Source organism: Botryllus schlosseri, chromosome 9 (assembly GCF_051294905.1).
Source record: "Botryllus schlosseri isolate E-star chromosome 9, Bs_hap1, whole genome shotgun sequence".
Lineage (NCBI taxonomy): Eukaryota > Metazoa > Chordata > Ascidiacea > Stolidobranchia > Styelidae > Botryllus > Botryllus schlosseri.
Genome location: NC_137244.1, coordinates 6,251,258 through 6,395,436, shown reverse-complemented (window position 1 = coordinate 6,395,436; position 144,179 = coordinate 6,251,258). Strand labels below are relative to the sequence as shown.

The 144,179-nt window shown below is 40.1% G+C and overlaps 6 protein-coding genes across 10 annotated transcripts in view; 1 reads left to right on the top strand and 5 right to left on the bottom strand.

The window, feature by feature from the left end:
* The window catches only part of LOC145446664 (uncharacterized), a 9,729-nt gene extending 5,093 nt beyond the window's left edge, over positions 1 to 4,636 (bottom strand). The window contains exons 1-9 of the mRNA XM_080325015.1: positions 4,401 to 4,636; positions 3,560 to 3,727; positions 3,299 to 3,415; positions 3,024 to 3,115; positions 2,397 to 2,583; positions 2,212 to 2,300; positions 1,948 to 2,041; positions 1,003 to 1,104; positions 809 to 941 (exon numbers count right to left, since the gene is read on the bottom strand). Of these exons, the coding sequence (XP_080181141.1) occupies positions 809 to 941; positions 1,003 to 1,104; positions 1,948 to 2,041; positions 2,212 to 2,300; positions 2,397 to 2,583; positions 3,024 to 3,115; positions 3,299 to 3,415; positions 3,560 to 3,727; positions 4,401 to 4,499 (1,081 nt within the window). The 5' untranslated portion in view covers positions 4,500 to 4,636. The remainder of the gene's footprint in view (positions 1 to 808; positions 942 to 1,002; positions 1,105 to 1,947; positions 2,042 to 2,211; positions 2,301 to 2,396; positions 2,584 to 3,023; positions 3,116 to 3,298; positions 3,416 to 3,559; positions 3,728 to 4,400) is intronic.
* A 2,485-nt stretch (positions 4,637 to 7,121) lies between these two features.
* Positions 7,122 to 15,640, bottom strand: LOC145446665 (uncharacterized). The gene is made up of 7 exons (XM_080325016.1): positions 15,420 to 15,640; positions 12,986 to 13,111; positions 11,773 to 11,829; positions 8,932 to 9,024; positions 8,700 to 8,870; positions 7,875 to 7,992; positions 7,122 to 7,813 (listed from the first exon to the last, which is right to left on the bottom strand). Exons 1-7 carry the CDS (start codon positions 15,468 to 15,470, stop codon positions 7,707 to 7,709), a joined length of 723 nt encoding a protein of 240 aa, XP_080181142.1. The 5' UTR covers positions 15,471 to 15,640; the 3' UTR covers positions 7,122 to 7,706.
* A 9,461-nt stretch (positions 15,641 to 25,101) lies between these two features.
* On the bottom strand, positions 25,102 to 35,657 carry LOC145446866 (factor VII-activating protease-like). Of its 3 annotated transcripts, none has more exons than XM_080325240.1 (5): positions 35,279 to 35,656; positions 34,982 to 35,203; positions 31,952 to 32,061; positions 27,789 to 27,855; positions 25,102 to 26,862 (listed from the first exon to the last, which is right to left on the bottom strand). In XM_080325240.1, exons 1-4 carry the CDS (start codon positions 35,448 to 35,450, stop codon positions 27,811 to 27,813), a joined length of 549 nt encoding a protein of 182 aa, XP_080181366.1. In that variant the 5' UTR covers positions 35,451 to 35,656; the 3' UTR covers positions 25,102 to 26,862; positions 27,789 to 27,810. The 3 variants fall into 3 exon arrangements, with proteins under 3 accessions (XP_080181366.1, XP_080181364.1, XP_080181365.1); XM_080325238.1 differs by having other exon boundaries at positions 27,789 to 27,911; positions 35,279 to 35,653; XM_080325239.1 differs by lacking the exon at positions 27,789 to 27,855 and having other exon boundaries at positions 35,279 to 35,657.
* Positions 35,658 to 48,035: 12,378 nt separating this feature from the next.
* Positions 48,036 to 51,865, bottom strand: LOC145446899 (NEDD8-activating enzyme E1 catalytic subunit-like). The gene is made up of 4 exons (XM_080325269.1): positions 50,910 to 51,865; positions 50,667 to 50,841; positions 49,342 to 49,818; positions 48,036 to 48,312 (listed from the first exon to the last, which is right to left on the bottom strand). Exons 1-4 carry the CDS (start codon positions 51,377 to 51,379, stop codon positions 48,097 to 48,099), a joined length of 1,338 nt encoding a protein of 445 aa, XP_080181395.1. The 5' UTR covers positions 51,380 to 51,865; the 3' UTR covers positions 48,036 to 48,096.
* Positions 51,866 to 80,350: 28,485 nt separating this feature from the next.
* On the top strand, positions 80,351 to 122,478 carry LOC145446937 (E3 ubiquitin-protein ligase NEDD4-like). 3 transcript variants are annotated; one of them, XM_080325326.1, is made up of 12 exons: positions 80,351 to 81,735; positions 86,778 to 86,881; positions 94,263 to 94,470; positions 97,070 to 97,141; positions 98,246 to 98,321; positions 99,368 to 99,489; positions 99,966 to 100,009; positions 106,703 to 106,820; positions 110,988 to 111,042; positions 111,104 to 111,162; positions 114,527 to 114,597; positions 121,807 to 122,478. In XM_080325326.1, exons 1-12 carry the CDS (start codon positions 81,454 to 81,456, stop codon positions 121,856 to 121,858), a joined length of 1,263 nt encoding a protein of 420 aa, XP_080181452.1. In that variant the 5' UTR covers positions 80,351 to 81,453; the 3' UTR covers positions 121,859 to 122,478. The 3 variants fall into 3 exon arrangements, with proteins under 3 accessions (XP_080181452.1, XP_080181453.1, XP_080181454.1); XM_080325327.1 differs by having other exon boundaries at positions 80,352 to 81,735; positions 99,368 to 99,483; XM_080325328.1 differs by lacking the exon at positions 97,070 to 97,141 and having other exon boundaries at positions 80,352 to 81,735.
* A 17,635-nt stretch (positions 122,479 to 140,113) lies between these two features.
* On the bottom strand, positions 140,114 to 142,375 carry LOC145447081 (uncharacterized). The gene has a single exon (XM_080325506.1). It carries the CDS (start codon positions 142,086 to 142,088, stop codon positions 140,235 to 140,237), a length of 1,854 nt encoding a protein of 617 aa, XP_080181632.1. The 5' UTR covers positions 142,089 to 142,375; the 3' UTR covers positions 140,114 to 140,234.
* Positions 142,376 to 144,179: the final 1,804 nt, after the last annotated feature.

Here is a 144,179-nt window from a genome sequence, read left to right as displayed (position 1 = left end):
ATGAAGAACATATTAGTAACAGGTAGCTTTGTTATGACTGGTCACAGATTCGAGTGCTAGCATCCGAATTGAGTATTAATTGTAATGACTATACAAGAGTGATGATAATCGATTTCTTTGAATACTAAAATTATAAGCCCATTTCCACTAAATAATAGTTAGGAGTCAAGAACGGGTCGGTTTTATACGATAATGCCATAGTTCAGACCTCGTTGCAACATGATCAATGATCATTTACGAAAAACAAAAAGTCATTAGAAAATTGACTGACCGGCTGTTCGTGTGCTGTAAATGATGTTGAACTACGTAGACTGTTTTATTGTACGCATACAGCACGTATGAGTAGAATTCCTATTACTACCATTTCACTTCCTTCCGTCGGTCATTATAGACACTGGGTACGAGAAAAATACTGCACCTGACCCTTTAAAAACTAGAATTCACCCGAAATTTAATTGGAAACTTGAATGTAATATTGGAAACTCCATTAAGCGATACCTTTTAGATACCAGATAATAACACGTGGTTGAAGCGAAATTAGCGAAGTCCTGTTAAAGGTCACTATATTGATTGTGATTGCTCGGATGTCCTCTAAAAGAAATGTGACTTTACTATTTGCTATATACTCTATTTATAATCCCAATATGATAGCTTAAATGAATTTTGTTTAAAAGTCTCAGTATAGCTTTCGCAAGTCAGTAGACAGAAACGCAAAGAATGGAATATATAGCTAGAGCCGAAATACTTTCTACTATATAGCTGGGACCTGCGACAATTTAACTAATCTTGTTTACAATTTCAGCTATACCTTTATTCAATTTTGTTCTGCACGATTTGATGCTCTCGTTGGAAAATATGATGTCTTCCATGATTTCTCGTCTTGATTTTTTAATTGGACTGTATGATATTTTCACTTCCACGACCGGTTTTCCTTGAAAGCTCTAAATCGCAAGACTCCATTAATCCTTCAGAACGTTATTGCGTGGCAAATATGTGTATCACCTCCAGGTCTCCTTCGGGAGGTATGATTGTGAGCGGAAAATGTTTCTTGACGCCGCCAGGTATAGAATGCATGAAGTACTCTATCGTCGTTAAAGATGATTTCTGGAACGAAGTTAACGCCGGTAATGTCATGTTAGGAGCTATTTGCGGTCGCAAATACGAGGCGAATACCGTCATTATGGTGCAACTATACCAATAGGAAGAATATCACAGCAATGCACAGAGGAGATTTAGCGCTTGAATAGCATAATGTAAGAGAGATAGAGATAGTTTTTATTGAGCAAAAAATTGCGTTCAAAATAAAATACATGTAGCAGCGATACGGTCCTTAGGGACCATCTAGTCAGCTGCATCGTTGGAGTAAAATATCGTATTTTAATATAGTCTCGCGTCAGCAATAAATTAAAAACAGGTAGAACAGTGGTAAGTTGGAACAACAACAGAGTAACAGGCAACAATAATAACGAAGTAAACGAAAGAATGAAAAGCAATGAAAACAAAAAATAAATAGAAGATGGATAAATGTACAGAGTTGTCAGTTCAAATTATCGAAAAAAAAAAACAATTTGGCAACGTAAGATTATCGAATCCAATATACGGCAATTACAATGCAAATCTAACTAACTTCAATATGTCAAGAGTAAATGAGATTTAAATTCGCGACAAGAGGCCGAAAAAGACATTTCCTTCATGGCTGAAGGAATGTCATTCCATATTTTTGGTCCATGATATATGTAATAAATAATAACGGCTAATATACCAGAATCCCGGTAAGCAGAATACGCTATAATGGAAAACCGGTGATATCCACAAAAAATAGGCGATTTACCAAACGGCTCCAACCTCCACGACTATACAATCGTATGCGGATGATTGTAAGTTTCATTACGTTGCATAATGCTAATAGTTACGCCGATTTATGATATACATATATATTATACTTACTTGTAAGTGTGTCATTAGCAGGGAATCCACATCGAAGGTAAAATTTGATAGGCACGTTAGCTCAATACTAACGTCCGTCACTCTTGTCGTTTCACTGTGAATTTATATCACATATATTTCCAAATGATTCCGTATAAACTTCTAAGGATCCTATATACCATAATCCGTTTATAACTATTTTGCAAATACGAGTATAATCCAAGATAAGACTAGTGGTAATCAGGTAATGAATATAAAAGTAGTATCAAAAACTATTAGGGTTACCGCAAGAGAATAGGTAGAAGCATGTCAGTTTCGAAGTCTTCTTCTTCACTAAGCCAGTAAAATGCGTCGCTTCCGAGAGATTCGGAGAGCTAAATCGGTAAAGAACTAATTTTCAACTCAACAACTCAGCTAATATCGGTTTGTCAGATATTCTGTCAATAAGATAGGTCGCATAATAGTTATACCTGTGTCAATAGCACAGGCATATATTGCCCTATTGTCAGTGCTGATAGCGGTACAGAATGCTTCTTATTGAGATTATCCTGGGCCGCTTTGAATTTTGTCACCAATTCTTCAGCGTCCTCTTGTCCGGTGTTAGTTTCACCATCCGTGAATAGGACGATGCAGTCAAGAGAGTCCTCGCATGGATTGCTAAAAAATAATTACTGTGAGCTATGAGCATATTATACAGAACTTCGTCAGCCCCCCCCCCAAAGCTTTGGTCGCGGCCTGCACTAGGGGGATAAACCAAATGTCTGGAGGCACCCCGAATCCCCTTTTACACTGAGCGTTTCAACCACTATACTCGAATGCTCGACTTTTATTGATATGTTACGCTTGTTACTATTTGTTGTCTATAGTTTCGCCAAACGCGAAAAATATCAAATTCATTTTTTAATTTTATCAATAGTGTTGGTAATCGCATATCGTAATATTTATTTGTTTGGGTTGGGTATAATACGGTCAACAGTTTCCAATTGTAAGTGGTCTGTAGCTATATAAGCCTTCTGCTTCGACTTGATCAGGTTTGTTAAGGTATTTGGAAGTGTTTTTTCAACAGCCCTACCTTACATGACTCACGTATTACTCACTTCGCTAAAACTTCTACGGCAGTCATCAATCCACTCTCGAGGTTGGTGTTCTGTTTTGTAGCGAGATACTTCACAATCGATCGAGCGTTTTGCTGATAAATATAAAGAAAATGGCGCATTTCATCTGGTCATGTCAAAGTCACTGATATTCTTCCTTTTCAGAATTTCTGAGCAGTGAGCACCATAGGGCTCTATTGTGAATTCATGTAGATATCAAGGTTATCAACTGCGTTAAAGTGGATGTGTGCGACTTCGAAAGCTGGTTCAACACTTACTTTTGCTGTTTCGTTCATTTTTGTCATAGGAAATTCAATTTCCGCGTCATCTGAGAAGCTGACGATAGCTAGGGAATCGTGTCGAGAAACATTTTGTATGACAAGTTCAATGAACACCTGCGAATCAAACGAAATACTTGAATACACTCGTATGTTTAGCAATGTTCAATTTCTTATACAATATAATGCGTTGTCTAGTTTAGGGGCACACAACCACCTCTCTGAGTGACTCGATAGCAAAGCATCGTCTCTAAAATTCACCTTTACTCTGTCTAGAAGAGAGCCAGCTCTGTCGTCCGCTTCCACAGCCATGCTCGAGCTAACATCGATTACCAGAACGTACCGGAACGATGCCTCAGACCGCGATAACATTTCCGGAACTCCAAGTTCCATCACAGTCAACATGGTAGGATCACCCAACAGATCCACCTTTGAATGCACAGATATCACATATTAATGGTGGGGATCATAAAGTTAGCTTGTCCTATAGAGAATCCTAACTGTCTGTAAATTGTGACGCATTATGTAAGATAAGACTTCTGTGAGGATTATCCCGACTCATCTGTTGACACTTTTCAGCGAAGTAGGTTGCCAAGGTTAATATTTTGTAACATTTTATATAGACTCAGGAATTCGAAGATGTGAAGACGCGAGTAGTTATATTTTCTAGTATGAGTTTTGGGGTTGGCGGCAATAGTTCCCTTATGTTTTTGCTTGCGACCCACTTTATTCTTTTGAAATTTTATGCAACCCCTCACGGAAAATACGATAAGCAGCGCGAAATGAAAACTACTCTACAGTTAAAAGGTTTGTTGCCACGAGCCATATGACAATAATCATTTTCCAGAAAACACGATCCGAGACCAGCACGCATATGCATTATATATTATTTTCACATTTTCGCTATATGTGATGTATCTAAATTCAATGTTCAATAGTTCAATTGTGGCGTATTGCTTGCGGTATTTGTCTACACTCTGCGACCGCCAAATCTGTTACCTGGCCATCAGTTTAGGAAGTACTGCCATAGTGTACACTGTTCAGGTGTATGTTGATGAGCATACTTTAGTCACGAAAAACTGCATGAAATATTATTACTTACCTTTCCATTTATGACTTGGCAGAAATACTTGGTGTGCAGTAAATTCTCATGTCTTTTAGACCCTGTCGTTTTTGTTTTAGCAACTTCGCGACGCGACATAGTTGACAAAAGCTATACTGGCTACTATATGGGTAGGCCCGTCCTTTGAGTGTATACTACTTGGTAATTCCTCATTTCCAGTACTTTTATACGACTGTTACCCGTTGTTTATTGGGACGGAATAGTGATCAATACCAGGGTATTTGTTTTGACGCAGATATAAATTACCCCGGCTCCGCCCCCGTAAACCTCATTACAAGATATTGACAATCGAATCCGGGAACGCGATAGCGCTAATTTCAGTCAGCGCCGAAGATGACACGAATCTCTAAAACCGAAGCCCTTATGGAAACGAATCAATTTTCACATCGTAATATGGAACACATGTGAGATTGTTTGTGCGTTGCCGGGCTGAACAAGAGACTGCGTCAAGATTCTTTCACAGCGATTGTCAGATGCTAACGAGGTTTATTTGTGAGCGCAACCCACTCGGCAATGTTCTTTGATGTTCTTCTGAGAATTAAGCCCTTTCTCATAGGTGAAAGGGGGACAGAGGACACAAGTTTAACATAGATTATACATATTGTGAAATCTAATCAGTATAGAAATCGGTCATTCCCAGTATTCGAGGCATTCCAATATTTGACATATTTGGGGAAGATAATGAATGTGTATATTGTAGGTGTAGGCCTATATACAATATACGGCGAACAATGCGATGTCATAGACATTATTATGCTATGAACAGACGTTACGTAAGGCAATCAGCATATTCAGTATTAATTACACAATTCTGCACACTAAACGCACCGCACTACTCACTAGTAGGAAAGAATGTAATTTACAGCGACAAAATAAGTGTCGAGATAGCGTAGTGGTACAATCCACAGCTACAACGCCAACGGGCTGTGGGTCGAGTCCGATCGAGGTCGACTCCAGAATTCCCACCTAAGTGTTGGAAGTTTATCTAGGCTCCCCCTCGCCATCTCATCCGCGTAAGCGGCGTCTTGCAAAAGCCTTATAGAAGTGGGTCGTTAGTTACGGAATAAAAAATAAGGAATATCAGCCTGGGGCAAATGACCATAGTAGTCGACAAACACCCTTAGTACCACAAACAATAGCAACAGCAACAAGGCTGAAAGAAAGTTGAAAAAATCCCGTTGTCCAGCATTGTACAATTATCCAATCAATTGCAATCCTTACCGACTTTCGTAGAATATCAATAAAAATTGACTTGAAAGTATTACTTCGTATCTATTTTTGTGGTTCGTCCTAACGAAGTACGGATGTCGGACAATAAGGAGGTTTGTTCTATTTCAAATGATTCATCTCAAAGGTGACATTCAATACGACCTAAGCACAGTGATCCTCAGGAGCCCACTCGACTCGGTTGACAAAATGGCAACGACTCCGCTGAGGCGCGTCAAAACTGAACAAGATATTGACTTGTTCGGAATTCCCAGCCTCGAAACTTGAAGGGAAAATGCGCTCTATGGCAGGGGTGAGAAGACCTGCTTCATGCGCTAGTAGGGTTAACATATTTTGGAAACGGGAAAGGAAGACATTTTTTCAAAAATTTCAAACTAAGAATACCGATGGACAATACTGAAAAAATGGTAAACTTTTTCCACTTCGTAGTCGGTTGACTGCAAAAAAGGTCAGCATTCCGACTTGGTGCCCAAAATACACTTTTTCACTTCAGCTTGTCGAGTAGTTGACTGAAAAAAGATCAACTTTTCACTCAGCTCCCGAAATACCCGTCGGCGCGTCCCCTCGGTGCTGATTTACGGAATCTCAGTCAAATTTTGCCATGAATTTGACCAAAATTCCTCAGTTAGGCGTCCTAGGAGGACATTTTCAAAAACCAGAAAAAGGTGGACGTATGGTAACCCTATGCGCTAGCCACATATCGAAAATCCTAGTTTAAATCGAACCACAACACAAACATTCAAAAATACGAATTAATTACGTCACAATGAAAAATTAGGCTATCGAATGAAGTTTATTGTTGTGCGGTGATCTTATCTCGGTAATCTTATTACTTCGTAAATCTGTCTTCGTTGGGTAACTCGTGGCAAATTTCTGGTGTTTGTGTTTGGTTTCGTAAATACGTTTTTAAGATCCTAGCTTTGTAATTATTGAGAGGATCTTGGCAGATTAAGCACAGTGGGTTACCTTCATTATCACCGAATGCAAAGTCTTCCTCCCATTCTGTTTGAAAAGTTACATTTTCCTGTTAATGCTTTCTTTTCTTGCAATTACCACTCAACGACATTTTCTTGGTTAAACTCTCCAGTAATTGCTAGCGTTTACAATACAAATGGAAGGGCCGTATCTACCATTGCAAGCCCGGAAATAATCGTGACCTGCGCTGCCGTGATTAATTATATCAAGCTCATTGTTGACCAAATGATCATATGCATCATTCTTGTGCGTTAAACGTTTGAGTGAACTCGAGTCGAGAGTTCTCTTGCAAAGTTCTAACACTGTAGTGCACCTCCCCTAACTTTTCCAACAAGCATATTGTTAATACCGGATAGAATGCATCAGTTTAAATCAGTACACTTCTCTAGCAAAATGACGAAACAATGGCCGCAATCAAAGGCTCAAAGAGCCGCATTTTGCCTACACCTGATATATAGTATGGTCGCAAAGGCGTGATAAGCGTTTTGACATCAGCCATTTCTCTTAGAAAGCGACTGTATTTGAACTGCAGCTAAATGATTTTCAAAATACTGTGGTAATCATCTTTATGGTACCGGCTTGTGATATTAGGAGGACATTTAAACGATAGCCCATGCGATATTTGACAAACCAAAACCGACTGAATGTTTGATCCCCACGAATAACCGTTTAGGTGTAGCTTAATCCCTGTCGCGAGCGGTACGAAACTCATATGCCCACTTTATAAGGTACCATCGTATCAGTTTGTTAGGTATCCGATGCAGCCTAGGAAACCGGATGTAGTAGCGCCTAATGACTATTACGAAAAATGCCGTGGATGATATAGTATTTCGAAGATTGGGAATATTATCGAATGACTTCACCAAGTCGCACGGACTTCTTTCTTTATTTTCAATGTATCTCGAATCGAAATAATCATGTAAAAATAATGATGATGGTGATGATGATGATCCGTATCTGCATTCTTATTTGCCATGCCGCGCTCCGTTGAGTTGACAAGCTAACACGACAACGTTGTAGAGATCAAATTATACGATGAAATCCAAATACTGCATGGTGGTGAGTAGGCTATTGGTTTTGCAATCATGTATCTTCTGCATAAATTGGCTGACTTTGCTTGGTAGTAGACAAAGGTATTTCATCCCAAGGCCATTGGTCTGCAGCATTTTTTGAAGTTTTTGGACGCTCGGCTGTAAGACATCGGTAGAATTGGAATAATGTTTAAATTAAATCACATTCGGTCGTCGTCACCGTGTAATGGCAAAGGCGTCGGTGGTTTTGGGTCTTCTCTTTTTACTGCATCTGTCGCGAAGTTTTCTTTAGTCTCTTTGGCCTTTGACTTTGTAGCTGTTGTTTTTATCTTAGGTTTCTGGAACAAAACAGGATTAGGGAGCAGAATTCAGCGTATCAATGCGGTCGTAAAGACTGTCATCAGAAATATTTCTTCAAAATATATATAATCTATTGATGCTCCGGCGTACGAATTAAAATAGTGAGTGAGAGAGAAGGTTTGTTTATTTTGTCAGCCATGAAATACAGAAGGCGATATTAATAACCATACAAGTCATGAAATGAGATAACTTATAGCTGGCAAACTGACATTATATGGTATTAGGGAGATCCGATATGACTGAAGTCTTCAAGGCCGGTGTCACCCCTACATGTTTGGATGTCCAAATATATTTCTTCCCTCCGTTAACTAGTCTCCTGCCAAGTTACAAACGGTGATTTTAGTGAATGAGTAAATAAGTATGGTTCATTCATATTTGACAAGGCCACGGCCCCACCACTGCTCAGTGCACACTTGTGCCGCGTTTCTGTAAGTTGCTGCATCGCGACATAATACTGCACAATCTGCCCTATGGTTTCACAAAATGGCAGGCCTTTAGTGGCACACCCATCACTGGAACAAAAAGAGACTTCATTCCCAAAATAAGATTGCACGAAGTGCTCTCAAAACATTTTATGATGCTAAAACTCGCACGCAAGTCACATTATCTACAACTGTTTACATTATTTTGTAACCTCGTCCCCATCCTAAATATGTTTGCTATGAAACCGGAAGAACTAGTTTACCTCAGATACAGTTTCCAAAGGTTGCACTTTAGTTTTTGTGATTCCATAAGCACCCACTTCGGTACATGTAATGCAAATCGTCGTAACTCCCATCAAAAACGAAGCAGACGACGCTAATGTCCCGATAATCAAAGCCGCCAACGTATAATTCGTTATCGGGTGGTCGGTGTTCTGAAATGAAACACAGCGAAGTAAGCGCCTGAGATACGTTTCTAAACGCATCATAAGCTACCCTGTTCCAGAATGTGATCACAAACGCCTGAAGTCCTGCTAAAGCGAACGTACCTAATGCGTTCACTGTGGAGATAATCATGGAAAGCAGCATCTGAGAGGGAAGGACGATAGATAAACAAACGAAATCATTCCTAATGAATTTCCAAGTGAAGTCTCGCATTTTTAAACTGGCATCTGAAGGCAACAGTAGAAGCCAGCACACTGATTTTTAATAAATATTCATTACATATTTTTTCGGTTTGTGTGTAAATTATATAATAATTGTTTTGTTCTTTTAACACACTGTTGATATTTTTGTTATAGTGCAGTACAATTGGAGATGATATATTTTTGAAAGTGTTTGAAATTGAAATTTGAAATTGTTCCATGACCCTCCTGGGAAAGGCTCATGGCGCGAACCCATAGCAACCACATCATAAACAATCAGACAAGCATCATCTACGTTGGGTATTACTCGTAGTAGGCCCAGTGGCGTAGCAGCCACTTGGCGGGTATGACTTTGAAGGGGGCGGCAAAATGTGAGGTGACGACTTTTTTCTAATCAACACCACAGAAGTACTGAAAAAGGTGAAAAAGGCGAAGTGATGACCTTGTTTTAGTCAACACAAGATTTCCAGTAAATATAATTGAAAAGATTGAAACAATTTCAAAATTCGGGTGGTATTTTCAACGAACGCCAGGGCCGGCAGCATATGCTTCCTCTGAGTAGGCCAAGAGTCAGAAACGAACGAGCTAAGTGAAAATTGCGACCTCCGGCGGTTCATGGAACAACAAGACTGATGAATGTGCATTGTGCAATGCTGCATTTAAAACAAAAATCCATTTATAACAAACATATTTAAAACAAGGCCATTGTTTAAAACATTTTTTAATTGTTTTTTGGATGTTTTTTGTTAAGCCATGACGTCAGGAATATTCAATTATGACGTCATATGATATTGACATTGGCAATTGAAAATACAGGGTAAATTTAGGGATGGTGTGAACCTCTGAAACGTTCAGGTTCGTGTGAACGCGAGCCTTTCCGAAAGGTTCTGTGTGAACACGAACGTGAACCTCATGACGTCACGTGACGTCATATTGCTAATTCCAACCCTATCCTTCAAAGAAATGATAGCCTCTATTAATGCACACGATACCTAGTGACGACTCGGGCAACATAACGTCACAATGCTGAAGTAGATATTGACGTTTTAAACGTCGTTAAATATATCAACCGGGGCAATCCAATGATATAATAATCCCATAAATCAATATCTTCCGCCGCTTTGCCAACAATTTCGACGAGGACTTACCAGGGAATATAAGGAAAGGAAAGTTTATTTTTGTCTTTGATGTTTTGCAGCATATACACCGAATCATGATATACATACACCCGATCTGCGCATATGCATACCATGATTACATGACGTGCATATGCCGGCGGGCAAGGAAGATGCGGATATAGCCTTGTAGCAGTGTTGGGATGGCTCGAGTCATGACTTGACTCAAATCAGACTCGAATCCCCTTTTACGTATGACAGACCGGAAAATGTATTCGGCATCCAAGTATTGCTACATTGACATTGATCAGAGTGTGAACCGGGTATCTATGCTTGCTACTGATATTACCCCATTAGCAAGATATACAGCAGTAGCCAACTCCTCAATTGCCCCGATTTGGTTTTAATGATACAGTAAACATGAAGTCAAGATTGACCCCGTGCGCCTGCTAGATTTTTTTACATCAGAAAACGATATCAATCTCATTGATTGGTTGAATAAGCATCGTTCGCTGACTACATAGCTTATTTCGCTCTTGATGTTTTGTGATTGCGGGTCAAGCTCGCAGCAGAGAGTCATTAAATATTTACAAACGGAAAGCTGGATCTTTCGAGCAAACTTTTGCAACAAAGCAAGTGAAACTTTTGAGATTGTCAAGGTGCATGCTCGTTTAGTGTTGATTTTTTATGCTGCCAGCACCATGCATGGAGTGGCCTGCAGTTGAAATGCAATAAATTTAAACCAACGATGTTTATTGAAGTGAAAATCGTTATATATGAAAAAGGTTCACAGTGCAGAACCTACCAAGGTTCTGTTGTGAACGCGAACCTCTAAATTTCCGAGGTTCACACACAGAACCCGAACGTGAACCTCACGTTCACACCATCCCTAGTAAATATAGCTCCTTTGATGAAATACCTACGTACTATATAGCTGTTGAACTGACTATTTTCAGGTTTCGTCAGCTCAGTTTCCAACCATCCCATATCGTATACGTCGGTTATATCCGCTGGTAATCATCCGTAGGCTCATAGAACATGTTTTATAAAGTATTTACACAATTATGGCATAATTATACAACTTGAAAAAACACATTTTTTAAAAGGCCTTTATTTACAGCACTGTTTAAAACATGTTTTAAACAAAGTATTTAAACAGCCATGTGTTTTAAATGTAACCCTACATGTTCATAAGTTCTAAAACGACCGCTGATCTTGGTATGTCTAGCTCCGGTACTTGGTAGAGGGTCACATGGCGTCACATTGTCAGTCGTTCGATAGGATTACTGTTTCTTCAAAACAAATAATATCTACCATTTATCGTTATTATATTCAAAATCAGTCGACAATACATAATGATAATAATTTGTGAAGTGGTGAGTTGTGCAAAAGATTTGTTTGCCTTAGTAGGCGACGAGTATGCCACTGAGACGATCTGTAGGACTTCCCATGAGTTGCGATATCGGACACTTGCAAATGCAAAGTACTATGGCCATAAGCATATACCATAGATATCCGTGACCAATGCTTAGTAATGCTCGCATAATGTTATAATTTCCATACTTATCGATACTCACGTAACACATAGTCGCTCTCTTCACCGACCCAATCGCAATGATCCCGGTAGCAATAGTCTAATATGGTAAAATATATAATATTAAGAGGATAATTTCAAATTATTTCGTATGCGATGTGTACATTTTGCACATTTGCACAATGTTCCAGGTTCAGCTTCAGGCGAGGTTTATATATTGACAAATGTCTGTTTAGTACTAACAACGCATATAGCCTATACTTGTATCGCATTATCCGCGTGATTGGACCGACAAAGGCACCTTACCAAACCTCAATTTGCATATGGTGGAAGACAGTGGCTAGTAATATTATAACGGCGATTATTTTTTTGACATGTCAAAATTAGTCAAAATATTGTCAAAATTATAGCATTAGATCAAAAAATTGTCAAAATTGTTTGCACTGTCGGTGATCTTATCATTAGACATTTTACAGCTTGTAGCCTACTTTACAGGCCTACCGTTATAGACGGCCCATTGTCTACTAATTGTAAATCATAAACGGTCAAATGAAACAAATAGGTGGACATGGTGTTATGTGAAACGTATACCGCAATATCCGATCTGAAGCAGGACTGCGTGGGCATTGGTTCTTATATGAAGAAACGCATGATGAAAATTGTGATGTAGGCGGACAACATTGTCAGAATGAAGAAACACGGTGCGTCACCAGCAGTGTACGCACGACTTCAGTGGTAATAGCAAAAACAACTGCTGCTGTTGAACGTTCTTTCTCCATTCTTGGCAAGTTACTTAGTAAAGAACAGACACTTTCTACCCTAGAATGTAAGAAAGTATTTTTCGTTGTACTACAACAATTTTTTATTATTTTCACCATAATGCGTACTGGAATTCTTTAGTTCCAGATTTCGTTAAATAAAGCTGTTGTTTTTTTAGGTAAAAATTTGTCAGTTATTAAGTCAAAAAACACCAAACTACTTCATAAGGACAGACAGTTCCAACCAGAAATGAAGATAAGTAGTACAATTCTAACATTATGTGCGAAAACACCTAATTTATATACGTGGGGTTAAAGTTTTGTCAAAATGAAGTTTTTTAAAGTCAAAATATGTCACAATCTTAATTTTTTGGGATCATCAAAATCTTCCGTTTTTAGGAGAGAAAAGAACGCCTTGTTATTATTAATAAAGTGACCGCCACTGAGGCACCGTGCTTGCGTGCAAAATATCGCACATTCTGCAAAGAGCGAGCTCACCAAACTGGAAACAACAAACGACGCGTAAGTGTATAGCTCTTGTGAATACGCCGAAGGATTCGCCAGTGTCTCCGCAGAGGCAAGCGTCAGGCAAAAGATTGAGGTACCCGCCGCGATTTCCGCGATCTGAATGAAACATATGTGATATACATTGCTGGAGCATAACCAATACATCTAATAGAAACATGCAGGCCTACAAAATACGTATCTGCATCACAGTGCAACACTAAAAGATATGTTATAGGTCAGTGTTTCTTAACCTTTTTAGCGCTTGTACCCCTTGAGCCTTCAATAATATTTCAGTCCATTATCAACACAACTTCTGTTGCTATACGTATATTAAAACGAAAAAAAAAATGATTTCAATCTATATGACCAGAAATGCACCATTCGATTCCGAATCAATTGGTTATTTTCTGTTCGTTATACCATAATGCTGCGTGTAAATTTCACAGATATATTTTGGAGGGTGGGACTTTCGCGACGGGAAGAAAGTGCCGAAACCAGAATTTCAGTACTTGAAAAAATTGTCTCTCACTATTCGACGCGAAGGTTACCGTTGGATGCGAGCAGTGACGTGCGGTCCAATAAGGCAGGTGAGGCACTGCCTCACCTGTCGTCAGGGCGAGTAAGTGAAAATTGTGAAAACCCTCCATGAATCGATGATTACACTGCATGGTCAACAAAATAAAAATAAAAATTTAGGCAGAACATCTGAGAGCCGTTTCTGGGGTTTTTGAGGTTGCTGATTACGAATATCACATTAGTTTTGTCAGATTGGCTCTCTGTCAGAAGATATTTATACCCCTAAAAAAGCCCAAAATTACTGTATTCACCCCTAAGTATTCCACTTGGTGGGAAGAAAATCTTAGTTTTTTCTAATTTTATACTGCGCATAAATGGCTAATTGACTATGAAGAACCCTCATGTCATTCTCAGTCATTCTCTCAATATTAACATGGCATGATGCGAAATATTTTTTTGTCAAAAAAGCAGTTTGTCAAGCCTAAAAATTGTACGTTTCCAAAACGGAAATTCATCTTCTCCTGTATCAGTTGGTCATTGTACCAAGATTAAAGAGGAGTATAAAACTATAAAATTTGTCCTTGAAAGGCTTAACTACAATACTTATATGTGTCTCATTTCTTTTGACTGGTAAATGGATAATTTTCCACTGAGTCAACGAAGTGGGTATACCTAGTAACCCTATCAAACGAGAAGCTTAAATCTGGTATCTGCTATATTCGAATGCCGATGAAAGATTCCAATTTCACATTAGGAGGAGTTCACAGCATGTAATTTCCCCTAAGATGTAGTAAATAAAACTGATATCAATCAAATGCTATCATCACACTGGTTCCGAAAATCCAAATATTAACTGTGTCAGACCACCAGAATCCCCCCAAAATCGTCAGGGAAGGTGACTTTCGGCTTTATTACAGACAATGCCATCGCCGAGAAACAATAGCCAGGTGAGGCACAAACGAATCTGCCTCATGCATTATTAGCTAACAATTGGACAATTGCAGCGCAGTGAAACGCGCTATCGATTTCAGAATACAACAGTCTTGACTGTCTTCTAGGAATCATATAGTAGCGACGGCCAATACGTAATGCGGAGCAAATACATCCCCTTACTTATGTAGCTGTTATGCATTTTCCGTCAAACTGGGATATGTGATAACATAACATAACATAACATCGTTGGGTTATATTTTTCACCTGAACAAGTCACACACAATGTACTATGCGATAAGACACCATGCGATATCATGAACAGATATTAGGATGTCGAACGACACGCATCAGTAGCGACCCTTTACTTTAACATCCACCTCGGCCTAGAGTGCCCGATGTCACAGTTCTTTTCGATGTTGATCTTTTCTTTTTGAAGCCGCGGCCCTTTCTACTAGTTCTTTCCATTCCTTGGGAGTGCTTTCTTTGTCGGGTCTTGCTACTTGCATAGGCTGCATTGTCGTTGCTTTATGCTTCGAATAATTTATACCGGTACTCGAAGAGACCCATTTAGCACAATAGCGACCAGTCCTACATGAATTATATGATGTGAAATTGCAACGGCTATCAGTGTGCAAAGAAAATGCTCTCTATACCCGCTGCTGTTGTTATTCACATTTTGGAGCTCTTTATTAGGTAGGCTACTTTACTTGCGTGCGTGTTTGTGTGTGTGTGTGGGGGGGGGGTCCGTGCCTCACCAGCCATGAACCATTGTGCACATCCCTAATTATAGCTGACGGTAACTCTTGAAAAGTGTCGGCTCCAAATCATTGACGTGAATGAATACTAATTCAATTGCATTTTGTTCAAATGAACCGTAAATATCAATAATTTTCTTTTTCGACCTGCCTCGCTGACCAGATATAACAAGGGAAACATGTAGCAAACACTAATCACGGATCCATTTTTGTAAACTCACCCCCAAGCCGCTGACCACGAAAATATATCTCCTTGACGGCTTGATGTTCATCGTCCTTCCTTCACGCAGAGCATACTGCAAAGATAACTCAATTTGGACAATTTGGTTTCTGGCATTCCCGTGGCAAGCCCAGCAGATCCTTTTAATGCGCCTATAAATTCACGTATATGTAGGGCGCCTATGTCATACTAACGAATAGGCGTATACGATATTACAGGTGTGCGTTGTAGAGATGTCCCATTGGATACCAAATAGACATAAAGGCGAGTTTAATGGGGATGTTTGCTCAGTTTAACGATTCTCGTTTTTAAGAAATGTGACTTACGATACGTTGCGACAGTAATCGTTTTAACATCCGTCACAATAGTGCTTATTAAACATTTTTGTTACGATCGAAAATCACGACCGGACGAACACGAACTGTCTAACATTGAAAGTAGGCTATAGCCTGCATAATGATAAACATCCTTCAAAACTTTTGAATAATTAAGCATGCTGTTGCATATCTCGAGACGCAGACATGCACAAAGATCAGCACCTAAATAATTTTGGCCTAAAAGATAGACGATGGATTACGCGGTAGTCAAGTCTAAAAAATGACCACAGAGGTACTGTAAAGAGAGTGGATAAGGCGGGACTGATGACCATTTTTAGTCAACTGCACAACAAGATTTCCAGCAACAGATATCAAAACCTACTGTTTTCCGTTTTGGAAAACTAACTTTGACGTGATAAAAGTGTCCTAATTTCCCGATTCCAAAATACGGTAACCCTAAAATAATGAAGTTCTGAAATGTTCTCAACGGAGTAGTTTCAAAAGTTGAGTTAGTCAACGGCTAGCAGTTATAATCGGAGGTTTCTACCATATGAAATTGCAAAATGTATGCGGGCGAGTAACATGGATGCAATTTTCAAAGCTAAATCCAACTACCGTGCCACAAGGGCTATTTCGTGGCGCTGTTATGACGATTCTACTACAAAAGGTGATGCAGACATACATATCAACTACTCGCTGCTTTACATAATTAAAAGTGCAAGAAGTAAGTATTTTTGACTTGAAAACTGCTAAGTAGAAGATAAAGTAGGCTAAAACTACTTGAGTACTCAGAAACAGTAGATGTACTTCGTTACTTAACTCCTCTAATATATCTGGAGGTATCTATAGGGTAGGGGTGGGCAGACTTTTTGGCTCGCGCGCCGCATTCAACATCTGAGTCCATTCGCGGGCCGCACTATAGTAAATAGAGATTATTAGCCAAAACGCAATATTTTTAGTTAATTAGGCCTAGTGCCTGAGGAAATATGGAGATCATATAATTGTATACTTAAATCAAACTATTATATGCGTCAGAAATATTGACAAGACCATAACCTATGGCCGTCTTCAGTAACCAATTTGTCAAAATTAGTGATGAAAATATCTTGTGCCGATTGTTGCAAGAGGATGAAAATTTGAATCTGTGGGCAACGATCTGTTCAAAGATGTGCTGATTCTAGGTTTGCTTTACATCCAGGACTCACAATACTGACAGCATCATACGTTACAATATATTGCTATGCTTCTACACGTATCGAGTACGAATCCACCTAACACTAGGGTTACCATATTTTGGGAATCTGAAAAGATACTTAAAATACTGGCGTAAAATCCGGAAAAAATGGTAAATGTTCCCGAGTTTGTGGTTGGTCGACTAAATAAAAGTTCATCGTTCTGGCTCAACTCCTCAAATACCGACTTTCTGTCAGGTTTTCCGTTGGTTGACTAAAAAAGGGTCATTTTCCTGGCTCAAGTCTCGAAAATCCCGACTGACCGTTAGTTGAGCGCTGATTTCCTATATCTCAGTTCAATTTTCACGTACATTTAACCAGAAGTTTAAAAAAAAGGACAATTAGGCGTCCTCCGAGGACACTTTCAATAAAGTCAAAAAAGAGGACAAATCCTCTTAGAAGAGAACGTATGGTAACCCTACCTAACACACGCGCGAATTCGTTTTTTTTTTTTCACGCAGAGAACTAAAAGTAGTAAACCTGCTGGAGTTTCAAATTCACAATCACGCTCGTGAACAGAATTATGTCGCGTGGGGTTAAAGGTCAGGATATTGCGAAAGCAACAAAAATAAGAAATAAACATCATAGTAAGACTATAGCTTATTAGTGTCATGGTGAAATATATTATAAGAAAGAGTTTGGTCAAGTGGCCGCTATAATTAGATTTTTAGTATGCATTTTATCAATATTTTTCTTGGTGTTGGGCCGTAGTTTGCCCAACCCTGCTAAACAGGTACCATATAGTAACAATGTATGTGTCTTATACTCTAATACTAATTGATATGGTGACATTCTTGGTAATTCACACCTGCAGCGGAACATCGTTAAAATTGAGCTGCGTTGGCCCGGGGCCTACGATATTTATATATCGTAGGCCCCGGTTGGCTGCTCTTCTGATTGATAAAAAAACGGTAAATAGCGAATTATTTCTGTGCCGTTCGGCACTATATGAGACTACAATGCATCTCAAAACAAGCCCATTCAATATTTGCGTTGTGACTTAGATACATATGATAAAACAAGTAGCAGATACTCTTCAATATACAATTGGAAAGTATATTCATGTTGAAATAAAACCGAATATTTTCGGCTGACACTCGGAAGTTGTAATCGCCAGCAACTAGTAGAGAATTGAGAAGAACACTGTATACCAACAATCGTATCACCAAATATGAAATTTCGAATAATCGGGGCGAAGACATCGCCATTTACTTTTCAATATGTAGCAGTCTGTCGACAAATGTGACACATGAAAACTATTTAGTACTATGCTTCATTTATGTTCATTCACTCAATAATAAAGCCTGCAACCGACGCAATATTAGATTTAATCAGAATCACTTAAATCCATTTGTATGGCAGAAAAGTTATCTCACGATGGTGAATATCGATTTCAAAATCACTATGCCAATGTAAGTCAATATCTGGATTGCATGAAAATTCAATCGCGGGGTCTTCAAATTCGTATAGGATATTGAAGATAAAAATACATAGTTGTAAACTAATATAAATGTGTTTCCGACTTATCAGTATAGCACAAATAATAATATTTCCTAATATGTCTAACCGAAAAAAATATTCTCCAATCACCACCGTGCAATTCAAGGCAATGGAATGGGTCGTGTGCCAAAAACGCGTACAAACTATACCAAGCCTAGTCGGGTACTTTTTGTACAATAACACGAACGAGATTAATCGCCAATATCCGTGAAAAATAAGTAATGCGGATAAAGTTCAAATCCTTTCATGATTGCTTTGAGAAAACGACTTCAATTAGCAATATACGGTCTCACAGTCACGTATAAAATTACCGCGCGGTGACGCATCACAACAATATGTGTGCAGAGAGCTGCACGTAAGAGTGGGAAAATGTAGAATTGACATGTGTCTTATAAATTTAAATCAATTAGGCCATTGGTTTAAGGTTGATGTCATCCGTGATGACACCATGATGCGGTCTTTCTAACTCACGGTGTGTTGATTCCATGCGATTTAAAGGTAATGGGTCACTTTGTTATCCCGATAAACAACGAAATACCAATAATTTTGATTCGATATCTATAGATAAGGATCAATATACAATATATACAGGCTGGTAATCTTGAGATTTTCCAACACTCCCTTTGTGCACATTTGCACGAATTCCATTGAGTAAACTGTGTGCCTGTGCACTTATAAACTGTGACGTGACGGATAGCACATCACCACGAGCGTGCATAGTAAGAGTGTATAGTATCAAAATTTGGTCTTTGAAGATGTTGGAGATACCATAAATTATATTAGAATTTACGCTAATCGTTATCATGATCACATCCGCTCTCGCAAAATACAGAATGCAGAATGCAGAATGCAGAATGTAATCAGACATAATATAAACAGCTGACAAGTTAAATGGGGTTTATGCTGTTTGCTTATGGTCAATGTTCCCTCTAATTCTTCACGAGTCTGCGCAAGTACGCCAACTCACTGCGCAGGCCCTTGAACAACACTGCGCAACCAGGCCCCCCATAGAGTGATAAACCGAACTTCTGGGGGGCTGAAGCCTCCCAGACCCCCCCCAAGCTACACGCTTTTCACCGCTGCTAATCATCTATATCTGGCCTTCGTTTAGTGGGCGTTTCGCCTAAACGCGCGAGGCGCGGAAATTTTCTATAATTCATGATCAACTCGGCCAATATCATCGGGAATTGCATATATTGCTATCAATTTTAATCCTGTCTCTGCTCACGTAATCACATATACAGGTAAAGCTGATCGAGTGAGATGTGTTGGAAAAGGTAGGACCCCTAAACATCTTCGGGCGTACCCGTTGGTATAATGACTTCCTTACATCATGCTATTTCGTGACCTCCTATCTGCTATGCCAAAAGATATTGAAATCTGGACATAAGTCACTTTTATTCCACTGCGACGATATGGTGACATACTATGGATTACTAGAAGACAGACATACACGCACGAGAACGCACTTGAAATCAATACATGCGATCGATGTAGACCTATCGCGTTAAAACACTGATGTGACGTCTTAATATCGGCAATGAACTCATTACTATCAAGACAAACAGTCAGATATAATGATACGAAGATTCAGGTCTGATTGAAGCAAGAACAAGATCAGCGTATGACCTTATCGACAGAAGATACGCGTTCAAACGAATCGAATAAAATCACAAATTTGTGCTGCTGAGAAGCTGATCTAATGCAACGCCCTACAGTGCATATAGTTGCTGCATTTCCCGATCAACGTTTGCAAAGGGATGGATTTTTCAACAATATTGGTGCTTGTACTTGCATATTCTGCATATTATCCTATATCACCATACGATATCAGATTTGCCTAATGGAAGTGATGACTTCGAAAATTCGCGGCAAGTAATTGTACAGTAAATCTTACACAATATTCATGACACGCGGAGAAGACTATTCGTTAGTTTCTCGCAGTTAACTTCTAGCGAGCCCATTGCTATTCATAATTTTGTTAAACCACGTTATTTCGCAATTCCCACAAAGGATTGCGCTATTGATATGATATCAGTATCGCTCACGCGTACGATACCATAGTAAAAGAAAAATATCTTTCGTGAGTCGCACACGATTGCAAATTCTCATTGCTTCGCGGAGCGCAATATTTGCCTTTTCGGGCCGCACTTGTAGGCCACCTCGGTTTCAAACTTCAGCGATAGCACTATTTACCCGTAGCAATGTTCCCTGTCATTTTTCTCGAGTCAGAGCGCCTGCGTGGTGCCTTGGTCAAGAGTGCGCAACGATTTAAAAACAGTCATCACTTCGGATTTTCTGTGCGCAGAGACTGTTTCAGCACTGCGCATTTGCGCACTTGCACAGCTTAGAGGGAACATTGCTTATGGTGCGTCGGAATATATTTATTATATATGAATGTCAATGCAACTGTGATAGTCGGTATGCGGGACGCACATTTATGCGGGTGTCCTACCGGATGAAGCAGTTTAACAGCATGTGCTTAAATCAGTGAAGTCTGTCAATGAATCAACCAGCCAATCGATCGCTCAACGCTCATTCGTTGGTGCAGTAGAGTAGCCGAATTTGGTTACTATTACCACGTCACATCATATAATTCTTCAATTGGTCAACATCTATTTTGAAATTCAATATGTGGCAGGAATTAAAATCACCTCATGTTTACTGTGATTACTAAAGGCAGATCTGGATTTCGCATATCTGTATTGGGGCGCACACTGATGAGGAATCATAGTATCGGCTTGATGTAAATTGACAAACATAGTCTAAACATCGTGGATACTAAACAATAAAAACCCTTTAGAAATCACTGACAACAGATCGAGGTCGATGGCTGATGCATAACTCGGCGTACTGTGAGCAACGGACAAGACAAATATCATGCCAACATGGTCACATTATATTTTGTTCTTTTCAAGGTAAAATGATAACAGAAACATAATATGTATATTATATCATTTTATTGTCGCTTTTCGATAGGATACGACGTTGAAAAGCGTGATTCAGATGGAAAGTCATTTATTGCATAGTAATGAAAATTGAAATGTACAGTGTTCGCAGGCATCAATGCACGCATTAAGAGAAATAATTTATGTATACATAGAAAAAAGCCAACGCAACATTTCGTTACGGATATCATTTCTTTCACATTATTGAGCACTCAACTGGTGGCCCGTTTTCATCCCCAACCAGCTCGGAAACTGTTTGTGGTGGTCCCCTGGCCGACAAAGTAGATCTTCGCGAAGGTGCCGTCGTAGCCGCCACACGCTTTGACATTGTGGCATGTGTATGCACAGTAGATTGAGATTTTTCGCTGTCCATTACGTATATTTCTCAGTTGGATCTTCGATTTTGTTTTCCTTGACAGTCGTTGTGATCACGATCCACAGAGCCCCCGTATTTATACTTTCGAACTCTGAATCTGTGGCAACGAAATCGAAAAAAAGTATCTTTAGGCTAGATTAACAAATCGGACGTCATGGGATTATGTCGTCGTGGTTTAGTCACCTATAGTGGTAATAACCGACGGAATCTTACTCTCGTATCCAATGAGAAAGGAAACCTCACATGAAACACCGACCCAAGTGATATAGTACTGATAGCAACCACCGTATCATAAATAAAATGTTACAAACGTTATACATTGGGCGTACAATTTCAATATGTACGAGTAGGCTATAGCCTTTCTCAGACATATGCCTACATTCACACTAGTGAAATCGTAGACATTTTATTTCACTTGCACGCTGATGCAGCGTTAACAGCAGATATCATCCATGGCTTCCGCACCATTTATTAACATTTCAGAGATTTAGATTGATCCCATGCATAGCTTGTCAAACAATTGCAGTTTTAGGTTGGAATGCGACTTATGGCAGTCGTAATTTAATAACACTTGGTCCGACAGTTGCTAGACTTAATATGATATCTCATAATATACAAAGGTTGTATAATCGTACTATTCGTATAACGGTCCCATTATTTTAATCGGGCCAAAACACACATGTACATTGTACTATGAGCTATACCAGACAAAATCTGATGAATTGAATAGATAGCATGTTGTGAAAACAACCAAGTACGGTCTGTCAACCTAACATCCACCTAGGCTTACTGGTATTATTATAGTAGGCTATTATTGCAGATGCCATGATAACGAAACGTGCTGTCGCAAGCACTAGAACCGGATTCTATCGCACCGATTGCGGTACGCTAATCAACTTTCTTAAGTCATTGTAATGTTATAAGCCCTTTGGGAACCATGTTACTATGGTCACTGGTCATATGTCATATTTGTTTATGGGGGTTGGATATGTATATGAACCTGTTCGTGCCCGGTTAATGTCGCTTGTTTTAAGATCGCTGTAATCCATATCGAAGAAAATTCGTGGCACGTAACATGCAACTCTGTATTAACTTGATGTGCGTTGAAAGCAGGATATGAATAAGGTCCACATATGAATTATAAACTATCTGGCGTAACGATGATACAAGAGATTAGAAGTAACTGTGGACATGATGTCGGCCTACCTTGCATTTGCCACCTAATTGCGATTATAATTTCGACATTCAGAGTACGAATCTTACATTTTGAACTTGCAAACGTTATAAATTTACCTGATAGATAGACTCTCAAATACCTCTGTTTGGAAATTACTGTTTCAGAGCATGCCTTCACGTTGGTTACGACATAAGCACCATAGCAACACGAGATTATGACTTCAGTGGTGTAACATGACGTATGTAGAGTGTTGTAGACCTACTCCTTGCGGAACGCGTCAGGGAGTGTTCAACTTCAAATCGATACACGCAACGTCATTCATTATTAAAAATAACGATCACGTATATTAGTCAGTCGGTTGAGTCGACGGGTTTGCTCTAATTCCATTACTTTCCATTTTCTTGGGTGACGCGTTGCATTCCTAACTTTGCTGTTGCATGCCTTGAATAGAAACCGAGACAAAGAATGACGAGGCACAAATTGGACCTCGTTTATTTGCAGATTTTCAGAATAGAACTGATTTCTAATATGATTTATGAACGAGGAATTATCTTACCTGCCAAATACTTTCACAGTAGGCCTATATGTGCTTATAGTCATATCGTGATCCGAAGGCACTGTTGCAGGTATACTATCCAAGAGCAATAATATCCAGATAATACGCATATACTTGTAAACTGCTATTGGGAGACTATCAAATTATGATTAATAAATATAGTATCCGTTCTGACACTATATTCCGTGAGACTTTCCAATCAAATAGCAATCGAGGGATGCTTATAGTTTAGCTGGCGATCTGCCTATCCGTGGATCTATTTAACTGACAAAAATTGTGTACGCATATGATCATGATGTATTGTCGAAATCATGCGGTGGGACAGTGCTTAAATACTTGCTGGTGGCCCACATCATACTTTTGGTACAGCTCTGATCCTAATTCTAATCTAATTTGTGATAAGTTTGTAGTCACGAAGTTAAATTTTAATCGAATTTCCGGTATTCCTGAAAATGTTAGAGGAGAACAGTATAGTGCGAAACGAACCAAGCTTAGTGTACAAACATTTGTCATTGCCATGCTTATGAGAATAAATTCTTATTTGATATAAACTGAACTTGATTCAATTTACAAATTTTCGGAATTAGGTAATTCTTCTAATCTCATTAGGAAAAACCTGTGCAGCTATACCTGACCCAGTTTCGTCATGATCCAGCTATTCACCATATAGTTACCGCAACCAGCCTGTTCTTTTCTGTCGGAAAATCACGAGTCATCAGCGGAGCATACCGAAATATTATATGAGGACTGGACGTCATTTTAGATTCATATTTGAAGACTGCAATAAATGGCAAGTGTTAAAACCAGTGTGGTTTTCCACGTTTGGCAGGCCTTGGCTCGCTCATACAGCCTCATCGACGAGTGTACCTACAGTACACTGTACGTTAGGGCTGTTCAAAAATAACCTTTTTTCCTGAATCTTGCTGGTTACTGGATTAAATCGTTAGGTTGCCTTAAAAAACGACGCACACCAAATTTGAATTCATTCCAACCAACCAATATTCGCGGATTTCGTAGATTTGAAAATTTTGAATTTGCCTAAAAATGCCAAAATTTTTTTCTTAAAATTTTCCTTCCAATCTTATGAAATTGTTGTGCTGTCTTCAAAGACGATGGAAAACAAATTTGACTCAATTCCAAGCTGCGGAAGCGGAGTTATTCAAGTTTTTTGATGATAATTCTGGGATGATCCACCAATCAAGGATAATCCCAGAATTGTCAAAGAAAAACTGAAATAACTCCACTTCTACGGCTTCGAATTGAGTCAAATTTGTTTTGCATCGTTTTTGAAGACAGCGCAACAATTTCATGGGGTTGGCAGAAAAATTTGAAAAATTTTTTTTTTGCATTTTTAGGCAAATTCAAAATTTTCAAACTCTACGAAATCCGCGAATATTGGTTGGAATGAATTCAAATTTGGTGTGCGTCGTTTTTTAAGGCAACCTAACGATTTAATCAAGTAACCAGCAAGATTCAGGAAAAAAGATTATTTTTGAACAGCCCTACTGTACGTGTACATAAGTCTGTTTCAATTCCTCGACTACAGCGGAAAAGTATATGTAACGTACAAATGCATATACAATCCCACTATGTATCTTTATTAACACAAAAAGACACATCACATTCGGCGCCGTAGTCATACACTCAACGACTATCTCAAAATGTCACACTCATAACTACTCATAACTATCAACATGGCTGTATTTAAAAATGCAAATGCAAAAACGCTGGTGTCTAAAACAGTGGCTCTCAACCGTTTTGGCTTCGCGGACCCCTTTTTGACCGTCACGGACCCTCGCGGACCCCCTCAAGTTTTAGTTCAAATTTAGCGCAATTATAGTGCGACCGTCATCTGTCTTGTGCAGATATGAACTGTAGGCTTGTGACAAACAGCAACAAAATGACTTTCCTTGATAATAACATCATACTATTTATGTAGAAATTGTATAGACTTTTATTATTTCAAACCCAACTTCGAAGCTTTATTTCTTGAAGTAGGTCTACGTGGTCTTGAAAATCTGCGTCTTTCATTTGATATGAGCGAGTGACGAAAATCCCTTTCCACAAAGATAGATGGAGGCTAATGTAATATTAAAGCGTAACGCTTCCGACGACACTTTTGGTGTGCGCGGACCCCCGGTTGAGAACCCCTGGTATAAAATATTGTTCAAAAATTCCTTTTTATTGTCTTGCTTTTCACTGGTGACATATATGGAAAATAACAATATTTAGTTATTTTGTATAAGTGTTCAGATCCCCTATTCATGAATGTCCAAACGCCACACTATATGCTTGTATTCAAGAAATATTTCACGTCATAAAATCACTTCTATGTCGAAATTGGACGGCAGACTAAGATGCGTTAAGCCAAGATTCCTTTGACTTTCGCAGATTATCTCCAATGCTATTACCCATCCACCCAATGACTGAGTCAATGTGTCAGGGAAGAGATTCCCCTAGCATTAATAGATGGCTGTGTTTAATCAGTTACGCGAATGTCGTATAATTTCATGCTCGTTTTCAATATCACTACTGGTTTCGCCAGCGGCGACAATGACGGCACGTCACTGTAAAAATATTCTGCCAATAATTCAAGGTTTTTTGATAAAAGCAGCGTGACGGAGCTAAATACTGACAGCGACGGAGTTCCATATGGCATACTACCGCTATTTGTATCCCACGATACATGAACTTCCAGAAATCATTAGGCCATCATGACATAATTCCCCGATTTTGTGAGTTTAATTTTAATAACGAATAGTATTAATACATCATGTTTTAGGCAGATGTGATTTAAAACACGATTTATTGAACATGCAACCTTAACTTACGTGACATGCGGCATGGAATTTTCACACCGTGACTTCGGACGAAATAGTTTTGGTGTGCTATCGATTTGAGCCGTTAGGTTCAAGAATTTAATTCACAGAATCTTGTCCCGCGAAAAATATGTTTTTTTTTTTCAATCAAAAGCCGGTCTATAAGGTCTATTTAATCAGATTTCTATATAATTAGAATGTCATCTTTTCATCAAATGTGTTCTCGATACGACACACGCATGGATTCTACAGTTTCTGTGTGAAATCAAAATAGCAACACTATATTTTCAGTGGAGAAAGTATCGGGATGGTTCACACGGTGTAATATCCCCTATCAATGTATGGAATCATGTATGAAGAATTTATATATAATATAACAATCGGTTTGATGATTTACCATTGCCATCAACTTTCAGACTTATTACCACACTTTTCACAATCGCGTTTTCTTTTATCGCTCAAAGTTCCTTGTACGATGCGACCTTCTGCAGTTGAGCACCAACAGTAGTTCTCCCAATGCTGTAACATAAACTTGGAATAGACATTGAAGTTCGATGCCGCGAGTACAAACAATTTAGTTGCGACCAAATTGGAAATCCACTGATTGGTAATCGCCTGATCGGCTCACTTTATAATCAAACACAAGTGATCAGCAGAAAAGCCAGCTCGAGCTCAATTTAGGATATTTTATTGTCTCGCCGCGGCATCGATTATTATGATTATGCGAAGATATAGGTCATTGCAATGTTGTGTCTTTGCAACACCAAATGCTGATAAACCGGACCAGGCCGAGGTCGACTGTGGACATCCCTAAGACCAAAATATTTTTTCGAGCACCTTATCGCCAGTCAAAGTTGCGGGCCTGTTGGCAAACATTGTCACTTCAGGTATGTCAATTGTTCGTCAAATCAGGATAGCGAATGTTTGAGAGCGGATTGAAGACGGCCCACCAGACCTACTTTACATTAGTATATGTGCCACTAACTGTGGCGCTAACCAATGTTCCCTCTAATTTTTCACGGGTCTGCGCGCACTCACCAACTCGCTGCGGGGTCCCTTGAATAACAGTGAGTAAAGACTAAAAAATAGAAAAAGGACATCACTTTGATTGGACTGCTGAATTACCCACTTTTCTCATTAATTTTGTGGTGCTGACTAATAAAAAAAAGGTCATCAATTCAGCTTTCGTAGATTTTCTGTGCGCAGTGACCGTGTCAGTACTGCGCAATTGCGCACGCGCGCAGCTTAGAGGGAACATTTCCGCTAACTTTATTGGTATACTATACTCCTAAAGATCAGTACATGAATGAGAGTTCTGTTATTGTTACCCTATATTTCCTTCTCTTATCCTGGAGTATGTATCAGAAAACCGTCCATATAGAGAAATGTTTTACTGCGGATGACCAACTTATCTATCATGTCAGGTAAAGGAAATGGCGAATAACCTGGGTTTGTTTGAATTTTCCATCAGCAGTGCAATCCGGTAACCAAATTTTCGTCGAATTTCTTATCCTGTAATTGTGAAACATTCGTCGTATACCATTTTGCCTCACTCTCCAACACGGTGTCTGCGAGATATGATTCAATTTTATCGCAACTGAGAATAAGTTCAAGTGCACACTCTAAGCGAAAGAGTGTGGATTCACACGATACAGAAACTAACTCAGAATTATATTGCGGTTATAGATCTTATGTGCATGCATACCTTCTACGTCCCGACATAGAAGCACCACTGGGAAAATGTTCTGTTTGATTTATAGTTCAGGGGTGTCAAACATACGGCCGCGGGCCGCATCCGGCCCGCCAGACCATTTCATCCGGCCCGCGAGGCCATTCTGAGCAAATTGCAAAATAATTGTATGATCCAGCACATTTCTAACATAAGGTGTGATTTTTAGTAATAAATACTTTGACGTAAATATTAAATAATCCCCCAAGACAGCAAATGTCGAACATGTCCATGTCTAGGGTTACATTTAAAACAGAAATCAATTTAAAATAAACATGTTTCAAACAAAGCCTATGTTTGAAACATGTTTCTTAACCATGACGTCACAAATATTCAATTGTGACGTCATAATGGATTGATATTCACCATTGAAAATATAGGGCAAATATAGCTCCTTTGACTAAATATATACGTGCCATAGCTGTTGAACCGACTATTTTGAGGGTTGCAACCATCCCATATCGTCTACGTCGGCAAAATAGGGTAGTAGGCCTAGTCGTCTGTAGGCTCATGCAACATGTTTTCGGAAAGTAATTACACAATTATGGCATGATTATAGAACTTTAAAAAAAAAAATTTTTCCAAAAGGCATTTATTTAAAACACTGTTTAGAACATGTTTTAACCAAAGTGTTTAACAACCATTTGTTTTAAATGCAACCCTATCCCTGTCCAATTAGGGCTCTTCAAAAATGAACTTTTTTCTCAAATCGTACTCGCTACTTGATACAAATGTTAGGTTACCTAATTTAAGCCTACTCACCAAATTTGGTTCAATTCCAACCAGTAGCCGCATTGCTACAGGAGAAGAAAGTTTCTATTTATTATATAACAAAAAAATTGAAAATTTTCTGTTCACCCCATGAAAGTGTTAAGTTGTCTATAGAAACGATGTTCACCAAATTTGGATCAATTCCAACCAGTGGAAGCGGAGTTATTGCCGTCGGAAAATTTTGATTTGAATAAAATAGTATTTACGGTGAGCACAACTATAATAAATAAACAAAGAATCGGTCACCGTAAATACTATTTTATTCAAATCAAAATTTTCCGACGGCAATAACTCCTCTTCCTCTGGTTGGAATTGAACCAAATTTGGTGAACATCGTTTCTATAGACAACTTAACACTTTCATGGGGTGAACAGAAAATTTTCAATTTTTTTGTTATTCATTTTTATATAATAAATAGAAACTTTCTTCTCCTGTAGCAATGCGGCTACTGATGGTTGGAATTGAACCAAATTTGGTGAGTAGGCTTAAATTAGGTAACCTAACAATTTTATTAAGTAGCGAGTACGATTTGAGAAAAAAGTTCATTTTTGAAGAGCCCTAATGTCCATTGTCCATTGAGGCCGCATTATAACCCGATGTTTTCAGAGTTCTACTCAGTAACCATCAGGTACAAGTCGGTGACATTGAAATTGACACTACATTCCCAGAAGGCGAAAATATGCACACTGAGCTCGGAGTTTTCTGGGAAAATAGACCAAATAAAAGTTATTCACAGAGGCGGAAACGCGTGGCGAGATAGCGTAGTGCTATAATCGACAACTGCAATAGCAATGGGTTGCGGATTCGAGTCCGACCGAGGTCGACTCCAGGATTCATACCGAAGTGTTGGAGGTCTATCTAGGCCAAGGGTGGGCAAACTACGGCCCGCGGGCCGCATGCTGCCCGCAACACCGTTCTGTGCGGCCCGCGAGAGTCTAAAGAAACTTTTTAAAAATGTTGATAAAATATATACTAAATATCGAATTAATGTAGGGACTTGATTAAAGTTTTTCTTAGTATATTTCACGATTATAATTTTACGACAATGGTTACCAAACTGGGGTGCACCCCCTCCTTGGGGGTGTGAAGGCATCTGAAGGGGGCGCGAAGCTGAGCTCAACTGAAGAAATTTTCGCGCACCGCGCGATTGTAATCCAATTCATAATCATTGCTCTGTATTTAGTATGAATTTCATAGTTAAAAATCTCTCCTCCACAGTCGTAACCTTCCACGCCATCAAACTATCCGTTAGGTTTGCGTTTCACCATCATAAAGGGGAGGGGGGGCTTAACAAGTTTGAGAAACACTGTTCTAAGGTAAATACTTCCTATTATAACTTTTATGTTTAATTTCTTGCGCGACAGCTCGATCTCAAGGCCCACACAGTTTGAGAGGTTTCAACTGCTAAACATCACAGAAATCCTAAACAAGATTGACATAATTCGGATCACGAGTGGGATTTCAGATTGGCCACTACAGTTTTAATTATCTCAGTGATGTGCTTATAAAAACGATTTGCGCGTGTCTTAGGTAGATTAGTTCTCGGTATGCGTAGAATTGGGGTAGGCTATCTATATTTTATCTACGCATAGTAGAAGTGTGTTTGAAGCTAACATGGTTATGATGCTGTTAGCATTGTGTGTCCTGGAACTGAGCCAAAAGTGGAGAATTAGTAAATCTATGAACAGATCGCTGCTCACAGACTTAAATTTCAATCCGGTTCTAACCGACTTTCATCTCTATAGTTTTGACAAATTGGTTATTGAGGTCGACTAGCCGATGAAATCTCGCCACTATGTTTCTGACGCGTGTACGATATCATCAAAGCAATGTTTCGTTTGTTTTAAATAACCACATATATTATCTCCATGTCCTCACTATATTATCAAATACCAATATTGCGTTTTGGTTTATAATCCCAATTTTATATAGTGCGGCCCGCGAATGGATTTAGATGTTGAATGCGGCCCGCGAGCTCAAAAGTTTGCCCACCCCTGATCTAGGCTCTTTATCGCCATCTTATCTGTGTAAGCGGTGTCATATAAAAAGCCTTGAAGTGGGCCGTGCTACAAGTCGGCACTACGGAATAAGAATGAAGAAAAGTGGCCTGGTGTAAATGACCATATAGTCGTCGACAAACACCATCAATACCTCATAACAAACAAACAGACAAACAAACAAACAGAGGTGGAAACGCCAATCAGAAACCGTTGCAAACCGTTGTAGAATGCAAGGAGGTATACACGAAGAATATAATTCACAGATCTTTGGCCGCACTGCTGTTTACCTTACTCTGACCCAAAAGCCCCCAGCGCCGGTCACCAGAGAAACTGGAACGGTGAATTGGTGATATAAAAATAATTAACAAAATTGCAACGACCGCGTTTCCATTCTCATGTTTCTCACCGCGAAAGCGTAGGGCCAACGACGCATCATGAATAAAACATCGGCAGTAAAGAAATATTCCAACTTGTATCGTCGTTAGAACCACTGTTTTAGTGTTATATAACTGTATTCAATCGACCAATCATCGATTTTCATTTATTTTCATCCAACCAAAATACATAATACACGGCAGTGGTGGTGGTACAGAAAATATGCATGCACAGTATTCGGTATTAGATATGAATGATCCATAAGACCGTGAAGGTCATCTAGTCTGATCACACCTGCATCAAACAGGTACACTTGACTCTAAACACTTGACTCTAACAGTTCCATTGTTTGCGAATAATGGTGTTGCTCGAAAAAAAGCCCACATGACCCGTGATATAAAATATAATTCTATTTTACATCTCAGCGTTCATGCTAAAGCACTCCAGTGAACAAAAAAGGTATATGGATTTGGAGATAACATATTGGAATCATGTGACTGGTCCGGCCCGAGACCGATAATAACTTTTGAATCCGGCCCGCGACGCAAGTTGAGTTTTACACCCCTGATTTATACCGTGGTGTAAGTATAGAGACTGTAGTACAGTCTCAATAGTGTAAGCAGCGTTTACACGGTGTAAGTCTGAGGTAGGGTGTGTACTGTGTATTCACACCTTTTTATCAACTGTGGTACACGGGTGTAATTACACTCCTTTTTCGGAATACCAAACTCACGCATACTGGCACCGCACAACGCTCCCATTCCAGTCCATCCGCAGTCTTCACCACGCACCATGGTCTTCCGACTTTATCGGGATCTCTGCAGTAATTGTGCAATATAGATCCTGAAATGACACACAAAAACGAGAAATTCGTTTAATGACACCGTAAGTATTTCGAGTAGGTTTGGCTGACGGAAGACCGCCAGTCAACTTTAGAAACAATCAATTAATTTATCAGAAATGTGATATAGAAACAGCCAGCAATGCAAATTCGCACGGGCCATGTTTAATGCACATTTCCGAAACAGACAAATCGACTGGGGAGTACATTTAAAATGATTCGCAATTTTAATTGCTGATTCAAACTATCTAGATTCAATTGTTGTAGAATGAAGTCACGTTGAATGCAATAAATGCGATAAATGCGATACGTTGTCGAAACCTTTCAGGCAGGAAGGTACAAACAAATGAGTCTCAGCAAAATATCTCGGCGTCACCATTGATTCCAAATTGTCTTGGAAGCAGCATATTGAATGCACAATATCAAAACTAGCTCGGTGTGTGGGAATAATGACCCGTTTCCAATCTTTGGTTTCCAGATCAGTGCTACGAACCATCTACTTCTCTCTTTTCCACTCTCATATGCAATATGGAATCGTAGTATGGGGAAATGCATGCACAACATTTTTGTGCAGAATTCGAACCCTGCAAAACCGTGCGATACGGCTGATCTCATCTGTACCTTTACGTACCAATTTATCGCCTTACTACCGTAAGCATCGAATTTTGCGAGTTGATGAACTATATCGCTTCGAAGTATCAAAAGTTGTTCACAAATATTTTTCCAATAGTCTGCCTCCTGTGTTTGATGACTTTTTCATACCTGCTAAACATGTCCATTCCCATTACACGAGATCCTCGTCTAAAGGAAACATCTACTTACCCCCACCCAATAGCAACCTAACTAAGAGATCTATCGACTACTCGGGACCTATCATCTGGAATGCATTACCACCACATATCCGTGAATTGCCTTATAATAGATTCAAAAAAGCCTTACTTGATCACCTCTTGTCGTTACACTAACACTGTTGCCCTACCTCGCCCAGACATTGCTTCATTGATCATTTGCCAATATTGTTTAATTTTTTTTTCTATTTTCCTTTAACTAAACATTTCTTTACAGCCAGACTGTTCAGAGTCAAGTGTACCTGTTTGATGCTGGTTTGATCAGACTAGATGACCTTCACGGTCTTATCGATCATTCCTATCTAATACCGAATACTGTGCATGCATATTTTCTGTACCACCATCACTGCCGTTTGTTATGTATTTTGGTTCGATGAAAAAATAAAGACTCTCTCTCTCTCTCTTTCCGTGCCTACAATGACAGCGATTCTGATACAACACTTGGAAAGCAGTGGTAATGGGATGGTTGGCGGATTGTCGGAAACATTTCCTGGGCAACAAAAACAACAGCTGTATTGTTTGGTTTGGCGTTAATGGCAGTCGGAAATACACAGTTCGAAAGTGCTTCCGCCATTTCCGTAAAGGACCAAGTAACGGTAGCCAATTGTTACAACGATGACGACACAATCAGGCCTATATAACATCAACTCAAGTCGAAGTTACGGCGTCGACTTAGATAAAATTGAATACGCAGACAATTACAAACAATGTAAATTACTTTGCGATTAGCATGTCGCCCACTAAATTCATAAACTATAAAGGGGGATAGCCTAGGACAGTGTTTCTCAAACTTTTTGTCTTCGCGAACCCCACTTGGACCGCCACGGACCCCCGCAAGTTTTCGTTCAAAATTAGTTCAATTATCGTGCAACCGTCATCTGTCTCGTGCAGTTACTGATTGTAGGCTATAAACAACCACAAAATGACTTTTCCTGAGAATAATATCGCACTATATGTAGGAATTGGTAGAATTTTGTTATTTCGAAACAAATTTTGCAGCTGTATTTATTGTCTTGAAAATCCGCGTCTTCGATTGGATATGAAAGAGTGCCGAAAATCCATTTCCACAAAGATATATTGGTGGCGAATGTAACGCTTAATGTAAGCTTCTGCATGACGACAGTTTTTATAGTGTGTGACTGTGTGTTTTTAATGAACATATCACGTCCAGCCTAGTCATATCTATCAGCCTAGTCAATTCCTTCAGTGGGAAAGATTAGGAAACAAATTCAGTAATTTATATTTCAAACGACTGTTTAGTGTTTACTAATTTGCTGAGACTGACAACTCCTAATCCAAAATGCTATCTCCAACATTTCATTTTCCACAAACCCTAACAAAACATCTTTAAAAAGCAATATAATTGCATCTGCAGGCTATTGGTAATTTGACAATTAAAATGTGTTTGCACAGTCCGATATTTCATCTCAGACGACCGTTTCAGCGATGCGAGTCGTAAAGTTTTAGCAATTATGAAGCGAAACTGTCGCATGATTTTCCTAACTAAAAATTGAAAATTCGGTTATCAATCACTTTGCAAATTTAGAGGTTTCGCGGACCCCTGAAAATGCTTCGCGGACCCCGGCTGAGAACCAATGGCCTAGGGCGAGTTAAAACGATCAAAAGTAATCACTAATCAGTTAAGAATTCACATTTTCTAAATCTTTATCCCAATTGCAGATTAAGAAAAAGAATCTGATCAGTGATCGTAGCTGGTAAGAGCAACAGGGGAGTAACAAGTGACAAAGTTTCGAGTCACAAGTCAATTTTTCACTCTAGATATGTTTATTCAAATAGATAAAATACCGTTTATAGGGGCATATTTTTCAAATATCAGTAGGCTACTGATATACGAGACTTGAATAAGTCATATATATAGACTGTGTCGAGTCATATCACTTGGTCGAGTCATGCGTAATGACTCGAGTACAAGTCGAGACAATACACAAATTGACTCGAGTCGAGTCGAGTCGTTTTCCAATTTTAAGAAAATGACTCGAGTCATGATTTGAGTCATTACAACCATGGAGCTTATTTAAGACCTTCTGACAAAACTCAAAGCACTCTGTCGTACCTTCTTCCTGTAGCAGCCGAATCGTTTCGTTTAAACTTCGTATCCTTCTATCAACTCTTTTCCTTCGCCTTTGGTCATTTACAGTGTTAGGGTTTGAACGTATTTTCTGTCGGGAGAGTTTGTCTATAATATATTGTACGTTCCACGAAAGGTAGATCCAAGGCGCGCACTGTCGTAACGACATGGTCAGAGACATCCTTCCTCGATAATCCCGAGAGTAACCTATCCATGCAAAATAACGGCCATATTCAAAAGATTCGCGTGAGCCTGTATGTGCAATATTCACTCGGACTCTACCTGATTCGTAACAGCCGGTGAAATCGGTGTATACGTCGACAATGTCATAACCTAAGGTAGGATGTGGCATGTATATTTGTTCCAGGGGAAGCATTTTCGTTTCCAAATGGCTCTTTATTTCCTTGGCAGTTGCCTCATTATGATATAGCTTCTTTATACTAACTTGAGACATTCCATCTTCGAATTCACCGATGACTTCTTTCGCAGTTTGAATTATTAAGTTAAGCAATCGACCGCTACATCCGAGACAAGGCTAAATATTCATCAACGAGATTACAACGTCCGAATTACCCATGAGACCTTACAATTATATACTTGCCTTTGATATCAATGCGCTCGTCAATGCTGCAATGCATATCCACGGAGATCTCATACCATACAGTCGTATGAAATATATATGCAATGAAACACGGCATCGATGGCAGCAGTTGCATTGCGTCAGGTGTTTTGACACCCAGTGCTTATCGCTTCTATATAGCACCACTTCATAGTCCGTTGTATAAGCAATTCAACAAATGACAATTGGTTGAAATGGTGACACATCAGCATAGTAACTCCTATCGTCACACTACCGCATAGGCGTAAGGTCAGGGGGAAAGTGAGGCAGTATTTCATTTGTCGACAGGATGAGTGAAATAAAATTGTGAAAGCCTTCAATGATAAAACACCAAAAAGTTTGGGTATTTTCTGTCAATGTTAATGAATGACAAAATCAAAAATAATTACTTCGAAAATTTGCATATTTATTGTTCGAAAATGTAATGCGAAAAGAGAGGTGATGCACAAACGACGGGCCAAGCCTCACCGGTGATAGCGTAACTCATCATAAACAGCTCAGAAATTATTATAATGCTAACAATCGAATGTTATTGTCGCACTGATTCCCTAAATCTATAGCCTACATATATCATTTCAGAGCACCAGAATCCCCTCAAAATCACCGATGAATCTGAATTTCTGCTTTATTACGTACAATGACAGCACAGAGGCACAATAACCAGGCGAGGCACAATCTGTCTCACCAATTGTAGGCTATACCAATCCCACAGCCGCAGAGCAGTGAAACAATGCGCTGTCAAATTCGCCAACCGACTGTGCAGTATGAATCTGGTAATTGCGACGGCCAACAATGCAGCACAGAACAAATACATACCCTAACTCAGGGATGGGCAAACTTTTGCAGTAGGGGTCTCAGCTTTCCCGTGGCCACTTACTGGCCACAGATATTTTTGTGGCCGGTCACGAATATTTCGTGGCCGGCCATGAAATTGCGTTGTCTCGTGGCCGGCCACAGTGAATTTTATGGCCGGCCATAAGAATTCATCGTGGCCGGCCACGAGTTCATGGCCAGTTCGTGATTTTGTCACATCTGGTTGGATCAAAATCCGCCCTTTGCATCCAATTTGAGAATAGTCAAGTAGATCTTCTTCATTTGCAATACGAACTTGCTGGTGGCAAGGTTTGTATAGACGACTTCCACTATATTATCGCACGTAGGCTACCTAAGTTAAATTACCACTTTATTGAGTAGTTTAGGGATGGGTTCAAAATTTGCACGGCTTTACACGTGTCACCTTCTCTGTTCGCTGTAGAAATGAAGTTAATTCCCACTGACTATTGAAAAAGTACTCTGGGACGGTGCGTTGTAAACTAACACCGAAACATACGTTCCTTGAACGTTCTAGAATCTAGATAAATATTTGATAGAGTAATGTATGAGCGTACTGCGTAGCCTACATCTTATTGCTCGGTCAGACGAACGTCTTTACATTAAAACTGGTGTTCACACAGATTTCATGCCAGGCGATCAACACAATGGGATTGCGTGGGAAGATAAAACCGTGGTGCAGACTCGATAGCCTCGCAGTTTCTTCGCATCTCCATCGCCCAAGCCCATTAGTGATGCAAACGTAGATAATCTGACTCCCTGCCCCTCTTTCGTTTTCTACATAAAGAAACCGTCATATTTTGCTACAAAAAGTTTGTTTATTCCGTTACCGATTTCACAAGATCTGAAGCAATTGAAGCTATGATTACAATCATTCACAATTCATATACAAGTAGTTGCGTGAATGCAATGTGTCCAGTACACGCTTTTCACAGAAAACACCCAGCAGGGGCACGAGAGATCTGATACACTTTACACGGCGATAAGTATTTGCACTGCATTCAAATGTCGAATTATAATGAACGATTGGGACTTGACTGTGTCATCACGATTGTTCGCTGAATTGCACATTGTTCCCTGCATCAACCACAAATATATCATGCCTATTGCTCAATTCGCAGGCTTGGCATGGGCATTTTTTTCATAGATCGATGGCGCTGCATTTGATGTCGCATCGATCGATGATGCTGCTTTAGATCAGTGGTTCTCAACCGCCGGTCCGCGGACAAAGCGACGGAAGATATTGATTTTATGGGATTATTATATGATTTGATTGCCGCAGTTGACACACTTGACGTTTGTCGACGTTCACATTGTTATAGGCTATCACATCACTGAAATGTAAGTTTGGAATTAGCAATATGACGGTCCGCGACGACTTTTATGCCGGTCCGCGAGGTATATTTAGATTTATACCTTAATTTCAAGATGCAAGATGTTGAAGGCTTGGTAAAATAAATAAAACGTTAAATTTTACGCTGATGCAGAACTTCGTGAGGTAAGATTAGGTCCGGAAACATGTTCGATTTGACTTAAAGTTCAAGCTGTCTCCGGTTACGACATGTGAGCGACTCGCCAAGTAAGAGATGACTAGCTAAACCGCGCTATCCATGCGATCATTCCTTCTCGATTCATAAATTTTGTGGGCGGCCAGGTATCGCTGTAATCAGTCGTTTTCGTGCGACCAGCATCGTAACTGCCGCACCCCAAACCCCCCAATTGGGGGGGGCCCGAGCTCGAAGGGGGCCCAAAATTATTTCCTGAATCAGCATAAATCATAGAGTATTTTTTGAAATTTAATGCAAATTTTCAAAGTAGCCATTTATCTATACTATAGATTCTATAGTATTGGGTATTGGACCATTACCGCGCCCCGACCCACCAAGACATACAATCAAGTTTTAGCCATATAACATGCGACTCCAAGAGGTGTGCCAGAACGATCGGCAGCGAGAAAAGCTTGGCCAAAAACGTCTATGCCCTTATGCAGACCGAAGACTTCGTTATATATACAAAATACTAGGGATGGTGTGAACGTGAGGTTCACGTTCGCGTTCTGTGTGTGAACCTTTGAAATTTAGGGGTTCACGTTCACAAACGAACCTTGGTAGGTTCTGCACTGCGAACCTTTTTCATATATTACAATTTTCACTTCATTATAACATCTTTGGTTGAAATTTATTGTATGTCAACTGCGAGCCACTCTATGCGTGGCGCTGGCAGCATAAAAACAAATCAACACTGAACGACCATGCACCTTGAAAATCTCAAAAATTCTACATGCTTGGTTACAAATGTTTGCTCGAAATATCCAGCTTTACGTTTGTGAATATTTAGTGACTCTGTGATGTGAGCTTGACCCGCAATCACACAAGCTATACGTACGTACTCAACTTAGCCAGGGATATCCCTGACTTAGCGAATGATGCTTATTCAGCCAACGAATGATGCTTATTCAGCCAATCAATGAAACTGATATCGTTGTCTGGTAATAAAAATCTAGCTGCCGTACGGGGTCAATCTTGATTTCATGTGTTTATTGCATCATAAAAAACAAATCGTCGCGATTGGGGTGTTGGCTACTGCTATATAACTTTCTAATGGGGCAATATCGGTAGCAGGTATGGAAACCCGTTTTACGCTCTGCGCAATATCAACGTAGCAATGCTCAGACGCCGAATGCATTGTCTGGTCTGGCCCAGATCGTTAAGTCGTAAGCTTATATTCCCTTGCAAGTCCTCGTTGGCAAAGCGACGGAAGATATTGATTTTATGGGATTATTATATGATTTGATTGCCGCAGTTGACACACTTGACGTTTGTCGACGTTCACATTGTTATAGGCTATCACATCACTGAAATGTAAGTTTGGAATTAGCAATATGACGTCACGTGACGCATGAGGTTCACGTTCGTGTTCACACAGAACCTTTCAAAAAGGTTCGCGTTCACGCGAACCTGAACCTTTCTGGGGTTCACACCATCCCTACAAAATACATATAGGTTTAATTGTCCATAGGCACCTAAATGACTGGCGCCGAATGTTCCTGTCTTTGCAATCTGAACCCCACAAGACAAATACCATCCCGTTGGGAAAAATTTTATGCCAGTGAAGAAATACCAATTTGAAATCGTGTGCGTCTCTTAGTTTAGAAGCCTACATTTGGACGATTCCATATTTCTTGATATAGCAGACTTGAAGTCACGAAATAACATCATGTGACGAAGTCATATCAACGTGTCCGCCAGCCCGAAGATGTTTAATGATTATTTACGGGCCCTCCCGGTAAATCTAATTACGTGAGTAGAGAGGACAATAAATTGATAGCATAATATATATGCAATCGCCGATCTGATTGATCGATTTCATCATAAATTATCGAAAATTTTCGCGCATAGCGCTGTCTCACAGTATAGTACAGATAATTTCGTGACAAACGCGAACAACGTGATGGGGGGGGGTCGTTTCATCACCCTATGGGAGCCCAAGACCCACGTTTTTAGGGGCCTGACCAGGTGCTGTTTCGTTCCTGCCAACGGGTATACCCCCGAAGATGTTTAATTAATATTGAGTGGTCCTACCTTTTCAAACACACCTCACTCAGCTCTACCGGCAAATCTGATTACGTGAGCAGAGAGAAGATAAAAAATGATAACAATTTATGCAATTCCCGATCATACTGACCGATGAAATCATGAATTCTAGAAATTTTCCGCGCTTCGCGCGCTTAGGCGTCAAAAGCTGATTCACTAAACAAACTCCGAATGAAAATGATGAATAGCGGTAAAAGTGTATCGCCGGAGGGGGTCTGGGGGGCGAAGCCCCCCAGAAGTTGGGTCTATAACCCTATGGGGGGCCCAAGACCAAAGTTTTGGGGGGGGCCTGACGAAGTGCTGTTACGGCCCTGCGTGCGACGCATTGTACTCGTAGTAGGCTACGTCTGGTAGTGGTGAAAAATGAGCAACACAGCTCGACAAGGTGCTTGGTCATGCTCCAAAATGCTTCATATCTCTTGATGTTGTCAGAGAGAAGAATATTATTCCAGTTTTCCCGGTCGGTTAATGTACGGCCGTCAGCTCGAAATTAGCCATGTTTATCTGGACAGGTCAATTTTACCTCGACTCGGCACTCTGCAGACACTACCGTAAAATCAAATGAATACCATCTCAAACATATTTAATTACGAACAAAACCCTCAAATTTTCACTGTCTAGTACAGGGGTGGCCAACCTGTGGCCGTAAAAGAAAATTTGCGAGGCCGTGGACATGGACACGTAATTGAATTAGTATGTGTTGGCGGCCGTAGACAAGAACATTGAATTTACGAACTGTCTCCCGAACTTTTGAGATATTTTATATAATCTTGACATTTTCTTCGCGCTAGGCGCGATTCAATGTGACTTGATTTTTCGATTTTAATATAGTCGTAGCGGCCGATGCAATCTTAGCCCACAGTACAGATGGCAACAGTGGAGGAAAATGATGCACCCTATATAGAAATAACAATTTGGAATCGTGCGCTCCTCACGAAAGTAATTTGTTTCTGGTACATTTGGGAGATTTCAATATCTTTCCACTATACCGACAATCCTGGTGGGAGGTCAAGAAATAACCACACGGCCGAAAGTTACTATACTAACAATTGGCCCACCCGAAGATGCATCATCTACTCTAAATTTTCCAAAACACTTCCTTCATCAACTCTACCGATGGATCTGATCATTTTTGTTGAGAGAGGATGAATATTTGATAGTAATATGTGAAACTACGAATATCAATGACGAAATTCATTCGTGAATCTGAAAAAAAAATTCGCGCAACTATAACCGATCCCAGTTGTTATTCATAACATTACCACTATGTAGCGACTTCGATGAGTATAGTAAGACGATATGAAAAGTAGATTGGTCCGGAGTTCACCAGAAATGGACATGGACATTGGGGCTGTTCAAAAACAACTTTTATTCCTGGATTCCAGCCACCAACTGATTAAATTGTCAGGTTACCCTCAAAAACGCTGCACATCAAATTTGGTTCAATTCTAACCAGTATAAGACTCCGCAGATCCAATTAAAAATTTTAATTGATTAGGGAAAAAAAATCTGTCAACCCCATGAAATTGTTGAGCTGTCTTCCAGGACGATGCAAAACAAATTTGGCTCAATTCCAACTAGTAGAGGCGGAGTTATTCGAGTTTTTTCGTTGATAATTCTCAGATTGTAAATGTAAATGCGGCGGTGAATAGCAAAAAGGTTGGCCTCCCCTGCTCTAGTACGATACTTGCATAAAAACGGTTGGATACATTACATTTGTGGTTGATTTTAATGTTTTAAGGTCCACCGGTCCGCCAAATATCTTTTGAAATTTTACCGGTCCGCGCGGTGAAAAAGGTTGAGAACCACTGCTTTAGATGACGCAAAGTATCAGAAGTTATCTATTATTATAACAGTAATTTAATTCTATAGCAGGCACATTTACGTCTTATGCCCACCACATCGGTTAGCAGCTTGATCTAACAACGACATGTGATACAAAACGATCCTTGCACCCAAGTAATTTAGTATCCTCTGGCAGTCTGGCATACACGGCATCTTTAGTGACTGCAACATGCATCTCATTCGTACATTATTTGCTTCGACCTGGAAGAACGGCACCTAGTTGGATATACAATATACATTATACATACAAATTATATAGGATCGGAAACGTGACCAAAATCAAATTTCTGGGAACAAAGCCCCACATTTTACCAGTATGACCGGAAGGTTAGGCTACATCGTTGCCTTTATTCTACATCTACAGCACATCTGCAGTGTGTCAAGTTCACGTGCTGCTACAGCATAGAAATATTCTTAGATTCATCGACAAAACTCTCATCGTGCAAATGAGTGCAAGCTCTATTGATGCTGAGGATCTCGAACGTCGTATGTATTGTATAGCAGTACGATAATCAAATATGTATATAACCGTATATCGCGGACTCATCATAGACCTGATACAGAAAGGAAGGATTGTATCAGCCTGGCATTATCCAATTCACAGCTATTGAGCTATACGAAAGATAACAAACTATGGAATTGTTTGCAACTAAGACATATCAGATCGGGGGAAGCACCGGCCACAGCGAGCTGCTCTGTGGCCGGCCACAGAATGTAATGTGGATTTCACAGCTTTTCTGGAACTTGAAACAGATTTTCCACATATTCTTGGTTCTTTGATTCCGTAATTGTTTCGTTCGGGTACTTTCATTACGGTATTTAGTATTGGAAACAAGAAAACAGGTAAAATGACGGCATATTGACCGATCCAGTATCTCGATGGAACAGATTATGCATTCAAGGAGGTATATAGTCGAGTCTACTTAAGCGTAAATCGAAAATCGGCAGTGAATTAAGACAAATTCCCAGTACGGTATTGTATTACTCATAAATTCATCAGGGCAATCCACGAAAGATTTTAAACTGCCCCTACAAACATCCTTAAACTGCATGATCAAATATATATGTATTACTTATTCGCACAGCAGACTCATCATAAACGATAAACATGGTTGAAAAATGAAGGGCCTTATCATCATCATATTGTTAATCGCAGGTTTGCATATTTACAAAATAAAACTAACTATACAATCGATTGCAATTGCAACTGCAACTGCACAATGCACAATGCACATCTTACGGTTGAAAATCAATATCAGAACGGGGGAAGCACCGGCCACAGCGAGCTCTTATCTGTTCTGTGGCCGGCCACAGAATGTCATGTGAATCTCACAGCTTTTGGGGAACTTATAGAGATTTTCTGACGGATATCTGGTATACATTGTTTTTTCCAATTCTATGCAGTTGCATACGATTAGCTGTGACGAGTTTCAGCCGAATGTTTAGTCTATTTCTATAAAAAAAAAAGATACAAATTAACACTTACCATCAGTTACCAGTTTTGATAATGTCTTCATCGCCTCTATCTTTCTATACCATTATTTCCTGTTTCATTTAGCGGATATCCTCCTTTTTAATGCATTCTTTACATAATTTTTTGTGTTTCTAATTGATATATAGAGACGATCTCAGATCGTTTGATCTTCTTCCCATCTCTTCATTGTATCGCTATTCTTCTGGTATTTCGGGTGAAAATGCATATAAACTGAGCTAAAATGTCGCTCTCACCTAGTTCTATTTACTGTACGCCCATAATAGAACATAATTGATCATGCATTCGACCACGATTGGGTCACATACAGTGATACTAACTTGATATATTGCAGCCGGCCATGAAATTTGGCTATGGCCGGCCATGAAATTTAGTCATGGCCGGCCATGAGAATGAGTTTGACATGGCCGGCCATGGAAATTTCATGGCCGGCCATACTGAAATTTCATGGCCGGCCATGAAAATCACCATGGCCGGCCACAGAATAGCACTTTTCATGGCCGGCCACGTAATTATCCGTGGCCAGTAAGTGGCCACGGGAATGCTGAAAGTCCGTCTCAACTTTTGAGCTCGCGGGCCGCATTCAGCATCTGAATCCATTCGCGGGCCGCAGTATATAAAATGGGTCAATAAACCAAAACGCAATATTGGTAGGCCTATTCGATTATATAGTGAGGACATGTAGAAAGTATATGTGCTAATTTAGAACAAACCAAACATTACTTTGATGATATCGTACACGCGTCAGAAAGATAGTTGCGAGATTTCATAGTCTGGTCGACCTCAATAACCAATTTGTCAAAACTATGGAGATGAAAGTCGGTTGTCCCGATTCTTAGAACAGGATTGAAATTTAAATCTGTGAGCAGCGATCACTTCATAGATTTACTAATTTCACTTTTGGTTCAATTCCTGGAGACACAATGCTCACAGAATCATAACCATGTTAGCTTCCAACATGCTTCTACTATGTGTAGATAAAATATAAATGCCCCAATTCTACGCATACAGAGAACGAATGTACCTAAGACACGCGCGAATCGGTTTTTATAGGCGCATCACTGAAATAATTAAAACTGGAATGGCCAATCTCAAATCCTACTCGTGATCCGAATTATGTCAATCTTGTTTAGGATATCTGTGATGTTTAGCAGTTGAAACCTTTCAAACTGTGTGGGCCTTGAAATCAAGTTGTCGCGCCAGAAATTAAACATAAAAAAATAATATGGGAAGTATTTACCTTAGAACAGTGGTTCTCAAACTTTTTAAGATACGCCCCCTCCCCTTATGATGATGAAAGATTTCGCGACCCCTTACCGTCATATCACAAAACTCAACCAGGTTGCTAGCAAACCTAACCGATAGTTTGATGGCATGGATGGTTACGACTATGGATGAAAGATTTTCAAATATGAAATTCAGACTAAATACAGAGCAAGAATTATGAAATTGTTGGTAAATCGCGCGAACCGCGAAAACATTTTTCAGTTGAGCTCAGCTTCGCACCCCACTTCTGAAGCTTTCACGCTCCCCAGTTTGAGAAGCACTGTCTTAAAATTATGATGGTGAAATATACTAAGAAATAGTTTAATCAAGACCCTGCATTATTTCGATTTTTAGTAAGCATTTTATCAATATTTTAAAAAAAGTCTCTTTAGACTTTTGCGGACCGCATAGAACGGTGTTGCGGACCGCATGCGGCCCACGGGCCGTAGTTTGCCCACCCCTGCCCTAACTGATGTAGGCCTTGTGTGTATTTCCACTGCACACATACCTTCAATTGTGGATATGTAGGCTATAGCTTTTTGCGTAGCGTGTGTGTAAAGAGTGCTAATGCGGTAAGAAAAAAGTCGCCAACTAAATCATCTACCCATTTTGGAATTATATATTTATAAATTTGACTCTAGGAGGGGTCAGTGCCTCACCAAACCACGAATCTCATGTTACTGCACTACAACGGTGAACTCTTCTATGATTGAAATATATATTGACGATACATCATTTTCGGGGGGACTAGAAGCGAGTTTGGGGGATTTTCGGTCTGGTAAGGGTGTCGCTAGAAAGATCTCGATTCGTCGCGGTAGTAAATTGACCAGGGGTCGGGAACCTTTGGCTTGCGAGACATATGACTTTCTGATAATATGGTTTGGCTCTCTGTTAAATTTTCATTTTCGTACGAAATTCGCACCGGCCGGTCCAGTATTATAATAGTTTCTGTTTTGAAAAACACTATGTAACAAAACAAATTTGTCCTTGGGAACTAATTGCCGCATTGTTTGCTCATGCTATAAAACATGAAAAATCATAGTTATTATACCACAGTGTTGGGATGACTCGAGTCATGACTTGACTCGAGTCAGACTCGAGTCAACTTTTTCGCATGACTTGACTTGACTCGAGTCACTTTGCAAAAAATGACTAGACTTGACTTGACTCGGAGCTTCAGAAGTGTGGATTGACTCGTGACTCGGAGCAAAATTTACGAGTCAATTTCAAGTCATCAAGTAAACGATGTCGATTTAATCTCTGTATCTTGTTTATGTTCGTATTATTCGCGATACGCCGGTGTGACTTGTGAGAGCAACCGGTCATTCACTGATTGTACCTTTCACTGACCCCCCTTGTTATATCACAAATAAATTGACCGAAAACGAACTTATGACAGCTTACGTACTAACAGTAGCATATTCTAATAGCAACGTATCTCTGTTTTCTTATACGGCTCAGTGCTTACATTGAGCAGTCCCCACGTTAACCAACGCTATCGTATGATTTTAATCGAACGAATATAGTTTATGCGTTTATATTCTCACGGATGTGTAGATGGGTAGTGTATTATATCATATCAATTTGTTTCAACTTCTCGACGCTTCGTAGTCGATCATCTATTTTGACTCACGTATTTGATTAGCTGCTCTACGTCTGCGTGAGCGATACAGAGCGCCCTTTTGCATGTATATTTGGCCTTATACTCGTTATTTAATTCAAGATATATGACCAATACATCTGTCTTTTACACATCTAGCAAAATGTAATGACTTTGAATCATCACACATACTTCGAAAATTCAATTTGACTTGAATTGTGACTTGACTCGTGACTTGACTTGACTTGACTCGAGTCACCTCCGAAAAACGAGTGACTTGACTTGACTCGAGTCAAGTCACCTTCGAAAATCGATTGACTTGACTTGACTCGAGTCAAAATGTGCGATGACTCGAAATGACTCGTGACTCGAAGGTAGTGACTTGATCCCAACACTGTTATACCACCATAAATTCGGGTACGTGTTACTGAGAGTAATTTAAATCTATAATGTAGGGTAATTTCATGTCTAATCAACCATAAAAATAGATTTGGTCTGAATCAAGTTTTTCAGAATTGGCTGGAAATTGTCTCAAAACAGTGTGAAGTCTGTCTGAGCAAATATCTACATATAAATCATAATATAATTAAAATATGCGACGTTGAGTGAGTTTTGTTTTTGTCTTATCTGGTCCCCTCTACAGCCTCCCAAAATCCTGCGTGATGATTCGCGTATCCATCACATCTCAATGAATACGTTGTCATGGCATATGTACTGCATAAGTACCAACATGATTATTTTGGCAGCTTATTTTGGGCATTTTCACATTTTATTTTTGACAGTTTTGGCATCGCCATGAATTCATATCTGCTAAATTGCCAATAACTTACTGATACATATATTATGCTGATTAGAATTACCAGGCTTGACGTTTGCGATCATACCCAAATGTGTCGCTGGAAGCGTTACGCGTCATCATTATTCCATTCGCCACTACCTCGCTCGGAATTGACTCAAATTTGTTTTGCATCGTCTTTGAAGACAGCTGAACAATTTCATGGGGTTGACAGAAAAATTTGAGAATTTTTTTTTAAATTTTTAATAATAAATTAAAAATTTCAATTCAAGATTGCACGGCCTTTACTGGTTGGAATTGAGTCAAATTTGGTGTGCATCGTTTTCTTGGACAACCTGACGATTTAGTCATTAGGCGAGTGAGATTTAGAAAAAAAAGTTTCTTTTGAACTACCCTAGTGTACATTCACGACTAACGAAAAATGTCTAATGCCATTAGAAGTTGGTGCAATTTTCGAAAAGATAATTAGTTATCTTGATACAGACGATAGTTTATTGGCACGGACATTTCAGTCACAAGCGTGATGGGAACCTACCCAAGACCACTTTGTACATTACAAATCCAAAGTCTAAACAGTAAATGATTCTGCCTTAAAATGACAAGTTAAAAATATAATACAACCTCAGTAAGTAGCCAAACCTACTTGAGTACTTTATAAAGTAGCTGGTACTTTGATACTATACTGACATCCTACAGATTGCATTTTTACGGTGCTTAGGTTGCAACGTGAAAAGTATCCCAGATTTGGGACTCGTTCCGAAAACTTTAAGAACCACTGCTTTTGGACCTCACTGTCGACTATATTATGAACGTATATTACGTATCGATATTAGCACGTTTTGACAATGAACGCCTGTTGTCGCGACTCCACTCAAATGTCAACAGACCACCTCACCCACCATTCCAGCTTCACATCATAGATAAATAAATATATACAAATAAAATCTTCCTGTTACTTAATAGGACCAGCCAACCAGGAAGATTCTACAAGCTGCAATTTGAATAGTGGAATTTCTACAAAAACTTTATTGCAGTCTCCAGGCGATAAATTGAATAAATCAATAAGTGACAATAAAAGACAAAGGTTGCGGGGATGTCACATCCGCAACAACAATTTCCTGGCCGTCTTCGATACCAAGTTCTTCAAGCGATTTACGCAGGTTCGGTTTAGTGGCTGCTTCGATAGATTTGACCGTACTCATGTACAAGGTGACGTTCCTCGATTCAACCTGCATGGTCAAAGCAGGAGACCTCATTTGCAACGCAGCATCGTCCTGCAAAGTGATATCGAGATGAAGATAAATTTTAGCATTTGAATGGGATGATCATAGGGAGATGTGGTCACTAAATATGCCATATGACACCTAATAATCTAAATAGTTGACGGTCAACTACCAGATTTTGGATTAGTCACAGATTGCGAAAAGTGAGTAGTTCTAGCTACGGCTATTGGGGAGTAGTTCTGGTTCTAGCTGCACATTCAATAAATAAATTAGTTGCCTAACAACTAGAAAACACGGTGTTCTGTTGCGTGACGTTCTCGCAGCCATTGCTAGCTCAGAGTCATCACTACTAACAGGAGATGGAATTAGGGGGTCAAAACCCCTCCCATTTCTTGTACAGATGTTAATGTGGAAAAGCGATCCGATTCCTATGAAATCAAAATTACCAAGTTTCTTAGGTATCGAATCCAGTTAGTTGTGTTTTAGTTAATAAGCCGTTGATTCGAGTTATAGTTCTATATGTGCATTTCGAAAATCCAGAAGTTTGCACAAGTCTATCAGGTACAAATTGAAGGATGGGAAGGATGGGAAGGATGATTTTCAACAAATTTACCCAACAATAATGAATACTTTTCGGATTTGATCGTAGCTAGAGAAAAGACTTCAACAAATCCATCAATATAGCGACTGAAATGCAGATATGAAGCACGCACACAAAGTCTCTGTCAAAAACGAGCTGCAGGCTGCTTTCAAAGAGGTTCGTAAACAGAAACAGAAAAATACGTTCTAACGTTTTCAATCAATTTAAAATGTGATGCTTCATTTCTCTAATTAATGGAAAAATCCCCAACTTCTTGTATTTTGTATACGAGATATAGAATTCTAATACATTTGGCGGACCGGCAGGGAATTTGCCATGTACTGGCGATTGAGAACCACCGATCAATACTAATGTATACCAATTTGTAGTGCCCGACGGCTTGTAGATTAGCGTCAGTGTTCCGCAGGTTAGTAAAGGTTAAGGGCCACTGCAGTAAGGCATCCCTAAAATGTCGGCCTACTTGTAAAGGCAAACGTTACCTTCAGATAATCCACCAACTTTTGAAGCGTGTCAGAACTCTTGAAATTAAGTTTCTGCGGTATACGCCCACAAGCCAGACAGTCCTTTTTAATCTCCGCTTGGTACGCATAAGTGTAAACGCCGTCCGAATCATTAAAAACCATATAGTTATTCAACGGCTCACAGCAACTCGTCGCGAGTTTGAACGCTTCGAGCGTACACTGCGCCGCTATGACGGCATTTGTCGAAGCCACGGCGGGTATGATTCGTTTGACAACGCCCTGCGTCAATCTGTAGTTCACTCCTTGAATGCCGTATTCGTTCGCCCTTTCGATCGCGCGGTCGTGTATCCACTTGATGTGCGACGGATCGTCGCCATCTATGGATGTGTTGGGGCCGAACGGTTTTTCTTGTGGCCAGAGCAGAACTTTTATGTATTCGATGCAATGCTCTGGCAGTCTCGGTGTGTGAGCGATGGTGCACATGGGGAAGTTGACCTGGAAGGGATCGATATTTTCTCATTTTTACATCTATGATCAAATGTTATCGAATTGATACCAGTTCAGCACAGGTCTATGCAAGGGTTGGGCATATTTTTTGTCTGCATGCCAAATTCACGTATTCACATGTTTTTGCAGGGCCACACAAATTCCGTGGTGTTCAGATGCTAAGTAATTCTCTTTTCCTTGAGTAAACAAGTACAAGTATGTTGTAAAATTAGTTCTACCTGAACAGATTTTGTATCTTGAAGTACAAATTTTAAAATGGAAATGTTGGCTTACTGTACCTCGGGGATCAGTAGAATGCATGTTTGCAGAATGCAAAGTTACGGCCAGGGTCGAAATGTCGGAGTGTGACAGTCCCGCCTCAGCAAGTTTGACACCCGTGGACTAAAGAAACCTAACGGCCTTAAGCCACCATTCTCTCATAATTGCAAAAGTTTGACTCATTTCTGTAACTCATGTTGTAATTTTTTATTATTAGCCTATTGATATTTTGTCGGATGGAACAGGTAGCGGCAACTACGGCATACCCAAATTTAAAGCAAGAATGCTCACGACAGAGAATAGCACGAAGAGAATTTTTGAATTCGAAAAATCTGGCCAATAATATCTTCCATTTTATGCTAATTTGCAAATAAAATAGCGAGTAATTGCACATTGCATCTCATACCCCCTAGTTTCATGCTTTGTACCCCAAAGGGGTCTGTGGACCACTGTGTTTAATACCGTACCCACTGTACTAGATGAAAAAATGAGTTAAATTGGGTAACTTGATTCATGATTAGCTATGTTCCGGCAAACGAGTCTTAACAGCTAACTTCAACTACAAAATGCAATGTCACCTGAGGTGGGTAAAGATCCAAGGTGCATTCCACGCATGGTGTCATCCCAGGAATTATAACTCTCACATTTCCTTTCAAACCTTCTGTACCGCCATCAATAATCGGAATAATAGTAGACTGGTCGATAGCTCCGTCGTTGTAGGTTAACAAGCTTGTCACCATGCCGTTTATCCACCTTTCAAAGAAATAACGCAACAAATTTCCATTAACACTGTATGAGAAAGAGCATACAAAGATACAAACCTCCTAGCTACAATCGAGTCCAATCCACAAACAATGAGATTGAAAGTTTCGTAGAAATCAGCATCAAAGTCTTCAATCTTTGCATAATGCGGAGTCACTTTGCATCCAGGAATTCTCTTCTTGATAAATTCCGCTGCACAAGTGGCTTTCGGTTTTCCGATATCTTTTTCACGAAACAGAAACTGTCGATTGAGATTAGACAAGTCGATAGTATCCATGTCTATGACGTGTAGGTCGTGAAATCCAGATAGAGCGAGGTCTTTCAAAAGTTCACATCCGAGTCCACCAGCGCCTATCACGAGTACTTTGCACTTGTGCCGAATTATATCTAGTATTTCGGCGCTTGGTTCGAAGTCTGGATGAGACAACGGTCCGCTACGTTCCAAAATCTTTTTCAAACCGACCCATCTTGAGGGATAATCATATTCTTCGTCGTGAGACGTGACCATCGGTACGGATGCGAAATCCATGTCTTCTAGATCAGCTGTAATGGCTCTCTAGTATAGTTATATGGTTGACCTTTCAAAAATTAAATACCGTATTCACAACTTCAACATAGAACTCACTCAGGAAGCGTAATTCATCTAAACACATGAACAATGTTAAAGATATCGCCCGAAAGACAACTTCATGCAGCCCCCACAGCAATGCAGACATTTTACATTCTATAATATTACAATGGATAAGTTTAGACCAGATTTTGGGAATCCGTATTCATCCTGATCCAACAGTCAAATAGGATTTCGGAGTCCGACAGTTGATTAACAAAATTAGGATCCGAAAAAATCCTGCTATTGCTTTAGTGCTATTTCACATTAAATATAGCCTGCAAAACAGATATGAACATTATAATCAACAAATTAGTATCAAGTAATGCCTTACAAGGGTTTATTTATATCACATTTCGAATCAATAATGTTAGGTACGGTATATATCTTGAATATAACTGCGAGTAGTAGGAATTAGGCAAGGGAAATGAGTTAAAGAGAATGTGAGAACAGAGAAAGCAATGTTAGTTACTTTACCGAGAGGCCGGGTTGGAATCCCGGTACGTTTAGCGTAATATATTTGGTGTGCCAAGAAGGTTCTCAGCGTCACACCTGTGTGTAGTCAGTAGAATCTTTGGTGTGCACGAGACACCGATTCCATATTGGCCGAGAGGGTAAACATAGTAACCCACAACCCAGGCATGCCATGATGCCAAGTTGGCATTGCCAACAACAAAATCAGATACCGTATTGTGCATTGTGACATGGCTCAGACAACTGGGCCTATAGTACTACTGAAGAATGGAACTAAATTTCATGAATCAATCAAAATGATCACTTGATAGAGCAGCAATGAATAGGAAATATAAATATTAATTATATAATCAGCATGATGATGTGCACAATCAATCATATTTTCCAATTTTTTTTTTTTTTGGTTTGAACGAGGTCTTCCCCCTTTTGGGTGGTTGGTTGGTGGTACTTCAGTTCTAGTGTGTTTCCGAAATCATAAACATGACCAATTGACCATGCCAGCATATATTCATACATTACCACACCACACAATCAGTGCAAATGACATCAGAAATCACTCAACTCAAATCAGAACCACCAGTTACCTCTGCATTCTGCAACAATACCGATACCTCGCTTTTCTGTCATCCTGACAACTGATATCAAGTACCCTAATGGCTGATGAACAGGAAGTATAAGAATCAATATCTGAGGAACAACTGAATTCAAAAACAAATACTTCTACCGCTCGCTTGCTGGAGCCTGCCTTCGTGCTCATCTCATCTCATCCAGCAGTAATCTCATCTTTGCAGAAACTTTACTTATGTTACTTACGCATTTCAACGACGTGACCGGTATCAGCGGTTTCAACGTTGTTATTTATGGTCGGAACCAGCCTCAGCGGATTTGAAATTTCGATGTCCTAATCCAATCCAAATCCGAACCTTCAAATCCAAATCTAAATCCTAATCCATAACTTTTTCATATTCAAGTCCATGTCCAATCCTAATCCGATTCCAACTGGAAATTCAGAACAAATACTAATTTATGCAAAGGAAGGATTCGAAAATTTTCTTTCACAACCAACGATTCACTTGATTCAAGATAACTTAGTAACCATAAGTACATTAATAACTGATCTGAATAAAGTTTGTCGCCATTCGCCACACGACATTTCAATCTCCCAGTAAATAAGTAAATCCTATCCAAATCCTAATCCGTTCTGAAAAAAATGTATAATCCAAATCCAATCCAAATCCGACAAAATTTCACAAATCCTGTTTTTTCAAAACCTAATCCTAATCCAGGCTCATCTCTGCCAGCCTGGGCTTGATCAATAGCAAGGAATGCATTTAACTACGGAAATAATATCGAAGCAGCTTTTTTCATTGAATAGAAGATATTTTGAATCTTTATCACCCAATATTTGTTATGAATATCAAATCCTGTTTAAATCCGGCTCATATGGCAGATTCAGAATCCGGCTCCGATCCGGCCACATTAAAATTCATCAAAATCCAGCTCCGGCTCAGGCCCCTGAACCGGACTGTGGCCATCTCTGGTTTAGACCAGGGGTGGCCAACACGCGGCCCGCGAGATGGCTTTGAGTGGCTCGCGCAGTCATTTTGAAAACCAGGTGCATTATCCATCATGAATTTCTCGCGTAATTTAAGTTAACTCGCAATGTCTACCAAAAATTTGATCAACTTGCCGCAAAATTTGGGATGGTGACGATACTGATGACTAATAAAACATTCTCGACACATTGTCTTAGCCAGCGGATGCGAAAGCCAGCCCCGCGTATTATACTATATTACTATTTTAGTGATTTATTCAAATAAAGTAAATGTGCAGTATGTAATAAACAATCAATAAATTGGCAAGCAGCTATTGGGAGCGGTACTGGTTTGAGTTCAGGGATGTTTGCTATTTTGTAGATGACGTTCATCTTTAGCAAAAAGTGGGTGTGGTCGCTAGCTACATGTTTGGAAATTTTCAGGGTCTGTGGTGACTGTGGGACGAAACCTATTGATGCGTGTCAATCGACTTTTCCTGTTTTATGGGTTTTTCAAATTATTTTTTTTTGGTTTGAACGAGGTCTACCCCCTTTTGGGTGGTTGGTTGTGACTCTAAATGCCTTACTCCAATTCATATTTCAATGTTTCATATTATGTTGCAGTATGGTTCTGATAATCATAGACTTTGTGGTGACTGGATGGTTAGGTGTCCTTTCTCCTAGTTGATTTTCTGTTCGGGGGTGAAGGGAGGGGTAGTGATTGGTGATGAGGTTGGGTCGATGGTGGGGTTATATTCATTTATTTATTTATGCGTGAAAGAGAGATAATAATGCGTTGGTAATCAAAAACAAGATTTGGCGGTAATATAAATTAGCACGTAGCATGAATAATAAGATTCGTAGTACATATATATCCGCGTTCTACGTATCTATGATATCGCAGATTTTTAGGTCGTTTGCGCGCGCGTCTGTGGTTCGGCAGTCCATCGCGTTTTCTTTATCCTCTGTCCCATTGTCGTCGGGAGGTTTTTTCGTATATGCTCGATCTTGTTATTCGCGTCATTTTCATATTCGTTCGTGATGTCAAGCGTAGGCTTACCATATTTTGGAAATCTAAAAAGAAGACACTTTTTCAGAAATCTGAGACTTGCAAAATTCGGTGAATTTTTCCCACCTTGTGATCGGTTGACTAAAAACAAAGGTCAACTTTCCGCCCAGAGCTCAAAATACCGTTTTTCTCTCCACATTGGGATGACTAGAAAAAAAAAGAGGTTGACTTTTCGCTAAGAGCTCAAATTGCCGTTTTTCACTCCGAAATTTCCGTCGGAGCGTCACTTCTGTAGGCTACATATCACTCGCATTTTGCTCTAAGTGTTACCTAAATTTTCAAAAAAGAGGACAAAATCTCAAAAGAGAGGACAAAAGGGCGTCCTCCGAGGACACTTTCAAAAAAGTTAAAAAAGAGGACAAATCCTCTTAAAAGAGGACGTATTGGAACCCTAGTCAAGCGTCTTCTTCCATCTCCACACATTCATCTTCATATTTGCGAAGGTTGTAATTACGATTTTCTTGTGCTGGCCCACATATGTGTTGTGGAGGATGTCGACGGTGGATACGTTGATGTCGGTTCTCAGCTTTTCCTCTAGATCGGCTCTGACACTGTAAAAGAGTTTTCTATAAATTGGGCATATCGTAAAAATATGGTGCATTTTGTCTTGATCATTTCGACAGAATTTGCAGTTGTTTTTGAGTGCTTGCCCATTTCTCCATGTCCATCCCGCCTGGTCTTTTTTTGCTCCTTTAAAATAGGCTTCGTTATTTATTCTGTATGATGTTACCCTCTGCTTGTTTGTGATATGGTGTCTGATATGTTCTTCATGTAGCCATATTTCTTTCCAGTTCGGGATCTCGTGGTCGCCATGTTTCGTTCTGATCTTGATTAGCGCGGCGTAGATTTCTTTTTGGTTCAATTCTCGAGTTGTGTCGTCGTTTTGTAGTAGCTCCTATATCCTCCTTTCTTCCTTCCAGTTCTTAGTTGGTGTATATCTGTGTGGGAAGAAGTTGCTGTAGAGGTTATTATTTATTGTTCTCACTTTGGTTCCAAGATTATAGATAGCTTCTGCATGCCATATCTCGTTTGGCGAGGTAGTGTTCTAGCTATTTCTTGGAGGCGTTTGGCGTTCCTGGCTTGTATTGTAGTGATTACGTCTGGGAATCCGATTCCACCATGCTCTTTCGGCTTAATGAGAGTGTTTCTCGATTTCGATTCGATCTTTTCTGGGGACCATAGTATGTCATATATGATTCGTTCGAGTGCTTTTCTTTGCTTCTTGGTAATCTAAATATTGTAATATACATGTATTATCTTGGTCATCAGATATGATTTGATTGCCTGCGTTTTTCCTATCCAGGATAGGTTCATGGACTTGATATAGGCCGAATGTTTCTTCGTATCCTTGATGAGTTATCGTGGTTCGATTCACTTGCATCATCTCCATAACATATCCCCAGGATTTTGATTGTCTGTTTGGCATAGTGTGCGTGCCTGGAGTCTCGTAGGCGAGTTTGTGATGTTGGATTGAGCGATAACGCTAGTGCTAACCTCCGTACGCTAGTAATCTATAATTATACCCAGCCATCGCAGCTCCTGTCACTCAGTGTTACCAACTCCGGATGGACAAAAATAGCTAAAACTGGTGTCGACTATCGCTAGATGTCGCTAAATCTTGAAACAAAATCGCTAGAAAAAGGTGCTAAATCTGATTTAATTCCTGAAGTTGTTGAAAGACCCACCTGTACATTCGCATTGCAGATTTCGCGTCATTTATGGCGTTCATAGTTGCGCCTGTCCATTAGCCCGGCTGTCAAAGCTACAAAGAATGACGAATTACCAAAGAGGAGGACATGTAGGTGTTCCCGGAAGAGTTTTTCGATTTCCTCAGAAAGGAGGACAAATCTTCCTAAAGGAGGACATATATGGTCGCCCTATCATATTTCTAGTTCATAATACGCAGGAGTCATGTCAGATTGTCAGTCATTTCAAAACGGGACGAACTATGCGGTACATTTCAACCAGGGATATTTAGACCAGGGTTAATATACGTCCTCTTTTAAGAGGATTTGTCCTCTTTTTTACTTTTTTTGAGGTGTCCTCGGAGGACACCCAAATGTCCTCTTTTTGGAGATTTTGTCCTCAATTTTTGAGAATTTTGTTTAAATACAGGGTAAAATTCGAGTGCGATACAGTAAATCAGCAGTAAAGTAACGCTCCGGCGCTATTTCGGGAGATTAGTCGGAAAGCTGAAGTTTTTATAGTCAACCAACGAATAATATAAAAGAAAAACCGCATTTCAGGATTTGAGCCGGAAAGATGACCTTTTTTTATCATTTCTTCAGGATTTTCCTCCTATATTGCAAGTCTGAAAATTTTGCAAAATTGTCCTCTTTTCAGCTTTCCAAAATATGGTAACCATACTATAGTGACGTGACACAAACTGCCTCTGACCATCCTAGATATACAAACTTGTGCCTTGCTCTATGCGTCTGTGAAAACGCGATACGATATACTGATAATTGGGAAGAGGTGCTTGCCTTCGCTTAACTGGGTTGAAGCTGGAAGTAGGAAGTAGGCTACTTCAACCCGACGTGACTCGCACCGGGTTTGCCGGCCACTATAAGTAGCAACGTGCACTTTAGAAAATAATAGGAGGGCCAACCCTCTAAGTTTAAGTATATATCACTACTTATAGCGGCTGACCACCTAATTTTATTTCTATTTCCCGGTCCAATGTGTCCATCCATCTGATCAATGGTATATAAATTATTACGTATGACATTTGTCCGCATAAGTAGCGTGTTTATTGTGAATGAAGCTTGGTTTGACTAGGCAAAAGTCTATTTAATAGTATTTTTCTGCAGCAAGGGTTGTCCATAATTTGGAAAATCTCAAAATTTATGCGTATCCATGTCTCATTCTATAGATTATAGTTAAAAAAAAACGTCAATGAACTTGCAATAAGCTCACAGGAAAGTCGTTAACATTTGTCTAAATGCGTTTGAAAGTAGCTGCCGTAGATTGGGCGTGTCAGCGACCATAGAACGGCAAGCAGACTATTGATCACGAAATCACGGCGTTTGATTGGCCAATCTGCTATGCTTCAATGATCACGATGTTGGCGGCTTGTTGATCAGCTGGTCAAGGAGTCGGCTGACGGCGGTGATTCTGTAAGTGCATTGTAGGTTGGTCCGCAACTAATGATTTAGGATTAATTCAGAACATGTTAAGTTACGAAATACATGATGAACTATAAGAACAGCCGCTTCACAATCTTTAAATGCATGACTGGATGGCTTATTGTGAAGGTAACCGTTGGAGCCTGTATGCCTTGATTACATTGATGGAAAGCACAAAATCACGCGGAAAAATACTGGAAAGGCGCTTATGCAAGTGGCAAACGAATTTCTAGTTTAAGAGGGGATGTACCATCATTGAATACAAATATAAAGCTTGACATTGACACTGCTTTGTCTGATCTTATTAGGCTGTTGTCGTGGTACATAATTGAAGTCTTGAATGCTGCAAGGCAGTGGTTCCCAACCTGTGGTACGCGTAGGTCTTCCTGGTGGTACGCGAGTAGATTTTGTTTTTTTTTCGATCGAAGGGAGTTATTAGTTCAGGTGAGGTTGATTTTTAGTTTTTTGAAGCCGTCGTCTCAAGCTATACTCCCCAGCTGCTAATTTTCCCGTATACGTAGGAATGCGAGCAAGGATTTTCGAAAAAAACGAAACCGACTTGTTGCGCCCATACATGACTTTCGATGTGCGGTAAGCAAACGTATGCCACGCGTCGACAAGCTAGTGGAAAATAAACAAATGCAGCCATCGCATTAAATAAATTGACTTTTGTTGAGTGTTGTTATTTCATTATGCTGTTTTTCTTGTGACTGGTGGTGAAAAAAAAAACAATTCCATACATCCAATCAACCCTGGCTGATAATGCCTAGTTCAAATTGCATCGCGGGCCGGATCGAAGTCATGAAATCGCTCGCGGGCCGGACCAGTCAACGGCCGGGAATCCCAAATGTTGCCTCGTGTCATTGCTTCTCGCTGGAATATTTTATTATCAAGCATATATAGATAATACACGGATCGTAGCGAGTCGCAGCAGCATTATTTGCGAGCAATGCGAAAATACCATGTCTGTCCGGTTGAATACAGTTAAGAACCGCTAAAACAACGGCATTGCCGGCGATACAAGTAGACATATTTGAGTGTTCCCTTTGCTTCAGTCCAGGGGTGGCCAACCTGCGGTCGTAAGAGGGAATTTGTGTGGCCGTAGACACGCAATTCAATTAGTATGTGTTGGCGGCCGTTAACATGCAATTCGAATTTCCGAATTGACTCCCGATTTCTTGAAAGATTTTATTAATCTTGAAATTTTCTTCGCGCTGCGCGCGAGTCAACGCAATTACATTTTTCGATTTTATTAGAGTAGCACCCTTTGCAATCATAGCCCCAAAATACAGATGCGAACATCAGTGGAAAATGATGCGCCTCACATTGAAATATCAGCTCGGAATCGTGTGCTCCTCACTATACTAACAATCATGATGGGAAGTCAAGAAATAACAGCATGCTACATAGTGACTAATACCAATTGGCCCACCCGAAGATGCATCATAACACCCCTACATCAAATCTATACCAGTGAATCTGATCACACGGGATGAGATGATGCCACTTGATGCCACAAAAACATCAAGGACAAAAATAAACTACGTCCTTTCCTTTCCTTTAGAAAGGATAAATGTTTGACGGTAATATGTAAAACTACTAATATAGGGTTGCCATACGTCCGGAATTTCCCGGACATGTCCGGAATTTTACTGAAAAATCTGCGTCCGGGAGGAATTTCTGAAATATACCTAAATGTCCGGAATTTTGAAGGCTGGAAGCAGACTTAAAAGTTTTTCGTAAATCAACATAAACAATATTATTTTCAAGCAGATTTATGCTATTCAAAATTGTTCTTCGCGCTGCGCGCGAGTTAATGCAACGTATAATGATATTAGTATGGGCACCAGGTAGAACCCTCGCCAATAAATGCAATCAAATGAGTATAAATAACCATCATTTACTGAAATAAGTCTGTTTGTAATCGCAATTTTTAGCTAACGGTATATTCGTAGAGTTGGTTAAGGCCGATTGAATGCTTTAATCACAGACAGTGGTTCCAAATCTTGGGGTCGTCCGCCTCTATCTGGGGATCGTGATGATGCTGGACGCAATCAGCTTCCTAGGCCGTGAGTAAGTGTGGGCAAGCTGAATTGGTTTAGTAATCAACTTATCAAGTTTTGAGCTTTGCCACGGAACATTTTCAAGTGGGAAATGAGGTCGCGACCATAAAAGGTTGGAAATCACCGGATGTGCAGCCTGCTGGTGCATTTTATGGTAGCCTATCGAATAATCAATATCATTGACAGAATTCATACATAAAATTAAACAGCCAAATGCATATAGTAAGTGCCCAACAAGTTACATCGACTACCATATGGTGGGCCCATGATCGTGCTTTTTTTGGCGGAAGGGTGGGGGGGGGGAGAAAAAATGTTGTTTCGGACCTGATAAACAGATAACCACGCCGACCTAACTGTATAGCAGGGCTGTCAAACACAATCCTGACAGGCCAAACACGGCCCGCCAGATGATTTCATCCGGCCCGTGGAGGAATCTATTGCAAACCCTAGTAAGTAGCAATCACCAGAACTCACATTACTGGTGGCCCAATTCATGACCTATGTTCCACTTCATTCCTGTATAGTGTATATACAGTCGATGGGCAATGCTTTGCTAGTGTGACGTCATATTGACGGTCAATGTGTTACACCTTATTTTAAAATCCGCTAGTGGGCGCTACAGAGTGTCCGGAATTTGCTTCACAAAAATATGGTAACCCTATACTAATATCAATGATGAAATTCACTGGTGAATCGCGCGACTATGGGAACTTCATTTCTTAACATTACCAGTTAACACTCGCGATTTTGGTGCACATAGTATAAGCCTCATTAAATACATTAGTCCGCAGTTCACCAGTAGTCGAAATGCGGCCGTGAATGGCAAAAAGGTTGGCCACCCCTGCTTTAGTCATAATCTTCGGTTGGCCCTGCGTATGCGTTGTCATGAGTACATGATTATTATTATTATTGGCATTTTACAGTGGTGCTTCTCGCCTTTTCCAGGCTATGTGCACCACGACAGTAATTTTTGTAATGTTCATATATCTTCGTCTTTGGTAATCTTAGGGACGACTTCTTCACTCTTTCGCTCATTCAGATGTCAGTCTCTCTCGCACCCGTGCGCCCCCTTCGTGGTCTTTGCTGCCGACTTGTAGCACGGCTCACTTTCAGTCTGGGCTTTTCAATACACTGCAACTGCAGTAAGGTCGGCGATGAGGAGCCCAGAGAAACCTCCGACACATAGTAGTTGGTCCGAATCGGGATTCGAACCACTACCATTGGTGTCGTGACGCTGGCGCTTAACCAACTGCGCCACTCGCTTCCCCATGAATACAAGATATTTAACTGTCAAGGTTGAAGTTGTAATTTGGTTTATTACTGTGGATGTGATGGATAATATAATATATTTCAATGTATTCAGAATTGCTATGCGGGCCGGATAAAATCGTCTGACGGGCCGTATATTTGACATCCCTGGCCTAGTTCAATAGAATTTGTTAATACACCTCGCATAGGTCAAATACGTGACTATGACGTTATAAATGGTGGAAACGCGCGTAACTTATATAGGTGGTACGCGAGCACTGCATAAAACCTCAAAATGGTACGTGGGTGGAAAAAGGTTGGGAACCACGGCTGTAAGGGCTGGATGAATCAGTCATTTATGCTTGGCACTTGTCAGATTCTTGCAGCATAATGAATCATACCCGCAAGTGCAGTCAAAGTCCTCAATGATGCCGGGCAAAGGGGCCTAAGGATAAGCACAGACTGTGCTGGTAGGACCAGCAAAAAGACAAGTTTGCTTGAATTGCTTAGCATGTCCTTAATGAATGTTAGATCATTACCGGCTGCATAATGACTAATGCTTGAATCAAATCAGACATGGACAAAAAAAGGATGGATTGAAGGGGTGTGGTAGTTACACTATTCTTCAGAAATCCAATGCAAGCTACCTGGTCGGCCCACATATCTTCTGAGCATACAGGATTGTGTCCAGCATTCATCTCACATGTTCTGCTGCACCCGTTTGGTGATGTCTAATATGCCTTACCTGCACCCAGAAAAGCAGGACCACTTGGCTTAATCTCAAGCATATCATGTATGAATTGCTTGGATCTATACTTAGTTCTATAAGTTCACAATCACTCGCTGTTTCACCTCTGTCATGCCTGTAAGAGGCTGTTGTTGCTCTAGTCTAAACCTATCGTTACCTAGTTTTAACACTAAATCATTCAAGGACCAGATGTCTCATTTTATTATTAAATCACTAATGTACAATGCGCTTACATAATCATTGCGTTAGCGTTGCCGTTAGCGATCTCCTTGAACTAATATAAGCACATAACCAGCAAGACACTGGGGGTGATCATTCAGACATAGCTGAATAACCAATCAAGAGACGTGATTTCGTGATTACTAGTCTTCTCGTCGTTCTGTGGTCGCTAACACGACCGCTCTACGGCAGCAACTTTCAAACGCAGTTAGACAAATCCTTGATCGAGACATAATCCTAGAATTATCATCGAAAAACTCAAATAACTCCGCTTCTACGGCTTGGAATTGAGTCAAATTTGTTTTGCATCGTTTTTGAAGACAGCGCAACAATTTTATGGGGTTGGAAGAAAAATTTGAAAAATCTTTTTTTTTGCATTCATAGGCAAATTCGAAATTTTCAAACTCTACGAAATCCGCGAATATTGGTTGGAATGAATTCAAATTTGGTGTGCGTCGTTTTTGAAGGCAACGATTTAATCACGTAACCCGCAAGATTCAGAAAAAAAAGTTATTTTTGAACAGCCCTATTGTGTATGTGCGTGTGAGGGGTCCGTGCCTCACCAGCCATGAACCTCACCGCACGTCACTGAGTGTTTGTTTCATCTTGTGTTAGTATCAAAAGTACGCGAAGTAATCGTTTATTCTTTTTATTTATCTGTCGTGAATCAGATATAAAACTCTGTATTCGAGCAATTTGAGGGAGGGCGATTTAAACCCGACCCGCGCTGTTTGATCTCGGTATTGGTACAAATAGTGTTATAGCACTGTTACAGCTCGCGTGAGTGTCAAAAGTCCGATGTAAAATAGTTTTCTCAGTTATCTTGTAACTCGCGATTTCCGTTTCGTAGGGAGGGGAATCCTATACATTCGCCCGGCGTGGGCGTACAGAATTAATTCACATATCGGACTTTGTAGCCTATAGCAAATTTCATTGGGCGAACATGATTGTGATTGCTCGAATTGGGGGTCATTTTGCCAGGATCCTGGCCAATTTGGCGATTTGTATGGCTGGAAAAGTTATGGCCAATTTCGCTCCCATGACCAAGAAAGCCAGTAGAGACGTTCATGTCCAATTGTCCATGCATGCGAGTTAATGTGCAAATCGGTGATGCGTACTGACGCTGAGGCTCACATAAGATATGGTGAACGTGCATGATGTTTGCTGCTAAAAATCGGGTTGAAATAATGATGTGCAGCTATCAGCTCTGGACCATGCATGGAGGAATGTGATGCGCAGCTATCATCTCCGGAGCACGCTCGGATGCAAATAGTGCGCAGCTTTCAGCTCAGGAGCACGTCCGGGTTGAAATAGTGCGTAGCTATCAGTTCCGGAGCAAGTCCGGATTCAAATAATGCACAGCTATCAGCTCAGCGCCACGTCTGTTTTTTTTTGGTGCGCAGCTAGCTATCAACTCCGGAGCATGTCCGGATGCAAATAGTGCACGAGAAATGTCCGTGGATATACGCAGCTATCGTAGCGATCAATGCTGTGGATATGGGCTTACTCAGCTTTTGCAGCTATCACTGCTGTTGATATGGGCTTATTCAGCTATCGCAGCCATCACCGAAAATCGCAGACATACTGGTCCTATAGAGGTCACTTGCTGTTTAGGTAGCAGCTATCAGCAAATAATACGCACAAGAGAAAGAATACCATATCTCCCTCCTTCTCACTGTGTCTCTCTGTCTCTTTCTCTCTCCCTCTGTTCCTCTTTCTCTCCCTCTGTTCCTCTCTCTCCCTCTCTCTCTCTCTCTCTCTCTCTCTCACACTCACTCACTCATAAAGCGATGTTGCTTTTCAGGTCATGACCCGCTGTTCGTTGACAAAGAGTACAAGCTGGGGAAGAGGTCCCAAACACGCGGCATGCAAGAATATTTTGCACAGCCCGCGACGGCATTTTAGATTTTTTAGTATTCGACAATTTATTCAACTGCCACATATCTTTGATCGATTTATTAACTTCGATTTCACTATAAAACTACTCCAAAAACCAGAAATCTCCTCAAACGTCACTATGACATCAATCTCAAAAGCTAATATGCCGTAGAAGATAAGCTATTATCCAGTATTATGTCACATTACTATCGTACATGATGATTAAACACGACCCGTTGATGATTCGTGACTTAAATCTGTGATTTGGACTCGGGCGTAGCCGTCAGGATTGTAATGACTTGAGTCATGACTTTGACTCGAGTCACGATTTTCTGATGACTCGTCTAAACTCGAGTCATTTCCGCAAAACTCAGAAATGACTCGACTCGACTCGAGTCAATCTGTGTATTGACTCGACTTGGACTCGAGCCATGGCGTATGACTCGAACCAAGTCATATGACTCGAAATTCAGACAGCCAGGACCGCCATTTCACTGCAATTTCGAAGAATATTAATACCACACTATTGGGACTTAGTTGGTACTGGAACTTGAAAATGAGACCATAAACTGTTAAAAGTGAGGAATATTAGTATATTATAAATGAGAACCATTCGATATCAACAAACAGAGTTATAAAAAGTGGGTTAACAAGACTTTAACTGGAAACTGAGCAGTCAACACAATGAATTGACTCGGACTCGAGTCATAATACTATGACTCGGACTCAACCCTCTGATCACTGACTTGGACTCAGACTTGACTCGGTGGTGAATTAAAAATGACCCGACTTGACTCGAGTCAAAACTATAAAAATGGGATTGACTTGTGACTCGGAGCCTGGTCAATTGGTTACAACCCTGGTAACCGTTCGTAAAATGGCTTGAATTGAGTGGGTTATAAAATAAAAATGACTCAAGTTGAGTTAAAAGTTAAACGTTAAAATCAGGGAAGGACTTGTGCTGATTCGGAACGCCGTGACTGTACGACCACGGATGCAAGAAACTATTAAACTTTCATGGGAAATAATAGCCTAATATATCAAAAGGACGTTGCTTGCGCTGCGTAGCGTATATAGCTATCTAATCAAGTCAATATGAAATCGATTGGCATTCAGTTGGTCCCGTTATATATACATCCTGGGTGATCTTTGTTTGTTCTCTTCATTCATGTTATTATCTCCGGTAGCGAGTAAGGTAGTGGTACGCTCCACAGCTGTAGCACCAATTGAAGCTTCGGTGGTGATTAGACATTTCTATTCCAGGAGTCTGCTATCTAGACTTCTACAGCTTGAAATTATTTTGCAAACCAACAAAAAGTAGAATATTTTCTGGGCTAATTTATTCAAATGAAAAATATTTTTCGCGCTACGCTCGATTTTACGAGAATAGGATTTTAACATGAACCATCAGAAATTATGTTAAAAATGGACACGGGGTACGATCGCTAAAAAGGTTCGAAACACAGCTATTATTGCGACGCAATAATTATATCATATTCAAGTTGTTATTGATCAATGATCAGTTCCCGTCAGAAGCAAACCTAACGCTGATCCGGACGTGCTCCTGAGCTGATAGCGGCGCACTATTTCAACCCGGACGGGCTTCTGAGCTGATAGCTGCGCACTATTTACATCCGGACGTGCTCCGGAGCTGATAGCTGTACAGTACACTCGTTACACCCGGACGTGCTCCGAGCTGATAGCTGCACCATAAACGACATGTGACCTTTATATGACCTGTAAGTCTGCGATTTTTGGTGAAAACTGCGATAGCTGTGATAGCTGCGATAGCTGCGGTAGCTACGATAGCTGAGTATATCCACGGGGCCCGAAAGCCTGGATATTTATATGTCTCTAGAGGCGAATCCTCCAGTCCTTACGATCAGAGCACCGTGGCACAACTGTGATCGGCAATATGTCCAATAAGCAAGTAATAATATTATTGACCGCATTCATTAGTACTCGGCTTCACGGGGCTAGATCATGAATGCACAAAGTACTGCACACCAGTGTTCTCTCTAAGCTGCGCACCACCGCACAGAAAATCTAAGTTACGCTCAAGAAATCCGAAGTGGTGACCTTTTTTTGTCGTTACGCACCCTTGACCCTTGTCCAAGGGACTGCACAGTAAGTTGGTGAGTGCGCGCAGACTCGTGAAAAATTATAGAGGTAAAATTGCTGTACACCCTGAATTTTCGTGACTTAAACGTCTTCGATTCTGGTGGATAGCAAGTTAAGACCGGCAATCATTCATCGTAAGCTATAATCCAAATCATATCGGGCGGCTAAAAAGAGGTCATCAACACTACAGTGGCCCGTGTATTGGTTAAAAACGCTTAAGACCAAGCAAAGCAGCGCCCTTTATTGTTGCCTTATACAATGCCGATTTTATTAGCACTACTTCGCAACTGCGATTGAAGTGGATTTGGCAAATCACACGCGATTTTGATAAATAGTTGATGTCACATATGTGCGCTATTTAGCGAACTGAGGAAAGTAACTATCAAATAACTCTTAGAGCAGCTCAAACGCAGTGGAAAGATCGGTCATCCTATACCCAGAGGTGGTCAACGTGGTCATTGTTGGGAACCGAGTAGAAGTAGTGCCTTAATTTATACTCCAGTACAAGTAGCACTAATTACTTCCAGGACATGTCCAAAGTACTTCAAGTGGAAGTAGAAATGAATTTCTGAAAAGTAGTCAAGAAATTCGTTACATGAAGTAGATTTGGTTGAGGGTCACTTAGTTTTAGAAATTGATGCCATGTGACAACTGTAAACATTGCATGTTGCATCTTCTTGATCAACGCAAAAGGGTGATGACACCACAAATAAGTGCAATTTTCAAAAATTCATTTAGTTACCGTGGTACTGGGGCTATTTTGCCCAGTTGTTATGACAACCTCACGCTTGAAGGGGATGCAATCATGCGCCAAAGCTACTTTCTAGTTGACAAAATCCCAAACCTGACAAAAAAGTACTACCTAAAAAGTGTCAAGTAGAAGTTGAAGTAGCCTAAACTCATAATGACGCTAGTATTCAGGTAAAATAGTACTTCGTTGCTGACCCCCTCTGTGTATTGGCTCAACCAACTCAGAAACATCCTCTAAAGACGACTAACATTGTTTCTTTTGCATTGACTCCGTAATATTCTGAACTTATGATATTCTTTGATTCATTGAATTTACAAATAAACTCGCAAAGAAGTGCAATTTATTAATTTTTGTGCATTTGATACCCAGAGCATAAAAAATAGTTGAAGAAAAATGGATGTTAACCTTATCAAGTTCAATAACTGCTGAGACTCTTTTGTCTATGTATTTACCTCTACCTCCATAGCCACTTGTCTAGACATATTCATAGCATCCACGGAAGAGCGCTTGTCTTGCTGTACACAAATGAAATATTTTCAAAGCAGACATCAACATCGGGAAAGAAGTTTAGGACAGTTAGTCAGTGGTCAGATCATCTGCTGACATTTTCTGTTGCCATGAAACCACGCTGCCTTCCACCACATGACCGAATTTTATGTGGTGATAATAATTGGCTCCAGGCTGAATTCTTGACGAGGGCATCACCAATTTCGTAGTTGCCTATGTTCGACTCTCTTGGGATAATCCATCAGATCATTAATTCGTATACATGTGGTATAGCCATGTCTTGAAACTGAAGATACTTGCACTGTGCCATAGAGTGAAGTAATCCAATCCAGGCAATCAATCAAGTAATCCAGGCCTCGGGACAGTTTGTTGCACCCTCAATTGGAGCTGATGATAATTTTTCTTCGGGTGGTGGCACTTGGCAGCATGGCAGAATGATCAATAACTTGTAATATAGTTGTAGAGGTCTAAATATTTTGAATTGTTTAACTGAGAAGTCATACAATAACATAGGATGTTTAATATATATATGGTAGGTAGCCAGTGGCGGCTCGTGACAATATCGGGTGGTGGGGCAAGGGCTGCGAGCGACTTTTATCAAGATGACGTCACAATGGCGTTTTCCAACGTAAAAAAGTAACTTTATGATGGTCACATGAATTTCCCGACAACAGTGATTTTAACGTAGGTGCCGCGAGAGGTTTGCCGGTGAGCCGTGACTTGAAGTGTGGTAACAAATGTTTTATTCATTTATTTTTAATCAAAGGATTATTTTACAAAATGAACGTGAACTAAGAATCGCCCTATGCCACGAATCAAGTATTAGGTCATCCTTAGTAGCATGCGTTATGATTTCATGGTAGAGTTAGAGATTACGCAAATCGATCGACCCTAATTTTTCTAAGCCCGTCCGAAAGTGTTTCGTACACGATCCTGGTGTGTTACGACCACTGAGCTGGTGGTTACGACCAGAGATGGGCGGATTCCAAAATTTCGGGATCCGAATCTATCCGGATCCGGCTTGCAATTGGAAATTCAGAGTCCAAAGAAATCCGGCTGGTGAATGTCCAGTTCGGAATCCGAAAAAATCCTGCCAGAACAATGCTAATTAATCATATCACAGCAAAGAAATCCGGCTAAAATCCGACCGTCACCCCAAATTCCAAATCCGGATCCAGTCCGGCCAGGTAAAAAAAACATTGAAATCCTGCTCCGGCTCCAGAACCGGACTGTGGCCATCTCTGGTTACGACCAGGTGATAATAGGCAACCAAAGCGGAGGCACCCGGCGTACGATTGGATCAATAGACTGGACAGTGGACAACTTCTAGACCAGGGGTCTCCAACACGCGGCCCGCGAGGTCATATTTTGCGGCCCGCGACCTGATTTGAAATTTCGGAAGAAGGCATAGTAAAGTATTTTGAAATGCTGAAATTGATTTCATTTTTTTAAACATATTGTTGTTGTTCAAAGTAAGTTATTCTCCTGTGTCCAATATCACTATTCCTCACTAGCTGATACGGCTTCGGCGATTGCATTATCATTCCATGGAGGAAGAACTTGTTGATATGACCATTCATATTTTCTTGACGGGCAATGGCCCACCACTGCCGAGACCGAGTCGCTTAGAAAACGACTTCGGGCTCCTCAAAAGATCAAGCTTTACGAGGAGATAGTTTTCCAGCAAGAACCGTGTCCAGGCCATCCGCAGCCAATCTACGACAGTAGAAGAAACGAATTGACTCCCTAATTATTGAGAGATTTGAATTATTCTTGAAATATTCTCCGCGCTGCACGCGGTTCGATGCGAGTTTGGTTCCGATTTTAATATAGTAGTGTGCTTATTGTTATCTGAGCCGTACAGTACAGATGCGAACAGCAGAGGAAATTGATGCGCCACATAAAGAAATACCTATTAGTAATCGTGTTCTCCTCGTGAAGGAAATTTGTTTCTGGTAGGCATACGTTTGGGCAAATCCAATATATTTCCACTATACCGACAATCCTGATGTGAGGTCGAGAGATAGCAACATGTAACAAAGGGGACTAATAACAATTCGCCCACGCAAAATGCAGCACAGCATTGATAACTTCGCTAAATGTTTGAACACACCCCCTGCATCAACTCTACCGGTGAATCTGATGACATGGGCTGAAAAAGGATAAATATTTGATAGTAAGGAAAATGGACGTAGTTTATTTTTGTCCTTGATGTTTTTTGCGGCATATACACCTACTCATGATACACATGCACACGATCTGCGCATGCATATGCATACCATGAGTGCATGATGTGCATATGCCGCTGGACAAGGAAGGTACATATATAGCCTTGTATGGCTTTCTAAGTCTTTCACCACCTCTCCATACTATCCCATTATTGCATGAGCATCAAGCGGGGAAGTCATGGATACCAGTTTTACTGATCAGGTCTTTGGTCTGACCCGGCCGGGGATCGAACCCACGACCTACCGATCAAGAAGCCGGACGCTTTACCATTACGCTATCTCGTCGATAATAGGTGAATAATAAGTAATAGGTGAAACTATACTGATATTAATGACGAAATTTCTCATGGTTGCGGAAAAATTTCGCGCGTCTAGAAAACGAATCCCTTGACTATTCATAACATGACTACTCGCGATTTCGGTGTGCATAGTAAGCCGATATGAGTAAATAGATTAGTTTAGAGTTCACCGGCAACGGACAATGGACATGAAACTGCGTTGCCTATTATTATCTCCGTATTGAAGTCATGCGGCCCGCGGCCTCTACGAATTTCAAAAATTGGCCCGCGACTCATTTTGAGTTGGCGACCCCTGTTCTAGACCTCTCATTTTCGCTCTAAAGGCAACTGCGTAAACTACGTACGCAGCAAAGATTCAATACGATTCATGTTCTCGCTTGACTTGACCTGACTAATTCCAATGACTAGAACTCGAGAGATTGCGTAAGCCTAACTGGAAAGGTCAACGAGTTCGGACACATACGCAATTGTTATCTCATAGATTGGGCCTGTCATATTGAATCCAGAACATCAATTTGAATCAGGGTTGCCAGATTGGCCCTTTCGGGGCCAAATTCCTGAAATTTGGCCCTTTTTAGAGGCAGTTGGCCCCAAAATAATAATTTAGCCCCTTGGCCCTTTATTTTCAATTTTTGGCCCTTTTTGGAAGCAGTTGAGACATACCGCCAAACTAAGTATTCAAATAAATCTATCTCGCAAATTGAGCTGACAATGTTTATGCCAATGTCAAAGATTCGAGTGGAAACACTGTAGAAGATTTGGATTTGTTTTTGTAGAATGTAGACTGTGTTAGAATTGTAAATACAGATTGTGAACAGGTGGACGAAAAAGCATCGAACATGGCTGGAAGCTATGTAGCAGAAAAAGTCTGAAGAAGAGCACCCTTATAGTACTTATTGATTGATAGAAATTTCAAAGAAAAGATTCAACATAACCGTAGAGTTTTTTGGTGAAAAACCTAAAAATCAGGTATATAAGTTAGATAAGTTTCAAATGTAACGAAACTATTCTCTCAATGTTTAATTAAAATTCATAAAATTTAATCACTCTCATATTATGGCACAAAAAGTTTCGTTTTACGATTTTATATTCAGTCGGAAAAGGCTTGAAATAATAAAGCAGTTGTTGTAGTTGGATCCAGTGTAGTTGCAGGTAGTGGATTTGGTGTCCTACAACAGTATCAACAATGTAAAACTGGAATTCCGGGTGTCTATGGGTAATTTTGCAACGTTATTGACGCTATTGAACAATTTGGCCCTTTTTGGCCCCTTTTCCGGCGCTGTTTGGCCCTTTTTCGCAAAAGATGTCTGGCAACCCTGATTTGAATGGTCTTTGAAGAACTAAGGACAGCAGCCTCGGAACTTCGGTCTCGGAACAACATAGGACATTTTGGCCTTGAAACTGGAGACTGTGACACAACACATACAACTAGGGCAATTTTATTTTGACCTAAAAAACGGAAGATTTTGACCTAAAAAATCTAAATTTTGACTTTTTTTGACCTAAAAAAAATGAAATTTGACCAAATTTTGACCTCACGTATGCAAATTAGGTGTTTTCGCATATAATGTTAAAATTGTACTACTTATCTTCATTTCTGGTTGGAACTGTCTGTCCTTACAAAGTAGAAAAAACGTTTTTGGCTCAAAAACTGACAGATTTTTACATGAAAAACTAGTATTTTAACGAAATCTGGCCCTATGAAGAATTCCAGTAGTTACATTACGTATTCTGGTGGAAATAATTAAAATTTGTTGTAGTACAACGAAAGATCCTTTCCTACATTCTCGGGTAGAAAGTGTCTGTCCTTACTACGTAACTTGCCAAGAACGGAGAAAGAACGTTCAACAGCAGCATTTGCTGGCTGACAACACTCAAGTTGTGTGCACACTGCTGGTGACAAACCGTGTTGCTTCATTCTGACAATGTTGTCTACATCACAATTTTTCAGCTTGCGCTTCTTGATATCAGAACCATTCAATGTCCAAGCAGTCTTGCTTCAGCTAGGATATTGCGGTACGATGACCATAAAACCATGTATCTATTTGTTTCATTTGACCATTTATGATTCACAATGAGCAGACGATGGTCCGTTTACAACGGTAGGCCTATAAAGTAGGCTACAAGCTGTAAAATATCAAATGATACGTTCACCGACAGCGCAAAATCTACGATACAAACGAAATGCAGAGGTCAAAAAATGTTTGACTTTGTAAACAATTTTGACAAATTTTGACCTAACGCTACAATTTTGACCTAATTTTGACTTTTTTTGACATGTCAAAAAAATTGCCCTACTCATAACCCATTCCGGTATGGTACACTGTCAAAATCAATACAAACAGACGAACACCGAACTTTGACTAAAATAGATCGAGGAATAGGCTGATCGAATGATCAGCTGTTAGCCGACATCGAAAATGAAATAGCTATCGCCAGTGGCGGCTCGTGACAATATCGGGTGGTGGGGCAAGGGCTGCGAGCGACTTTTATCAACATGACGTCACAATGGCGTTTTCCAACGTAAAAAAGTAACTTTAATATGATGGTCACATGAATTTCCCGACAACAGTGATTTTAACGTAGGTGCCGCGAGAGGTTAGCCGGTGAGCCGTGACTTGAAGTGTGGTAACAAATGTTTTATTCATTTTTTTTTAATCAAAGGATTATTTTACATAATGTACGTGAACTAAGAATCGTCCCTATGCCACGAATCAATTATCAGGTCATCCTTAGTAGCATGCGTTATGATTTCATGGTAGAGTTAGAGATTACGCAAATCGATAGGCCGTCCGAAAGTGTTTCGTACACGATCCTGGTGTGTTACGACCACTGAGCTGGTGGTTACGAGTTACGACCAGGTGATAGGCAACGAAAGCGGAGGTACCCGGCGTACGATTGGATCAATGGACTGGACAATTTCTATCATCATCATCATTGGTTTATTAGCAATTTTATCAGTTCAATGCACCACAAAAATGCGATACAATGAAAAGACAGGAATATGTCGAAGCGACAAGGAGTAGTCTTCTAGACCTTTAATTTTCGCTCTAAAGGCAACTGCGTAAACTAGCCTACGTACGGAGCAAAGATTCAATACGATTCATGTTCGCACTTGACTTGACCAGACTAATTCCAATGACTAGAACTCGAGAGATTGCGTAAGCCTAACTGAAAAGGTCAACGACTTCGGACACATACGCAATTGTTATCTCATAGATTGGGCCTGTCATATTGAATCCAGAACATCAATTTGAATGGTCTTTGAAGAACTAAGGACAGCAACCTCGGAACTTCGGTCTCGGAACAACATAGTACATTTTGGCCTTGAAACTGGTGATTGTGACGCAACACATACGGCTTACTGTCTGCTGCCAAATCGCCGTTGGAAAATATATTAATCAATAAATACATGAATGAAAGCCGTAAACTTAGCATACTGTTACATGAAATCACCAAGAAGTAGCATTCGCAATCTCATAACCCATTCCGGCATGGTACACTGTCAAAATCAATACAAACAGACGAACACCGAACTTTGAGTAAAATAGATCGAGGAATAGGCTGATCGAATGATCAGCTGTTAGCCGACATCGAAAATGAAATAGCTATCGCATTTGACAGGGGATTGTAAGCAAATGGTTTGAAGGCCACAATTTCACAGTGAAATGCACATTGGCGAACATAAAATTATGTGAATATTTGAATGCAAACCGAGAATCTTAGTTAGCTGTTTCATGCGATCATCGAGATATATCATTGGAAATATCATCACCGATCTCGTTATGGAACGCAGACTAGATTAGCACAGACAGACACCGGCTTTTCCGTGAGATCCGCAATGATGTAGGTAGGCTAAGTATCAGATCAGCGCGCATCTCTACCATACTCGACCTCGAAAACGAAATAACTGCCTCAATCATTGAGCGTCAACTTTAAGACTTGGCACCGCGTTCGATACTAAAATCAAGACATACCGTGCAAAAGCTCATGACAGATCTAGGTATGGAACATCGTTAAAATCAATAGAGACCAATAACGGCTTTTGCGTAAATCTGTTAGCGATAAATGAAGAGTCAGCTCTCACTCGACTTTGGAAACGAAATTACCACCCACATAGTTCAGTGACAAACTTAAAACTTATTACAGCGGTCGATACTAACATTAAGACTTACTGTGCCAAATATCATGACCGATCTCGGTATGGAACATCGTCAAAATCAATGGAGACCAATACCGGCTTTTGAGTAAAATCTGTTTGCTGTACAATGTACATGATAGATCAGCACACACTGAACTTCGGAAACAAAATTACCACCCTTATCTTCGAGTAGCAAGCCTGAAACTTGGAGCAGTGCTAAATACTACCTTCACGACATATCGTACCAAGTTTCAAGAATTATCATGGTGCGAAACACCGTCAAAATCGACATATACCAGCAAAGGTCGAGTCAACGCATATCACGGTAACCGAGTTCAGATATAGATACGATTGTTACATCACACCTTAAGGGCGACAGGCATAGTTGCCCCACTTGCTCGGCCATTTTACGAATAGGAGAGAGTAAATCACCGTTTCTTTATTGTGCGCGGCTTTGAGAGAATAGATAGTGAAAGCTTGTTGTGAGCGCTACCGGGGCAAGCCCCGGCTAGGCATTCACAAAGCGAAAACACAGAAGAGAATTCGATTTTCGCTGAGACTTCGCTATGTATGGGCATTTGTTAGCGAAAGCACAAGAATAATGCGGGTTTCGCCGTGATCTCGGTATATACTGATTGCTGTGCGTCTATAAATGGTTAAATTGTTATTGAACAGAATTTTAGGTGGGGCAATGCCCCAGTTGCCCTATAGGACGAGCCGCCACTGGCTATCGCATTTGACAGAAGATTGTAAGCAAATGGTTTGAAGGCCACAATTTCACAGTGAAATGGACATTGGCGAACATAAAATTATGTGAATATTTGAATGCAAACCGAGAATCTTGGTTAGCTGTTTCATGCGATCATCGAGATATACCATTGGAAATATCATCACCGATCTCGTTATGGGAACGCAGACACCGGCTTTTCCGTGAGATCCGCAATGACGTAGGTAGGCTAAGTATCAGATCAGCGCGCATCTCTACCATACTCGACCTCGAAAACGATGTAACTGCCTCAATCATTGAGTGTCAACTTTAAGACTTGGCACCGCGTTCGATACTAAAATCAATACATACCGTGCAAAAGCTCATGACAGATCTAGGTATGGAACATCGTTAAAATCAATAGAGACCAATAACGGCTTTTGCGTAAATTTGTTAGCGATAAATGAAGAGTCAACTCTTACTCGACTTTGGAAACGAAATTACCACCCACATAGTTCAGTGACAAACTTAAAACTTGTTACAGCGGTCGATACTAACACTTACCGTGCCAAATGTCATGACCGATCTCGGTATAGAACATCGTCAAAATCAATGGAGACCAATACTGGCTTTTGAGTAAAATCTGTTTGCTGTACTATGTACAATTGTACATGATAGATCAGCACACACTGAACTTCGGAAACGGAATTACTACCCTTATCTTTAAGTAGCAAGCCTGAAACTTGGAGCAGTGTTAAATACTACCTTCACGACATATCATACCAAGTTTCAAGAATTATCATGGTGCGAAACACAGTCAAAATCGACCTATACCAGCAAAGGTCGACTCAACGCATATTACGGTAACCGAGTTCAGATATAGATACGATCGTTACATCACACCTTAGGGGCGACAGGCATATTTGCCCCGGTTGCTCGGCCATTTTACGAATAGGAGAGAGTAAATCACCGTTTCTTTATTGTGCGCGGCTTTGAGAGAATAGATAGTGAAAGCTTGTTATGAGCGCTACCGGGGCAAGCCCCGGCTAGGCATTCTCAAAGCGAAAACACAGAAGAGAATTCGATTTTCGCAGAGACTTCGCTATGTATGGGCATTTGCAAGCGAAAGCACAAGAAGAACACGGGTTTCACTGTGATCTCGGTATGTATTGATTGCCGTGCGTCTATAAATGGTTACATTGTTATTGAACAGAATTTTAGGTGGGGCAATGCCCCAGTTGCCCTATAGGACGAGCCGCCACTGTAGGTAGCACATTGCATGAATTCATAACACATCAACGTACTGGCACTGGCAGTCATTGTCTCTAGGCTTAAAAATAGCAGTATCCTATATATATATATATTGCAATCGATATCAATCATCAAAATGCTGCAATGATCACCAACTACCACTACAATGCAACCATATCCGCACCTAACTCCTCCTCCTCCTCCTCCTCATCCGTGTCAGCGGTGTCTTACAAAAAGTCTAGAGGTGGGCCGTGCTATAAGTCGGCAGTTACGGAAAATAAGAAGAATATCGGCCTGGTGTAAATGACCATAGTAGTCGACAAACACCATGAATACCCTAAAACAAACAAACAAACAAACCTAACTTAATGCTGCAATAAATATCACGCAGTCAATGTCCTGCAATGTCGAATTTTGTGTCATAAAATCATAGTTGACTACCAAATAACGGCTATAATGTCGATCATTTTGACGCAAGGAGTTTACATAGTTCATGAATCAAAGACATCCAACATATTTGAATCCTTGCGCATTTCCATGACACTTGCGTTTCATATAAAACGTTTACAGCCCGAAAACGATAATATACTGTATCCAAAATACGGCTACGTTAACGACGGATTTCTGCGTAATTCTGACGATATTATTCTATGTGCTTTGTACAGGATTGACATCTAGCATAGGTAAATCTCTGATGACTTCTACAACAAATTTCCGAAACGTTTACAACCAGAAATCAACAGTACACTATGCGATATTTAGCACTGAAGCAGGTGCGCGAGAAAGTAGCTTGCTAACCAATTTGTGGTTGCTATGCGTATCTAATCACGTGATCGAAGTCCTGTAAAAAGCCTATTAATGACACTGTCGAATAAAACTGATCTCATTTGTTCGAAATTGACAGTCATCACAAATTTTGACACAATTGAAACTGTACGGCCACGACTATTGCGAGAGTGCGGAAATGGGTTGACCCCCTTAACTTCTACGAAGAATCATTTTCGAAATTTCGGTATTAGAGACTCACGCAAGCCCCCCCCCCTCCCTCGTTTGACCCTTGGGACTTCGGCTAGAAGAATAATTTTGGTCTCGATAGAATCAACAAGACTAGTAGAATCTATATTTAAAAAAATAATTAGGTTTCGGACTCTACATATGTCTCAATAGAATCGAATTGAAATTGGTCATTTTCGAATTTTCGGTACCCCATACACAATTATGGTCCCCGTTTGACCATTGGCACGTCGGCTAGAGGGATAATTTTGGTCTCAATATAACCGTTGAGACTAGTAGATTCCATTTCATAAGAAATTTGGCTTCGTACTCTACATATATCTCATTAGAATCGAATTGAAATAGGACATTTTCGAAATTTCGGTACCCGAAACAGACACAGGGTCCCCTTTTCACCCCTTAGTTCGGAGTGTGTACGCTATGGCTGAGCTCTGTCCTCTTGCCATATATAAAAGTGCACAGCTGCCAAGAATGAACAATGCTTTCACCAGGAGGGACCAATGAAACAACGCTCTACAAACTCTGATTTTATCTTCTTTTTTTCGAAATGTCAGAATGTACGAGATGATGATAAGAAGTACGGGAAGGCACATTCAAAATTGTAGCTCATCTATTCATCAATTTATTATAATCGTTGAGTAACATCCTAGGAGTTCTTCAGCGTCTTTGTATTGGATTTTTTTACCATGGTTATTTTGATTAATATTAAAATCAAAATTACAAGTCTAAAATATGTATGGACTTTGAAATCTGGATTCAAAAATTTCAACACATCACAGTTTTCTGCAAAAACGCCATGGTTGATTACCTGGATTGTTAATTCCCATGGTCGCGGAATTTTTCTGCCACTTGCATTTGATTTATTCGCAAGCGTCCTCAGTAGGCAAAGTTTCGACTTGACGCACTTACACACCGATAATACGTCATCGTATTCCCACATTTGATTCGTATAGCCATGCATTTTCAACCTATGTCATGATTTTTGATAGCAAAAAAGCCTGTGGCGACGAAGTTGCTGCTGCTGTTGATTTGATTTGGTTACCGGGCTTACGCAAAAGCTCTTAACGTGCTCAAAAATTTCCTTGTGTTGTCACTCTGATAAAATTGTCGGGATCGGTGCTTCAAATGTAGTCAAAATCGGAGCTGTCTCGAAAGAAACCGTTGATGAAATTTCCGGCATTTTGCGGCGCTTTCGCCGTGGATTATTTGCCTTCTTCGCTGATTATATCATCATCCTCGGAGGTCGATACGATAAGCAGATGAGGTCTTTTAATATCGTTTCTGAAATAGTTAGGGCGATTATTCATGCGATATTTTTTTCAAAAATGTATAGATATCTATTTCTGTCGTGTATAACGTAACCTATGAGACAGTGAGAATGGAAAAGATTGTGGAGAGGTACAGTTCAGGAATTAATTCCTTTTATGAATAAACTTGAACTTGAAATTCGCGATTTCGAATAAAATATGCTACATATTAATCAATAGGGATGGTGTGAACATAGCAGGGTTGTAACCAAGTCACAAGGCTCCGAGTCACAAGTCAAACTCACTTTTATAGTTTTGACTCGAGTCAAGTCGAGTCATTTTTAATTCACCACGAGTTAAGTCCGAGTTCAAATCAGCGAGCGGTGGGTCGAGTCCGAATCATGGTATTATGACTTAAGACCGAGTCCGAGTCATTGCGTTGACTGCTCAGTGCTCACCAGAGTTGGATCAATTACAATATTCTAGTTCAATTACAATTACAATTGCAATTACTTACTTGCATGTTTCAAGTACATTACAATTACAAATACTCAATGCTAAAAAATATCAAATTACAATTACAATTATAACTAATAATACAATTACTTTTAAAATTGATTCAGTAAAGAGGTGTTCTTTGACAACCGAAGCGACGTAATTCGCAACAATCTCAAGCTATTCCTGTTTCATTCCTGATATGTAGAATACCTTTTAATTTGAAAAAAAAACTCGAACGTATTCGAACTATTCCTGATCATTAGTACTGAAAACTACAAGAACAGAAAAATATTTCAAGCGACTATTAAGAACCAAAGGTTCGAGCGACTAACAGCGAATAGGCTACATGACAGTCAATGAAATGTAATCAAACGATTAGGATAATCAGAGCTGAGTCAGGCTAATGAAATGTAATTGGTAAGGCGTCAGCAATAAGGATGATAACGATAAGATGCGTCAATTAAAATAAATGCAAAAGGACAGAACTTCCTGATAACTAAGAAATACAATATTTTGGTTCGCATTTACATTTTCACTAGCTCAGAAACTGTTCGATTGTATTTGATGAACATTAGGGTGCGAAAAGTTTCTGGCCCCAGTAAATTTGGCCAAGATTGGAGGTAAGATTGGGATAACATCTCTACAAATGCGTGATCAAGTTTGATGAAGCCTTGGTTGGAAACTTGAAATTTTTTGCTATTGTTGCAACAAGCCTCGGCACTGGTCAGAGATTTAAAAAACTTTGACCGTGGTGTAGGAAATGGTTCAGCACAGGTTTCAGAAGAGTTTATTTGCTGTTCATCCATTTTTGAAATATTAAGAACAGTTTAGCGTGACTGAATTATCTATAGATATAGTGGAGCACCCTTAGAACACCGATATAATTATTACATGTGGTGACTGTTTACTAAGGCCTTAAGGCCCCTCGTCGTCATCCTGGTGCGTACCGGATTTTCACTGGTGCGACGATTGATTAAATGAAAAAATTTTGATCAAATTACAATTACACAACATAGTAATGCTTCAATTACAGTTACAATTACATGAAAAAATGTAATGAATTACTTTCAGCTCAATTACAAATTACAATTGATCCAACTCTGGTGCTGCACTGCTCAGTTTCGAGTTGAAGTCTTGTTGAAACAACTTTTCATAACTCTGTTTGGTGATATAGAATGGTTTGCACTGAAAATATACTAATTTTCCACACCTTCAACAGTTTTTGGTCGCATTTTCAATACCAGCAGCAATAGGCGAAATAACAACAGTGTGGTTAGTTTACTAATAGGTAAATAACTATTCTTTTAAATTACAATGAAATGTCATTCACAATGCCGAACTCGATCAACATTACGATATCTCGCTTGAACATTGAGCTTTTTACAGATTCTAGAGTCCTCATTCTACTTACCCATTTCGACTTTCGAGTAGAACTTTCCCATCTATACGTTAAAGAAGTAATATGATATTTTACCACTAAATAACTGTTAACATTTAAACCAGTTAGTTCGAGCAACCTATTTCCAATGGTAAAATTGAATATCGACCACGCTATGTACAATTGTACATACAAGACGACAGAAAACAGCAAGCCTGTCTCAAGCCGTGAAAGATATCCGAATAAATATAAAAATGTCGAAAAATCAGCCCATCAATCTCATTGGCATCGGATTTTTCTCAAATGAATCCATTTCTTTGTTATGTTGTTTCGCTTCGTTACCTACTTCCTGCTATGTTCTCACGTTTCATCGAATAATATATATTTAATGTCGCTGTGCGGTTGGATGGTGCATTTCCAGCTGTATTCGTGTATATGGCGAATCGTGCAAAGGGATGCTCAGTTTTACTGTTTTAGGTAGGTTTGAGGATTTCCAAGGCAGTGTGCAATATGTAAATGGGTTCCTGAAGTCAGAAAAATATCTACAGTGAGGTTTTGTATCACCTCAAACCACATGAGCTGCTTGAATCTTGATATATAGGGTATTTTAGTAGGCTAGGTAAAATCGCGGCACTGAAATTTGAGCGGAACCCCCCGTTTCAGCCGATATTCTTCCAGCTCAACATGCGCTGCCCAGTGATGCGCATTGCACTGCACACAGATGCAAGGCATGAGTTACAGAAAAAAAAGTAGATAGAATAAGTTTTAGGCATAAGGCATGGGAAACGGACTGAAAGGAAGCCACGACTTTCTGAAAGTCGACTAATTCTGAACAATCCTAGGGCCCACCCTAGTCATATTTATCAATGGTTATGTGTTATGTCACTATATTATAAGATCGAAAATGCTTGTGACCTAGCCAGTGACACTGCACTGCACTGCAGATTTGAAACTAGATTAGTTATTCTTATGTAGACTTGTCATTCAGTGAATTTAGCTATATTATCATAACAGGTTAACTTATTACGCAGGATTATATTTGTGCAGTGTGTATATATTGGTGTAATCAACTGAATTCCGGTTCGACATGCAGATTTCAAGGACCATATAGCTGGCACCCGTTTTCCTGTTACGCAGATTATTGTTTTTTTGCACATATACAACTCGTTTGTTATTACTATGACGATTCGACACTTCTTCGACCGTTGCTGCCTTGGTAGCTGTCAACTGTGAATAAAAGGAAATATCAAATCTGCTTTTATGGACTTCAGCTGCATATATTTGAAAGACAGTTAAAACATAATACAACATCTAATAAGATTACAAATGAACTATGATCGATTCTGATCTAACAATATTTTGCTATATTTCAGAGTCTGGTGTCTTCATCTCAGTTGCAATAACTATAATCGAAAGAATTCGCGCATGTGGGTTACGTACATGTGACATTATTGGGAAGGAATTTGCTTGGAAGAGTGATTTCAGGATTCATATGTCATGCATGCTGGTGTCAATGGTCATGAATGTGAGGTTTGTGGGAAAGAATTCACACAAAAGAGCACCCTCAACAGACACATGGCTGTGCATACTGGTGTTAAAGCCCATGCATGTGATATTTGTGGGAAAGAATTTGCTCGAAAGAGTCATTTTAACATTCATATGGCCAGGCATGTGGCAGTCAAATTCCATAAATGTGATGTTTGTGGGAAAGAATTCATACGAAAGAGCAACCTCAACGAACACATGGCTGTGCATACTGATGTCAAAAGCCACATTACGGTAGTATATTCTTTTAATGTTGTGAAATAACCTACTGTACTCGTAGGAAATATACGTCTTCTAGCATCTTCACATTCAGAAAAGAATTGTAACATTTTAAGCACATTGGAAAGATTTGGTATGTCTTCTACACAATCCGTTATTGGACCAAACTTCCATTTGTTGTTATATCATATGTATAAACGGCCATTCTATATTTGTATTTCAGCTAGAAGATTCAAGCAATGATTTACCATATAAAGAGTCCCACTGCATCCAAGAGATTATCATATTTTTTGCTTGTACTAATTCTCGTTAGCTCGATAGCTCGTTAGACTCTGAATAATGTCACCATGTTATGTGGAATTTCCGGGTGTATACTAAATCAATGAGCTGTCATATTAAAGAGCGCTACACACAGGATGTGGCAAGCGACATTTTTTGCATCAAGCGGCATGCGTTGGTAATTCAAACCGGACGTGACGGATGTGGCAACTCTTTCACCCAAAGCGGCAAGCGTCAGAGTTGAAATTTTCCGCCCGCCGCTTTGACTGCATTGTATAGCGTTTTGTGTCTGGTGTATTTCGAATGACAGACATGTCTGCGGTGTGTTCGGAATGTAATATTACTATAAAATCATGTCTGGGTTATGTCTAAAACAGGGGTCGCCAACTCAAAACAGGTCGCGGGCCACTTTTCATATTTTATACGGCCGGGGGCTGCAAAAATTCAATATCGCGATAAATAGGCCACACAGTTTTACAACCACGTTTATAAAACTTCACGTTAGTACCATGCTGTGCTCTGTAGCATGAGCGGCGGGGGCATGTAGTTACCTGAAAAGAAAAAAATATTCTGATAAAAAATACAAATACAATAAAATTATCATGACCATCACTTTCATTCTATTTTGAACTATTAACTGCGCACGATACCTGGCAACCCTTTTCGGCGACCAAAGAATCGATATTGGGGTTAGCTAGACATGTTACTTCTGGAAAACTACCTCCTCATAAAGCTTGGTATTGTGGGAAAGCCCTAAGTCGTTTTCTAAGCCAAGGTAATGCTTAGTCAATATGACCAATGACCATTCGTATCAGCTATATATTCCTCCATAAACTGATACTAACATCGCCGAAGCTGTATCACATAGTAAGAAATAGAAGTGTTGGGTGCAGGAGAATAGCTCATTTTGAACAGCAAAAACAACACTTTTAAACTGAAATCAATTTCAGCGTTTTAAAAGACTTTACTAAGCGTTCTTTCTGAATCTCAAATCAGGTCGCGTGCGTCGGCTACCCGGACATCATGTCTGGTGTGTGGTCGGACTACATTGTCACTTGAACATCAATCCTGGGGTGGCCTATGTCTGGAGCGTGTTCGAACCGTGCTTTCACTCGTACATTATGTCTGGGTTGTGTTTAAGGCAGGATTGTAACCAAGTCACAATCTTACTTTTATAGATTTGACTCGAATCAAGTCTAGCCATTTTTAATTCACCAGCGAGTCAAGACCGAGGGGTCAACCCCCCCTTTTTGTAACGTGACACCCCGTCCTTTTGAAATGACCATTCTAACGCCTATATTCGGTTGCAATTCAATAAGTCGTATTATCAGAGTTGCATGCGGCCAATTAGCGAGAAATGATTTGCCAATTAGCGTGATTCGTCTGTACATAACGTAACGCGATTTCCAGCTGAGATTGTTGCAGAATTAGGCCGTTGGTTGCCGTGCGCGTGGCAATCATCGCTGGCCTGTTTATGGCGTCCCCAACAAGCTGGGTTCCGCTGGGTTGAAGATGCGCATCTGTAATAGGCCTGGTGCGCACTATTCGATCGTTGGTCTGCACAATCGCATCTGCATTGGCCTGGTGTGCACGATATAATATATGGCTTGCATAATCGCATCGCCATTGGCCTGGTATGCATGATATCATTGCTCGCCTACGCAATCACATCTGCAATAGGCCTGGCACGAAAGATATCATCGCTGACCTAACAATCGGGTCTTGGGCCTGGCATGCTTTGTCTGCTGTCTTTCGGTGGTTTGGAGACAATGCCGTTCAGTGTATGTTTCTTAGCAATTGTGATTGAAGAGTTACATCGCGAAATTGAATGACATCGAATGTCAGCAAACATGCCTAATTGATTTCCGCTAACACTTAAACATAACGATTTGAAGATGTCTGTCAAGGCTTAAGTTATAAAAGACGAGAAAGGTTTGAACCCCCTGAAATCGATGCGATTATAAAACGGATTCTATAACAACTAGGACATTTTTGACTTGCGCAAATCGTCGCCGATGCTGCGTAATACGCGTTCACGAGAGATCAGATACTCGCTAATTGACAGCACGTCGTAACGCGTTGACAAGGTTATCATTCGCGTAACTTCGTCAACACATGGAGATTGTATATTCGGCATTTACGCATGTACTTAACCATAATGAATTGATGTTATATTAGTAAATTTGAAAAAAGACAGAAACCCCACTTTCATTTCAAACCACCCATTATTTTTCGGCTGGCTACGCACCTGGAGAGTATCCACTATCCAGTATCCAGCCATGACGCAAGTCCAAGTGTGACTCCGTTTGCACAAGGATATCACATACGGGGTGTGATGTCCAGGTTACAACACGGTCAAAGCACATCCATGATATAGGCAGCACCGTAACTGCCGCACCCCAAACCCTTCAATTGGGGGGGGGGCGAGCTCGAAGGGGGCCCAAAATTATTTCGTGAATTAGCATAAATTATAGAGTATATTCTGAAAATTTATGCAACTTTTTAAACAATTTTTCGCGATTTTGCGCGATTTCAAGGTGCCAAATATCATGATTATTTGGTACTCTTCCCGCAAGAAAAGAACACGCAAGATTTTTAGAAATGGACATACCGGCGTTGGCCAATACCGCGACACGACGCACCAAGACATATAACGATTTAGGACGTATTACATGCGACTCCAAAAAGTGTGCCGGAACGATCGGCAGCGTAAAAACCTTGGCCGGAAAGGACTGCCCTTACGCTGACGGAAAACTTCGTTATATATACAAAATACATATAACTTTAATTGTCCATAGCCTAGGCGCCTAAATGACTGGCGCCGAATGCTCCTGTCTTGGCAATCTGAACCTCAGAAGACGAATTCCATCCCGCAGGGAAAAATTATACGCCAGTGAAGAAAAACCAATTTGAAATCGTGTGCGTTAGTTAGGTACGTTTGCCCGATTCTATATTTTTTGATGTAGCAGACAGGAGGTCACGAAATAACATCATGTAACAAAATCATACCAACAAGTCCGCCCGCCGAAGATGTTTAATTATTCTTAACGGGCCCTACAGTTTTTAAGACACCTCACTCAGCTCTACCGGTAAATATGATAAAGTGAGCAGAGAGGACAAGAAAATGATAGCAATATATATGCGATTCCCGATCTTATTGACCGATTTTATCATTAATTATGGAAAATTTTTGCGCTTCGCGCTGGCTCACTAAACAGCACGGCTGATTTCGTGGAAAAAGCGATCAACACCATGGGGGGGGTGGTTTATCACCCTATGGGAGCCCAAGACCCAAGTTTTAGGGGGACCAGACGAAGTGCTGTTTCGTTCCTGCCAACGGGTATACGCCCGAAGATGTTTAATTATAATTGAGGGGTCACACCTTTTCAAATACATCTCAATCAGCTACACCTGTAAATCTGATTACGTCAGCAGATAGGGGATAAAAATTGCTAGCAATATATATGCAACCTACGATGATACTGACCGATTAAATCATGAATTCTTGAAATTTTTCGCGCCTGGCGCGTCTAGGCGAGAGTGGGAGGCCCATAAAACGGACACCCAACATTGATGATAAGTAGCGGCAAAGAGCAGGTAGACAAGGGGGGTCTGTGGGGCGAAGCCCCCCATAAGTCAGATTTATCACCCTATGGGGGCCCAATACCAACGTTTTAGGGGGGCCGGACGAAGTGCTGTTACGGCCCTGGGTATAGGCTAACCCAGACATGATGCGGATTCCAATCACACCCCAGACACTGCCAACCTGGATGACCTAGTTACAACGTATCAGACACAGCTCAGACATGATGTCCTAGTTAGAACGCAGTTCAAACGCAACTCTGGCACACTCCAGACAATATGTACTAGTTACAATTCGCTGTTCGGGCACACCGCAGACATGATGTATTGCATTTGAGCAAGGCACCAGATATATGTCTGATTTGGATGACTACTCCAAGTCATTTCGACACCGGCCTATCTTTGTATCGCAGTCTTTTGGTGTATTGAAGTGATGAAATTCGTAGCAATAAATTGAATTGAATTCCTATGTACATAGATTCCTTTACGCCTTCGACAGTGTAAAACTCGAGAAATTTGAGTGTATGATGTTCCACCTACTATCATAACCCTCGCGGCTTTTTTAGTTTTGAGCCGAAGTAAAATTTTGTAATTGGGATGTGAAATACCTGGCAGTATTTCTGTCAGATGTTGAAAGATTGCAGAAAATGTGATGATTTTGTCATTTGCTGAGTATTCTCATTATGTTATTGTTGTTAACCAGTAAATTTTCTTTATCCTTCTTGATTTACTCGATAGTTTTGGACTATGTTAGTTCTGATCATATAAATTTCATTCTATATAGGATTTGTGTTTGACTTGTATTGTACTTTGGTAACTGGTAAGCCTACTTGTAATGTACACACCCAGTCGTTTTTATACTGGTTGCTATGCTTTGAAATGTTTGAAGAGAAAATATAGAGCTATATGCAGTGTAGGAGGCTTTTTGAAACATGGCGTATTCTGGTTAAATCAAGTTTTATCTCATCTCCTATGTAAATCAAACAATGAAAATATTGGTTCGAATTTATCACTTTGTGAAATAGAGGAATAGCTATAAAACGAATTTTACAACTATATTTCGTTGAAAAGTTTTGTTGTTGTGGTTGACAAATTAATTCGATTATTCGTCATGAATTTATAGATGAGTAAAGTCAATGGAATTCAGATATGACTGGTTTACATGTGCTGGTGTGAAACGCGGTATCGTTTTTTAGAACGACTGGGAAATTGTGGAGGGCAGTGTAGCCGCTATGCCGCCCGACTGGAAAGAGAGGCAGGCAAATCTGGGACGGACAGACTTTGTAAACAACAACACCAGGTAGACGCAATGTAATCAACAAAAGGCATACGTTCTTATTCAAACATCTTTGAATATGTGTCGGTTGAAAAGCGGTTTCGGCCTTCAGTAAGATGCAACACAATAAAATGAGACAATTCAGTGGTTTTTCACCATTTTTAACATGCACCTATAAATTTGTTTGGGGGATTGCGTGCAACCCCTTTTTTGAATTGGTCCCAGAAGATGTCTTGAACTGAACAACCAGGGCAGCCAAAAATTATTAAGTAGCCTAACCGCGAATCACGGCCTCGTCAGGATTAAATAATTTTTCTCTTCCAATTTATAAAAATTATACAATATACCATCAGAAAATTCATTAAATTCATTAAAAAGAAATTTAATTCTTTAGACAACTCAACGCAATTCCATAGGATAGGCCAGAGGTTCCCAACGTGCCATACACAGGCTACCCGATTTGTATATATGAGAACCTCCTCCAAATGCGTTTCATATTACTGATTCAATTGAATAGTATATTCATATTGAAATGAACCCAAATATTTTCGGCTGACACTCGTCAGGGGTAATCGTCAGCAACTAGTGGAGAATTCAAAAGAACAGCGTATATCAACAATCAACAATCGTAACACACAATATGACGTCACCAGCACGGAATGTCGAATACGAGAGCGTTTAATGTACTATTTTTAGATGATACACGAACTCTTTTTGTTGATTACTGATTCAATAAAGACCCATTTTAAGTGCAATGAGAGGATTAGAATTACATACGCTTGTCGGTTGCCCGACATTTGAGAATGAAACGCAATGAAAAACGACGGATGAGAATGCGGCGCTAAGCATGAACTTTATATCCCCCAATCTAACTAACCCAAAGTAACAGCAGCGCTGATATTAGCCTTCCCTAAATAATCCTATCCCCAGCTCTAAATTCAACCATAACTTTGAACCACGTCCTCAAGTTTCCACGCCGAAAAGTGTTGCATGCGGTGCAATGAAAAACAACAGTAGCAAGAAACCTTGAGACCCTGAAATTTACCCTTACACTAATCCTAACCAAACACACAAACCTAACTCAAACCGACCTTAACTTAATCCACATGTTCAAGTGTTTCCACCTTCGTTGTAACTCGATTTTCTGGTGACTCGACTTGACTCGAGGCATTTTCTCAAAATGCAGTCCAGGTCATATGACTCAAGCAGGCACATAGCCTGGAGGTCAAGGGTTGAGACCATTCCTTCAAAAACAATGTAATGCGACGCTGGCCTACAGCCGGCCTACACAATTGCATCTGCAATAGGCCTGGTATGAAAGATATAATCGCTGGCCTAACTATCGCGTCTCAGACCTAGCATGCTTAGCCTACTATCTCTCGGTGACTTGAAGACAATGCCGTTAAGTGTATGCTGATTATCAGGGTTGTAACCAAGTCGCGAGGTTCCGAGTCACAAGTCAGTCTCTCCCTTATGGTTTTGACTCGAGTCAAGTTGAGACATATTCGATTCACCACCGAGTCAAGTCCGAGTCCAAGTCACGGAGTAGAGTGTCGAGTCCGAGTCATAGTGTTTTGACTCGAGTCCGAGTTCAAGTCATTGTGTTGACTGATCAGTTCCGAGATAATGTCATGTGAAACCCAATTTTTGCAACTTTGCTCGGTGATATTGATAGCTTCACATTTACAATATACTAATTTTCCTCACTTCAGTTTTTGGTAGCATTTTCAAGTACCAGTACTAATAGACGAAATAACAACGGTGTGATAACTTTTCTTTATTCGAAATTACAATGAAATGCCTTTCTTGGTAGACCCAGTCTCGAGTCATATGACTTGGTCCGGGTCATGCGCAATGACTCGTACAAGTCGAGTCAATACACAAATTGACTCGAGTCGAGTCATTTTCATTTATAAGAAAATGACTCGAGTCAAGTCGAGTCACCAAAAATCGCGACTCGAGTCTTACTGGAGTCGAGTCATTACACCCTGCTGAATAGCGATTGTGACTAAAGAGTGACATCGCGAAACTGAATGACATCGAGTGTCCGCAAATATGTGCGTGCGTACATGTGTATTTTGTAACTGGTGTCCGTTTATACTTGAACATTACCATCCGATAATGTGTGTGAAGGCTTGAGTTATATAAGATGAGAAAGGTTAGAAATTGAACCACCTGAAATCGGTGCCATTATAGAACAGACTCCATCCAGACATTTTGACTTGCGCAAATCGACGCCGAGGCCACATAATACGAAGTGATAATGCGAAGTCCTTTACGCATGTACTTAACCCTATTGAATTGATGCTATATTAGTAAATTCGAAAAATATCGAAACCCTCGCCTCCTTTTTATTACAACCCCCTTATTTTACGGCTGTCTACGCGCCTGGAATCAAGACTCAGTCAGCCAAGACCGACATTTCATTATAATTTCGAAGAATAGTAAAGTAGCCACAATTTTGGTATTTTGTCTAATGTTACTAGTACTTGAAAATGCGACCAGAAACTACTAAAATTTATGAAATTATAAATGCTAACCATTGGATATTACCAGAGTTATAAAAAGTGGGTTTAACAAGACTCTGACTGGAAACCGAGCAGTCAACACAATGACTTGGACTCGGACTCGAGCAGTGGCGGCTCGTGACAATATCGGGTGGTGGGGCAAGGGCTGCGAGCGACTATTATCAACATGACGTCACAATGGCGTTTTCCAACGTAAAAAAGTAACTTAAATATGATGGTCACATGAATTTTCCGACAACAGTGATTTTAACGTAGGTGCCGCGAGATGTTTGCCGGTGAGCCGTGACTTGAAGTGTGGTAACAAATGTTTTATTCATTTTTTTTTAATCAAAGGATTATTTTACATAATGTACGTCAGTGGTTCTTAACCTTGCCACCAGCGCCCCCCCAAGGGGCGCTAGCAATTTTGAAGGGGGCGGAAATGCTCAGGGGGCAAAATGGGGGGCGCTGGGATCAGGGGGCGGTATGGGGGGCGCTGGAGAAAAATGGCTTCGCAGTAGATGATGTGGTGGTAGGGCATATCCTTAATGAGTATTCAGAGCAATTAACACCGAGAACTTCGTTATATATTGCCTACAAAAGACATATAGGTTTAATTGTCCAATGTCCATGGGCGCCTAAATGACTGGCACCGAATGTTCATGTCTTGGCAATCTGAACCCCAGAAGAGGAATTCCATCTGGCAGGGAAAAATTTTATGCCAGTGAAGAAATACCAATTTGAAATCGTGTGCGTGTTTTAGTTTAGTACGATTGGACGACAGGGATATCTAAAACTAGATATTCCTGTTGAGCGATATCCCTGTTGGGCGAAATGAAGACTTTTTTTTGTTTTTTTGTTTTTTTTGGTCATCCACCAAGCAATGTGGAGTGAAAAACGTGTTTTTGAGCTCTGAGCGGAAGTGATGACCTTTTTTTTTTTTTTCTTTAGTCAACCGACCGCAAAGTGGGAAAAATTCACCGGTTTTTGAGAATTTTACTCCGGTTTTGTATCTTGCAAATTTCTGAAAAAGTGTCCTCTTTTTGCATTTTCAAAATATGGTAAGCCTATGTTACGGCCCTCCCTCTTACTCATTGTCTTTATTACATTCCTTACAATATGAGGTTGGGGGGCGCTGGAGCACAATATATTTTGAAAGGGGGCGCTGGAGGAAAAAAGGTTAAGAACCACTGATGTACGTGAACTAAGAATCGTCCCTATGCCACGAATCAATTATCAGGTCATCCTTAGTAGCATGCGTTATGATTTCATGGTAGAGTTAGAGATTACGCAAATCGATAGGCCGTCCGAAAGTGTTTCGTACACGATCCTGGTGTGTTACGACCACTGAGCTGGTGGTTACGAGTTACGACCAGGTGATAGGCAACCAAAGCGGAGGTACCCGGCGTACGATTGGATCAATGGACTGGACAATTTCTATCATCGTCATCATTGGTTTATTAGCAATTTTATCAGTTCAATACACCACAAAAATGCGATACAATGAAAAGACAGGAATATGTCGAAGCGACAAGTAGTAGTCTTCTAGACCTTTAATTTTCGCTCTAAAGCAGTGGTTCCCAACCTTTTTCGACCCATCGCCCCCTTCTCAAGATCCACACCGATCATCGCCCCCCAAATTTTGTGCACCGATAATTGGGCATACAGACTGTAATCACCGGCGGGTTGACTAAAAAAAAAAAAAAAAAAGGTCATCTTTCACCGCTCACAGCTGAAAATAACGTTTTTTCGCTCCGCATTGCTAGGTGGATGACTAAAATAAAAAAAAAAAAAAAAATAAAAAAAAAAGTTCAGCCGTTTTTACGCGTCATCGCCCCCCTATCGCCCCCTTCGCTATTTTCGCCCCCCGTCGCCCCCTTTGTCCATTTTCGCCCCCCTGTCGCCCCCTTCGTCATTTTCGCCCCCCTAGATCGCCAAATCGCCCCCTAGGGGGCGATATCGCCCACGTTGGGAACCACTGCTCTAAAGGCAACTGCGTAAACTAGCCTACGTACGGAGCAAAGATTCAATACGATTCATGTTCGCACTTGACTTGACCAGACTAATTCCAATGACTAGAACTCGAGAGATTGCGTAAGCCTAACTGCAAAGGTCAACGACTTCGGACACATACGTAATTGTTATCTCATAGATTGGGCCTGTCATATTGAATCCAGAACATCAATTTGAATGGTCTTTGAAGAACTAAGGACAGCAGCCTCGGAACTTCGGTCTCGGAACAACATAGTACATTTTGGCCTTGAAACTGGAGATTGTGACGCAACACATACGGCTTACTGCCTGCTGCCAAATCGCCGTTGGAAAATATATTAATCAATAAATACATGAATGAAAGCCTTAAACTTAGCATACTGTTACATGAAATCATCGAGAAGTAGCATTCGCAATCTCATAACCCATTCCGGCATGGTACACTGTCAAAATCAATACAAACAGACGAACACCGAACTTTGAGTAAAATAGATCGAGGAATAGGTTGATCGAATGATCAGCTGTTAGCCGACATCGAAAATGAAATACCTATCGCATTTGACAGGGGATTGTAAGCAAATGGTTTGAAGGCCACAATTTCACAGTGAAATGCACATTGGCGAACATAAAATTATGTGAATATTTGAATGCAAACCGAGAATCTTAGTTAGCTGTTTCATGCGATCATCGAGATATACCATTGGAAATATCATCACCGATCTCGTTATGGAACGCAGACTAGATTAGCACAGACAGACACCGGCTTTTCCGTGAGATCCGTAATGATGTAGGTAGGCTAAGTATCAGATCAGCGCGCATCTCTACCATACTCGACCTCGAAAACGATGTAACTGCCTCAATCATTGAGTGTCAACTTTAAGACTTGGCACCGCGTTCGATACTAAAATCAAGACATACCGTGCAAAAGCTCATGACAGATCTAGGTATGGAACATCGTTAAAATCAATAGAGACCAATAACGGCTTTTGCGTAAATCTGTTAGCGATAAATGAAGAGTCAGCTCTCACTCTACTTTGGAAACGAAATTACCACCCACACAGTTCAGTGACAAACTTAAAACTTATTACAGCGGTCGATACTAACATTAAGACTTACTGTGCCAAATATCATGACCGATCTCGGTATGGAACATCGTCAAAATCAATGGAGACCAATACCGGCTTTTGAGTAAAATCTGTTTGCTGTACAATGTACATGATAGATCAGCACACACTGAACTTCGGAAACGAAATTACCACCCTTATCTTTGAGTAGCAAGCCTGAAACTTGGAGCAGTGCTAAATACTACCTTCACGACATATCGTACCAAGTTTCAAGAATTATCATGGTGCGAAACACCGTCAAAATCGACATATACCAGCAAAGGTCGAGTCAACGCATATCACGGTAACCGAGTTCAGATATAGATACGATTGTTACATCACACCTTAAGGGCGACAGGCATAGTTGCCCCACTTGCTCGGCCATTTTACGAATAGGAGAGAGTAAATCACCGTTTCTTTATTGTGCGCGGCTTTGAGAGAATAGATAGTGAAAGCTTGTTGTGAGCGCTACCGGGGCAAGCCCCGGCTAGGCATTCACAAAGCGAAAACACAGAAGAGAATTCGATTTTCGCAGAGACTTCGCTATGTATGGGCATTTGTTAGCGAAAGCACAAGAATAATGCGGGTTTCGCCGTGATCTCGGTATATACTGATTGCTGTGCGTCTATAAATGGTTAAATTGTTATTGAACAGAATTTTAGGTGGGGCAATGCCCCAGTTGCCCTATAGGACGAGCCGCCACCGGACTCGAGTCATAGTACTATGACTCGGACTCGACCCTCTGCTCGCTGCCTTGAACTCGGACTTGACTCGGTGGTGAATTGAAATGACAAAAGCTATGCGTTATCCACACACTCTAGCAGTGTTGGGATGACTCGAGTCAACTTTTTCGTATGACTTGACTTGACTCGAGTCACTTTGAAAAAATGACTTGACTTGACTCGGCGCTTCAAAAATGCCAATTGACTCGTGACTCGGAGCAAAATTAACGAGTCAATTTCAAGTCAACGGTGTAAATTAAATCACCTCATTATATGTATGTTCGGATTTTCGCGATACGAAGATGTCACTTGTAAGGGCAATCAGTCATTCGCTGATTTACTTTACTGACCGCAAACGACACAATCACAGCTTACGTTGTCGTAGTATAGTAGTAGATTAATCTAATAGCAACGTATCTTTTTTTCTTAGACGGCTCAGTGCATGTTTTACGCAGTGCTCACTTTCACCAACCCTTGAATAATTTAAATCGAACTAACAAATATTATGCATTCATACTCTCGCGGATGTGCAGATGGGTAGTGTAGTCTACTGTACCATATCTATTTGTTTCAACTTCGTATTCGATCCTCTATTTTGGTTGATAATAACAGACTGAAACATGTAGCTATACGCAGTACCTCACGTATTTTATGAGCGGTGTGAGCGATACAACACCTTTTGCATGTATATTACCTTTATATTCGTCATTAGATTCAAATTAAATGGCCAATTATTCAGTTTTTCACCCTGTTAGCAAAATATAGTGACTTTGCGTCCTGACTCATACTTCGAAAATTCAATTTGACTTGAATCGTGACTTGACTCGTGACTTGACTTGACTTGACTCGACTTGACTCGATTCACCTCCAAAAAACGAGAGACTTGACTTGACTCGAGTCACTTGTGAAAATCGATTGACTTGACTTGACTCGAGTCAAAATCTGCAATGACTCGAAATGACTCGTGACTCGAAGGTAGTGACTTGATCCCAACACTGCACTCTAGTGTTGCATGATTATTACCAATGTTCAAAATCCAAGCTGATTGTAGCTGCGTGTAATGTTATATCCATTTCGCCAGCCTACCAAGTTCCACGTCAGGTGTCATGCGTGACAGCGCCAGATCGGAGTCTTGTATGATATCCAATTCGAATAGTGCTCCGGATGACAGCGGCGCGGGACCTAGTGGCACTGCCGGTGCGTTAGCAGCGGCCGAACAGTTCCGGCAGCAAAGGCATAGAAGCGAAGAAGAGAATCGGGGGCAGCAATTAAGTGACAGCTACCGTTCGGTGAGTAGATGTCATTGTTGGGACCGGAGGAGGGCTGGGCTTGGGACAGACTTGGACAACTCGAAAATTTCTGGTTTTTCTAAATTATACAAGAATAGTTTTTTTCTAACTTTGTATATTTTATGTGTGACGTAATAATCGGCGATATATATTGCCGTTGAACACAGTTATTCGAATTCTCGCACTATTGCTGACGATGACCCCTGACGAGGGTCAGCCGAAAAGCTTCGGGAATAAATATGAATATTTTATTCAAATGTACATGTTTTTCTGGATATGCTTAGGATTAGAATTGCTGAATTTGCAAAAACTTGATATCGAATCAAGTTCAGTTCATATCTAATCAGAGCTCATTCTGATGAGCATCTCCGTTTACCAAATTTATGTTTGTCAAACTATCGAATGTGACTAGTCACATTCTATATTCAAACCATAGTGTTCCTTAGAACCGTTCCTTAGAACACTATGGTTGAACTCAGTTTCAATAAAACCACGCACAAGCTAATTGATGGTGTTGCCATGTGATCTCCTCCTTGCTCCATACTGGCCAATATCTTCTGTGGGATTTACAAAAAGAGATGTACTACCGCTACGTAGATGACGTATTCGTCAGGTTCAATAATGAGGCTTGATGTGATTCATTTCTGTACAAATTGAATAACCTTCATCCTTCTTTAAAATTCACCCTTGAAAAAGAAAATAACAATTCGTTATCGTTTTTGGATGTCTTTGTTAAGAAGATGGGTAACAATTTTGTCACCTCTGTTTATCGTAAGGCTGCATTCATTGACCAATATGTTTTGAGCAATTTATTTTGTCCAGTCACACTGGAAATCAATTTGATTAGAACCTTTGTGCAAGTGGAATTCACAATACGCACTGAAGGTAAATTGGACTCGGAAATAGATAGGCCTACCATCAAATCTATTTTTCTAGCTAATGGCGATCCTGAGCACAATGAAATAACTATTGAATGAAAACATCCAGCTTACCACAAAGAAATGCCCGAGAAAGTGCCCTGTTTACTTGTATCTTCCGCGGATTGCGCAGTAGCCTAATAGGTTTGAAAAGCAGATCAAATACGTCGTGAATCGTTGTTTTCCTCAAGTGGAACCTCGTGTTACATTTACTACGATATCTTCGTTACCTGCACCACGTAAAGATGTGCTACCTGCAACATAATATACCAATATATATTAGGGTTGCCATGCGTCCGGAATTTCCCGGACATGTCCGGAACTTCACTGTTCAAACTAGCGTCCGGGAGGAATTTCTAAAATATGCCAAATGTCCGGAATTTTTAAGATTTGACGACGTAGGCTCATAATTTTTTCGTAAATCAACATAAAAACATTATTTTTGGGAATATTTATGCTGATGCATGATATTTTTCTTCGCGCTGCGCGCGATTTACTATCACATTTATTGATTTTGATATGAAGACTACCACACCCTCGCAAAAACTGCAATAAAATCTAAATAAAAACAACCTCCATTTACTGGAATAAGCCTAATCGTAATCGCGGTTATAGGAGAACGGTATTCCTAGAGCTCGTTAAGGCCGTTTAAATGCTTTATTCAAAGATGGTTCCAAACGTGGTGGTCGTTATTGCCTTTATTCTGGGGTTCGTGAATATGTTGAACGTAATCAGCTTCCAATATAGCCCGTGTGTAAGTCCGGGCAAAGGTGCTGACTTCTTTTAGTAATCAGCTTGTCCAATTTTGATCTGGGCCACGGAACATTTTCAAATTGGAAATGGGGTCGCGACCATAAAGATTGGAAACCACTGGATGTGGGGTGCTTATAAAGCTCCGTGGTGCGCACCGGCATAAGGCTGATAAACGATCTTATCGGTTGGGCATGAACATGACTTAACGATGTACAATAACGCTCCCTGTATTTTCGAACTCATCATCCTCCACCAGCTCTACCGCTGACTCTGATCATGTGGGCGGAGAGTAGTAACTCGCTATAGTAATATATGAAGCAACCGAACAACCAATATTATTGACAGAATTCATTCAAAAAATTTAGCGACAAGATGCATATAGAAACCAGATTCATATAGCAAGCCCCCCCCCTCCGGAAGTTGCATCGATTACCCTATGGTGGGCTCAAGATCATTGTTGATTTGGGCGGGAAGGGGCTGAAAACATGTGCTTGCGGCTCCGGTTACACAGCACACAGCCACATACTCCTGAACCGGATCGTGACCACCTCTGGTCTATGAGCAAAGCTTTGCTAGTGTGACGTCATAACTCCTTTTCAAATCCACTAGTGGGCGCTAAAGGGTGTCCGGAATTTGGGTCACAGAAATATGGTAACCCTAATATTTATGCAAATGCGACGGTCGTTATGTGGGTCTCTCATATCAGCCTTTGCAACGGAGAACTCACATGTTCCACGACCATGTCATATCAGGCGATCCCATAATGATGATTCTTCTACCTCGTCATCACAGTCCCTCAAGACCATGTGTGACTTGACTGTGATCAGAAAACATCTCTTGCAACGTCCAGAATGTGCCAAATATTATAGTAGCAATCCTTTCCCATAGAATAGATAGATTCTCGTGTTTGTTGTTTTTCTCATTTAAAGGTTCTCGAATCAACCATTATACACCTGCAACAACCGATCTTCTGTCGCAATAAGGAGCATCTCTACACCCTGGTAATATTTCATTAGTTTTGTGTTGTTAGTCTGCTATTTTATCACAGAATTTGTCCATGTTATGCCGTTACTGTAGGTTTGTTATTGCTGATCGCGACTCTGTGTGACATTATTACGTTACAACGACAATATTCTTTCTATATTTTGAATTTGCTTAACCTCATTTACTGATGAGAGTCAGCCGAAAAGCTTCTAGTGGAAATGAATTTAACAATAATAATATAATGTTTGCTGCTACAACTAGAATTATTTGTCCAAGTGTTGCTGGGGATTCGAGTACTAGAATCAAAATCAAGTCTTATTCTAATGATTCGATTTGAGTATTGATGAAAGATTTTTTAGGCCCCTTTCCATTAAGAGTTATATATTATCAACGAGAATTTTGGTTTCGATATGTTTGTTTCATGACTTGGACGCCTTGAAACCTCAATTGGCCGTATTGCAGCATGTTGTACCAATGATATATATGATTGGTTGTACTACATAGCTATGCATGATTGTGGACATGATATATCTGTTAAGCAGTGATCAACCTGCGGCATTGTCACAAAGTACAATGAAATTGGTATTGTCGAAAAAAGATCAAATTCACCGTATGCGGTGTGGGACTGGAATTATTTTGTTAGTAGTCACATAAGAGGCGCGTAAGTGAACTTTTCACATCATCCTTATGACGTCAATGAACGATACTAGAAAATTCGATCTGGAATCGAATCATTCAAGAACTTGATTCGCTCAGTCCTATTTCCCGCCGATGTGTCAATTGTGTCAGTGTTTTGTAACTGTGGACACTTTTTTAGAAATTTGGAACTTGCAAAACCGGACTAGAATTCACAAAAACCGGTAAATTTTTCCCACTTTGTGATCGGTTGACTAAAAACAAAAAAAAAAAGGTCATCTTACCCGCTCAGAGCTCAAAATACCGTTTTTCTCTGCACATTGCATGAACTGTATGCCGAAACAAAAATACTGCAATGTCGGAAGTTGCATTGTGTAATCTAGCTTCGTCCCGAAGCTATGTTGCGTCTCAACTTCATCCAATTTTTCCAGTCTGGAAAGTCACGTTCTAGTTGGATTTTGACAATCTGTTTTTCTGCTTGCCAGTGGGAGGATTCAGCAGAGGATGAAGATTGCAATGAGGAGCCTGAACCATCCTCCTTGGATACAACCCCCAACATGGGTAAGTCGATATTATTACTAGTATATAAGAGTAGAAAACTGACCTATCTGTGTATTGTCTGTAAATCCAATACATTTTCAAATCCCGCCATGATTTAGACGACTAATGTAAATATGGTGGATTCTGTGTCTCTATTAGAGTGGATGTGCATTAGCTTGGTAATTTTCTACTGGTTTTGCAATAAAATGAAAGATATGACCGTATTCGATGATATTCTGCAGTGCAGAATTATCTGAGATCTCGTTTAAAGCCACGATAGTCATCGCAATTTCAAATAATGATTGCCCTACTCATCATGCATCAATATGCCTTCCTACCTACCACACAAATGAATTCGCCTGGCTGATAAATATTTGATGTTGCTTTGCGCGAGCTTGTCAATGTGTCGAATGAACACCAGCCATTTTTGTCATGTGCCCGGTTGAATTTGTATTTTTACCTTGTAGCTCCAAAGGCCCTATACAATTTTACAGACTGAGTAAAACAATTTTTCCTTTGCAAGCTGCGGACTGGTCAATTTCTCTTGAATGTTTAGTTTTTCGCCTAGAGCAAATAGAGCAATTTATCATTTTTTGGATATTCGTTTTGAATTTGATAAATATATTACCTGGAACCAGCAGCGGTTGATGATATTTCTAGTTATCATGTTTTGTTTTCGGGGAACGCGACATGATGTCATAGTGTGTATGGCATGTAGCTATTTTAGAAGATAGCTCAATCAGTGTATCCTGTTGCTTGAAATGGTGAAACCCGCCATCTAGAGCGGCTGGTCGGTAGGTTCGCAAACATCTTACTTTGGAAGCAATAACTTGTAGGAATTACCAACCTGTATTCATTCATGATATACTGTAGATTCACAGCAACGAATCTGTAGTTGTGAAAACACTTTGACAGAGAATTACTGTCCATCGATAAAACAAACTTACAAGTAGAACCCCTGAATCGATTCACATGACTTAGCATGCAATTTATTATGTGCCTTACACGGATGAAATTTATGAAGACAATATGCTGGTCAATACTGAAAATTTGCTCTTTCCTTTCAGATAATTTACCAGAGGGTTGGGAAGAGAGAGTCGATTCAAAAAGTGGCCACAAGTACTACCTCAATCACATTCTTAAAACGACACAGTGGAAAAAACCAACTGAGCCTGCAGTCAAGGTAAAAGTAAGATCACAATCTATGTCGTGTTGCATTGGATATCTGAATCTGGTTGACTCTCACGTCATGACTGGTCAGTATTGTTACACACCGTTGCATTCTATTCATAGCAATGACTAGTTGTATTGTAAGAAACAACCGTGATGGTATTTTGCGAGTATAACATGTTGGTAAACAGCTCATAGTAAAGTAAGTGTGGGGTTTTTACTATTGAAGGTTTGTGTGATTGGGAGATAGAATCCCTGTGATGTATTTCTGGCAGTGACAATACCGAGGTTAACCAACTGTACTCTCATAGGGTGTTAGAATGTTATTGCAACCTGTATCTCAGCTAGCGACCAAATGATGCGCCAATTGATGAATTTATACCATTTACAATCAGTATGAAAATAGTTGATAATTATAGCCTAGTAAATCCTATGTGTATAATTCATTATGTGTGCATAGTGCATCTCTAACATCCACTGTTGCTTTCTTGGTAGCCCTCTGCGAAGAATAGTTACCTGCCCAAGGGATGGGAAAGTAGGTATGGGCTTTCAATTGTCGCTTGTCTGGTATTTATGTCGAGTTATGGTTCGTATACATCAGTGGTCGGGAACCTTTTCGTCCGAAGAGCCATATATTGAGTTATTTACCTTATATTTTCCACTTCAACTCCCAAAGAGCCATACATGTCAATCAACTCTTACGTCACAATAGAAAAGTCATGACGTCGTGGTAGCACAAATTTGAAATTACTAATGGGACTCATCATTTGCACCGCATCTTGAAGCTGGTTGCCTTATTTCAGTAAAGAGTATGCGAAACTTAAGTTACATAGATATTTTGCAAGTTATATGTTTTAAATTGTATTGCACTGAGACTGATATGATATTTTTCGTAGACAGCAGTCAAGGTATCAATCTACTTTTACATGCTTTTTACAGCCAATGCGTTTTTTGGTGGTGTTGCATGGTATTCCTGATGGATCTGTAGTCTGCTTGTTGATAATTGTTGAGTTTAAGCTTCATACAAAATTTGAGACTTCCGTCAGTGATACGAGATCTTAAGTTCGTCTTGATGCTATTCTTAAATGCAAGCACCATGATGTCATACGCATATGTGGATTCAAACATGGTCACTAGGGTTGTTCAGATCTGAAAAATTGTCAGGAAACTTCGATGCTTGTGACCCAAATGATGGTTTAGTACATAAAAACACTTTTATGAGCAATTTTGGTCGTCTTCCTCGTGATCTTCTATCCCCGAAAAGCCCCCAAAGATGCACGGGGCAATTCTCCTTACTGCTTGATCTGTAGTGTTGACCATGTCACCGGTTTATAGCTTTTGTGACGTTATCATTCAAAAACGGCCATGTAGAGACGAGATATTGCAATAAAATAGATATGTCTTCAAAATTTCATTGAAATGCAGTCCTGTAAAGGCCACATGCATCTCCGTTTTGCTCAGCAAAACCTGTCCGTCATGCTCATGGGAATCATGTATTCGTTGCACCATTGACATCGGCTTTGTTTTGGATCGTACACTGAAGAAGCGCCGTTGGGTTGCAATTCGTGACCAAATACTGATATTCCCAGTTAGTTTTCAGCCATAAGGTATTATTCAAAGGTATGTAATGTCAGTAATACTTTTCTCAACTTCAAATCATCTGTAAAATACCGAGTTATCTTATTTTATGGTAGACTGCAATTTAGTTGAAGAAGAAAGCCTGAAACAATGCAACAACACAATTTTCAGCGCTTGCCTTATAGGTATTCTTGTCATATTCCATACGTTGGCAACCTCTTCAACAGTTAGAAGGACATAGTCCTGCGTTGTGGTAGTTTCGGGGTAATTTTTTTCAGATATGGCGGATGTAGTAGAACCTCATCTAGAGTCGGTAGCTTGGAGTGACTAATACACTCAGATAAATATCCGACCGAATAGTGACCAGAATATCAGACCAAATAGTGGGCAGACCTGAATCTTGTTCATGGTTGGTCCGCAAAACCCATATCCACTTTGTTTCAGACATTCTTCTGCAACTAAATTGCAGTCTACCATAAAATAAGATAACTCGGTATTTTACAGATGATTTGAAGTTGAGGAAAGTATTACTGACATTGCATACCTTTGAATAATATCTTATGGATGAAAACTAGCCGGGAATATCAGTACTTGTTCACGAATTGAAACCCAACGTCGCTTCTTCAATGTACGATCCAAATCAAGCCGATGTCAATGGTGCAACCAATACATGATTCCCATGAGCATGATAGACAGGTTGCGCAGAGTGAAATCGATGTGCATGTGGCCTTAATAGGACTGCATTCAAGTACAATTTTGTAAACATGGCTATTTTATTGCAATATATTATCTCTACACGGCCGTTTTCAACTGATAATGACACAAAAGCTATAAACCGGTGACGTGGTCAACATTATGTATCCCGTAGTAAGGAGAATTGCCCCGTGGATCTTTAGGGGGGTTTCGGGGATAGAAGATCACGACGAAGATGACCAAAATTACTCATAAAAGTGTTTTTATGTACTGAACCAGTGGTTCTTAACCTTTTTTCTTCCAGCGCCCCCTTTCAAAAATTATTGTGCTCCAGCGCCCCCCTACTTCATATTGTAAGGAATATAATAAAGACAATGAGTAAGAGGGAGGGCCGTAACAGCACTTCGTTAACCCCCCTAAAAACGATTGCCTTGCGCACCCATAGCGTGATAAACCGAACTTCTGAGGGCTTCGCCCCCACGAACCCCATATCGTGATTTTGATGGTCAGCAAAGTTTGTGTGGCCTTGTCGCCCTAGGTACCAAAATTTTCCATAATGCATGAATGAATGAATGAATGAATAATTAGATATGTAAGTTGCTATAAACTTTTTATCCTCTCAGCCCACGTAATCAGATTTACCAGTAGCACTGAGTGAGCTGTTGTATAGGAAAATAAAGGGTACGTAATTAATAATTAAACATATTCGGGCGTGCCCGCAGGTACAATTATTCGTTACCAGGGCCGTTACAGCACTTCGTCAGTCCCCCCCCCCCAAAAAAAAACAACCGTTGGTCCTGGCCCCTCATCGGGTGATAAACCAAACTTCCGGGGGACTTCACTCCCAGACCCCCATTAGGCTGTCCGCTATTTGCTGATAGCCTATTAGGTATCTAAATTGGATGACCATTTACTGAGACAGCTATTCTCGCCTATTCGCGCGAAGTGCGAAAAATTTCACTAATTAATGATTGAATTGGTCAATATCATCGGGAATTGCATGTAAATTGAGATCAATTTTTATCCTCTCTCTGCTCACGTAAACACATTTACCAGTAGAGCTGAGTGACGTGCAATGTTCCCTCTAAGCTGCGCACGTGCGCAGTGCTGACACGGTCTCTGCGCACAGAAAATCTACGTTTCGCACAACAAATCCGGAGGTATTACCTTTTTTTAGTCGTTACGCACTGTTGTCCAAGGGTCAGCGCAGTGAGTTGTTGAGTGTGCGCAGACTCATCAAAACTTAAAGCGAACATTGTGAGGTTTCTTGGAAACTGTAGGGCCCGTTACTAATAATTAAACATATTCGGGCGGGCGAACCCGTTGGTATGACTTCGTTGCATGATGTTATTTCGTGACCCCCTGTCTGCAATATCACAAAATATAGAATCGCTCAGCAGGGATATCGCCCAACTGGAATATCCCTGTCGCCCAATCGTACTAAACTAAAAGACGCACACAATTTCAGATTGGTATTTCTTCACTGACATATAGTTTTTCCCTGCCAGATGGAATTCGTTTCCTGGGGTTCAGATTGCCAAGACAGGAACATTCGGTGTCAGTCATTTAGGCGCCCATGGACAATTAAATCTATGTGTATTTTGAAGGCTATATGTAACGAAGTTTTCGGTGTTAATTTGCTCTGAATACTCATTAAGGATATGTCCTGTCACCACATCATCTACTGCGAAGCCATTTCTCTCCAGCGCCCCCCATACCGCCCCCCATATCGCCCCCTGAGCGTTTCCGCCCCCCTTCAAGATCGCCAGCGCCCCCTGGGGGGCGCCTGGGGGCAAGGTTAAGAACCACTGTACTAAACCATCATTTTGGTCACAAGCATCGAAGTTTCCTGACAATTTTTCAAATCTGAACAACCCTAATGGTCACTATGCAGCAGTATTCATACCCACTGTAATGAGTGATGCGTCACTCGTCAGTGAGGTGGGGTCAGGGAAGGCACGTAGGGCAGTGCATCACCTGTCAACAGAATTTTGAACATTTTTACTACCAAAATGACACAATTTGCCAAATTATTGTTCGAAAATAAAGCGTGAAGAGGGAGGTGAGGCACGGTCGGGCCATACCTTAAGGGGGCACTTCTCTTTAGAAATATTTTTTCTGTGTTTTTTTTTTCTTCATCGATCTAGAACGGAAATTTCACGCTCTTTCCAAATATGTCATTCTTTTTATGATATTCCAACTCCTTCTTATCCAAAACTAGTTTCTTTTGGGGACCATTTTACAAAAAAAAGAATTACAGCCCAATTTTTGCTGCAGTCATGTTCATTCTAATCCAACATTCGACTTTGCTGGTCGAAATAGCGCCACCTGGCGAAATCTCTGCTGTAGAGCTTGAAATTAGTGTTCTAGCCAGTCTGCCTTCATAAACTTGACTGCTTCACAGATTCGGTAAACAGGCGAGGTGAGGCTGTGTGTTTTTTTCATTTATTTTTTGATTTGTTGACTGATAACTGACCATATTGGGTAGTATTTATTGTATGTTTATAAATAAGTGCTCTAGCATGTCTGCTTTCATATACTTGGCTGCTTCATTGATTCAGTACCAAGGAAATGGTCGAGATGAAGGTTGTGTGTTTTCCTATTTCATCTGTTTTTATTCATTGACTGCTGACTGGCAATATTGGGTAATATTTATTGTTTCTGGATAACTGTCTTGGATTGGTTTTCATTTCTAGCTATCAATTTGCCTAGAATGAGTCGATCAAGGAAATTTAGAGTTTTAGAAGAAACTTTGAAATGGAAAGATGCATTGGTGGATTCACCAAAACCCAAAATGAGTCATTCGTCGTGACTATAGTGGCAAGGTGCCTCAAGAAAAGGTACTTATGAACTATGGCAGTAAAACATGCTGTAGCTACGTCCGTACTGAACTGGAATATTGGATGTAGTGGATACTTGAGTGTTCTTGAAAGCCTAAACTTGCCAGTGAACACCTTCACAAAAATGAAACTTGTTTGAAGGACAAAAAAAGAAAGACTGCATCTCGACGCTCTTTCGCTGTGAAAAATTGAAAGAGTTCAAGAGTCCTAAGACACATCAGACTATGTGCCTGGCGGCTATAAATGCTCAGTTTGTGTTATATATGGTTCAATGTGTGATGCAAATCAACTAATATGGTCATTGATGTCATGATCAGTGTTCATATCCTTGTTTTTCGAAGTTATTGTGGTTTTATTTTTTCAAACGCGATTTTCTCAAAATATACTTTTTCTGCACAAAAATTGTATCTGCTTGGCACCTGCTTGTTCGATTCATCTGAAATTTTGCACAAATGATGGTTAGGGTATGTATGAGCGTTTTCTCAAAATTTTGTCCAGAAAAATTTTTACAGAGAAAACAATTTTGAAAAAAATGAAAATTTAGGGTTCGCTGACAAAAAATATCATAAATTTTGTTAGAAAACCTATTTTTGAAAATCCCTCAATTGTTTTGTAGATATATATATGTACTATTACTACAGCAATATTTGAAGGAAAATCTTGAAAGACTTTTGAGTTTTTAGGATTTTTAATGCGCGTGTTCAATATTTTCATGTTTTTTTGAGTAAGCGTACCGGTGGGGTACATGCTCATGGTATAACATAAAGACCATATCTGGAAAGGAAATTTCCTGCCCTTTCCAGCAATGTATGAATCATGGGGCTCGCATCCACCTTTAGGAATTTATGACTACAAACGTGAACACCTAAAAAAATCATTTTTAAAGAGAAGTGCCCCCTGCGATAGAGCAATTAATCGTAAATATCATAAAATTTATAATAACTGATATTAATCGAATGTGTTTGTCACACTGATTCCGATTCGACTTTTCAATTCTCAAGATATTCGGAGGTAACATAACGTAGAGCCACACACCTACATTTTAACAGCGACTACAAAGCTACGTTATCAATCAAGAACGTGGATAGTTATTGCGTTGTTAGTAATTTGAATTTGTAACTGTGAATGTCACTACGACGGCAGTTCATTTCTCGCCGTAGATCAGTAAGACAATGTGTATTTGAAAACTACATTGTCGTACAGGCGCCTAACTAAACCCTTTAATCAATCAACGTGTGCAATCCAAGATTTTATGGCGGGCACCTCGAATTCGCGAATGATATTGGTCGCCGGCACGACAGCAACTTGAATTTGAGAACTTTGATAAGGGGGTCTGAGGCTGTCTCCCCTAGCCTCTCAAAGACATGTTTATATTGCCACATGAATAATTATACAGGTCGTGATGAAGATTTATTAACAAGTCGCTACAATATTGATAAATTAGGCACAAAAATAAAAATTTCGCAAAGAGCCATATCTTATGCCCAAAAGAGCCATATATGGCTCGCGAGCCATAGGTTACCGACCACCGTTATACATGGTGATTGATTAGGAGATTCGCAGTTCTCAATTCTCAATTTGTGGATTTACTTTTCTGATGTCGTATTTACAAAGTATGCCGTCCCGGTAGTGCTTCCTTTGCAAAGATGCAAAGATTTGAAATAGCCATGCCGATAAATTGCAAGGTTGTGTGGCGTGCACAGCAGTTATCGCATTAACTTGCAAAAACAACCTGGCGGCAAGCATGAGATGTCATTTTTTCCAAACCCATCTCTATTCACGTTGCAATCGCTTAGCTGCATAACTGACGTTTTATGATGTTTCAAATGTCGATCGAGCATAATAGCATGCGACAATTTAGCATGTGGGTCAAGTAAGGTTTAGATTTAGGGTTAGGTTAGGATTTTGGTTTTGCTAAGGGTTAATTTACGTAGTAGGGTTGGGTTTAGGGTTAGATTTGGGATAGGCCTAGTTCAGTCGCATGCTCTTATGTCGGGCAACTTTGCTGCACATTCGTTCCTAGGAAAGTTTCCTTAATTCGAAGTTAGCCTTTGAATTTGTATTGTATCATTGCAAGTCATACGCATACAGAATGCCTTGACGTTGGTAACTTGTACGCAGGACCGCGTCTGGTGGAAAAGTATTTTTCATTGACCATAACACGAAAACAACGACCTGGAAAGATCCGCGGTTGTCGCCTCCTCCTTCCGTGTGTGCTGAAGACTTGGGACCATTACCGGTGAGATTATGCCAATTTCGATTCTCTGTGGATGTGCACTGCTGTTCGCCACAAACCTTGTAGCTTTCCTGAATTAGCTATATCACCTAGCATGATTTCGATTTTCTATCAATTCATTTATAGACAACTTGTCTTATTTTGATAATGCCTGGTCAAATAAAGTACCTAGGTGATTTGATTTCGAATTGCGTACCATAAATTGGGGTTTCATTTGACAATTTTTCACAATTTCGCTTTATATCATGGAATTACTGTAGTCCAGGGAAGTAAGATTTGTGTTTTTCTGTGCTCATGGAGCAAAAATTAGAATTAACTATTCCAAAATGTATTTTGTCATAAATAGCTAGCGTACCATAATTTTTTAATTATCCTTTCCAAAGTTAAGTTACCCCAGCATGTGGGGTGACTCTGGACAATGTAGTTATTTGTATATCTTTTCCCTCTATTGTTTATAAAACCTGTTAAATGACGCTTATATGGTCAGAGTTGATGAGATGAAGACTACTTGCAGGTCCGTGCTGCCCAGATTTCGATCCATGGATCACTTGCTATCAATGTTTGGTTGTAAGAAGTTTATTAAACATCAATTTTGATAAAATTTACCCCCCCCCCCCCCCCCCCCGCAACACATTTATCAATGATGGATCAAGTTTATCTGGTAGAGATATTAATCCACTGTTTATCGTGATTACTTAGGGTATGGCCTCAGGAAAAAGAAATGAACCTCCAGCAGCAACATCTTTCCATCAATAACCATTTAAATGGTTCACTGCTTAGCTTAGTGTTCAAAGTTACCCAAGGTATTAGGTTAGGGTATTAGGATAGGGGTGGTGGTGGATAGAGTAGATTTGGGGGTGGGTAGGTGGTGGATTAGGGGGGGGGTAGAGTGAGATGGGATGGGATGTTTGGGGGGTTGGGATAGGTTGCAGGTGGAATGGTTGCGTTTTGTGGGTCGATAAATGCAATGTGATTTATCGCGCGAGCGTTTAAATGGCTCGCTTAAATTATTCGGTATATTTTACTTCTTATATCTTGGTCAATATTTTGGGCGTATTCATTTTGTATGTCGAGTGCATTTTTCCATTCCCACACAAGGGCTTTCACGTTCATAAAAGCTTGTATTATAGTCGGAGCTTGCGGTCCGTCGTATACGTTGCGTATGATCTCGTCGGGTGTAGCGTCAATAGTCGTTTGCAGGTCGTTCTCGAGATCCTGTATTACAAGAGAGAACAGTTTTCTGTAAGTTGCACATTCGGCGAAAGTGTGACGCAGAGTGTCTTCGGCGTGTTGGCAGAATTTGCATTTGTTTTTCAAGAAGGCGTCTTTTCGTTGTACCCAGCCTGCGTTGGTTTTTCTGGAGCCTGTAAAGTAGCTCTCAGTGTTAATGCAATACGAAATCTCACGTTTCTTGTTGTCAATGTGGTCTTTGATATTGGGTTGGTATAGCCATATCTCTTTCCAGTCCGCCATGCGGCTTCCTCCTTGTTGCGTCTTCGTTTTAACAAGGATCTGGTACATTTCTTTCTGGCTTAGTTCTTGTATATCTTGTGATTGGCTTTTAATTACGTCGAAGATTTCCTTTTCCTTCTTCCATTCCTCCGTCAATGTATTTCTGTGAGGGTAGAGGTTGTTGTATAAATTGCAATTTATATCTCTCACCTTCATTGTTAGATTGTATATCGCTTCTGCATGCCAGATATCGATCGGGTGCTCGAGTCGACTGAGTTGTTGTAGTCTTTTTGCTCTCTTCGCTTGTGTTGCAGATTCGATATCTGGCATATCAATTCCTCCTTCTGGCTTAGGTCTGATAAGTTGCATTCTGCTTTTTTGCTCAAGTTTCTCAGGACTCCACAGTAGGCCAAAGACGAGGCGTTCGAGTTGCTTGAGCTTGTCGCCTGGAATTTTCTTGTTAGCATATGTATAAGTTATTTTGCTAATTATGTATGCCTTAATCGCCGTTATTTTACCAATCCAAGAAAGCCGTTTTGATTTAATATGCCTTACGCTTTTCTCGACTCCTTGCCAGAGTCTGTGAAAGTTCATTTGCAGTTCGCTTTCTCCGTGGTATAAGCCCAGTATCTTAATTACCGGCTTAAGCATATGTGCCCATCCCAAATTATGATGCAGTGTGCCAGAAATCCTGTGATAAATAATTCATCTGAAAATGACTGTTTCGTCATCCGGAATCTGTGAAATGTTCACACTATATCGCTGTACTGGCGTTTGTGTAAATGTTTATTAATTGCCGAACAAAAATTTTTGACCCGTATGGAAGTGATCACACCTATTTGGTGCATCTGATGACTCTCCAAGTCACTGTGCTAGAAAAGTTTTGTCTGTTTCCTGTTAGTCATTTGTAAGGGAAGTACGATGCTGTTCTAATTGGTGCAGATGCGCTTTATGGTAGCTCCCTTGAACCTCCTTACCGTACAGTTCAAAGTTTGTTATTGTTGCCATTGTTACATTGCGGACTTCATAGTATGTAATTTCTGATTGTTGCGTCATACTTTGCCTTTCTGGTTTTGCTTTTCATTCTGTTTAAATCCCTTCAGTGTGCCGTTAACTCTTGAAAAGAGGCACCCGAAAAGTCTTCAATGGATGTTGTATTGAAAGCTGTTTTGACTGTTGCCAAGTTGCGGGTGTTATGATTTTTGGCACTGAACTTGGTTCAGGTCACATAAAAGTTGATAACACCAACTTGTACAAGTCTTTGGAAAACCTCTAATTCAATATTGGCTAAATATGCCAGTGAGATATCTACTGGAACCAGTTGCTGGGTGTAAAGATTTGATGCAGAAACGAATGATTGATGTGGGATATGTTATTCTCTCTGAAGTGTGCCACTCTTATGGCCTGTGCTGTGAGAATTCGTTTCCCTCGATATATGTCTGTAGTCTTGTTCAAGATTCATGAATCAGCAGTCCTACGTTAACACTGTGTTTGGTACAGAATTGTGGGTATTAGTCGAGTGATAAATTACATGAATCAGCCACAGCATTTATATGTCAGACCATAGCATTCATGGGAACCTGTGTTAAAGTCAGGGTTCGCAAACTCATGGCTCCTGAAAGTCTTTACAAGGTCTTCACGTGCTGTCCTGCTACAAGATTTTATAACGCAGTACAACAGTCCGTGTCAATTTCTTCCCTGAATATTCTTGTTAATATTTTATGAAGTCTTGATCAACTTGATGCAGTGTCTATAATATTTGCCTATACCGGATAATTCACAACCGTTATTTTGCCCGTCTGTTTTACCCGTCTTTGCGATAATCACCTTCTCGTAGGACAGCGCATAATGCAGCCAATTCAGACCGTATGTGGGCCTTGTGTACAATGACCATTTAAATCGAATACCTAGTGCGGTGTGCTGTATGTAGGCACATATCAGACATAGGTGTTATTATTCTTTTCGTCTACTGTCTCAATCGTGAACCTGTCAATATCCTTTGGTTTTTGTATGTTACGTTACGTCTGCTCTCAGCCAATACAACAATATTTTTGAGCAGAATTTAATGGTTTTTCGCTCCATCAATTCACCACAGATATTCAAATGCCGAGTCATGGCATCTACTAAATGGGCTTGTAGGCTTTCTGATCTAAATGTGATTGTGTCATAATGCGCATGTGTAATTATGATGCTTGTGAGTAATGCCAAGATTCTTTAATACTAGTTACGTTGACTGAACTGTCACGATTGATATTGTGACTACCTGGCAAATGCTGTTAAGCTTACCAATAATATGGGTCGCTTGTACAGTGTAGATTTAGAATGTTTACGTCCATGGAGCAGAAAGATATGCAGAGTGGCAAACTGCAAAATTTGTGTTACAAATTGTTTTCTTTGCACTGACCACTCATGCAACCTTTCCAGTTGGTACAGCGGTTGTCTCTAAATGTTACAGGCTCTAACTCATCCTGTGGCCTGAGAATGCATGCTGTAAGGAGTGCGAATAGCCCTTCTAGTCTTGTGTTTTCTATTTGGAAATTCCAAAGAGACGTCAAATACAGTACATATACCAATTTGACTTCATACATAAGGACTGAGCAGTTTTGGTCTTGGCTGCTTACAACCTATTTGTTGTTAGTTGAAGCGTGTTTCAATTGTGAAGGGTTGCTGGTGGTAGTAAAGTCTGTGACACTGACCTAGCTGCGACTTACATTTCAGGACGGCTGGGAAGAGAAGGAACACAGCGACGGCAGGATATTCTATATCGATCACGGTACCTCTTCAGTAAAATGTCGTCCTTGATTAGATTCTAATGAGCATCGTTTTTTAAATAGTGAACAGAAAGACCCAGTGGCAGGATCCAAGGCTTCAAAGTCCGGACAATACTGGACCGGTGAGATAAGTCTGCCTTATACTTTTCCGTGTAGAAAAAGTGGCAATATATTGTAGAAGCAAACGGTGGGCGAACGCAGTACGAAGATATTTGGTTTCACTAAGATCGGGTTTGCACCTTTTCAGATAAAGGGCCACATGAGATTTATGAACCATTGCGCGGGCTGCTTGAATGTTGATGTCGTTTTTAGTCGTCTGATAGGAGAGAACCGGTTTAGGTGACGGTGAAAACAAAACTTATATCTTGCCACACATTAAAACCGATAACAAATACATATGTCATGAAAATCTTTCATAGTTAAAGAATGAATTCAGTCCCTAATATTGTTACTTGCATATATAGCGGGTCGCTTCTCTGTACCATTTGTCTTGTTTGGCAAGGACAGAATTATTCGGCGCTGGGACATATCAATATCGTAGAATTTGGCGTACGTGTGTCTATCCTGACACATTTGAATAAAATATTCATTTTATTCCCGAAGCTTTTCGGCTGAACCTCGTCAGGGGAGTATCGTCAGCAATAATGTCTATCCATTTTTGCAAAGGCTTCATCGCCGACAATCTTTCTGTGAGTGCAGACGCAAAGTCTTATGTTCTCTCATAATTATGTTCTCCCAAATTTTGCGGTCAGGCTAATCAAAATTCTTTGGCCTGGCAAGTTCACAATAAATTACGTGGGTAATCTATTTTTTGGTAATAATTATAACTATTTTCGAGAAGTACTTCGCGGACCACTCCAAACCTTGCACATATGGCCCGGACCTGCACAAAGTAAATGCTGTGTGTTCTAAGCGTGCTTCAGTGACTGAGTCTGGCGGTGTATGTTCTATTGGGACGGGTTGATACACAGGATCATAGGCGCCGGACGCTAATCTTCCTTAGGTATGCGGGTTCGATGACGTCACAAAGGAATGACGTCATAATGCGACAGAATTACGGTAATGATTTTGGGTTAATATAGCATCGATTCTTTAGGGTAAAGTAAGTGCGTAAATGCCTATTATACAATCTCATCGTGTTGACAAACTTACGCGTATGATGAGCTTGTCAACGAGTGGGCCCGCGACGCAATAGATGGCCAGCGATGATATCTTTCGGCCCATTGCAGATGCGATTGTGTAGGCCATCGATAACATCGTGTGCAACAAGCCAATGCAGATGCGATTGTGCTGGCCAGCGATGGGATAGTGCGCACTAGTACTATCGCAGATGCGATTCTTCAAGCCAGCGAAACTAGGCTTGTTGGAGACGTGATAAATCAGGCGAGCGATGATTGCCGAGTGCGCGGCACTCAATGATCTAATTTCGCAATCATTGGGAAATCTTTTCCGTGCTTGACCCGATTCACTTCCATTTTATGGTTATTGCTCGGTGTATAATCTGAATTTCATATTGGAGAATTCTCTCATCAACAGTCATAACCTTCCATACCATCAAACTATATGTTAGGATTGTAGAGATGCTATCCCAATCTTACCTCCAATCTTGGCCAAATTTACTTTGGTCAGAAACTTTTCGCACCCTAATGTTCATCAAATGCAATCTAACAGTTTCCGAGCAATTGAAAATGTAAATGCAAAACCAAAATATTGTAATTCTTAGTTATCAGGAGGTTCTTTCCTTTTGCATTTATTTTAATTTTACGCACCTTATCAGTATCATCCTTATCGCTGATGCCTTACCAATTACATTTCATTACCCTGACTCAGCTCTGAGTAGCCTAATCGTTTGATTACATTTCATTGACTGTCCTGTAGCCTATTCCCTTTTAGTCGCTCAAACCTTTGGTTCTTAACAGTCGCTTGAAACCTTTTTCTGTGCTTGTAGTTTTCAATACTCATGATTAGGAATAGTTCGAATATGTTCGAGTTTTTTTTAATTAAAGGGTATTCTACATATCAGGAAATGAAACATGAATAGCTTGAGATTGTTGCTAATTACGTCGCTATGCTTGTCAAAGAAACCTCTCTACTGAATCAATTACCTGTTTAAAAGTAATTGTAATTAATTACATATTTAACAGTAATTGTAATTGTAATTTGATATTTTTAGCATTGAATAATTGTAATTGTATTAAAATATTGTAATTGATCCAACTCTGATGCACATACACATTACACATGCACATTCTTGTTAGCTGTAAATTGATTCAACTTGTGTTTACATAGTTGGATCTCCACAGATTAGAGATCACATGATTCTCGCTAATTACGCGAAATCTGTCATGACACTCTTTGACGTCAGTGCGCTTGGTCTTGTTCAAACCGTCACACGCGATCCACACTCACTCTGTTATCTAAACTATGACTTAACGCAAGCTTGTCTTTCCCTGTATTCAGAGTTTTTGTATTTTCGCGTGTTTTCTCGTTTGTGTATATCTAGGGAGTGCGGTAGGATGGTGATAGTTCGTTGTTTCGTGTGCTTTGAAATTTTGAATTACCCGGAGTTGGGATTAGGTAATGAATATCTGTATGACTACTGGATGTCCTACTCAAAAGTTTATTATGTTGGTAATGATAGCATTGCGCCATCAGTGTTATACATATTTCCCCTCGCTTTGTGAAGTTCTGTACGCGTGCTTATGTTTCATAAATTGATTACAAAAAAATGGGAAACGTGAGCGATCTAACGATGGAAGGAAAATTCAGATTCAAAACTGCAACCTCATTGGCTTTGATTTTGTCTTCAAGTATAGTTGTCGAATTCTCAACTAACCTGTTTTGATGAACTGATCTAGTTGACCATCGCTAAACTGCCAAGCTGGCTGTTCAAGTACTCTCATTTTTGCGGACCACTCCAGTTGGTTGCGTTTCCAGACTAACTGCCACTTCACAGTTTTTAAGGCAAAAAATGTCTCCTCTTGGTTTCGGGTCATGTTTGCATGGTCTGTATGCTGCATCAGGAAAATTGTCAGGGAAATCGGCGTAAATAGCCCCAGTATGAAGGCAACTGAATTTTTATTCCAATATTAAACCTATTTGTATTTGTAGTGTCATTGGTACATTTGTGTTGGTCGCGAGGATGCACTTTGCAATTTTGCAGTAGTCACCTCCCATTAGCTGCTGAAGGTGTGCGGTACCTTAACCGAATCTTAATTTTTCTGACCTTCATTTTCTACTCACACTCGAGCGATCTATACATGTCTTGTAAATCTATACTTAAACCGGAAACTTCTACTTCTGCTTGAAAAGCTACGTCGACGGTGTGAAAACCTCTGTCTATTGTCGCTGTGCTGCGAAAATATATATTCTATACGCCTTACACCACCGATGCCACACTTGTAATGATTTAGTTTAACATAACAAGTTCTTACTGCGTGATTTGTAATTAAAACGGCCACTCGAATAATTCTGTTCTTTTTTCAGGCCGTGCCATATTCGCGAGACTACAAACAGAAGTACGGATGTTCCAAGCGAAGGAGCCACAAGAAACGCCGGTAAGCGACTTTTGCATGATAATTGTAGTTGCCAAATGTGATCAATTAGAATTAACTGACAAGATAGCGTAATGGTGAAGCCTCTGGCTTGTCTTGATCAGTAAGTAGGTCGATCCCTGGACAGATCATAGGATAAAGAACTGATTAGTAACAGACATATTGAACCCAAAACATTATTCTGAAGAACTAAGGATAGCAGCCTCGGAATTCGGTCTCGGTACAGCATAGGAGATTTTGGCCTTGAAACTGGAGACTGTAACACGACACATACGGCTTACTGCACTATTCGCTAACAATCGGACAATCGCAGCACAATGAAACGCGTTATCGATTTCGGAAACCAACAGTCTTGTAGGAAATGTATAGTAGCGACTGCAGTAGTATATGTGATCGATCGTGAGCGGCTAATTTTTGCACGGGGCTCTTATGGGCGCGGCGGCATGCTGCCGTGAAACTCGTGGTGACATGGTGACCCTTATACCTATAGGCTCCGGTCGCATGGTGGCATTGTGTCTTATAGGTGCGGCGACATGGTTACCTTTTCGGGTATAGGCTGCGGCGGCATGGTGCCGTGAAAACTCGTGGTGGCATGGTTACCTTTTCAGGTATAGGCTGCGGTGACATGGTGTCCTTGCGGGTATAGACTGTTGATGATTTGACTAACGTTGTGGGTATAGGCATCTCTCGCACGGTGTTGAATATGTATCAGGTATGGTAAATAGTCACATGGTTGGTCCTTAGTTATTGTGTATATCCCAAATTATTATATATGACCGATTCGAGTTAATCCTAACGTTTACGGTGATGGCGACTTCGATATATCGTTATTCTTATGGGCGCGGCGATGATTCGTACTTTCGGGTATAGGCTGCGAAGGCATATCGTACTTTCAGCAAAAGGGTGTGAAATAGTTTGCTAAATCTAGGAATCACTTGCAAGGTAATGTTTTGGTATAGTTTGCCACAGAGCCGGCGTAGACGCGGCGATTCGAATATCAACAATAACCGCGTTCGTAAACTATCACTTCAAATAGGTGTGAAATAGATTACAAACCCCGCGATCGCTCACAAGATAACACCTAAGACAGTGTGTGTAATTTCGTTGAAATGATTACGAAATAAATAATAATAATAATCACGTCGGTTGTTACTATCGATGCTTTAGCTTTAATCCACTGTGACTAAGTGATGTATTCAAATATGTGCGCTATGTTGACAGCTCAGTGATACTCTCGGAGTCTTGTACTGCTAAGTCAGGACTGATGTTGTCTAGAATTCAACCACATCCAAGTAAGATCTTTTAGTGATCAAGTTTTGTGGTGAAAATTACTTTACCGAATGGAAATGGAGAAAGTTATATCAATAGTACTAATGAACAAACACATTTACCATATTTCAACGTAGGTTGTGTTTCTGATTTCTTTGATAGTGCGTGTTCTAGAAATAACTCGAGTCTATCCGACTAAGATAACGGTAACAAGCAATTTCGAAATTGATTTTGCGATGGTCAAAGCGTTTGTGAAATGGTGCGAACGGATTAAGCAATAATCAAGCGGCGGTATGTCAATTCACATAGTGTGATATCTTGAAACCGGGAAATGCGCGTGTTTCAATTCTCACCACACACTCTATAATAAAGTATTGAACCGATTGTTAAATGTATCAATACCGACTTGCCAACGAAAATTATTAAAATATGTTTTGTGTTGGTCTGTAGATTCAGCATTAACGATATTGTTGCTTTACATTTGACCTTGGTAATTACAACTGGCCGATTTGTAAAATCTTGGCAAGCACATTATAGCATTCTGTAATACATACAGAAGTGAGTAATGGATTAATTCTCAATCAAGAATATTTCGTTACGAAATTCGAACACATACGTAATTTTACATTGACAACTCTAGCGAGTTTAATACGCTGTGGTGTACTTGGAAACATCGATTCCCGATTGTGTTGGGTAGATTCACAAATGGAGATGATGATAATGCTGTTTCTAAAATGTTTGCTCTACAACTCTTTCGTAAGTTTGTTACAACTCTTTCGTAATGCATTTCTGAATACAAATCTTAAAAACACAAGATGAAGACGAATGATTTGATTTTTATTAAGCTAAAAAAGTACTTTTGTTTTGGTATTGAACTTACCTTCTGATGTTGATAGATGTGTTGAGTAATATACTCTGTTTATAAAAAAAATCCCGGTAATGTTTTTGGTACCTTAAGTCGGGGGATCAATTATAAAATCGCGGTAAGGTTTCTTGCGTGTGTACTAGGGCTGTTCAAAAATAACTTTTTATTCCCGATTCAAGCCGGTCACCTCTTAAATCGTCAGGTTGTAGTGGAAAACCTTGCTCACCAAATTTCACTCGATTCCAACCAGTAAAGGCCTCCGCAGATCCAATTAAAATTTTTAATTTAATATGGGAAATAAAAAAATCTAAATTTTTCTGCCAACCCCATGAAATTGTTGAGCTGTCTTCAAAGACGTTGCAAAACAAATTTGAGTTAATTCCGACCAGTAGAAGCGGAGTTATGTGAGTTTTTCGATTATAATCCTCGGATTATCTTTGATTGGTGGATAATCCGCGATTTATCAACGTAAAACTCACATAACTTCGCTTCTACTGGTCGAAACTGACTCAAATTTGTTTTGCAACGTCTTTGAAGACATTTCAACAATTACATGGGGTTGGCAGAAAAAATTGGATTTTTTTATTTTTTTATTTCCCATAATAAATTAAAAATGTTAATTGGATCTACGGAGTCCTATACTTGTTAGAATCGAACCAAATTTGGTGTGCAGCGTTTTTTAGGGTAACCTGACAATTTAATCAGTGAATGGCTGGAATCCGAAAAATAAAGTTATTTTTAAACAGCCCTAGTGTGCACGTTATCATCAAATTAACACGACCGTATTTTACCGATGGAATAAAAACACAGGTCTGTGATATGTGAATACCACCGAGCTTGATTAATATAGTTTGCAGTTGTAATGATTGTTTATATTAGCGAAATCGTGTCTACTTGTCTTTGAGTAAGTCGGATAAGTTCGTAAATCAATGTGGTAATAACTACGACCCTGAAGAATTTCTCACATCTCGGTGTCTTATATTATAACATGCGGATTCACTTGCGGGAATTGCTATCATTGACTGAGTATTCAAATCTCGCCGTATGCACCGAGTAGTATAATTACTTTGTGTTGTAAAATAATAACGACTTTTACAGTTGAATAAAAATTATCGGTCATATGAATACAACCAGAGTGAATTAATTCACGTTTGCAAGTTGTAGTGATATAATCAAGCAAGTGAAAAGTGGATTTAACACTTGAGAATGTTGTTGTGCATAATTCTTTTGGGCATGGTAAGATGTACTAACGATTACATTTCCAGCCAATGTTCCCTATAATTTTTGAAGGGTCTGCGCACACTCACCAACTCACTGCGCAGACCCTTGGAAAACAGTGCGTAACGACCAAAAAAAAAGTCATCACTTCGGATTTTGTGTGCGCAACTTGGATTTTATGTGCGCAGAGACCTTGAAAGCACTGCGCACGTGCGCAGCTTAGAGGGAACATTGTTTCCAGCTACGACAAAAATAACTGGATAGCTAATAAAGTTGTAAGAGCTCATGAATTTACGTGTTTCAAATCATTACAAGTGAGCGTGTTGCTAATAAATTGGCTAATATGTAATCCGTAAAGAATTTGGTCCCATTACGATATCTTACATTATAATACATGGATTCTCTTGCGAGAAATATATATCTCAATCTATCATTCGTCAGACATTCGCATCTCGTATACTCAGTATACAACCTGTTAATCACAAAGTCACATTGTTGGAGCAATAATTACTGTGTCTTACAGAATACAACCTCATTCTAAAGTTCAATAAAAAATTTCTGATCGAGTTGCTGAACGACATAAACAACAACGAATTTCTACAATTTGGAATGATACTTTACACAAAAAAAGTCTGACGACTTGTATTCTAATATTGCTAAATACCTTAATTAGTATGATCAGTTTACAAAATCCCGGTGATGTTTTTGTCGCATGCGTGTTATCATCAAGCGAATACATGATTTCTTTCAAGTCTTACGATTAGTCATGAGTTTGGGAAATATCATTTAGTAATCACATAATACCAGTCTTCAAAAACAGTGGCAGGATTGTGAGAAATAGATAAATTCCCAATCAAGCACTTTTCATACATACGAATCAAGTTTTTTTCCAATCGGGGTGATGATAATGGTGTTCATTAAAAGTTTGCTCATATCATAACACCCTTCACCACAACGCAAGAGGTGGTATACATGAAAATAATTTTTATCGAGCGCTGATCGAACACTCGAATCTCGGGTTGCGGACCAATTGGTTAATAGGTATTCCGTATTGAATTTGCTTGTATCACGATATCCTACATTATAACACATGGATTCTCTTGCGAGATATTTTTCAATCTATCATTAGTCAAACATTCAAATCTCGTATACTCAATATACAATTTGTTAATCTCAAAGTCACATTGGCCGAGCAATAATTGCTGTTTCTTACAGAATATAAACTTATTTTGCAGTTGAATAAGAAAATCACTGATCGAGTTGCAAGGTTTCAAACCTTGATATTGCTGTTTCACCTTTAGCTTTGATTCGTGTAAACGAATAAGTTTGTGAAATATTTACTGATAATGACATTATACCATTCTGAAATACAGCACATGCGTAATATTGTTATACAGAGTCAGTTTGGTGCTTAGCGATTGTTTCTGGTATGTTCGTAATACTCGATACCATATTACGATAGGTTCACTGTAGCCGCACAAAACATCCCACCACCAGCTGTTTAACGGGAAACAATTCAGGACGTGAGCGGACAGGATACCAGAGTCATTTGTCGAACGGAATATAGGTCGCGCGCGCTTGAACATCTGTTTTCAAAATCCACTTGCGATGAAATGCACAACGCGCCGCGTTTCTGAATTTCCTGTGTTGGCTTATTGATTATATTTTGCGAAACGATATAGGACGCTTTTAGCGTATCACACAGGTCAAAATGCAGCGTTTCTGACTTCCGATAGGTCGATTTTAGACCACCAGGCAGCTCAAAATGCAGCGTTTCTGACTTCCGAAATGCGACTTTTCTGATTTCCGGTCGTTTGGTTTATTTATTATATTAGCACATCACGAGCGGGCACTTTTACTCCTCTTGTAACCAATCACTTTCATCAACCACACAACTCAATAAAATTGTTTACTTTCTACAACATCAAAACCCCGATTTAGTTGAACATGTAGTTGAGAAATATTTTTAATAATCTATATCACAATCATCGACTTCCGTTTACGGCGTTAGTGTGTGAGTCATACCTGGAGACTTGTATCAAAATTGGTTTGAATTGACTAAATACAACGAGGGTTGAAATACTTCGAGTCGATTCATAAGTGGTCTTCGTTGGAGTTTTAATCAAAGCATACAGAATGGTCTTACTGTAGGCTCTTCTCTCTTGTTCAGCAACTGGGTGGTCGAAATGCATGCATTCACATTTGAACAACGATCTTGTTTCGTCACGCGAAAAATATCTTCACTGTCGCGATACTCTGATACTCTGCACAATATGTGTAAATCCTTTTCACACTCATAATACTGCACTAACGGGATACCGACGTCAAGCGACAATGTTAAACAATACCAATGACGTTGAACATACGACGCTTTCCCCAGTAAAAATACCATTTTCGTTTGGAATTTTTTTTTTCCCTGAGTAACAAACCCTTTTCGTTTAGAAATATATTTTTTCACTGAGTAACAAACCCTTTTCGTTTAGAAATAAATTGTGTGTGTATTGTTTTCAAAGGTCAAGAAAGTGAAAATAGTTTTCTATTACGCCAAAACATTTTCTGCTACACTAACATATTTCGTATTCGGCAAAACGATGCACGCCGTTGAAACGATGCTGGTCAATATCCATAATGCGACGAGTGAGCAAAATACACCTTCAGTTCGTTGCGATCTGATTTATTCTCGTGTCACGCAAAAAGCAACAATGTACGGTGTGTGTAATTTTGTTGAAATGATTATGAAATAAATAATAATGATCCGTGTCGGTTGTTACTATCGATGCATTAGCTTTAACCAAGTAAGTGATATTTACAAATATGTGTGTCATTTTGACAACTCAACGATGTTCTTTTAGGTCTTGTATCCTGTATGTTGTAACATGATAACTTGCAATGTAACACCAGTGTTCGATTGTAAGAAATGAATTCTTAACTACGTTGGTCAGACATTCAAATCTCGTATACTCAAAACATATGTTAATCTCAAGTTACGTGCTCCGAGTAGTAATTACTTTATGTTACAGAATATACCGAGTAGTAATTACTTTATCTTACTGGGTGGTAACGACTTTTACAGTTGAATAAAAAAGACGAGTTGCCGATATATGACTACAACCGAACTTGCTATGGATTTTAGATTTCAATACAATGCCAAAACAGACTGCTATGACGATTACCAAGCATATGCTTCGTCAATCGGTCAGCATTTGAGTGAAAACCTCGCCTGTGCACAGCACTATGATGACAATATGTTCACTGTCATTGCGCGTGGTAGGTCTTTGTTCATCTAAAAGTGCTGGAGTCTACTATTATTCAGTTGAACAAACCTATTTTATGTAGACAAAAAGATTTCCTCTATAACCTACAAATTTCTCATTAGTGCATGTGTTTCGTGCGTGTAACTGTTTATTTGCGAATTGCGTTGCTACTATAGTACCGTATGTCCGTATACCTCATAATTTGTTATTGTAGCCATTGGTACAATGCGAATTTCATGGTTTGTGATTTTGATTGTTACGTCATACTTCGCCTTTTTGGTTTTGCTTTTAAATCTGTTTAAATCCCTTCAGTGTGCCGTTAACTCTTGAAAAGAGGCACCCGAAAAGTCTTCGAGTTAATAAATATTATTATACAATGGATATTGTATTGAAAGCTATATTCAAGTTCTGTACCACGAACCAACTATTTAGGATTTTAGATTGTAGTGATTGTATGTACTCGCGTAATCTTGTCTACTTTTCATACGGATATTGTTGAGTTGGTTGGGTAAGTTACATACTATGTTACATACTAAGCTACATACTATGCGCCATACCTTCGCCAAATGTGCATGTTACAAAAAACTGTTCTCTCTTGTAATACAGGATCTCGAGAACGACCTGCAAACGACTATCGACGCTACACCCGACGAGATAATGCGCAACGTATACGACGGACCGCAAGCTCCGACCATAATAAAAGCCTTTATGAACGTGAAAACCCTTGTGTGGGAATGGAAAAATGCACTCGACATCTAAAATGAATACGCCCAAAATATTGACCAACGCATCAATGATATAAGAAGTAAAATATACCGAAAAATTTAAGCGAGCCCACTGAACGCACCGATAAAACGAGATAAATCGTATCGTATTTATCGACCCACAAAACCCAACCAATCCACCCACAACATATCCCAACCACTCTAACCTCCCATCCAATCCCACTCTACCCACCCCCTAAACCCTTCCCCAACCCATCCAACCCCCACCTCCCGAACCCCACCACCACTCCGCACCGAATACCCAACACCCAACCCAATCCACAAACGCAAACGAGCGCCAGATACCGGCGGCTCCTACTACGACCACGACTACAAATTTACATCGACTCCAGCGAGATGAGATGAACCGAGCGGCTACGACCTCGACTACAAATCCAAATTCGGCGACGGCTGAGACGAGATGACCCGATGAAGGGGAAAGATTTTCTTTATGAAATTATTGATATTTTATGTAAATACTTGAATAAAAATCACTCAAAAGGTCATTTACAAACGGATTTACTTGACAAGGTTTTCCTGATTGACTGAGTATGGCAAGATGTTAAAATGTCGAGACGCCGTATTGATAGTATTTCTGAAACTCTCTTTGACAAACGGAAAGTCGGATCGCGAATAGAGTTATAATGTTTACTTGTTTCAAATCAATATGCGTATAATGTCAAGTGACAAATTAGCGCGCTTGGGTACGATTCAACTTGAGTTGTGTAGTGAGTTTCATTTCAAGTTGACAAATTAACGCATTGATTGAATATTCTCATGATTCTTATCACACAACTAAAGTCAAGTCTGAGGTGTTAAAAACATATCGCCAGAAAGTGTAAAATTGCTGGTTTTCGAATCACCGTCTGCGACGGTTCTGTTCAATTTGTTGCTATTCAAGTTACCGGCGCTGGCGGTTCTGTTATTCGTTACTTATTAAATCTCACCAGTGAAATCAAGTTCTGTGACAAACTGATTACTAAAATTTCAACGCGTGAGCGATCGGCATGGCTGTAACACCAAGTCACGAAAGATGGCTATGTCCGAGACATTATCTTGCCAGCGATCGCGGGGTTTGTAATCTATTTCACACCTATTTGAAGTGTTAGTTTGTGAGCGTGGTTATTGTTGGTATTCGAATCGCCGTCTACGCCGGCTCTGTGGCAAACTAATTACCATGCGACTGATTCCTAGATTTAGCAAACTATTTCACGCCTTTTTGCTGAAAGTACGACGTGTCAACGCAACGTATACCTGAAAGGGTGACATCACCAGAGATCCCATATACACGACAGGCGAATCACAGCCGCGCCCATAAGAATAACGATATATTGAAGTCGCACTCACCGTAAACGTTGGGATTAACTAGAATCGGTCATATATAATAATTTTGAATATACGTACTAAGTAATGGCGTCACTCTTTCTATACTTGATATTCAACACCACTTCTTCAGAGCTATACACAGGGTGGCCATACCATCCTTATTTCTAAGTTTTGTCCTTATCTTGAAGGGGCACGTCTTAAAAAATTCAACAGTCCTTATTTCTAAGAAATGTCCTTATTTTCGACTTGCATCCTTATTTTGTCTTATTTTCAACCACTACAGGACTTCGATCATTTTCCTCTGGCATTTGTGCTTCATATTATTCTAAAATTATGCTTTGGCGTCGAGATGTCATGACATCATAAATGAAAGGAACTCTCGTGACGTACACACCACAAGATTTGACTTCTAAGCGGTGATGCTAGGACAGTGCTGAGTGGTGGTATAGTAGTTTCGTCTGTACCAAGCTACCGTAGCGGACGTCATTTTAGCAGTAAACCGAAGTACCGGGTTCCTGCTGTTTGGTCTGCAGCAGAATAAGCTGAAGTTGTGGGGAAAGCGGCATTTATTGCGTAGTGAAAAAAAGACACAGTGCAGTCGACACATTGGTTAAAAAGAAGTAAAGCTATAAATCAGGGGTGGGCGAACTTTTGAGCTCGTGTGCCGCATTCAACATTTAAATCCATTCGCGAGCCGCACTATATAAAATTGGGAAAGTCGGTTGTCCCGATTCTTAGAACAGGATTGAAATTTGAATCTGTGAGCAGCGATGGTTTATAAATGTACTAGTTCCACTTTTGGTTCAGTTCCAGGACACACTTCTGCTACGTGTTGATAAAATATAAATGCTCCAATTCCACGCATACAGAGAACGAATCAACCTAAGACACGCGCGATTCGTTTGTATAAGCACATCACTGAAATATTAAAACTGGTGTGGCCAATATTAAATCTCACTAGTGATCCGAATTATGTCATCCTCATTTTTAAAGATCTCTGTGATGTTCAGCAATTGAAACCTTTCTAACTGCGGGCCCTTGAGATCGTATACTGTCGCGCAAGAAATTAAACCTAAAGTAAGGAAGTAGAGGAAGTAGGAGCCTTAGAGCAGTGGTTCTCAAACTTTTTACGACACGCCCCCCGCCCAATCCCTTATGATGGTTACGCGCACCCCTTATCATCATATTACAGAACGGTACCAGGATGCTAACCAACCTAACGGATAGTTTGATTGGATGGAAGGTTACGACTGTGTAGGAGAGATTTTTAAATATTAAATTCGGGTTAATACCTGGCAATAATTATGAAGTGAGAGACAATCGCGAGGAGTATTAAAAAAAATTCAATTGAGCTCAGCTTCACTCCTCCTTCAGATGCTTTCACGCCACCAAGGGGGCGCGCACCCCAGTTTGAGATCCACTGTCTTCGAATTATGGGGGAATATACTAAGCAAATTTTTAATCAAGTCCGTGCGTTAATTCAATTTTTAATACGCATTTTGAAAAATATTTTCAAAACGTTTCTTTGAACTTTGGTGGGCCGCACAGAACGGTGTGGCGGGCCGTAGTTTGCCCACCCCTGCTATAAATCATTGATAATTTTTTCTAAATTGTATTGCACTTGCGCATATAGTTTTAGCTATTAATACGGCTAAATCTGATTAGTTAAAATGAGCAGGCGTAAAAACCTTTTTCGTGACGAGTACGAGAAAGAATTCAAAGTTATCTAACCATAGTGCCCTGAATGGTGTGGACACGGCGAGACTGAATGTCTCACTGCATTTGGATTGCGTCCTACTTCCATTTGACCAAATATAAATTTACGGCCATTTTTAACCAACTTGGCGAGCGCTAAATTCGATAAAACGGGTATCAATGGAAAGCTGCCGCTGTACTGATTACGAAAACATAAATTTTATTCGGCTCATTGTCCGTCCTGGAACCCCCCAAAATCAGGCTCGAAATTTGGATTGTGATCGATGTTTGGCATTGTGACGCAATAATTTTGTCTGGTTAAACGAGAGCGAGGCTAAGAAGAAAAAGTCAGACACTATGATCTAACGAAGCTCGAAGGGCAGGTGTTTTGCACATTGCAATGTGCAATGGACCTGGAGGCCATAGGAAAGACCGCTATTTCAACTCACATTGATACCCCAAAACAAAAGTGTGTCATGATGATTAATTTGAGCCAGTCGATGAATAATGTTTCAATAAGTCGATCAGCACCAGCAGTTGGTACCTGGGCATTCCATATTGTTAAACACCAGCAATAATTCCTCACCAACGATTGCACATCGCAATTGTTCAAGCAATATTCCCCTATTTCAACATCGCAAATAAGTTTTCTTCGGCCAGGACCAGGACTACAGGCATTGTTGCTGGAGTTCTTGCTACATACACTCAAAAATTATTTTGTCTAAACTTGGTGTACGGCCTTTTTTCCATCTTAGTTCACAACGAGGTGAATAAGTTTGGTTTATCACCCCTATGGTGGGGAGGCCCAGGTTTTTTTATGGGGCTGACGCATTGCTGTTTCGGCCTTGAGTAAAGGTAACCTAGACCTGAAGTGTCGTGAGATCCATGAATCACTTTCTAATAACAAGGAGTTGCTGACGCAGATTATTCCTGGCGAAAAGTATGGAATGTGATATGCCAGCCTCGTATAAATACAAAGTATGTACAAAAACGCTTTTTCATGCTAAACTAATTCTTCGACTGTCCTTATTTTTGGGCCCATGTCGATGGCAACCCTGGCTATACATAACGTTGAAGCCGCGTGCGAGCGATCCCTTACCGAAAGGGTTACCTTGCGACCATAAGACACAAGAGCCGCACGAGAGCGATAAGGGGTCAAAAAGGGTGATCGTGCGAACACGAGATTTCGAAGCCGCGTGTGAGCGATCTCCTATACCGAAAAGGGTTACTGTGCGAGAGGGCCCATAAGACACAATGGCAGGTCACGAGCGATAGGGGGGTTCAAAAGGGTTACCGTGCGAACACGAGGAGCCCATAGGAACCCCTGCCAGGTCACGACCAATGTTCCCTCTAATTTTTCACGAGTCTGCGCAAACACGCCAACTCACTACGCAGGCCCTTGGACAACAGTGCGCAGCCGGGCCCCCATAGGGTGATAATTCAAACTTCTGGGGCTGTGCGCTTTTTGCCGCTGTTTATCATATAAATTGGGTGTCCGTTTGGCGAGTGTGACGCTTGAACGCGCGAAGCGCGAAAAATTTCTTAAATTCATGATTGAGTTGGTATATTGTTATCAATTTTTATGCTCTCTCTGCTCACGTAATTAGATTTACCGATAGAGCTGATCGAGTCAGGCGTGTTGGAAAAGGTAGGACCCTAAATAATAATTAAACGTCTTCGGGCGTACCTAGTATACATTTGTCTTCCGTTTTCACATGCTCCGACAACCATTCCATGTTAAACGGATTGCACTTCTTTGTTGATTTGGCTAGTGAAGGGATGAGCATGAGAAACCCATTCGTTTTGCCATCATTAAATGCGATCAGTATAAACAGTGGCAAGCAGAATTAGCGAGTATTCACTCAACGTTGGCCACACAGGCAAGCAGCTAGCCAAAACACTTGTAGCGACACAAATGGACGTTTGTAACCGCAAGTACTATAGACCAGTGCTCTTCGACCTTTTTCGTCGTGGTACACCCTTTTAAGGCTTACTTGAAACTGGTACACCCATGACCGGATAACTCATTGATTCCGTATAGTAAGCCTAGACCAGGGGTGTTCAACCTCCGTGCGGCCGTGCTTCGATTCATTACATAGCATACTACCGCATTCCGGCGTAGAGTCGTAATGGACCATCTGGACGTCATATATAATCAGGACTCCAACTCCCGCACTCCAAACCCGTCGATTGGGGGGAGAGGCGAGCTCGAAGGGGTCTCAAAATTATTTCTAGAATAAAAATAAATTATCGAGTATATTTTTAAAAAATTGTTCAACTTCATTCAATTTTTTTCGCCCTACGCTCGATTCAATGTCAAATTTCTTGATTATTGGGTAGCCTTCCCCGAGAAAAAATATGTAAGATTAATTGGAATGGGCATTTTGGTGTCGGCCATTACCGCGGCACGACGCTCCAAGACATATGAAGTTTTAGGCCATGTAACAAAATGCGATCCTGACAGAATGATCGGCAGCGAGTAAACATTGGTCAAAAAGGACCGCCCTTGTGCTGACTGAAAACTCCGAGGAGACCAAGGAGCTCGCCCGAATTATTTTCATTTACGGGCCCTACATTTTCCAAAACATTAAATTTTGATTGTAAATCTGATTTGCTGGGCAGAGAGGGAGAATAACAAAATTTATAACAACATCTATGCAGTTTCTGATATTATTGACGGATTCAATGACGAATTAAAGAAAATTTCACGCCTCGCGCGATCTTTCGCTATAAACTAGCCCACTAACGTGTAACAAATTTTGCTGACAAAGTAGCGGTTATAAAACGTAGACCGTGATGAGGGGTCTACAGTTTGGTTTATGACGCTATGGGGGCCCAAGACAAACGTTTTTTTAGGGGGAGCTGACGAAGTGCTGTTTCGGCATTGCCTATACTCATGTTAAATTGGCTACTGGCAACTTCACACCGCGAAGAGCGCTTGTGGTGTTCTGCGCCATCACTGATTTCTTGAGGTATACCTTGCGTATAGAAGTTTTTAATTGTAACAGTAGTCGCGCGGGCGCTAAAAAGTTTTACATGTGGAAGATTTATTTCGTCTATAATATGGGTAGTTTCATATATATTACTGTAACCTATTTATTAGGCTTACCATATTTTGGAAATCGAAAAAGAGGACACTTTTTCAGAAATTTGCAACTGGTAAATCCGGAGTCAAATTCTCAAAAACAGGTTAATTTTTCCCACTTCGTGATCGGTTGACTAAAAAAAAAAAAAAAAAAAGGTCATCACTTCTGCTCAGAGCTCAAAATAACGTTTTTTACTCCACATTGCCGGGTGCATGACTAAAAAAAGGTCATCTTTTCGCTCAGAGCTAAAATCACCGTTTTTCACTCCGAAATACCCGCCGGAGCTTCACTTCTGTGCTAATATGCGGCATATCACTCGCAATTTGCTCTAAATCTGCCTAAATTTTCAAAAAAGAGGACAAAAGGGCGTCCTCCGAGGACACTTTCAAAAAAAGTCAAAAAAGAGGACAAATCCTCTTAAAAGAGGACGTATGGTAAGCCTACTATTTGTCCATTATTGGCACACGTGAATGATTAAGCGACGGCGCTGATAAAGGGGGTGTGGGCATACACGCATACGAATCCGTCTTGGTGTGCATCATTTTCCTTGACGGATTGCATTTGTTCGGTGGGACTCAGATTACACTTTATATAAAATACGTAAAATCCTGGTCCCCTGAATCGCGCAAGCGTGAATAAAATTTTCAAGTTTAAAATCTCTCAAAGATTTGAGAGCCTATTCGTTAATTCTAATTTCATATTAACGGACGCCAAAACACGCTCTAATTTAATGAATATGTTTTGCATAAATATTGTATAACGGCTGCATGCGACCGTATGTCCGCAGGTGCTGGCATGTTGAAATTTGGATTAACAATGCGGCAACGTATTTGAAATGCTAAATACTATAATCAGGGCTCAAGGATCCGGACCACCAGCGAGCACAATGGTTTTCAAACTATAGACCCCCTCGAGACACCCTAGCTACGCCCTGTAATGATGTACACCGCGCTATTTATAAGGAGCTCACAGAAAGTACAAATTCAATATTTCTGAACCGTGGTAGTGGTTTCCTTAAGCATCATTAATTCATTATAGACGGATATTGCAAGCGGAACACATGTCATCTCCATCCTTTTCTACTCCAAAAGGAATCAAAAAGTCCATACCAACATTCAAGTGATGTGCACAAACATATGCTTATGATTAGGGCGATTTTTTTTGACATGTCAAAAAAAGTCAAAATTAGGTCAAAATTGTAGCGTTAGGTCAAAAAATGTCAAAATTGTATAAAAAGTTGAAACTTTTTTGCAACCTGCATTTCGTTTGTATCGTAGATTTTGCACTGTCGGTGAACTTATTATTTGACATTTTACAGCTTGTAGCCAGCTATTTTATAGGCCTACCGTTGTAGACGGCCCATTGTCTGCTTATTGTGACTCATAAACATTCAAATGAAACAAATAGGCTGACGTGGTGTTCGGTCAATGTGCCTCAATATCCTAACTGAAGCAAGACTGCGTGATCATTGCATGGTTCTTATATCAAGAAGCGCATGATGAAAAATTGTGATGTAGATAGCATTTTCAAAATGAAACAACACGGTGTGTCACCAGCACTGTATGCACATGCACAACTTCAGTGTTGTCAGCCAAAAAGGCAACAACTGCTGCTGTTGAATGTTCTTTCTCCATTCATGGCAAGCTATACTAGTAAGGACAGACACTTTCTACCCGAGAATGTAGGAAAGTATCTTTCGTTGTACTACAACAAAATTTAATTATTTCTACCATAATTCGCGATGTAACTACTGGAATTCTTCATAGGGCCAGATTTCGAAGAAATACTACTTTTTTCATGTAAAAATTTGTCAGTTTTCAAGCCAAAAAAGTGTTTTCAGGCCAAAATACTTCGTAAGGACAGACTGTTCCAACCAGAAATGAAGATAAGAAGTACAATTTTTACATTATGTGCGAAAACACCTAATTTGCATACGTGAAGTCAAAATTTTGATTTTTTAGGTAAAAAAAAATCGCCCTACTTATGATACACCAAAAGGAATAAGAGTACGAGCTCGTACAGCTGATATGAACATATTTTACGATAATGCAAGGCCAGTCAACATATTGATGTTCTGAATCATACAATTGCCCGTTTATTGTGATAGCTCTATAGTAGGGCTGTTCAAAAATAACCTTTTTTCCTTAATCTTGCGGGCTACGTGATTAAATCGTTAGGTTGCCTTAAAAAACGACGCACACCAAATTTGAATTCATTCCAACCAATATTCGCGGTTTGCGTAGAGTTTGAAAATTTTGAATTTGCCCAGAAACGCAAAAAAAAAATTTTCTCAAATTTTTCTGCCAACCCCATAAAATTGTTGGGCTGTCTTCAAAGACTATGCAAAACAAATTTGACTCAATTTCAAGCCGTAGAAGTGGAGTTATATCAGTTTTTCTTTGAAAATTCTGGGATTATCCTTGATCGGTAGATAATCCAAGAATTTTCATCGAAAAACTGGAATAACTGTTTCTGTAATATCTTATCCGTATAGTCAATTTGATATGTGTGCATCATTACCTGCATTCACACATATCAGTTTTGATAACGATTCAAAATCGTTGCCGACAAATTTGAACCACAGCCCTTCACTCGCTAACCAATGGTTATAAATCAGGAGTGGCTTTAATTTTTAATATAATACGAAAAATATCCAAAGGGCAGACAAAACAAAAAAAAACAGTAAAGGAGTGAATGTTTGAAGGCCTGAGTTGTGTATGATACGCATTGATGGGGGTTACCTCTTGGTGACTGAGGCATTTTGCACTGTGTAGTGTGTAAGTATCTCGTAAATATAGATTTCAGTAGGCCCTACTCAACTTTTTGGCCGCAATCCTAAGATTTTCATTCACATTGCATAGATCATTTGGACGGTGGACCGAGGCCTTCCTAAAGGTTCGCGGACCGCAGGTTAGGAATTTAGCGTTACGCACTTATTGGTTTGTCGCTTCATGCAGACTCATTAGGCTACTTGTTAACATTTCTTTCCAAAACTTTTGTTAAAATCGATTTGTTTTTTAAAGTCAGCTGTGAAACGACCTTATTAGTTCAAGGTGTTTAAGGAATATTTTTTGAGTCGCCATTGTAAGAAAAACATGCAGTTAATACATACACTCGGCCGATGCGGACTTGCTAGATAAGCTATTTTACTAGGACTCACTTCACATTTGGCCCGTCGCGAAAAATAATTGCCCGCCCTTGTGTAATTAATTCACTCACTTCGGCGGTAGCACATTTATCTGGGCAATACAAATTTACCTCTGCTCAGCAGACACAGCACCGTAAAATTGCATGGATAATTGGATGCTATCATTGACATATTAAATTACGACAAAACCCTAAAATGTAACTCTCTCGTACCACACTTGCAATAAAACGATTGCATACATTACATATTATGTTGATTTAAATCAGTGTCTCCCAAACTTTTTTGAGCTACCGCCCCCCTGGACAACGAATGAAGTGCCACCGCCCCCGACACCCCCTCACCACACCTGATCATAAAACGAAAGTGGTTCTGCATTTAATACAGCTAATACCGAGACGAATGAAGCTGGTGTATAATTATCATCATTCTCGTCATATTGGGTTTGAGTTTTGATAGGAACAATATCAGTCTGGAACAATATCAGTCTAAAATCTCCAGTGTTCACTACATGTAGGCCTTCTGGCAAGTCAGTTTCTGATGTGAGTCAGGAACTTGGTTACAGCGCTGAGAACACGTTCTAGCAAATATAAGCGGGGAAAGACAACGACGAAAAAAGTCAACCCGCGACTCCTATGATCATAGAGAGTGTTTATTTTTTATTCAATTGTGTATCCAGAATGATTGATTGGAGATATTGAACTTTTGAACTCAAAATTTTTCTACACTTAAATCAGGGCTACCATATTTTGGGAATCTGAAAAGAGGAAGCTTTTTCAAGGTTTTCAGACTTACAATACTGGAATAAAATCCGGAAAATGGTAAATTTTTTCTGAGTTAGTAGAAAAAAGGATCATTTTTCTGGCTTAGGTCCCAAAAAATCCGCCGATCGCTGATCTCCTATATCTCAGTCAAATTTCCACATACATTTAACCAAAATTTTTTAAAGATAGGACAAATTCTCAAAAAAGAGGACATTTAGGCGTCCTCCGAGGGCACTTTCAAAAAAGTCAAAAAAGAGGACGAATCCTCTTAAAAGAGGACGTATGGTACCCTAACTACATTGTAATCAGCTGCTCAAACATTTCATGCCTGGAAACTACACAGAATGTATTGAATATCCGGCGATGAATTTCTAATTGGAATATATATCCTGGAACCAAATCACCATCCTCGTGTAATTTTGTGAGATGATTGATTCATGTTTCTCCATCAAAATCAGGTATTCGAGCTGGACCGGTAGCTCAAAGCAAGCTTGAGAATTGGAACAGTTGTTGTGTTGCAAAATTCCGATGAATTATCACAGACTTGTCACCGAATACGGACCATGTTCACCTCTATCATTACTAGGGCGGTTTTTTTTTTTGACATGTCAAAATTTTGTCAAAATTGTAGCGTTAGGTCAAAATTTGTCAAAATTTTTCATAAAGTCAAAAATATTTTGACTTCTACATTTTGTTTGTATCGTAGATTTTGCACTGTCCGTGAACTTATAATTTGATATTTTACCGCTTTTAGCCTATTTTATAGGCCTACCGTTGTAAACGGCTAATCGTCTGCCCATTCTGAATCATAAACGGTCAAATGAAACGAACAATAGGTAGACATGGTGTTATGGTCAACGTACTGCAATATCCTAACTGAAGAAAGACTTCTTGTGCATTGCGTCATTCTTATATTAAGAAGCGCATGGTGAAAAATCGTGATGTAGACAACATTGTCAGAATGAAGCAACACGGTGTGTCACCAGCACTGTACTCACAACTTGAGTGTTGTCAGCCAACAACTCCTGCTGTTGAACGTCCTTGGCAAGCTTCTTAGTAAGGACGTGCACTTTCTACCCAATAATGTAGGAAAGTATCTCTCGTTGTACTACAAAATATTTTAATAATTTCTACCATAATACATATTGTAACTCATAGGGCCAGATTTCGTTAAAATTATGTTTTTTCATGTAAAAAGTTGCCTGTTGCTCAGCCAAAAACGTTTTTTCAGGCCAAACTACTTCGTTAGGACAGTCAGTTCCAACCAGAAATGAAGATAAGTGGTACAATTTTAACATTATGTGGGAAAACACCTAATTTGCATACGTTAGGTCAAAATTTGGTCAAAATTCAGTTTTTTTAGGTCAAAAAAAGTCAAAATTTTGATTTTTTAGGTCAAAATTTTCTTTTTTTTAGGTCAAAAAAAAACCCGCCCTAATCATTACTAAGAATGGATGAATTCTACCCTTAAATTTTGAGAAATACGACCGTCAAGTAGGAGTGATGTCGTTTCTCGCAACCAGAACGCCGTGTCGAAGGCCACGGTGACAGCGCTGTGGAAAATCCACGATCGTTTGAAACAGATAATAAATCACGCAAGACAGTTTCTCTTAAAAAGCCATCACATCTTGCAGTGAGCAATAACTGCTCAAATACACTTCGTAGTTCTCACAACAGCACACAATGAACCACGCTTTTTGGGGATGCTGCCGACTGCTAAATTAGTCTATTGATGAGCAGGAATAACATTGTCAAGTAACAATGGACTTTTTCGATACAGCTGAATGAATAGACGGACGACCCTGAATTGCCCTCACTTAATCTATTATGCATTTTCCTTGCGAATCTAGCTGCTTTACTAATCAATCGTTTTAACACTATACGCAGCAGTTGCCTTATTCTAAACCAGTGGTTCCCAACGTGGGCGATATATCGCCCCCCAGGGGGCGATTTGTCGGTCCAGGGGGGCGAAAATAACCAAGGGGGCGATAGGGGGGCGAAAACGGAAGAAGGGGGCGATAGGGGGGCGATGGCGCGTTGGAATGGCTATATTGGCGTCCATGACCGTAACTGCCACACCCAAACCCCCAATTGAGATAGGGGGCCAGAGCTCGAAGGGGCCCCACAACTAACATTAATTATAGAGTATTATTTTGGAGATTTAGGCAACTTTTTCAAAAAAGTTTCGCGCTGCGCGTCATTTCGTGGTCGCATATTTCTTTCTTATTGGATACCCTTCCTCCAAGAAATAATACGCATGAGGTATAGAAATGGGCATCTCGGCGTCAGCCATTATCACACCATGACGCACCAAGACATATGAAGTTTCAGGCCATGTAACATGCGACTCCGAGAAGTGTGCCAGAATGAGAAAACCTTGGCGGAAAAGGACTGCCTTTATGCTGCCCGACTTCGATATATATACGATATACATATATATTTAATTGTCCATAGGCGCCTAAATAGCTGGCGCCAAATATTCTTGTCCTTGCAATCAGAACCCCACAAAAAATGCCATCTCGCAGAGAAAAATTAATTGCCAGTGCAGAAATACCAATTTTAAATCGTGTGCGTCTTTTAGTTTTGTACGTATGGGCGATTTGAATATATTTTGACATAGCAGACAGGCCACGAAATGTCATTACGTAACGAAGTCATTATACCCACGGGTTCGCCCGAATATGTTCAATTATTATTTACGGGCCCTACATTTTCCAAGACACCTCACTCAGCTTTACAGGTAAATCTGAATACATGAGCAGAGAGAGGATTAAAAATTGACAGCAATATATATGCAATTCCCGATCATATTGACCGATTCCACCATGAATGATGGAATTTTTTCGCGCTTCGCGCGAATTAAGCCGGCTATCTAACGAGTCCAACAATTTGTGCTGAGAAGTAGCGGTAAAGAGTTATCTGGGGAGTTTGGTCTGAGGGGTGCAGAAGTTTGCTTTATCGCCCTATGGAGGGGGGTCAAGACCAACGTATTGGGGGGGGGGGTGACGAAGTGCTGTTACGGTCCTTTTGGAATCAAGTCGGAGAAATCACCTTTTTTGTTAGTCAACTCACCAAAATTTAGCTGGAAAAGTGTAATTCCGAGGTCGAGCTGAAAAGTTGACCTTTTTTCTTAGTCGGCTCGCCGGTGATTTCATTTTGTATGCCCATTTTTCGGTTTCCAGTATTTGGGGGGCGATGATCGGTGTGGAGTTTGAAAAGGGGGCGATGAGTCGAAAAAGGTTGGGAACCACTGTTCTAAACCTTAACTACCCGCATTTGCTTTCAGCGCCCCCGTACCGCCCCATTTTCTAGCCAGCGCCCCCCAATCGCCCATTTCATGGTCAGCGCCCCCTTCACGCTCGCGAACGCCCCCAGGGGGCGCTGGCGCCCACTTTGGGAACCACTGGTTTAAATATATGAAGGTTCACCGGTCTGCCAACCAGTTTTTGAAATTTTACTGGAACGTGAGCTAAAAGAGGCTAAGAACGATTGATCTTGTAATTTAAGGTCAATTTTCGCGGATATTTGGACATCGATATACGTTCCTTGGGGTCAGATCAGTATATTAACTACCTATCTGAACAAACCACACATACAGATATCTAAGTTCTGAAGTCTTGCCGTTTTTGATATCTAAGTCCAGGCACCACAAGAATACAACGCAGTGCGACCTTTTGCCACCATCCAAGTTAGTATTGAAATAACACTTGACCATGGTTCAATACCCGGATGCAAGATAAGTAACTGTGCAAACGAAACATGTATTTAACGAACATGAATTAAAATCAATGAATTAGATCCAAACAGAGTTCCATGATAAATAGCACAGCGTCAAAAGAGGTTGAGAGCAACGTCATAATGATGCGAGCTATTAAATTATCTTGCAATCTACGCCAATTGCAAAGACACCGCAAAAACAGAATAATACTTCAACATTGACACAAAGAACCACTCATGAATAAAATAATTGAGTGGCCAGTAGGGTTGTCCATAATTTGGAAAATCTCAAAAAAGATGCGTATCCATGCCTCATTCTGTAGATTATTGATAAAAAACATCAATGAACCTGCAATAAGCTCACGGGAAAGTCATTAACATTTGTCTAAATACGTTTGAAAGTAGCTGCAGTAGAGTGGGCGTGTTAGCGACCATAGAACGGCGAGAAGACTAGTAACAACGAAATCACGTCTCTTGATTGGTTAATCAGCAATGCTTGAATGGTCACGACCACAGCGGCTTGCTGATTCTATGCTTATACTAGTTCGAGAAGTTCGCTAACGGCAATGATTCTGTAAGCGCATTGTACGTTGGTGATTTAATAATAAAATGAGACATCTGGTCATTGAATGTTTTAGTGTTAAAACTAGTTACCGATAGCTTTAGTGCAACAATAGCCTATTGCAGGCATGACAGAGGTGAAACAGCGAATGAATGTGAACTTATAGAAGTAAGTATAGATACCAGAAATAGCCTACATATCTGATATGCTTGAGATTACACCAAGTGGTCCTGTTTTCTGGGTGCAGGTAAGGCATATTAGACATCGCCGAACTGGTGCGGCATACCATGTGATATGAATTCTGGACACAATCCTGTATGCTCAGAAGATATGTGGGCCGACCAGGTAGCTTACATTGGATTTCTGAAGAAGAATGTAACTACCACACCGCTTCGATACATCCTTTTTGTGTCTATGTCTGGTTTGATTCAAGCATAAGTAGTGATGCGGCCGGTAATGATCTAAGATTCATTAAGGACATGCTAAGCCAGGGGTTCTCAGCCCTTTCTTGGCCGTGGCCCATTTTCCGGTTTAAAAATGTGCTGTGGCCCACCTGATATCTTAGACTCATAATCCTGTTTAATGCGTGGTCATGGACAGCGCCGATATGCCTATTTCTCTAAAATATGCGCATTTTTCTCTAACTGATGATATTTAAATTTCGATCTTCCGGGATATCAAATCGCGCGAAGCGCGATAAAAATTTCAAGTTGAATAAATATCCCCCAACAAACGACCAACGAAATAATCTTGGGCCCCTTCGAGTTCCCCAAATTGGGGGTGTGGGTGCGGCAGCTACGGCCCTGGTAGATCATAAGCTAAAACTCCTTAAGTATAGATTATTTTCGTCCGCTGCTCCATTCGCGTCGCGAAACACAATGATCAGATCCCCGCACTGTGTGATTGGGACTTTAATGATACTATTGTGGGGAATATTATAAACATTCTGGGCCAGCATCGAACAATTCATTGGTGAATGGGGTATACTACAGAGAAGTGAAGAAAGATTTTTCAATATGCATGATGTAGGCCTACTTTGTATGTCTTGTACCAAAACAACTGAAGTTGCGATGTCAGAATATTCAATCCAATGATACAATCAATTCCTGTGACTCTTTCATTATGTACAATGATTTTCAGGCCGGACATTTTAAACCGACTTCAAAGATTAATGCGCTCCGATAAATCCTCAATCCATTAAGATTCGTTGCGGTGGTGCAGTATACCTCCGCCAGAAGTTGCTAATAATTTGCAATTATGGTTACTTTTAGCTTACAATAATACGGCCTGCCGAAGTACAGTAAATCTGTACATCAATTTCACATCATTGCGAGTTCATTGCATGCCCCTTTCAACGGCATACGACCCTGCCGGAATACATGGTTACTTCAGCATTATCTTCCAGTTATTATAGGCTTGAAATTATTTTAGTTGCTGTTAGCCGTAGGTTGTCATAGCCAGTATAGAAAAAGCCACCGTTTCTCCCTAACGTTTTCAAATTGTACAATGTACATGCTGACTTCATACGTGCTACTACGTCTAATCAGAGTCGGATGAAAAGCTTTATGTAGCCTGCGTATAATTAGATAATACGAATATATTTACTAAATAGCTCTGTGGCCCACCTCAAAATGCTCTGTGGCCCACCAGTGGGCCATGGCCCACCCGTTGAGAACCCCTGTGCTAAGCAATGCAAGCAAACTGTCTTTTTGCTGGTCCTACCAGCATAGTCTGTGCTTATCTTTAGACCTCTTTTCGCGGCATCATTGAGGACTGTGACAGCACTTGCGGGTATGATTCATTATGCTGCAACAATCTGACAAGTGCCAAGCATAAATGACAGATTCATCCAGCCCTTACAGCATTCAAGACTTCAATTATACACCACGACCAGAGCCTAATAAGATCAGACAAAGTAGTGTCAATGTCAAGCTTTATATTTGTATACAATGATGGTACATCCCCTCTGAAACTAGAAATTCGTTTGCCACTTGCATAAGCGCCTTTGCAATATTTTCCGCTTGTTTTTGTGCTTTCCATCAATTAAATCAAGGCATACGGGCTACAACGGTTACCTTCACAATAAGCCATCCAGTCATGTATTTAAAGATATTGTGAAGCAGCTGTTCTCTGTTCATCATGTGTTTCGTTACTCAACATGTTCTGAATTAATCCTAAATCATTATTGGCGGACCAACCTACAATGCGCTTACAGAATCACCGCCGTTAGCCGACTCCTTGACCGGCTGATCAACAAGCTGCCAATTTCGTGATCATTGAAGCGTAGCAGATTAGCTAATCAAACGCCGTGATTTCGTGATTACTAGTCTGCTTGCCGTTCTATGGTCGCTGACACGCCCACTCTACGGCAGCTACTTTCAAACGCATTTAGACAAATGTTAACGACTTTCCCGTGAGCTTATTGCAGGTTCATTGACGTTTTTCAACTATAATCTATAGAATGAGACATGGATACGCATAAATTTTGAGATTTTCCAAATTATGGACAACTCTAGTGGCCAGTCTTACTATGGCACATTGCGGGAAAATATCATGGGCTGTATATCGATAGTGACTTGAGAATTTCAAGTGCGATTATCTTCTGTACAACAAATATCGCACCACATGACTCATGAGATTTACCTTATTAGAAAATTCGTTCCCACAAATGTCGCAGCATGATAATGAAGATGTGTTTTTAAGTCTGATTTGGAAGTAAATACGTCCCCACAGATATTACACTCATAGACAATCGAAACCAGCATGCATAGCCATGTGTCTGTTGATGGTGCTCTTTTGTGTGAATTCTTTCCCACAAAGATCACAGGCATGGGCTTTAACACCAGCATGTACAGCAATATGTCTGTTGAGGTTGCTCTTTCGTGAGAATTCTTTTCCACAAATATCACATTTAAGGGCTTTGACACCAATATGCACAGCCATGTGTCCATTGAGAAGGGTCTTTTGTGTGAATTCTCTCCCACATATATCACAGGCATGGGCTGCAACACCCGCATGTACAGCAATATGTCTGTTGAGGTTGATCTTTCGTGCGAATTCTTTTCCACAAATATCACATTTAAGGGCTTTGACACCAGTATGCACAGCCATGTGTCCATTGAGATTACTCTTCAGTGCGAATTCTTTCCCACAAACATCACATTTATGGCCTTTGACACCAGTATGCACACCCATGTGCATGTTGAGGTGGCTCTTTTGTGTGAATTCTCTCCCACAGATATCGCAGGCATGGGCTTTAACACCAGCATGTACAGCGATATGTTCGTTGAGGTGGCTCTTTCGTGCGAATTCTTTTCCACAAATATCACATTTATGGCCTTTGACACCAGTATGCACACTAGGGCTGTTCAAAAATAACCTTTTTTCCTGAATCTTGCGGGTTACTTGATTAAATCGTTAGGTTGCCTTAAAAAATGACGCACACCAAATTTGAATTCATTCCAACCCATATTCGCGGATTTCGTAGAGTTTGAAAATTTTGAATTTGCCTAAAAATGCAAAAAATTTTTTTTTTCCAATTTTCCTTCCAACCTTATGAAATTGTTGCGCTGTCTTCAAAAACAATGCAAAACAAATTTGACTCAATTCCAAGCTGCAGAAGCCGAGTTATTCAAGTTTTTTGATGATAATTCTGGGATGATCCATCAATCAAGGATAATCCCAGAATTATCAAAGAAAAACTGAAATAACTCCACTTCTACGGCTTCGAATTGAGTCAAATTTGTTTTGCATCGTTTTTGAAGACAGCGCAACAATTTCATGGGGTTGGCAGAAAAATTTGAAGAATTTTTTTTTTTGCATTTTTAGGCAAATTTAAAATTTTCAAACTCTACGAAATCCGCGAATATGGGTTGGAATGAATTCAAATTTGGTGTGCGTCATTTTTTAAGGCAACTTAACGATTTAATCAAGTAACCCGCAAGATTCAGGAAAAAAGGTTATTTTTGAACAGCCCTAATGCACACCCATGTGTATGTTGAGTTGGCTCTTTTGTGTGAATTCTTTCCCACAAAGATCACATATATGGGCTTTAACACCAGTATGCACAGCCATGTGTCCATTGAGATTACTCTTTAGTGCGAATTCTTTCCCACAAACATCACATTTATGGCCTTTGACACCAGTATGCACACCTATGTGTATGTTGAGTTGGCTCTTTTGTGTGAATTCTCTCCCACATATATCACAGGCATAGGCTTTAACACCAGCATGAACAGCAATATGTCCGTTGAAGTTGCTCTTTCGTGAGAATTCTTTCCCACAAACATCACATTTAAGGCCTTTGACACCAGTATGCACACCCATGTGTATGTTGAGTTGGCTCTTTTGTGTGAATTCTTTCCCACAAAGATCACATATATGGGCTTTAACACCAGTATGCACAGCCATGTGTCCATTGAGATTACTCTTCAGTGCGAATTCTTTCCCACAAACATCACATTTATGGCCTTTGACACCAGTATGCATACCCATGTGTACGTTGAGAGAGGTCTTTTGTATGAATTCTCTCCCACAAATATCACAGGCATGGGCTTTAACACCAGCATGTACAGCAATATGTCTGTTGAGGGTGCTCTTTCGTGCGAATTCTTTTCCACAAATATCACATTTAAGGGCTTTGACACCAGTATGCACAGCCATGTGTCCATTGAGATTACTCTTCAGTGCGAATTTTTTCCCACAAACATCACATTTATGGCCTTTGACACCAGTATGCACACCCATGTGTATGTTGAGGTGGCTCTTTTGTGTGAATTCTCTCCCACAGATATCGCAGGCATGGGCTTTAACATCAGCATGTACAGCGATATGTTCGTTGAGGTGGCTCTTTTGTGCGAATTCTTTCCCACAAATATCACATTTATGGCCTTTAACACCAGTATGCACACCTATGTGTATGTTGAGTTTGCTCTTTTGTGTGAATTCTCTCCCACAAATATCACAGGCATGGGCTTTAACACCAGCATGTACAGCAATATGTCTGTTGAGGTTGCTCTTTCGTGCGAATTCTTTTCCACAAATATCACATTTAAGGGCTTTGACACCAGTATGCACAGCCATGTGTCCATTGAGATTACTCTTCAGTGCGAATTCTTTCCCACAAACATCACATTTATGGCCTTTGACACCAGTATGCACACCCATGTGTACGTTGAGAGGGGTCTTTTGTATGAATTCTCTCCCACAAATATCACAGGCATAGGCTTTAACACCAGCATGAACAGCAATATGTCCGTTGAAGTTGCTCTTTCGTGAGAATTCTTTCCCACAAACATCACATTTAAGGCCTTTGACACCAGTATGCACACCCATGTGTACGTTGAGAGAGGTCTTTTGTGTGAATTCTCTCCCACAAATATCACAGGCATGGGCTTTAACACCAGCATGTACAGCAATATGTTTGTTGAGGTTGCTCTTTAGTGCGAATTCTTTTCCACAAATATCACATTTAAGGGCTTTGACACCAGTATGCACAGCCGTGTGTCCATTGAGATTACTCTTCAGAGCGAATTCTTTCCCACAAACATCACATTTATGGCCTTTGACACCAAGATGCATAGCCATGTGTGTGTCGAGGGTGCGCTTTTGTATGAATTCTTTCCCACAAACTTCACATTTATGGCCATTGACGCCCGCATGCATGGCCATATGAATCTTGAAATCACTTTTTCGAGTAAATTCTTTCCCACAAATATCATATGTATGTCGCCCACATGCGCGAATTCTTTCAATTATAGTTATTGCAACTGAGATGAAGACACCAGATTCTGAAATATAGCAGAATATTGTTAGAGCAGAATCTATCATAGTTCATTTGTAATCTTATTTGATGATGTATTATGTATTAACGGTCTTTCAAATATAAGCAGCTGGAGTCCATAAAAGCAGATTTGAAATTTATTTTATTCACAATTCACAGCTACTGAGGCAGCAACAGTGTCAAGAAGAAGTGTCGAATCGTCATGGTAATAACGAACGAATTGTATATGAAAAACACCAATAATGTGTAACGGTAAATATGGATGCCGGCAATATGATCCTTGAAATCTGCATGTTGCACCGGGCCTCAGGAGATTAGTCTAATTCTTATATATATATTAGGGTTATGACTAGAAAAAAAAATTCAAAATTTTGTGTGTCCTGTAGTCACAAATGATGAGCTTTTGTGTCCTGATTTCAAAACTCACAAAAGTTAAGACTGTTTGAACAAAAACCTCGCGCACAAAAATTTACCAGTTTTTCACTGTATGGAGGATAGGCTTTCTTTTGTAGATACAGGCTATATAATTTATTTATCGACTGATTTGAATTTAACTGAAGCAATTCCAATTGCGTAGATTTAAAATAGTATTTTGGTACATTTTGATCGCCCAGATTGAATTATTCCTATCGTGTTCTTGTTTACAGTCAATATTAAATAATTAATAATTCCGATTTTAGATGTAGACTGTATATATCGCATAATTTCAATTTGTCTGGCACAAATCAAACTGGGTGGTCGAAAAGGCAAAAGTAGAACAGCTCTAGGTATTTTCAGCGGTCTAGAAAACCACCTAAAAGAATATGTAGAGGAAAATTTGAAAATCTCATATATCATATGAGACACCGTAGCATCTGTTGATACTGGACGGCAGAATGGCATTGTTTCGAAACTGCGAAATGCAATGAGCATGGGTTTTCATATCCCTTGCCAACATCATATTATCGATTCTTAAAGCATATATTAGAGTTCTTCGATCCAACGTCTTCAAGAAATCCAACTCTCAGCTACAAATTTAGAGTAGATGTGGTAAAACACTACGAAAACTAGGTGCAATCCGAGCACGAATTTCAGATGACAATATTAGAAAACCGAGGATGTAGGGATGATTTTAAGTTTGGCATGTGCAGAACATGCCGTTCTCTCAAAGAAAATAGTATAGATTACCACTGATCAAATGGCATAAACTTCAATCTCTACGCAATGTGAGCGGGTGCTCAAGGGTTGCGTTGCGTACTTCCACTTTCCCGGATAGAGAATAACTCTGGAGATGCTTATTTATCGCAAATGCGTGTCAGGAAGACTGGTATTCTAACCATATGTCTAAAGATGGAATATACTAGAGCCCGACCGATTATCGGTTCGTCGATAATATCGAGACGATATCACACTTTGAAAGAATTATCGGTATCAGCCATTGGAGTTGAAAAATTAACGGCAATTTGCGTGGCGGAAGGAAGCCAGAAAACTATATTCTTTGATCACTAGACTGAGAATATTGATATATTTCATATAGCTTACACTTTACAGGTGTCCAGATGCAGCCTTTCTAGTTCATTTCATGTTCAAGTATAACAATGGCTGTAAAGATGTTCAAATAAATGCCCTATGAAGATTTGAAAATATGCTTATGCATACATCCAACTTCTTTTGAATATGGGCTGAATGTATTGGGGTTATCGGCTAAGGTGTGAGATATTGGTTTTATCAGTATCGACCCAAAAGTCCAATATCGGTCGGGCTCTAGAATATACCAAAGAATATTGGCTGCTATCTTTGCGGTCGAATGTCCTGCAGCGATAAAGTGCCCCAAAACCCTATTGGAAGTCGGATATGTCCGTCGTAGATGTCCATGGCACTAACATAATAACAGAAAGGGAAGTCAAATTGATGAATGAACTTTACGATAAGTGTAAAAGGACATATATTTGAAGATTAAATTTGTAGTAAAGAATATCTTTGAATTTTAAATTTTTTCCATATTTGGACCAGTGTCGAAAGTTAATGTTAGTTTGTGTGGGATATTTTTTTCTATTTGAACAAAATGATTATAATTTTCTTAATTTATACCAAAATGTTCATCAATTCCTGCTACAGGCAAAAATTATTTTTTTTTAGTCATAACCCTAATATATATA

Coding starts and splice junctions, on each gene's coding strand:
- LOC145446866 (XM_080325238.1), bottom strand. CDS start 35,450: ATGTCTCAAGTTAGTATAAAGAAGCTATATCATAATGAGGCAACTGCC. Junction 27,912..31,951: donor GTTGTGCGGTGCCAGTATGC/GTGAGTTTGGTA, acceptor CATATCTCGCAG/ACACCGTGTTGGAGAGTGAG. Junction 26,863..27,788: donor GAAAATTCAAACAAACCCAG/GTTATTCGCCAT, acceptor TTTATGTTACAG/CATTGGGAGAACTACTGTTG.
- LOC145446899 (XM_080325269.1), bottom strand. CDS start 51,379: ATGGATTTCGCATCCGTACCGATGGTCACGTCTCACGACGAAGAATAT. Junction 50,842..50,909: donor GACTCGATTGTAGCTAGGAG/GTTTGTATCTTT, acceptor TTTCTTTGAAAG/GTGGATAAACGGCATGGTGA. Junction 49,819..50,666: donor TGGATCTTTACCCACCTCAG/GTGACATTGCAT, acceptor GATCCCTTCCAG/GTCAACTTCCCCATGTGCAC.
- LOC145446665 (XM_080325016.1), bottom strand. CDS start 15,470: ATGAACATCAAGCCGTCAAGGAGATATATTTTCGTGGTCAGCGGCTTG. Junction 13,112..15,419: donor TCGTGGTCAGCGGCTTGGGG/GTGAGTTTACAA, acceptor TGTTTCATTCAG/ATCGCGGAAATCGCGGCGGG. Junction 7,993..8,699: donor CTTTGGAAACTGTATCTGAG/GTAAACTAGTTC, acceptor GTTTTGTTCCAG/AAACCTAAGATAAAAACAAC.
- LOC145447081 (XM_080325506.1), bottom strand. CDS start 142,088: ATGATAGATTCTGCTCTAACAATATTCTGCTATATTTCAGAATCTGGT.
- LOC145446937 (XM_080325326.1), top strand. CDS start 81,454: ATGCATGCTGGTGTCAATGGTCATGAATGTGAGGTTTGTGGGAAAGAA. Junction 94,471..97,069: donor TAAGTGACAGCTACCGTTCG/GTGAGTAGATGT, acceptor TCTCATTTAAAG/GTTCTCGAATCAACCATTAT. Junction 106,821..110,987: donor AAGACTTGGGACCATTACCG/GTGAGATTATGC, acceptor CTTACATTTCAG/GACGGCTGGGAAGAGAAGGA.